The 115,484-nt window shown below is 45.4% G+C and overlaps 18 protein-coding genes across 19 annotated transcripts; 8 read left to right on the forward strand and 10 right to left on the reverse strand.

Annotated features, from left to right (window-relative positions):
* The first annotated feature begins 9,949 nt into the window (after positions 1–9,949).
* On the forward strand, positions 9,950–52,893 carry LOC6542877 (metabotropic glutamate receptor 8). Of its 2 annotated transcripts, XM_026979198.1 has the most exons (19): positions 9,950–10,409; positions 32,275–32,279; positions 35,711–36,707; positions 39,350–39,492; positions 41,643–41,813; positions 42,225–42,369; positions 44,652–44,794; positions 45,163–45,271; positions 45,392–45,563; positions 45,684–45,790; positions 46,278–46,427; positions 46,578–46,711; positions 46,957–47,147; positions 47,804–47,938; positions 48,020–48,182; positions 48,276–48,489; positions 48,940–49,091; positions 51,352–51,535; positions 52,337–52,893. In XM_026979198.1, the coding sequence occupies exons 1-19, from the start codon at positions 9,965–9,967 to the stop codon at positions 52,891–52,893; spliced, it is 4,317 nt and encodes a 1,438-aa protein (XP_026834999.1). In that variant the 5' UTR covers positions 9,950–9,964. The 2 variants fall into 2 exon arrangements, with proteins under 2 accessions (XP_026834999.1, XP_015014585.2); XM_015159099.2 differs by lacking the exons at positions 32,275–32,279; positions 35,711–36,707.
* Positions 52,894–54,231: 1,338 nt separating this feature from the next.
* LOC6541123 (maltase A1) lies at positions 54,232–56,217 on the reverse strand. The gene is made up of 4 exons (XM_001970418.3): positions 55,095–56,217; positions 54,584–55,038; positions 54,384–54,524; positions 54,232–54,318 (listed from the first exon to the last, which is right to left on the reverse strand). The coding sequence occupies exons 1-4, from the start codon at positions 56,193–56,195 to the stop codon at positions 54,252–54,254; spliced, it is 1,764 nt and encodes a 587-aa protein (XP_001970454.1). The 5' UTR covers positions 56,196–56,217; the 3' UTR covers positions 54,232–54,251.
* A 295-nt stretch (positions 56,218–56,512) lies between these two features.
* Positions 56,513–59,422, forward strand: LOC6542707 (maltase A1). Its single transcript, XM_001970419.3, has 3 exons — positions 56,513–58,091; positions 58,285–58,428; positions 58,498–59,422. Exons 1-3 carry the CDS (start codon positions 56,521–56,523, stop codon positions 58,580–58,582), a joined length of 1,800 nt encoding a protein of 599 aa, XP_001970455.1. The 5' UTR covers positions 56,513–56,520; the 3' UTR covers positions 58,583–59,422.
* Positions 59,423–60,832: 1,410 nt separating this feature from the next.
* Positions 60,833–62,860, reverse strand: LOC6542876 (maltase A3). Its single transcript, XM_001970420.3, has 3 exons — positions 61,715–62,860; positions 61,043–61,638; positions 60,833–60,974 (listed from the first exon to the last, which is right to left on the reverse strand). The coding sequence occupies exons 1-3, from the start codon at positions 62,852–62,854 to the stop codon at positions 60,908–60,910; spliced, it is 1,803 nt and encodes a 600-aa protein (XP_001970456.1). The 5' UTR covers positions 62,855–62,860; the 3' UTR covers positions 60,833–60,907.
* Positions 62,861–62,935: 75 nt separating this feature from the next.
* On the reverse strand, positions 62,936–65,276 carry LOC6542254 (maltase A3). The gene is made up of 6 exons (XM_001970421.3): positions 64,974–65,276; positions 64,456–64,916; positions 63,948–64,400; positions 63,435–63,889; positions 63,236–63,379; positions 62,936–63,169 (listed from the first exon to the last, which is right to left on the reverse strand). The coding sequence occupies exons 1-6, from the start codon at positions 65,182–65,184 to the stop codon at positions 63,001–63,003; spliced, it is 1,893 nt and encodes a 630-aa protein (XP_001970457.1). The 5' UTR covers positions 65,185–65,276; the 3' UTR covers positions 62,936–63,000.
* A 737-nt stretch (positions 65,277–66,013) lies between these two features.
* LOC6542318 (maltase A3) lies at positions 66,014–68,100 on the reverse strand. The gene is made up of 5 exons (XM_001970422.3): positions 67,284–68,100; positions 67,162–67,218; positions 66,902–67,100; positions 66,364–66,815; positions 66,014–66,278 (listed from the first exon to the last, which is right to left on the reverse strand). The coding sequence occupies exons 1-5, from the start codon at positions 68,093–68,095 to the stop codon at positions 66,059–66,061; spliced, it is 1,740 nt and encodes a 579-aa protein (XP_001970458.1). The 5' UTR covers positions 68,096–68,100; the 3' UTR covers positions 66,014–66,058.
* Positions 68,101–69,539: 1,439 nt separating this feature from the next.
* LOC6542712 (maltase A3) lies at positions 69,540–71,545 on the forward strand. Its single transcript, XM_001970423.3, has 4 exons — positions 69,540–69,719; positions 69,782–71,147; positions 71,212–71,355; positions 71,418–71,545. Exons 1-4 carry the CDS (start codon positions 69,572–69,574, stop codon positions 71,482–71,484), a joined length of 1,725 nt encoding a protein of 574 aa, XP_001970459.1. The 5' UTR covers positions 69,540–69,571; the 3' UTR covers positions 71,485–71,545.
* Positions 71,546–71,631: 86 nt separating this feature from the next.
* On the reverse strand, positions 71,632–73,854 carry LOC6543262 (maltase A2). The gene is made up of 3 exons (XM_001970424.3): positions 72,339–73,854; positions 72,156–72,284; positions 71,632–72,100 (listed from the first exon to the last, which is right to left on the reverse strand). Exons 1-3 carry the CDS (start codon positions 73,838–73,840, stop codon positions 72,028–72,030), a joined length of 1,704 nt encoding a protein of 567 aa, XP_001970460.1. The 5' UTR covers positions 73,841–73,854; the 3' UTR covers positions 71,632–72,027.
* Positions 73,855–76,025: 2,171 nt separating this feature from the next.
* Positions 76,026–78,106, forward strand: LOC6542856 (maltase A1). Its single transcript, XM_001970425.3, has 3 exons — positions 76,026–77,367; positions 77,579–77,774; positions 77,834–78,106. Exons 1-3 carry the CDS (start codon positions 76,038–76,040, stop codon positions 78,039–78,041), a joined length of 1,734 nt encoding a protein of 577 aa, XP_001970461.3. The 5' UTR covers positions 76,026–76,037; the 3' UTR covers positions 78,042–78,106.
* Positions 78,080–80,484, reverse strand: LOC6541244 (probable cytochrome P450 4e1). Its single transcript, XM_001970426.3, has 6 exons — positions 80,277–80,484; positions 79,845–79,954; positions 79,434–79,783; positions 78,895–79,264; positions 78,666–78,840; positions 78,080–78,611 (listed from the first exon to the last, which is right to left on the reverse strand). Exons 1-6 carry the CDS (start codon positions 80,434–80,436, stop codon positions 78,181–78,183), a joined length of 1,596 nt encoding a protein of 531 aa, XP_001970462.1. The 5' UTR covers positions 80,437–80,484; the 3' UTR covers positions 78,080–78,180.
* A 264-nt stretch (positions 80,485–80,748) lies between these two features.
* Positions 80,749–83,144, reverse strand: LOC6542866 (cytochrome P450 4e2). The gene is made up of 6 exons (XM_001970427.3): positions 82,912–83,144; positions 82,405–82,514; positions 81,998–82,347; positions 81,572–81,941; positions 81,337–81,511; positions 80,749–81,275 (listed from the first exon to the last, which is right to left on the reverse strand). Exons 1-6 carry the CDS (start codon positions 83,069–83,071, stop codon positions 80,860–80,862), a joined length of 1,581 nt encoding a protein of 526 aa, XP_001970463.1. The 5' UTR covers positions 83,072–83,144; the 3' UTR covers positions 80,749–80,859.
* Positions 83,145–84,932: 1,788 nt separating this feature from the next.
* LOC6542241 (probable cytochrome P450 4ad1) lies at positions 84,933–88,394 on the forward strand. The gene is made up of 9 exons (XM_001970428.2): positions 84,933–85,142; positions 85,884–85,993; positions 86,070–86,349; positions 86,968–87,037; positions 87,096–87,222; positions 87,282–87,443; positions 87,516–87,756; positions 87,811–87,993; positions 88,066–88,394. Exons 1-9 carry the CDS (start codon positions 84,977–84,979, stop codon positions 88,275–88,277), a joined length of 1,551 nt encoding a protein of 516 aa, XP_001970464.1. The 5' UTR covers positions 84,933–84,976; the 3' UTR covers positions 88,278–88,394.
* A 1,597-nt stretch (positions 88,395–89,991) lies between these two features.
* On the reverse strand, positions 89,992–90,468 carry LOC6541128 (larval cuticle protein 4). Its single transcript, XM_001970429.3, has 2 exons — positions 90,402–90,468; positions 89,992–90,344 (listed from the first exon to the last, which is right to left on the reverse strand). Exons 1-2 carry the CDS (start codon positions 90,411–90,413, stop codon positions 90,018–90,020), a joined length of 339 nt encoding a protein of 112 aa, XP_001970465.1. The 5' UTR covers positions 90,414–90,468; the 3' UTR covers positions 89,992–90,017.
* A 1,834-nt stretch (positions 90,469–92,302) lies between these two features.
* LOC6542638 (larval cuticle protein 3) lies at positions 92,303–93,093 on the reverse strand. The gene is made up of 2 exons (XM_001970430.2): positions 92,910–93,093; positions 92,303–92,845 (listed from the first exon to the last, which is right to left on the reverse strand). Exons 1-2 carry the CDS (start codon positions 92,919–92,921, stop codon positions 92,519–92,521), a joined length of 339 nt encoding a protein of 112 aa, XP_001970466.1. The 5' UTR covers positions 92,922–93,093; the 3' UTR covers positions 92,303–92,518.
* Positions 93,094–93,631: 538 nt separating this feature from the next.
* Positions 93,632–94,422, forward strand: LOC6542357 (larval cuticle protein 2). Its single transcript, XM_001970431.3, has one exon. It carries the CDS (start codon positions 93,883–93,885, stop codon positions 94,261–94,263), a length of 381 nt encoding a protein of 126 aa, XP_001970467.1. The 5' UTR covers positions 93,632–93,882; the 3' UTR covers positions 94,264–94,422.
* Positions 94,423–96,394: 1,972 nt separating this feature from the next.
* LOC6543276 (larval cuticle protein 1) lies at positions 96,395–96,918 on the forward strand. The gene is made up of 2 exons (XM_001970432.3): positions 96,395–96,430; positions 96,496–96,918. The coding sequence occupies exons 1-2, from the start codon at positions 96,419–96,421 to the stop codon at positions 96,874–96,876; spliced, it is 393 nt and encodes a 130-aa protein (XP_001970468.1). The 5' UTR covers positions 96,395–96,418; the 3' UTR covers positions 96,877–96,918.
* A 2,734-nt stretch (positions 96,919–99,652) lies between these two features.
* LOC6543054 (COP9 signalosome complex subunit 7) lies at positions 99,653–107,687 on the reverse strand. Its single transcript, XM_001970433.3, has 5 exons — positions 107,393–107,687; positions 107,081–107,333; positions 100,370–100,590; positions 100,103–100,256; positions 99,653–99,953 (listed from the first exon to the last, which is right to left on the reverse strand). The coding sequence occupies exons 1-5, from the start codon at positions 107,576–107,578 to the stop codon at positions 99,931–99,933; spliced, it is 837 nt and encodes a 278-aa protein (XP_001970469.1). The 5' UTR covers positions 107,579–107,687; the 3' UTR covers positions 99,653–99,930.
* Positions 107,688–110,935: 3,248 nt separating this feature from the next.
* Positions 110,936–111,356, forward strand: LOC26526273. Its single transcript, XM_026979430.1, is given in 5 exon segments — positions 110,936–111,011; positions 111,100–111,192; positions 111,195–111,230; positions 111,233–111,322; positions 111,325–111,356. Coding segments are annotated over 5 exon segments (327 nt in total).
* The last annotated feature ends 4,128 nt before the right edge of the window (positions 111,357–115,484 follow it).

The raw sequence follows: 115,484 nt of genomic DNA on the forward strand, positions 1-115,484 counted from the left end.
ATTGTTGTGAGCTTGTTTGCACCGACTTAAATGCAACAAAGCTGATTTATGGCACAGGCCCTGGTTCGCCCCTCGTGGCCAAGAGGGCGGCAGGGTCAAAGGGCAAATGCCGGGGGCACGTTGGCAACAAGAGGAACGGGAGCCAGTGTCAAAGACGGCGCTCGGTTATATATGACTTACTGATGCTCCGCCTTTGTCGGCAGCCGAAGTTCTGGGGTGACAGATGTGGGGCCTAGGGGAAAATTAATTTGCCAGTCAGGACAAAGATCTAATAAAAATCAATTATTCGGTGAAATAATTGCGCGTGCAGAAAACGAAAATTCAAAACAAACAAAGAAAGGCGGGAATGAATAAGCGATGGGTGCTGTAAAAATTAATGGCTGCAAAGTTAAATGTAAATCGAAGGATTTGCATAATATAAATTGCCAAATTTCCCGAAACGAGCTGAAGCGACTTGCGTTTCGCTTAGACTAGTAAGCTAATTTCAAAGTTGCCTAAAACCAGTTACCATTTAGTTTTGGGAATCGCAGTGGTTTATCACTTCTGCTAAAGTTTAAGTGAATTAATAATTTACGGCTTAAATTCCTTAATCCTGGTAATTGCCTTCAACCATTTAAGGGCTTAACTAGCAGACGGACTGACTGCAGTTGGCTCGCACTTGATTTCATTTGAACATACATTTTGTAGCTTTCACTTCATTCCTGTTTTGGCTAATGCACTGCGTTTGGATGAACTCATCTCATTAGTAATGGGTCATTGAGCAAAAGAATTAGAGCAAAGACCAAAGTGGCACGGGACTTTAAGAAAGTAGAAAAGCTTTTTGTTGCACCCGTCAGGAAAAGTGTTGGAATACTTATATCAGAAAAAACTAATTGCATTTAGGCCCACATTGGCTTCTGTTATCGTCACCTCCTTCTCCGAGACGATTAGGCAGATTATGTGGGTGTCCACAGTAAGTTTTGGAGCTTAGTGCTTGAAAAAGGATTGAAAAAGGTATTCACTTTCTGGGTCAGACCTTTTCGGGTCAGGTTAAATAGTTGGCCTCGAGAACCAAGGGAAACTGAAAGCTGATTATGATGCATTATCTTTTACATTTACAAATACTTGCACTTACCTGAGAAGTGTGATTCAAACCTGCATAATTTAAGAACATAACTGTCCAGTTGGTGAAGATAAAATTAAAAAATGGTTGTCACGTATACGCTTGGCGATTTCACACTCCGTGTGCGGGTTCGGTTGGCCCCCAGCTTACTTAATTAAAATGCCCTTTGCGCCTTCACACAGCAATTATGCGAAGGCGTTTCCTATTTAAAGTGCGGAAGGTCTCTTAAAGCCAGACGAGGTGGCCGAAGTCCTGGTCTGCACGAGCAAACGGCTATTTGCAACATTTTCATGCTCGAAGGACTTTCGGCCATTTTGGTGCGGGTGCGGGAGCCGTAAGGATATTAGGATGGGCAGTGAGGCGTGGCCACGGGAACGCCTTGCTGTCACTGGATATGCATGATTGATGCTGGACCCTATCATAAATTGAATTCGCCCCAAGCGAAACCATTGCCTTAATTAAATTTTCCATGAGCAGATTAAGAACAATAAGTGCTCTAGTGCAAATTAAGGCCGGGAGCCTGCGAGTGCGTGAATAAATAAATATTTTAGGAGCGAAAAGGAAGCAATGTTTGGCCTCGGAAGCGGTGGCCTTCGGGGCCCCTCAGCAGCCATTAATATTTATTATTTTTGCTTTCTTTGCGCGGTTTACGGCTCTTTAAAGTCGGCCATGGCTGTCATTAAATGGCCAATTGTTTGAGACGCACTGAGAACGACCAGCGGGCATTTAATACATTAAGAAACAGGGTCGGCAAAAGCACGGCTTTAACTGAACATTTGAAATTAAGTTACCCCTCTGTCCGTCCGGCTGTCCCAAAGAAGCTGGAAAACTGATTTAAGGAAACTGACTCCGAATTCGTGAAAGCCTATTTCAGAGCGTTGTAAGGGGTATGTGATAGTCGAGGAACTGGACTACTTCGCTTGCTATTGTTTTGGGAAAGAGCCCTTATCGGCCAGCCCTTCGAAAATCTCTCTTGCAGCAGCACTTGCATTTGATTGTAAAAGGATTCGTTGCAATTTTGTCTGGGAAGAGCCAGCTCCTGGTTTTGTTTTTTTGCCAGCATTAGGAACTGGCATATCCTGCCATAATGAGCTGTCCGGCACCCAAATTGAAATACAATTGGCTCTTGGGCAACCATCTTGAGTACTTGCATAAGCAAAGGAAACTTCCGCAGCGAGTGCTTTAAGCTCTATTAAATATTTATGCTTCGGTCCTTTGATTTATGAAGCTGCCGCTTCGTCCCTATTTGCTTCACAAATATGCGACTCATGGCTGAGTAAGTATGTGAGCATTGTCGTACGGGAATATATGAGGGATTACCGCCGTAGATCAAGAGCTAAGCCACAGCCGCTGTTTTCCTTTTTCCATTGTGCTGCCATTAATTATGGAGGACGTGTGTGGGTGCGCACTCGATAAACTTGAATAATGCGGTTAATTATATTCATGGGCAGATGAGCGACTCCTGCAATACTGTGGGTCAGTCAAGTCGGACCCTTGGGTCCCCTTTAATTAGCTAGCTGGGCATCAATTGAATGGCCAATAAGCCGGGCCAGTAGTGCAGCCTTAAGTTGCAGTATGTGTGTTTTGATGGACCAGCAGTTTGGTGGGAAGTGTCCATGGCTAATGAGCAGGAATAAGCTGCCATGCTCCGGTATTTGATAGCTCGCAATTATGATCCGTTTACTGTCTGTTATACTCGGCTTCGATTTAGTGCTCCGAATCTATTTCTGTAATTGGAAATGGCAGTCGTCGATTTATTTGCAAGCTACAACTAATCAAAATGCCAAAATGTGGGTTTTGGAAAACTTCTCAATGTAGTTTGCAACTGGAAACTGTTTTCATCGGAGTGAGGCACACAAAACCAGGGCTGCTCCAATACCCAATTAAAAATAGGCATCAAGCGGGGCAAACAGCGAATCGGAGCAATTTCAAGCACAATCAACTTTAACCTCCTTCGTCGAGGAATCGAAACGACAGGACGCAAGACAAATGGAAATGACTCCCGCTGGTGTACTCGGGGCACTCGGGGCAACATTGTGTGCCCCAGTTGTCGGGGCAATATCTCCCGGGGAGGAGGACTATCTGGTGCACGCATCATTTGCTCGGCATACGTATGTACGTGAGTGACAACATTAAATAATCCACTTAATGTGGCGTGTATATCATTTCGAATGCTATCAGTGCCAATCTGCATGTACACGCACCGCCAAAAAACACAAAATCAATAAACAAACAAACAGCCGCCCTGTCAACAGGAAAGGCAGGATCCCGAGGAACTGGGAGCCGCTTTCTCTGTATATGAGCTTCCATGCTTTGTCTGGCAGCCCAAGGCCGCTTATCCTCCTCCACATCCTCCACATCCTCCTCTTCCGCATCCTCCTCCTCCTTCCTTTATCCTGCATTGACGGTTTCCCGACTGCTGACAACCAACTCAGTGGGATTGAAGTGGACGGAAAGGAGCCTCACTCATAGGCAGCCAAGGAAAACTGGGGTTTCGGAAAATTAGAGGTGCCTTTATGCAGTCTCGTTGGCTCCTTCGGGACAGCTTGGATTACCTCATTTTATTCTAATTCATTTCAAATTAACTTATATTCTAATGCTAGCGAGCTATATGCATGCCCACAGATTGAGAGAAAAGTTATAAGTTATATTATATATTATTTTATGTATACTATATTATATTTTATATTTATTTTACAAATACTCGTATGTATTTTTTTGATAATATTTGATTTAATGTTACTAGTTGCGACTATTGCATACAGCTCTTCGATTGCTTCTATGTTCCAAAATTTCAGTGAAGTACAAAAAGAGTAGTACGATTGGTATTTGGGCTAAATATTAAAACAATAAGAACATTTGCGCGCTAATTTTAATTTGCTGCTTTTTTAAAGTGGCCTGAGTTTCAACGAAATTGCTAAAATCTCTAGATGCATTAATTTCTTAGATCAAAACTGATTTCGGCTCGAAAATCGTCTTCCCGCACAAGTATGCACTTTCTGGCATAAACTTTTAAATTTTAACTCACTCAAGCAAGTGCGTACTTTTTGTTGATTTTTACGCTCTCAGCGTTTCGTATCTTGTTATTCTAAAGTCTTTGCTTTTACTCTTCGAGTAACGGGTAAAAAAAGACAGTTCAGACATTGAAACGGAACGAAATGGACATTTTTAAAAAGCGCACAAAAACCGGGCAATATTTAATCTTGGCAGAATTTTACTTGTGCACCATATCGCTGTTCGCTGAGTTTGTTCCAATCATTTGAAGGTATATTCGAGTGATATCATATAATGTAAAATATATGATGAGGAGAGACACGTATTCAATCAGTTATTTAGACTGAAGACCTGTCGCTCCACCTCAGCATTAAATTTATGCATTGAACGCAAATTTAGTTTAAAACTTCAGCCCAGTATTGATTGTGTCCTATATGGCAATGCAATCTAATCCTAATACCATTTTTTGCTTTTTAAATCGTTAGTTATATACATTTCACAAAAGATATTTTTGGTCCTGCTGTGAACGTTTTAAAAAAGGACAAATGGAGCGAAAAAGGACAAATCTTTACCGAAAAATGATTAAACGGCAGTACTGCTAACCACAATTTGCGGTAACTCCTAATTAATTTCAAGGAAAATGTAGCAAAACTAAGCTCATTGCCTAGTTAATGTATTCATCAAATACTGAATGTAACTATGTGCAAGTTATTTATTTTCCTTAAGCGAGCAGCAGCTTTCCTTGTTTTCTAATTCCCGAAAAGAAGCTTTGATATTTTCTTGCGGTGTATATTTCCGCGCTTGGTGAGCAATAGTTTTAGCCCTCTAGCCAGACACTGCGATTGTTTAGCCGTTCAGGGGAACAGCGTTTTGCCGGGAAATGGAGCATGAGCACCGGTGCGGTGTATCTCATGTTTCATATGCTCCCGTTAAAGGCGTTGCCATGCCATTTACCTTTGGCTCCCATTTCGCCGGCGCTCCGCCTCAGTGTTTTGCTTACTTATTCATTTGATAAAGTGAGGCGGAATGCGGGGACCGCGTCCCACTTCAATAAGCATATGATTGCCGGCCCGGCTCAAGTCAACTCAACTCAACGCAACGCAACTGAACTCAGCTCAGCTCAGCTCAGCTCGGGAATCCGGGGAAGGGAACCGCTTCTGGAATGCGAAATGTGCCTGAGCTCATTTCGGTCTGTGTAAAGCAATTTCCGTAATGAGTGCTCTCCTGCAGAGCACTTAAAAGTATTTGGGGGCGCCTCCTTGCGCCTCCTTGCGCCTCCTTGCGCCTCCTTGCGCCGTCTCCGTCTCGACTGCGTTACGCATACGCCCTGTGTGCTGAAAATTACTTTCGACTTTGTCGGCCAAACGCGATTTATTTTGATTAATTCGCCGCTCCTTTGCGCACTTGACGCAATCCACTTCTGCAGTCTTAATACTCTACCCAAGATTGTTTTCAATTTGCACCATGTGTGGGCGCGCATATTGCAAAATTCGAATGTTTCCAGTTTCAAAAACCAATTAATTAAATGTTTCCAGTTTCAAAAAGCAATTAATTAAGCCGGAAACGAGGGGAGCGCGGGCAAAGATCGCGTAAACGCATTGACACAGCATCAATTAACCCGCCTAGAAGCCTAGAATCGACTTAATTACTTAATTTATACCGACCTCCGGGTCCGCAGGCTCACTCGCGAAATGGGATTAATTTGTTTACTACTGGGCTGGAACAGCCGCGAGGAATGCCGCCGGCATATCTTTATGGCCGCGCCAAACTGTTGGGCCAGAGTCCTGCCGGCAAAGGACATTCGATGGGCCCAGGAGGGGGTCGAGCTGTGGCGCGTGCTGGCGCGTGAGCCACATTTATTGGCGCCGCTGACCAGAAACTTTTCGACTGGAAAACTTGAACAAAATCACATTGAATTTAGCACTATTCTCGTTGCCGCTGACGGAAAAACGGGCGAAGGAAGAGCTAAGGGCTCTCGAGAATTGGCAGACATTTGCATGGAGCGTTGCCAAGCTCGCTGACTAGCGTCACAATGGATGTAGGAGGACCCATGAAGTGGCCAAGTGATGAGTGCCTTTAAAGCCAACTTGTGGAGCAGGCCACGCAGCCTGCGTTGACCTGGTCAACTTTAAGGACCTCCTAAACGCCAGCGATGACGCGCATTTATGGCGAATTATCTGCTGCTTCGCTTGCTTTCGCTTGCCTTTCTCTCACGGGTGATTTGGACGCTCCGCGGAGGTTTTTGGCTTATGCATGCTGGACGCCACTAATTAAAAGTTGGCCAAAAACTTTTCCACGATCTCTGTTTGTCACCGAAGTTCTTGCAGTCGTGTCTAAATTTTTTTGGCTCGCTTGGCTGGCCAAGACGACAAAGTGAGAGCGCTCAAAATAAATGTTCCAACTTTTTAATTGGCAAAACAATAAAAGTGATAATAAATGAAATTATACGAATAAGATGCACGGCAAAATATTCGCAAACTTTCGGGCCGTAACAAAGAAAGGTTGGCCGAATTGAATAAATTCCATTTCACGCCTTATGTTGAAAGCTTTCCGTAAAAGACTATATTTTACTTTAATGCTTTCTTACTTCTTTGCAACCATTCCTATTGTACTCGTGCCTCGAAGAGGGAAAGGGTATACTAGATTCGTTAGAAAGTGCCTATTTGCCAAAATAATAGATTCAATTGCACTTCTGGTGAAGTGGCTGCAGCCCATTGACTGACTGATTTATTAGCTCATTATAAATTTTACCAACACCCGCAGGCGTGTTGACAAATGGCGCCGCACACATTGTTAATATTTAATCGGGAATTTTTCCGCTTGGCCCGGATTGCATATTCATTATGGATAATCAAGCTTTAAGTGGTCAGCCGCCAGTCCGGCAATCCAGCCGCGTCACGTGCCAGCCATTATGGTCGGGTTAATAAATAATATTTCAAATTGAGAGGCCTCTATATGGGGCTAGCTCCAGGATCAGGAAGGGGGGTCATTAATTTTGAATTTCCCGCAGCCCTTTTCGGGTCTTGCGCTCAGCTGAACTTTGTGCATAATTTGCGCATAAAAAATCATGGCCAGAACTGTAACGTGGCCATTACCTGAATGGTTATCTGCATGTGTTCATGCACCACATAAAGGACTTGGCCTAAAGAGGCCGCTGAACGAGGGTCAAAGTGCTCCAGCGCTTGGGGCGGAAAATTCTTTGGAAAATTTTAATAAATGAGATTTTTGCGGAGTCCGCAAATTCTGCTTACAAATCAGAGCGATTAAGCGAGAAAATAATAAATTCAATAAAGTGTGCTTTCAAAATGGCCCAAGCATTTGCGCTCCTGCTTTGCAGTCTATTGCAAATGTGAGCAAACAGAAAGTGCGTAGGCATTAATCTGCCTGTCCTGTGTCAGCAAATAAGGACATCCGGCTCGAACAGAAAGAAAAAATAAAATGGGCACCAGGAATGTCATTTGCCAGAAATGGACCAGAAGTAATACCCACCCATCATATTTGAGGCCCAACTTAGGGCTTAGCCGGATGTTTAGTTGCATGGGGCGGGCAATCTAATCAAAGTATTTGCGTTAATTATAGGGCTGCCTGACAAAGGGGCTCCACCAACTGGGCCGAAAGCAATTAGCCATTTTGTCGCCGCTTAATGAGACTGTGAAATGGATTTTCGATGGACTTGAGGGTTGCCAGGCACTTATTTACTCGTTAAGTTATGGTCCAGTTGGCAAAAGCCTTGGGACATGTTTGCTTAGCCATTTTTACACATTTATGCTTCATTGGACCAAGCAAATGTTGCCACACTTAGCCGCAGGCATTTAAACATACGGCAGCTTTTTATATTGCCTATGCATTTATTAAAGCCAAGTTTGCCCAAATCCTTTTATACATACCTATCCTCGTATATTCTGGCACATCACCCAAATTTGTCGACTCTGGCCGACCAAAATAGCTGCAAGATTTTTCCGCCTTTCGCAGAGAATCCGGTCACGAGGCCCAAAATAAGTGTCAACTGCCATGTGAAAATAGACAAGATGTGTGGACTGGCGTATATTGCTGAAACGTGGCCACAAATTAACGAGCGGCCCGGCTAATGAAAATGTTGGACCGGTATCTCCTCCTGAACTGCATCCCAGAAATTTAATTAATCTCATCAATTTGGGCTGACAGCCATTGAATCTTGTGGAGTGGCGACGGGCATTCCGCAAAGTGAAAATAATAGAGATATAAAACGAAATGCGCACGATGAGTATTTATCGGTGCAATTGAATAAGGCTACTTTTCATAGTGGTTGGAGTGGAATCCATCCCAATTAGCTCTAGTAAGAGGTGAAAGTATCTATATCCTCTGGTTAAGGATCACTAGCCAGGAGATCTATAGATCTATAGGTCTAGAATAGAACTTTTTAAAGAGGACTTTATAAATGGGATTTTGATTTGCTAAAAACATAAATCTATATAAATATATCTGATGAAACAGTAGTTGGGTGGCGCTTTAAAGCAGATCTCTCAGTTCTTGCATTGCACTTTAAGCCTTGCATTAGTAAGTTTATCTTTTCAACAACATCTCATGCTAAGGAGGATAGCTTTAGCCAAATTAAAGCGTCTGCATGCAGCTGTAATAATACAAATGTTTTCTCATTTGTATGCATATTTTCACTGCTCATTAAACTGGCTTAACTACCAACATTTATAATTCACTTCCCTTCCGTTTCTGGTCGTTGTGCTTTCCTATTTATATCCTGGCTAACTTGAGTTTCCACTTGCGTTTTATTTTTCAGCTGTGCAACAAAGTTGGCAGCCCATAAAAATGCTCTGGACTGGAGTGGGCGAAAATTAGCAGCCACATCAATTTCAGCGCGGCGAGTCAAACTTAATTAAAACGCGTGTTGGCCAGACAAATTTTCGGACCCTGTCGAGGCTTCATTGAAATTTAACCAGCCGCTCGGGTCGCGTGGCAAATGCGGGTCCTCCAGGCGCTGCTGCCCGGCTAGATTGCCCCTTTCCATGTCCAAGTCCTTGCCGCACTGATCGCCTCTGCAGCTGAAGTGCACCAGGAGTAACGATGCAACTGTTGCTGCTCGCCTTCATTTTGCTGCTGCAGCAGCAGCAATTGCTGGCAGCCAGGCCGACCGACCAGCAATTAGCCGGGCCGACTGATGACGGAAGGTCGGGCGCCGCATTAAGCGGCAATTTAAATTCAACGCTTGTACTGGTAACTGGCGAAACCATAAAAGCCGTTGAGCGACAGATGAAAGGTGCAGATAAGGCGGCGAGCGGCGCGGCGGCTAAGTTGCAAGTGACACCTGCAAGCCAATTACCTGCGAACTCAGCGGCAGCCTCCACTCGCCCAGCTCCGCTTAGTGCTTGGGATTCCTTTATGACCGCCACAACGGCAACCGGAAACCAGCTGGCACTGGGTGAGCCAAGGAGGATGGAAAGTGTGGCAGCCTCAGAAGCAAGCTCGGCAACAACAGCAGCTCCACGAGCAGCAGGTGTGTCAGTGGCAGCAACAGCAGCAGCAGCAGCATCAGCAGCAATAACTGCAGCAATTCAAGCCACGACAGCCACATCGCCGACTCGGGAGCAACACACGCTGCCCCCACGCGCCGCAGTGGGGCAAGTGGCACGGATAAATGTAGCAGCAACCATAGAAGACCAAATTGGAGGAGCAGTGATTCCGGACACAACAAACATGGCCGGGCCACCAGCAACGCCCACTCCCCCGACAGAAATAAAGCCAGCAAAAACAAAGCGCAGCGGGTCGGAAAAGACCAATAAGATTGGCCTGAGTGTTCAGAGGGACGAAATGAAATTGAATCCGGATGCCGCACTAACCCATGGCTATGCAAATGCCACAGAGGCGTGGCCAACAATGACAACTGCCAATATTGTGGCAGTGCCAGCCGCACCGACCATATCGCCGGCACTAACGAGCACGGAGACCAGGATTGGTGGCAAGTCGGTGCCCACGCCACGGCTACTCGGCACCGGTGCGGCAAATGTGGCCCAGATCCTGGCCAAGTCCCTGGACGGTCCGCCGCCGAGCTCGTCGTCCGGCTGGCCGGTTAAGCACGCCGCTGTGCTCGAGGGCGATGTCATCCTGGGCGGCCTGATGATGGTCCACTCGCGCGAGGACAGCATCACCTGCGGACCCATAATGCCCCAGGGCGGCATCCAGGCCTTGGAGGCGATGCTGTACACCTTGGACCAGGTAAACAAGCAACAGCTCCTGCCGAACGTCACCCTGGGCGCCCACCTGCTCGACGACTGCGACAAGGACACATACGGCCTGGAAATGGCTGTCGACTTTATCAAAGGTAAGTGCAGCCCGCACTTCCGCGCTTTCCTAATGAACAGTGCTTAGAATATATACATGTTCCTTTTATAACCATGCTCCAATTAATGAATGGAAATTCAACTATTTGGTGCCGTTTCTTAAGTGAATTAAATATTTCTCTGTATTACTGCAGTTGGCGTTAGATTATTGACTTAATTAAACGATTTTTTGGCTAAAAATGTTATTATATTCGTAAGAGAATTTCAGCATTTAAAAACTTTTTTATTTATGATAAACTAATAACTACTGGTAATAATTTTCCCAGTAAAGGTGGCACAAAGTTTCCAAACGTTGCGAGATGCTAACGTTGCTTTTGACAAATTTACCATTGGAAAGTCTTTTGCTTTTCTCTTAGCAATTCGCCAATTTACGGCTTAACAACCTTTACCTTCCATTTCATTAAACTTTTCCGGCTGCAACAATTTTGATTTCCAAAATACAGCTTTTATTTTGATTTGTGTGGCAGGTCATAAATTAGGAAAAAGTTCTTTTCAGGGATGCCACAGTAGGGAGGCTAGAAAATAGCACTTGCCAAACGGATAAAGCTCAGTATAATTTTTATTATACCATTGTGATTAAACTTCGCCCTTTTACCAGCTATATATAAAATGTTTCGTTTGCAAAAGTAACTTAAGTATTTCTCTTTGTTTATTGCAACGGCATTCTTAAATTTTTTTCCACAACGGACTGGTGTGAAGTACCTTTAATGGGTTTGTTTGATTGCTTGGAAAGAAGTGCATATATCACGCATTCATGCATTCTAACAGCGTGCAAACAAAACTGGCCAGTTTTTTTAAAGTTTTAGCTCACAAAAAATAGGAAATGAAATATAAATATTAAGTAATATTTACAAAGGGTAGTAGTGTGAAATCCAAATGTAAAGGTATTTAAATATTTGCCTATATTGGAACATGTTTGATAAGTTCTCTACGGGTCTTGTGCCCTTGACATGAACTCCGCATTGTTTGTTACGCACTCTTGTGGTATTGAAAATATCACAGGAAGGCATTTTGCAGGAATATGCAAACAATGCAAACAAGTAAACCTCCCACAAATTGAAATCGTGGTTTGTTCATTTGCATGTCCGTGTCATTAGCATTATTACCTTCAACAAGTATTGAAGACCCCCATTGTACGCCACTTTCAACTTCCACTGAATAGTGATTGAATCGATGTTATCTTTCGTTTGTGTGCAAATCGTTTGCCAATATACACGCAAATTCCATGTTTAAGTTCCATCGAATTCAATTGTTGCCTTGCATCACTACCGGAAAAAGGAGTCACCCGCCCACTTTTCCGGCATTGTATTGACTTTGTATGTTTACCGAACCGCTTTGGGGCACAATACCACAAAGCAGCTTCAAATTGTTTAAAGGTAGCTCCTTTAGCGCATGGAACTAAGTAAACATATCAGAAAGAATAATTATCTTGTGTTTTGCTCACTTTTACGGTACTTGCATATATATTATATTTTAACTTAAACAGGAAATGCCTTGAAGCCTATTAGCTACCTAACAGAAAATAAGCTAGTTTAACTGTAAGTAAGTTTACTGCTTCAATAAAACTTTAAGACAGCAGCCGTATTGATGGAGCTCAAACCAGTTTTCAATAAAAAATGCATCCCATTTAATGTGTGAAAACTAAACAGCTGTGGAGCTGCACTATTAAAGTAAGTTCTAAGTTAAGTCGCATTAAGCTTTTGCGCATTTTCACCAAAATCAGTGGTTTAGTGCTGGCCGCAACACCCACAATTTTTTTTAGCTGAGTAAATTTTTTGTATTTCTATTTTTATCTCGGGAAGTGGGGTATATACAACGGCTTAGTTTCACTTTATGTAACATAGTGTTCAGACAATTTGTGAATTGTAAAATGGTATATAAATTACAAGTCAAAAGGTGTTACTTTGGCCTTGCCTAATGCTGTTATATACGAGTTCCATGTTTTACAGAACTCGGTGTGGAATCTATGTTAGTCCCGCTGTATAACAGACTGTCAGCTTTTGCGTGGTTTGAGTCTTGGGTATCTATCCAACGGCGTGGTTCAGGTCCTGGAACTCCTTTGGGACAGAGGTTGTCGGGAAAGGCTATCTTGGAATCTATGAAACACATATCAGTCCTACTTCAGGCTTTACGATAACCAATCTTAGTCATTTTTGCCATGGGCCATTAATGCATTTGAAGGCCACTCAGCATATAAATTGTTTATGCCGTTCTAAAGATTCTTTACGACCCGTGCTGCTCAGTGGTCATCATCCTGTCCGTGGAATGTCGTCCTGAATCAGTGAATCAGTGCCGGGGTGACCCAGTTACTTGTAAATTGAATTTTTATTTCGACCAACTCCGCACGCCACGCACTTTTATATCATATCCAAAGGGCAGGGAGCCATCCTCGAGCATCCTCGTCAAAGGAAGCATAAAAAAATTTATCTCCCATGAAGCGTTGTGTCAACCCTGGACAGAGAGTTCCCTTTTTGCTCATATCGTTTTAATTCGATGGGAAGCCCCAATCTGGCGGCTGTGTTGTTGCCACTTAATGGAATTTGCCGCTTATGCGTTCCGCATGCCGCGCATTATCCTTTCTATGCCTACGAGGATTCCTGTGCTTCCTGTGAAACCGGAGCTCTTTGCCTTCTGCTTTCGCTTGACAGACTGCTGGCCTGTTTGCCCACAAGTTTTTCCATTGCAGATTTCGGCGTTTTTCCTCTTTTGTCTTCCCTCTTTTTGCCGAGGTTTTTCCTTCTTTCCGACTTTCCTAAGACTTTCGCACATATGCGGCTTTGTGCGTGCCTGTGTGTTTTGACTTTTAACCAGGATTTCTGGCGAGCTTTGTCTAGTTTCCTGTGCCTGTTTAATTTGTGTGCCTTTAAGCTGGCTAAGCAGGGAATTATATTCATTCCCATTTCGGCTGGGTTTTCACTCGAGTTTTGATGGGGATAATTGGTGTGTCTGTGGCACGTGAGGTATAACCTCTGTGCTGAGATATTTTTGATTTCTAAAGTACGGTGTATGTGTTATCGAAAGTGCTAAGCACTTGGTTTTAGTTAGGTTCCCAAAAAAGGACATTGCCAATCCTGATCAGTTGGCCTAGAGGGTTTAGTATTTTTGTGTTGTTTTGGTCAAATTAATTTCGTCTGCGCTATGGGTTGAAAACATACAATATTTTATCATATTTTATCGCAATGACAGCTGAATTTCATTTTTAATTTTTTTTTATTTTTTTAACTAACGTATGCACATAACAAAATAATATTAGGCATTTTAAGACTTTCGTTTGAGTCTTTTAAAGAGTAATTTATTTAGTTTCGCAAAAATTGCAGATGGAAATCATTTGTTCTGAATCGGTTGTCTTTCACTTTACAAATAAGCTAATCCACATTTAGCTACTATCAACATTTTTTAGATATACACTTGAAACACTTTATATCAAATTCACAAGTTGCTGCAAAAAAACTTTAATAAGTTCAGACGCACTCCATTAAGCAAATTAACATTTAATCATGTCTTATAAGAAGACAGATCGCAATAGTCGACTATCAGATATCTGTTACTCAGCTACTCAGTTACTTTTGAGACCTGGCAAGAAAATATGTCTTTCCTGTACTCTGTAACAAGTAAAAACCGATAGCTTCTTGTAATGTTAATCCATTTCTTACAAAGCGTTTTACTGCGCTTTAGGCAGAATGCCAATTTCGTAAACTTTCGCCTGAACTTTCTAGGCACTTGTTCTCAAAATACCAATATATTGTTCTGTATATAGCGATTGGCATGGCTTCTTGAGTGGCCGCTCCCGTCAGCATTTTGAATGGGAAATCATTCTCAATCTCTTTCATATTGAGAAGTTCCAACTCCACTTTGAAAGGGTCTAAACAGGCCGACTTAAGCTATTTGTCCACTCCTACAATGTCAATTTCAGATTGTCCTGCAGATGCCATTGGCTACATTGTGTGTCTTGTGCGGAGTAAGTTTGCATTTTGTAAGGCTGCACTTTTAGATAATGACCATGATTTCCATGATTGTTGAATCAACATTGCTATTGGTGCATTCAGACAGTGAATACTTTTTGTTAAATAGTCTATTGTTTCATAAGCAACCCTCACAAATGTAATTAGGCATTAATTGCTCGTTCTGGTGTTTTAAGTTCTTTATGCATTCACAATTATTTTTCATGCAATGCCAACTCGCCTGCACAGAAATCAATTTGCCGGAAGGCTACTAAGCCAGTCGCACAATGGCGGGAAAAGCAAACATCGGAAAAAGCAGCGATTCCATGAGGGGGCAATAGTTGTTGGCCGTAAACGACGAACAGTCCGAAGGAGTGGCTGGAGGGGGAGGACGAGTTTGGCAGGGGAAAGGACGCAGGGAATCTCTTGCGGCCATCCACCCCTCCGTATAACAGTTGCCATCTGTATGCCAGTGAGCATTCAGGACATTGTAGCCTTCCCCAGGCGCATGCTAACAAGTGTTTGTTCCATTCATAAATTCTACAAGCCCAGTGGCCGCCAAAGGATACGAGTGCGAACAGAGCCGAGCAAATGCACGAAGTCTCACTTCTGTCCTACGCTTTTAGCACAATCCTGTCGTGGCCTTATTTTAGCACACGGCTCCTGCTAGCCTGCCTGATATCGGTGAAAGTTCAGTTCCACGCCGGTCCTTTAACAGCGCACACGTCCGCGGTGGCTAACCTGGTCGGATTCCCAATCCTTATCGGGCGGAACACCATAAACTTGCGTCGGGGAACACCATAAACTAAAGCATGAAGTGCCGCGGATACGCGACATGCAAATATACAACTAAATTAAATTCAACGAAGCTAAACAAAATAACCTAATAAAACTATCAAAATTCCGAATTAACAATATATAAAATAGTGCGATATGTTAATGAAAAATGTGTACTTTCTTATTAGATTTTGCTAAATTTCTCCCAGAGTCAAACTGAAATATCAAATAATCTAAAAGTGTGTGGTAAGAACTGAAGCAAAACACATGAGTGTGCAGTTTAATCTTGCCACTGAATGTCGCAGCAAATGAAAGCAATATTAGCAAGTCTAAGTAAAACAGATCGAAAACCATATTGCAAATTAAGTGTTAGCCACTTGCTTTGAACCCTGAAGAATTAAGTTGCTACTGCCGCAGCTTCATAAATCTGGAGACGTCTCGCCAGGCAAAAAGATAAATCTAAAGGAGGGCGAAACTAATTTCATTATCAAAATATAAACACGAAGTCTGTGCAGGTCAGACGTTGGTTAACCTTTCCTTTTTGTTTGCGCTGTAGACCTGGCAGCAAAAAAAGGACCAAACAAATATTAATTAATACAACTTCCAAATTATTTTGGGGGAAAGTAAATTTGGCCGGACACTGGGAAATAAATGTGAGCACAAAAAGTTGCTCAAAGTTCGTACTTAGCTACATTTTTTTACCTTAATTACAAGTTGTTGGGAATTGGCACAGCAATTCGTTTTAAGGTCTAAAATAGGAAAAGTTTGACAGGCGCATCTGAAGTTGAAGTATTTTAATTAAAGTGAGCAGCAGGGGAGTGATGTCTTGTCATGTTTTTAAATAAAGTGTCAGGCCAAAAATCTGTGGCAAATTGAATTAAAGCTCTGCGGATGCTACTGCTGCCTTTCCTTTGGATTTATTCATTTGAAAAGCGTACGTGGAGGTGCAAAGTATCTCGGCCGAATTATCACACATACGCCGTGTGTGCGGCCCAGGTGTTCTGATAAACTTTGCTGGCAGGCACGGCAATTAGCAGAATTTGGTGTAATTGCGAAATTATGCAAAAATCACAGACTGTCGGCAGTCGTTGGCAGATAGACGGGGATTGGAGTGAGGAAGCAGGAAACGTTCCCCTCATTTTTAGCCTCATTTTAGCACAATGTAAGCAATCAGGTGTGCGAGCTGATTGTCATTTCCCGCAGTCCTGCAGCCACAGGATATTCAATTTCCCAGCCCGGCTTGCTGACATTTTGTAATTTTATGCTCGTTTATTCCTAACCTTTCTGTCACCCCTTAAGCGTATTAAAAATGCCATGGGCCAGTGATAATTGCCAAAGTCTCTGCCTGTTCCATTCTCCGGGGCATGTCGGCTTTTAATGATAGTTTTGGGACTTCTAGGCCTCGGTCACGTAGCTGTGATGAATGCCCAGCCAGAGTCTGGGTTTTGTCGTCTTTGCTTCGTAGTTGCTGACCAATTTTTGGCTAGAGTCTGCTTTATTTCGACCTGGCCCTAGTTTAATTGCAAAATAGGGCAATTAATAAACTTGACTGTCGAAATCCCAGCCCTCGCATTACCTTTATTTACTTTTGCTGCTATTATCGGCCGTTTCAGCAGTTTTGCAGGCTCCGTGGAGATCTGTTGGCACAGAAAGCATCTAAAGGATTATGCTTAACTAAGAAGAGCCAAAGGACGAAGTGTTATATTTAATGGGGCACTTTAAAGTTTATTTCTCAATGCGACGCTCTTTCATTTGACTAATTGCGCTTACATGCCTTTGATAAATTGTCTTTAAGATATAATATGCATAATTTGCAAACGCGATAACGGGATGTAGTTAATTCGCTTTTACATGAGGTTAGCGAGATTGCAACTAATGAGCACTGAGTGACGTGGTTGTGGGCCACATGCAAGCAGAGAAAACAGCTAATTAGCAAACAAATTTGGGAAGTAAGGGCGAGCTACACGCTCTTTGACTGAATGCTGCGGAGATGTCCACATAAATAATCATGCCGCCGTTCAACGGGGCGTATGCTCAATAATTAAAACGAATTAGCGTCTCCTAATGAGCATGCAGGCGCGCACTTTTCCATTAATTTATTTATGGCCCAGCAGCGCCATAAAGGCGGAAACGTAAATAAGCTTTGACCTCCTGCTACCTGGGCTCTACCTGTTGCCCCCCTGGCCAGGCCATTAATTCTCATGAGTAAAATAATTAGAAAATCAAATAGAAAAACGCCAAGGTGGCTCTCCAAGGTGGCTCTGCGTCAAATGTTTTCGCGGAACTCGGCTAGTGGGCTTGTTGGGTTGTCGGGTTGCATAGCATCCGGCGGAAGCGGAAATGGCGCAACTGTGCTAAACTATAACTTGCGCGTAAAGTTAAGCAACTGCGAAAAGTTTCGGCCCCAACGGGGGGCGTGGCAAGTGCTGGAGTGGAAGTTCGCCAAGGGAATGCGCTACATTGCCCTCAGATGGCAGCTAAAATGTTTGAGTGCAGGAAGCACACCAAAAGAAATGCATATTCAGCTTCAGCGCAGCTTATCTGATTAAAGGCGTGGTATTCAGTGGTGCAAGTGGTGGAATTGGGGGCACACATTTTGGCCCAGTGTAGTTCGTAACAGTAGCAGTAGCCAGTCAGAGCTTAATGCATAAAAGTTTGCTTAAAGTAAGTCTTATTTCCCCCGAACTGAACTATTCCGCCGAAGACAATCAGCTGCCAAATCAACGCGCCTTTGACAAGTCCGAATTAGCGAGGCGAAAGACAAAAGTTGCGCCGCAAACTTCAGTGATTAAATGCGATTTGACAGCGGTAGGCGGAAAGTGCAGGTGAGCAAGTCAAAGGCATGAGGGTTATGGGAAAAGACTGCAGTCGGTTCCAGATAGCTGCGAATTGGGGTCGTGGTGTGGTTTCTGCTGTCGCAACTTGTTAGCCAAGTGCTGCTAATTATGCAATTATTTTTTCGCATTTCCCCACCGACTTTTACAACTTTTTTACGACATTGCGCAACTTTTGCCAACTGTGCGAAAGTTGTTTTTACGGCGCCGCGGCCAAGTGGTCAGCGATTTAATTTTAATTGTATTTAGATAAGACTTAATGGTGTTTGTGCTGGAGCAGAAAGTAACACCCTCCCGGGATGCCAATTTGCCTGCGTCCCCTTTTCCTTTTCCTTTCCCGCCGCGCAAGTGAGTCATTCGGATGGCAAAGGACCACTACATACATATGTTGCCGTGCGATATATTTCACGGTGCCTGCACAGCAGTATGTGCCGTAAAATATTTAGTGCTTAGTCCTGTGGCCTCCACATGCGCATTTTCGGCGGTGCCACAGGATTACCGTGAGCAGCAGACACAAACAAATAGAGAGCGCTAAGCAAGCTCCAAAACGCCGAACAATAGACCGTGCCTTATATAGCGCCGTGTGTGCACGTGTGTGTGCATGTGCCGTATACCATGCCGTACTATTCGACGACAAGCAGCAATAATCATCTTTTTGTTACATCTTTTTGTGGGCGGTGGGCGCTGGGCGGTGGGTGGTTGGCGGTGGGTGGCTGGGGCCAGAGCAAACAAACATGGCACACGCACACACTTCTGCTCGCAGGAGTGCAAATACCCACACACACACGCACAGGCGGCCAGCATTTATTTTTGTTTGTCATGACTTTGCGCTTTTGCTGCGAAGCGAGTGGAGCGGGGAGAAAGCAGGAGAAAGCAGGAGAAAGCAGCGAAAGTGGAAGGAGCAGGGGCAGTACACGCCATTTTTCGGAGCTTTGTCTTTTGGCCCCGCCGCTCTGTTTGCATTTGTTAGCATACAATTTGGCATCGGCACACACGGCGGATGGATTATTATTTTGTCGCTAAAGTCAACAGCCAGCTCGCAAGGGCTTTTGATGTAAGCGTATAAGGGAAATTGCCCAGTGGAAATTGTTAGCTGCAGTGCAATTTCGCACTTCCTCTGGCGCTGCAAGGGAAACCCTTAATTGTGAGTTGGCAAGAAAACACATTGAAATTACTCATCTTATGTGGCTGTTAATTTTATGGCAGTGGGAACTGCAATTTACCGCAGCACTTTAATCCAACTGCCTCGTGTGCAGCTAACCTTTGACTTACAAGGCACCAAACGCCGTAATTAATTTTGCCACGGCACGTTTGCAGAATTCAAAATTCGCGACAATTATTTAAGTCCTGGCCCTGGCTAAAATATTAAATTATTTGCCGTCCATAAACAGGACCTCGTGGTCAGGCAACAGCGCACACGCAGTAAGTAGGCAGTAGGCAATGGATTTTTTCAATTTGCGTTACTGGCCAAGATGTTATGCAAGTCACGCTCCGATCCATGCGAGGATGTGTGGGCGTGGTCATAGGGATGTACACACGCGACGGGAAAGTGGGCAGCGGTAATTCACAATATCATGTGCTCAATGGGCTGTGAGGCTGGGGGGGTGGGGGGGAGTGCCCCACCAGTCGCAGTTGCTGCTTTGATTTATGCGACATTTCCACACATTTGCCTGCCATTAACATTTTGCCTCGTTGCCTGTCAGCCGGCAAACCTTGTCGTCCTCATTGTCCTTGTCGTTGCTGTCGCCAATGTCCTTGCGCGATGTCTTTTGTGTGTCAGCAGTGCGCTCCACGGCTCCACGGCAGACTTCATCCTGTTCTTGCCCAGATTGAAATTGATTGGGAACTCCCGGCAGCTGCAGCGGGGTTCTTCCTGCAGAACCAACTTTGGCTGAGAGGAAACTTTTCGCCACGCAGCGCAAGAAATGGCAGGAAGTGGTGTAACCACGAGCAGGACTACTGCAAACATGACTGGCTTGCTCATGAAATTTTCATTTAAAACTGTTTCCGTAAACAAAAGCGGGAGAATTGAATTTAATGCGCTGCTATTGGCCTGAATTCTGTGGAGTGGTTTCCATAGTTTCCGAAATGGGCGAGCTTTTTTCGGCCAGGTGACCGTGGGGCATTCGCCTAATGAAATATTGCTGGGCACAGACATGAGTATAATTTAACCGAAGCAGCTTATTTGGACCTCAATCTCCTACCATATATGAAAATGCTGGCTGTTGCTGAGTGGCTGCCTAAGTGCCCGGCTGTCTGGACCCGTTTCGAGTGCTTCATTCGAAACACATGTAGGCCTTATTTAGGAGGAAGCTACCAGAATAAGCAGCCGGCTCAGTGACCCAACTCCGAGTAAGCACGTGGAGAACGGGCAAGGTACTGGCACCCCAGGAAGGTGGCCCAGGTCGGAGCACGCAGGATGGCACGCAGGATGGCACAGAGTGGGTGCCGGGGGGAATAGAAATTTATATACGCAGCCCATAAATTTGTGGCTTTTTGGCTCGTCCCTTCTGCTGCGAATAGAGCTGGCTGCCAGTGCTGGCAAAGCCAACTATTTTCATAAATACGAGTTACAATCAACTAGACGATGAAATTATTGGGAACACAGATCTCAAAAGTCACATGGCTTGCGAATAAAGTTTGTGCAACAGCATGTTGTACATTCTTCTCTGATTTCCCCATAAACGAGGAGGACTTTGGCTGAAAATATTTAGTAGATATGTGTTATTTAAACACAATTATGAGACTTAAATCACTATCGCACCAAAATCATATGCAAAGAAATACTTACACAACTTGATTTGGCTTCTATGAATATTGTGCTGTACATCCTTGTTATCCTTGAAGGCCAACTCTGCGCACACATCCTGTTTGCGGAAGAAGGTGCGTTGGTGGAGGGCTGTCATGGTGCACAGCCCAACTTCTTGGCTAACCCACGCACGTCTGCCGGCGACAAGTTTTGGGCCGGGCCCTGGTACTCGGCTTGTGCGTGTCTGCGGCGAGTAATCAAATTAAAAGTTGGAGCAAGGAACTGCTTTTAAGGGCATTAGGCCGGCGTCAAGTCTTTAATGCTTCGTGGGATCGTTAGCGGCGAAAATCTTTGCAGCCTGCAATCCTCCTCAATTGACAGCTCTGCGAATGCGATGCTGGCACGCAATCGGCCATCTGCCAGAATGCCAAGTGCCAAAGTGCCAGAACTCAGGCCAGAAACTGTGGATAATAACTAAATTACGGCCCAGTGTGCCAGTGGCTCCTGCGACTCCATATTCGGGCAATTACAATGGGCCAGGCTACACCTGGCGGGCCGGAAACATGTGTATTATCAAATGCCGCTCATTAGGCTCCCTGCCCCCACGCCTGGAGTGGTAATTTATCTCAAATGCTCTGCGGCCTACACGTGTACACAGACACTCCCCACTCGCGATGACAGGGGGCGCTGAGATGGCCAAAATAATTAAGCCAGGCTATGCGGAACTAGACAGATTGCTAGGGAAGCAGCGATGGGGCGTGACAACTAGAAAGTTCTCGCTCCGGGCTCAAAGGGAAAGTTTCCCAGGATGGTTGCCGTGTAAGTGCAGCAAGCTGCAGCGAAATGATTTAAGCTCCAGCAGTTTTCGAGTGTCGATTGAGGGCTGCGCATAAATGGCAGGTGGAACCAATTTGGCATATGCCGTCCCGCATGGTGTGTCAAAAACATTTCGTTCACATGGCTTCAATAAATAAAGTTTGCGGAAGAATTGCCCAAAGTTGGAGGCCACGGCAGAGCGCATTCTTACTCCAGAGCGGGGCCACTTTAATTGGCCATCGAGACCACGGTACGCTGTCTGCTTGGCTTGCACTTTGCCCCACGCCATTAGCCATGAAACTTAGCCGAGTGTCGTCTGCAGCAACATACTGAGTTGCCCACCGTTTCGAGCCGCTTCCCATTTTCCCCACTAAGTATGGCCTGGCTAAAACGGCATTTATGGCCACGATTTTCCACGGCTGGCTGTGCGTGTCTGCCCGATGATTTTGCATGTTAAGTGACGCCTGCGCCGGCACCGGCAACGGCGCCTAATTGAATCTGCATGGCGGGCGCGGCCTGAGGAGGCTGCCAAGTGCGGCAGAGTGGTAAATTAATTGGCTTTCGGGAGGAGCGGCAGTTGGCTTGTTATTTTTAACTCTTCACAAGGCTAAGCCCACGCAGGGCGGTGTGGCTGCATTTGTCAACCGCAAACCAACTTTCTGGCTTATAATTGACTTTGGCCAAGGAATCCACTGCTGATAGGTCGATTTGCATGCTGCGAACTCCAAAACCAACTCCAACTGCTGCGATACATTCAGGTTTCAAGTTGTCTGGCTTCGACCAGCCAACAGTTTTATCTGAAAACTGATTTAATTCATTTAAATATTAAATTGGGCTTTTGAACGCCAGGTAACAGACGTCTCCATTAGCTGCAATAGATACTTGTTCAATGGAAACGAAAATGCGGCAATTAGGGGCAGCCAAAATCGAAATACAACAGAAACCCAATCCGGAAACCCACTGCGACTTGGGATACGGGGTATAATTAGGCGATCAGAATCCATCGGAGCAGGAACTGAAATTTAAGGGCTTACTTTAACGGTTCCAGCTTTAATTAAAAGCAAATTCAGGCCTCGACCCCCGAAATATCGTCCTTTATTGGCAGCCGTGCGGCGTATTTAAGCCGTAAAGTACAATTTGGGACTTGAACGTGGAACGTGGAACGTGGAGGGCCGGAATCGTGTGACACATTTGACCCTTTTTCAGCCACCACTTGGCATAATCAAATTTACGCAGCCTGGACGCTCGTGCAGCTGTTGTGTCGAATGCTTTTCCGGTTTCCCCTCGACTTCCGCTGTCTAACTCGTTGGCTCTTGCCTATATTGGTTCCATATTAAAATGGGCTGTCAAATGGCTCGAAACTGCTGTCGTTTTCCGTTTTCCAATTGTGCTTTGTTTGCCGTTTGCATTCCGATAATTCTCGAAAGCCGAATATGTTTGAGACCCTGGCAAAAGTTTTGACAACTGAATATACCGTGCACGCATTTATATTCGAAGTTTGTATGGCGTTGGTACGTGTTTGCATTGATTTAATAATTTAGGGAATGAGAGTTGACTAAATAATCAACACGAAACATTCAGCTAATTCAACACAGTGGAAATCTGCAGTGATATTGTGAATTTTTAATGGCTAATTAAAAAGGAAATCCCAAAATGCGAATCTCCGATTTCTCAGCTGTTGTGTTTCGGGACGAATTCCCTTTTTGGAATGTTTTTGTGAACAATTGTCACTCTTTGCTTTGGCCGACCCTTCGGCGTAACAATTTAATGTGCTTAAGGCATTTTGACACAATTTTGGCAATAATATCGACATCGGCGACCCTTTTCCGGGTGTCCCTTGCACAGCTCACAAAGTCAGCCCTCGGCGAGGTAAAAGGACCTCTTCCTGCAGTTCGCAGCTTGCCAATTACACAAACTCTGGGCATAAATGTGCTTAAAAACAGCTGAAGCCACCCGCTCCACAGATCCTTTGTCTAACCGGCTCTTGTGGTGCGGCTATTAACGTTTTCAGACAACAACTACTTGCAGCTGGCAAAAAGCGCGGGGATTTTAGATCCTTGCGTCTTTTATTCAGCTGCCTGTTTATTTTTCCGTGTTTATCTGCCTCATCGTAAAAATAGAAATAAAAATAAAAATAAAAATATTTATGCAGCGCTACGGGCTTCTCCGTGAGGTTTTTATGATCCCGTCCGACGAGCTATTAAAAGCCAAACGCGGGGGAATACACGCATTTTTGAAAATTGCCCGCCAAACGAAAAGCGCGGGCTGGCTCAAGGACGAGCCCAGATTGGGAGCGCCTTTTTCGGGGCCCAGGACCTTTTATTAATTCCAATACATTGGATTTTCCGTAGACAAAAAAGCGTGTTTAGCATGGCAAGCCGATTAGGCCGGGTCCGTCCAGCTTTAAAGCCTTTAAAAGGCTTACCGTGCTGGCCAACGGAATGGCCTATAAATTTTACATTTCATGACTCTTTTCCAGGGAATCAGGCGTTTTTGTCCGCCTCCAGATGCTGGCAACTCGCTGGCCTGCAGCACATTTTTATTTATGAGCTGGCAAATTATGCGCCATCAACGCGGGCAATTAGAAACTCAATTGCTGTGCCGGGCGATGTGCCCAAAACCTGCCGTCCCTCGGCCCGGTGGCCATTCAAAGGACTTGTCAGTCCTGGTTTAGCAAATAATTTTGCATAGTTATTGGGTCCTTGCCGAAAAAGTCGTTTCGTCAGAAGGGCTTATAGCTTGAAGTGAGTCATCTGTCAGCATTAAAGCTGGACAAACTTTCTAGACCGTATTCTTTGACAAATAAATTATGGATTAGGCGCCTGGCTGATTTTGTAAATTAAATACATTTTCTAGCGCAATTTTTTGTGCCAATAATTAATGTCAGAATCACAGAATGTATGGAGTTACAATTAAATGATGGCGGACTTGTGCTAATTTCGTTTTATATACTTATTAACTTGTTAGCATATGAATACAAAAACTTGTCCCTTTGGAAAAACTGTCAAATGCTTTGTTTTTTCAAGTCCTAACTGCATTTGTTATTTTATTTAAATATCTAGTATAAAGCGTGTATTTATTTAATTTCGACATCAGTTAATGTGTGCCACGCAAAAAACAGGGAAAATGTTTGAATTAAAACGCTCAATGTATCATCCTTAAAGCCAAATATCCCCGAGCAGGTTTGTTGTACAGATTTATCGGGACAGTTTTAATGCTGTGACTTTACTGTCGTTAAGCCGTTTTAATGCCGGGTCCTGGCCAGAGTTCGAATCATTTCATCGCCCAGCAAACTAATTGCACATCAAAAACTTCGGATGGAAACTTGATAGAAACTTTCTGCCTGAGCTACAAAACCCTTTTACGATGTACTAAATTCAACGCTCTCCAAGGTCTCTGGTCAGCAACAATGCCACGGAGTTCTCCATCTCATAAAAGTCGAAAATCAAAATGGCATTTTTCGACACCATCAAAATGGCGTTTCGGTGCACCAAGATGGCTGGCATTCTAGCTTGGAACGCCGGGAAAACCGCAAATCCTCATGTGAGCCTTGGCCGCGCAGTTAACTCATTAAAAACGGCGGAAAAACAAGGCCGGCGATGGGGCGTATGCGTAACATTGTCGGCGTTTCTATTAGAACTCACCCTTGCCCTGGCCAACAACTTCCACATAATCAAAAGCGCTTTAGCTGCTTTCAAAAGATAAGCGTGGCTCATTGTGGCCCGTCGCCGCTTTTCCGGGTTTTCCTTAATCTCCACGAGCTCTTGGATGGGTTGACTGTGTGACATCCTGCCTGTTTGTCATAATAATAAAAATGCCAATTTGTTTTATGGGCGACAAGTTGAGCTTGCCTTTGCTTTGCTTTGATGTTGATTTTTATATTATGATGTCGGAGCGCCCATCCCCATCCCCATCCCCATTTCATATGGGGCCACGTCCCGATCGAAACTCCCCCCAGTATTCAGTCAGCTTGTTTGTTTGCTGTTTCGGACCTGGGCAACAGACACGTGCTCCTGGATACATATACTTCTATATGCGAACTCCTGGCGGTACGTATAGTAGCACATAGCCATTGTCTGCTGTAGATTGAAACTGAGTGGGGAGCTCTGTGCTTAAATTGTCGTGTGCCAATACGTAGTTCGTTAAATATTTAAAGGGATACAGCCTCTTTGGGCTGAAATGTGTTGGTCGGAATACGTCCATCAAAAACACAGAGCTCAAAGGGAATTCGTTCGCCAAAAAATTCCGAAGGAATTAACTGCAACCTGCAAGTTGAAGCTGCAATCTCCCAAAGCAATAAATCATAATCTGCCACAGGCCATGGCCAAAAAGGCAGAAACTGTACAAACTACAAACTACTTCATGATTTACGACACTTAAAAAACAAGCTGCAAAATGGCCGAGAAACTGGGCTTAACTTTAATTTTTGTTCAACATTCTTGCTTTAAACAAATGGTATTAGACAAGTTTGGTTTTTCCTTTGATGGAATTTCGCTTTGAAATAATGAACTTAAACTAACTTTTGTTGTCCGCTAAAAGTTTATCTGATATTTCCATATAAAAATGTCTATAAAACAGCAAATATTTTGACCAACAGTTTCACGCTGTTGGCTTTTAAAACAAGAGTCCTGTTTTGCTTAGAAACCGACGGTCCGTCAAAGGAACAAGTTGATACCGATCATACTATATCTGTGTTGCCAACTCCTGGCTGAAATGTATATGCCCTCTGCAAGGGCATATTATAGGCAATCATTTGTATTGTGTTTTTCCTGGAAAAAAGGCCTTTGTAGGTCCATAATGAATCTATAAAAACATTTGCTCTGAGCTTCTCCTTCCGCAACTTCAGTTTGACTTCTATTATTTTTGTTTTGCATTTCTTGCTTTATTTAATTGTATTCATCAGCCGCATATTCTCTGAATTTCAAGCGCAAATACAAGTTTTTTCACTTCGGTGGCCAATGCAAATTACCACGATTGTTTTTGAGAATTTCCTTTTCCATTGTTTTTGTCTGGCCTTGCGGCCGCCCAATTTGAATTATTGATTGCCAAAAGTTTCCCCTTCGTCCCGCGAAACGTCCAAATGTGGGTGACAGCCATCAGGCTGCCACGCCTACAACACACCTACGCTGCGAAAAAATTGCCTTTTAGCCGATTTGAATACACTAGCCCTTGTTTCTTATTTTCCATATACACACATTTTTTGCGCTGCAAATTGTTTTCCCCAAAGTCTTTGTCTTTTGAGCTTTCGCCTCTGTGGCCGTTGAGGCTTCTGTACTTGGCTTCCGGCTGTTATCAGCCATCGACACTTGGGACTCACTCATTTGGGCTGCAGGATGTGTCGTCCTTGCCGTCGCCTTCGCCGTCGCCTCCTTGGGCGCGGCGTTAATGTAATTTGGATGCCAACAAATATTGCCGGCGCTTTTTGTTTGAACTCCGGCTGGCTGAGGGGCATGCCACGCCCCTGCGCCCACTGCCGCCCCCAGGGGTGTTGACTTTATTGAACCATTTTTTCCACCGATCCTGATTGACTCTGGCCCACGAGTTGTTTCCCCTTACCCCTGCAGCCCGTATTTTCTTTGCTTCCTGGCTTTTATTTCGCCTGCCGCAAATTTGCTTTGGGTTCGCCTTAGACACTTAAACTCAACCGCAGCGGCAGTCGTGCATGCCCGTTCCCTTTCGGTTCTGCTCGCCGATATCAGTCAATTTCAAATGTCAATAAAATGGAAATTTTATAATTTTACTCCACCGCCAGCGGAGGGCTCCATTCCCCTGCACTTTCGCACTTTCCTGCGCCGCCTCCAACTTAATGAGATTTTATTTATTGACTGCTGATAACAGGAGAGCCTTTCTGGGCGGCAATGGCGGGCAGGGGCGTGGCACGTCTAGGAGGCTCTCATGCGGTTTTGAGCGCTTTATGAAGCCTGTTTTATGGCTGCTTTAGTGGCTGAATTTGGTGTTAGAATGAACTCGCTGTAAGCGCCGCTCGCAGTGGCGCATACAAATTTATCTTTTATCGACATCAATCTTAATGGCGCTGCAGCTAAGCTGCTCAGTCGAAAGACTATGATTCCACGTTATTAGTGAAAGACACACAGCCAGGGAAAATTGTTTTCAAGACTGAATTAAACTCTTAAATCATGTTCTCTCTACCAGCATTTTTGATGTCTTTCCACTTTTCAATAACTTTCTATTAAAAACGAAGAGCCCTCTTTTCGAATCGATACGCTATCCCAAACTTACCAAATGTTTGATGGATTGCTGTTCATGCGTTCGCTTTTTGTTTGCCTCTGCGCGACGTATCCTTTCCAGGCAAATACGAGTATTATGCCAATTTTTGCTCATAACTCATAAAAATAATGGACGCAGGACGAGGCACGCACGAGCTGCCACTTTGAAGTTTCAATTTTCGGTATTTTATATTAATTCTGTCTATGGTTTTCTGCATTACTTCGAATGCGATGGCTTCACGTGTGTGTTTCCTCGGCACTTAACACGCTTGGATGACTTACCTCGTCTCCGGCGTTTTAGTTTTTATTTTCCGGTAATGTGGAGCATAAATGTGGCAAGGCACGTATGAATCGCGCCCCTTTGCATATCCGCACACATTTGCACGTAACTCGTAATGACAGCCCACAAATGCGCAACTGAGTTTTAATTAAAAAGCCGGGGAATAAAGAAAACATCAACATTGCACTTTTACCCTATGTGCATGCTGAATAATTGAAGCCCCCTCAGAAAAGCAGAAACAGAGGATCGATTTAATGCCGCAGGCGGGCGTTAAAAATTTAAAGCCGCTTAACTTCAGCGCGTTCTTAAATATTGTTTCGTGATAATTGAAAAGCATTCAGCATTTCATACACGGACTCCAAATACAACAATATATCATTATGGAAAAAGAAGACACGTGCTAACGCATTTACAAGTAATCGTATCGCAAAGACTGTATATTAACATTAAATATAAAAATGTTTTTCCACTTGGCCTTTTTGCATTTCAACGGGAATCAAAATGTTTCATTTAAACTTCGAATAAAAAGTGAGTGGCAGCAACACCTGGCGTATTTTACTTAATTGTGCGACACCCCCACAAAACACAAAGTGTTTTTCAGTATTGGACAGCCAACAGGGCGCATGGGGGATTATTAAGTTTTTGGCCGCGGAGCTTTTTGCTGGCCAAGATAAACACGGCAAACGACCAAGTTGTATACATTTTCTGCTCAGCTCAAGTTGTCCTCTGTTCGCTTACAATTATGAGGTACTTAAATGCCAGTCAATAGTCGGAAAAAAATCTCATTTGATAATTTTACAAGTGCCCATTTTCAAAAAGGGCTTAGTGCACATTTTGTATTGAGTGAATCTGTCCAATTGCTGTTATACTGCCTTAGCTTTTATGGCCCAATCCGAAATGCGGAACTTAAACACATTTTTAAGCGATTCCGCCGACACTCAACTTAAATTCACACTTTACAGCCGGAACATGAAAAGCTACACATACGCCACGTAAGCCGTAACGGCCGTAAAGTTAATTTTATTTTACACGCACCATCATAAAAAATGCATTGGCAACTCAAGTGTCTTGTCAGACGCCTCGAAATCCGAAAACTCCGACTTGAGACCTAATTATTTACGAGTTGCCTTGAGTCGAAGGAAGCGCGGCGGCGTTAAAAAGTCAAATTATATGCATGCCATAAAGAATACGACTCCAACGTGTGTTCAAATTACTTTTGTACCACCAATTCGCCTCGTTTCGTTTACTGGCATAATAATATATTTTTTGTGTTGGCACCTATCCACCCAATTTGACGGCATTTTCCTGGTCACTCGGGTGCTTCATGAGCTCACAACAAATCGAGAGTCCTGTGGCCAAAACAGCCATAACAGCTAATATAGTATGTACGAGTATGCAATGTATTATCCCGGCTTACTTTAATTGCAGCTTGGCCCAAAGCCACGCCCAGTGGCGGGCTCAGTGGGCGCTGGTCTCCCGTGGTCAGTGAACTCCATAAAACATTGTTAACACCATGTGCAATTTTCAATTTGCATTTCTGCAGCTTTTCGCACAGGGCGCTCGGCGCTCCCCTGCATCCTGTTGCATGTCGAGAGCCCCTAAATTCGCAATTTGTTTTGTGATTTATGGGCAGCTGGGAGTAATCGGAGTGCATGCTTAGCTTCGCAGCTCCTGTAAATGATTATCCGCGGGCCAAATTGAGGTTTCCCTAAACGGAACTCGGCGGAACTCGGCCTGCAGCATAAATTAAAACAGCGCGTAATTTGGCTTTCACCAACCTGCAAGCTCGGCCAACTTCTATTGTACATTTTGGCCGTTTCGGTGCATAAAAACGCCATAAGCTGTCACTAGCAGCTGAAAAGCGGAAGGCCCGTAAAGTTACATTGTTTATGGAACATGGGGAAATTAAGCAAGGTGAATTAAATATTCAGGCAAACAAAGAGTGCGATAAGCTGGCTAACTTTTGAATTAATGTACCTGCCCTAATGTACCTCCTCAAAAACACAATTAACTGAGCTACTTTCACGGGTTTGGTCGCTCAAAACTCTTGAGCAGAAAGAGCTCTAATAGTTTCTGAATAAATGTCATAAAGTACTGACTCGCCCGGCAGCACGGGGCTTCATAAATACACACGTTGGATAGGCAAATAAATTTGAGCTCGGCTGAGTGCATTTCAGCGTATTGTGCCCTATGTCAGCATTCGATTTCCGAACCAATATAGTGTCAGATTGCCCCGCCAGCTGGCTGCTGCTTTCCGCTGGCTGCCACTCGTGCCAGTTTGCTGATATTGACTGTTAGCCAGCAGCCAGCAGCCAGGAGCCAGCACACACAAACTTATTTGCCCTGACTGGAGCTGCCATAAGGATCTCGGTCCTGCCAAGTGGCAAGCAAACATGGTGTGGATTATTTACAGCGCCGTGCACAGCCATTTGCGAAAACGATGTCCTGTGCACCGCACTTCCCGCCGCCCCCGATCCGGGGGAAATTAAGGGAAAGTGTGAACCTCTCCGATAAGCGGGGTATTTCCGAGGGCTATCATGCTTATGACATGGAATTGTGCAAACCAGATCGAGTAGCTGCACACGCACAGCAGACTGCTCTGCCACTCGAATCTGTGATTTTCCGTGATTTACAGGTGTTGCAGGTGGCGGGTGGCAGGTGGCAGGTGGCATAATGTAATTGTAAGTTTACAGTGTAAAAGGGTATTAAATTCAATATTTAACTATGTGGTAATTTGCCCCAGGTTCAGCACAAAGTTGCTTAAGTATCTCAAAAGGTGGGCAACTCCTTAAATCATTTTCTCCATGTGCACGAATGGATAATTTAGTGTAGCCATTTAGAGAGCCTAAATAAAGAATACCATTCCAATAGTTTTTGCACAAATTCCAAGCATTATGAACATACTTTATGTTCCGCGGATCAGCAGGGAAAGCCCATTGGCCTTTTGTCGCAAACGCGCAGCGGAATTCAATTAGCCAAATGACCGAAGCGGGCCAGTATTCAAATCGAATTTTATAGGCCTAAGCCCACTAAGTATGCTTTGCATTGTGGCACACCATTCACTGGCGCTATCCGAATCCGCATCCGTAAGCAGGACCATGGGCGTTGTTTTCCGGCCAAAGTGCCAGGTGAGCGGACAAAGTGGGCTAGAACATGCCAGGGGTTTTGAGGCAGGAGGGAGGAGGAAGGGAATTCGAGTAGATGGCTCCAAAATTAATTATGAAAATTTTCACTTTACGACCGCTAGTCTAATGCGAGTGTTTGTCGAGCTGAATTTAATTACTGCTGAATAGAGAGCATTCTCGAATTTCCATTGTTCTTGGTGTGGTGGACCCAGGAAATATCATGCCCAAGACAATAAGGTGACTGGTGGCAAGCTTTTCATCTGCAGCAAGTTCCCGTTTGATTTGGCTGTCTTGCTGGTCGGCATGCCATTTGATTAAGCTTAAGGTTTGAGGTTTTCCTGCCACTGCCATGTGGAAGAAAACAATTTGCTGCTAAATTGCTACATGGCGTTGCCTGTTGATTTCCTGTCATCCGTTCCCTAAACGATTGCGAGAGTGTGTGTGGCAGGATAATTGCATTTTTATATGAGACTTCCGCCACATTTCACTTAATGGCTCCGTTTGATTTCCGGCTCTTTGGTGCCACTATTTGATTTTTGCTGCCCAAAGGCATTTGATTGCTCTTCATCGTCCTTCTATTTGTTGTTAAGTGGCGTTTGTCATTGTTTCAATAGTGCTCGGATCCTTTGTGTTTTTTAAAGGCATTTATTGATTACAAAAGCCTTTCCACACATAAGAGCATTAAATTGTTATGTTATGGTTAATGTCGATTAATTCAATTAATTTGTCGGCTCACCGGCCATAGCTTTATTAAAACACAAGTTGGGTGCTCAGCATTAACATGGAATTTAATATGCCGTCGGTTGCAAATAGGCCAGGTCCTCGAGAAGCCATCTCCATTACGGCCATCCAACTATTTCTGTACCAACCCCGATTCGGGCCAAGGAATGGGGCCATCTACGCCCCGGGCGCGGTAGGTTCGTCCCGGCAAATACATAAAAATACTGGCGAATAACAATAAACCCTAGGAAATTATTGATACGAGCCCGGCAAATGGGCATGGAAATTGCTTACCAATGCGCAGAGCGCCACGTGCAAGGACCTCCATTTGGCGGCCAGACTACCGAACTAAGCAAATATGAATAGACTAAATGGAGGGCACGTCATGCATGCCGAGGACCCACTAATATCCAAACAAATATGCTTGGCCCACGCAGCAAAGTTTTATGCCAAATACTTTAAGGCAAACTTTATTAGCTCCCAAATACCTGAGATTTCGCCGGATTCAACGGAAAAGGGAAGCCGTGCAGCCTGCCGAGGCCCAGGGCCACAGGAACCCTAGACAAGCTCCATCTGGACCGGGGTGAAGGGCAGGGCCAGCTGTGCCTACAATAGAGAAATGTAATTGATTTCATGTGTTTGACGCGCTTTTCCCCGGGGACCTCTATAATCCCAACTAAGCACGCAGCCAAACAGACTGAAATTAAAGGGAAGCTTGACACTGCGAGGAATTGCTAGATTGGCGATGGAAGATGCTCCTAAATTTATTATTAGCCCTTAGCTCCGAGTTCTGTAGCCTCGCTATCTTAGTTCATACTCTTTGGAACCGCGCCATATATTAATGGGCCACCGGAAATCACCTGATTGATCACTCACCGCAGACATGGCCAATTTCACGACTTTGGGCCTCCCACAACTCCGAGTCTTATTGCCCGTAATACATTTATACGTTGGCGCGATAATAAAATTAAAAAATGTGTTCAAGCAACTGTCACAAATTCGCAGCGGCGTAGGCGAGACGTATCTGTACACGGAATTTGAAATGTCCTGATTACCAGCTACCTGATCCTGCCAACTTTCTGTGTTCCTGGCATGTCAACCAAATTTATCACAGACTCACATTTGTAACTCGCAAAGGACGAGGCGCTGTGAGGCATTTGCATGTCTCGCCCGACGAATTATTCATATTTTGGGTGCCCCCATGTGTTACTATTAATTCTGTGTTCCCGGCGCCAAATTGAAGGCGACGCCTGCTCCTGGGCCAGGACATTAGCTGCAGCCGGAGCGGCTCAGGTGTGTGACAGGTGATTGAATGTAACTTGATGTGGAATTTTCTTTATTGTTTGGCCCACGAATTTATGCAAATGCCGCACTTCGGCGGCTGCTCGAAAACGACAGCAAATGAGATGTGAAATTAGAATGCGCAGGCCATAAATCACCGCGCCAAGAGCATAATTGTACGGCCAGGCAATCCACTTCTTCAGAGCAACCAATAAGTGGTTTCTGAACAAGTACACACAAACTAACAGAAACAATTCCCTAATGAGTGCGCTCGTTATTTTGCGATTTACACAAGCGAAGTATTTCCTTTGGTTATTAAGGAGCTCTGCTCTTGAACATGCACATTGCACATTGAAGGACACAAAGGGTATTTAACACTGAGTAGCGCTTGAAAATTAAATGTCAAAGCAAAAGAAGCACCGAAGTATTCAGCGCACGACTTAATTTATGCCGGAGCAATGTACACTCCGCTCCAAGGGTCAGATTTACATGGAAACCCATCAGAGTCCTCCACTTTATGAAACTGTAACTCGCATCGACGAAATCAATTTACACAACGGACCGATTGAACGAATGCAAAGCCAACAAAATGATATCGTCTGATGCCTTAAAGTCTGGCCGGGATTACGTGAAACGCTTCGGCGACGGAGGAGCGAAATTTAACGAAATTCAAATCAGCGAAAAGGGACACGGCGCACGAACAAAATGCTCAATCAAATCAAAGTCCCCATACAAAATGCAAAATAAGACAATGACAAAGCAGAGTGGGTGTTCAGCTGAGTTGGCCCGAACTGAAATGGGTTAGGACGGGCAGTCCAGGGCTTTCCACGGGTTCCAGGGTACTGGGCTGGGATCGCTCCTCGCAATGCCTCGCCAGGAACATTGTCCAACAAAACACGTTGAGACAAGTGTCACTGACAGCTGGAGGCTGAGCTCGTTATGCGAAAACATCGAGAAATGGGCAAGAATGGTATCGAAGTGGAGCGAATAAGCCGAAAAATCCTTTAAAAATGATTTACATAAAGTTTGGGACGTGCACTGCAAGCGATAAGAGTGGAAATCAGAAAGTTACCTCAACTATTTCCGAGTTCCCAGAAGGTTGGCTTTTATCTCTGAAAATGGGTTTACCAAGCTCATCCGTTAATAGAATCAAAATTGGTAAGCATGCCATTGCTGAAAACCGCTGTGTTATTAACCTTAGCGGCTTAGTCCTTCTAAGGACTTATTAAAGGCGAAGTTGAGATGCTCCTAATTACGACTTTGTGCCATCACATTAATCGCTGATAGCAGTAGCTGGGAAAACATGTACCCGACAAGTCGAAGGGTCCGGAATCGCAGGAAAAGCGATTATCGGATGAGAGGAGACTCTGACGAGAAGCGACAGATGTAATCAAAATAAATTACGAGCGTGTGAGCAGCCTCCAGTGTCTATTACGCACAATAAAAAGGGAAAGCACCATTTGTTTAACGCAATCTCATTATTCGATGCGTCCTGAAACCCGGAGGCGCAGATGCTGCAGGCGGCGCGGTTCGCGGCGCCCCGACAATTGACAAACTTGGGGCCCCAACCACTCAGCCACCCAACCACCCATCCAACCGTATATAGACCCACCCACTGACCCACCCACTGACCCACCCCGGTGTCATTCCGGGTTACCTTGATAATGCCGCTGATTACACTGATGATAAGTAATTTTGTAAACTCCACTGCAGGCCTGGCCTAAAGTGGCGTTAACGCGTTTGTTGATTAGTGGGGCGAGTGACGGAGATGAAAGATGGGCGGCCAAGACGGGTGGCCAGCAGGGCGGGCGGGGACCTCCGACAAGCTCATTACGATGCCAACAATTTGATTAATTACCGTGGGCAACCCTCCGGCAAGACCATCTTTTCGCTCCTTTTCCACTACCCGTGGCAAAGGATTCCTTGCATTTTCCTTGTCTTGCGGCGGCGCGCACAATTTTATGCAAATTTAATTTACCTCAGGGCAATCATTTTTATGGGCAAATGCCCATGGGCCACGCCCACTGCAGCCCCATACTCGTGGTAGGTTGACAGTTGTAAGCTTGGGGCCTGAAATACATTGGGGGCCTGGCTGAAATGGAGGCATTTCTGTTAATATTTGGGGATGGCCACAATCTGCAATGAACATAAATGAGCATAAGCAAAACAAAAGCAATAAAATGTGGGTAAAGATCGTTTAAAAATAAGCCAAATGAGTGTGGCAATTAGTTATTGGTGCCATTTTTTATTTGCTGTGACATTTAAGCCTGCAATTTATTTAAGAAAGATAACATCAATAAAGTTGACAAACAAAAACATTGCAAACCTGAACCATTTAAAACGATTTAGCCAGTGAAAAATATTTATTGGTGCATCTGATAAATTCAAAATCCCTGCAGCTGCAAAGGCAGCCGCGCCAAAATGCAAAAGCGTAAAAAAACCCATTAATTGTGAGAAACCAGCGAGCACAAAGGCCACAATGCGACGCACATATCGCCAAAAGCAATTAAACCGTGACCTAATCCAAAGCAGATCCAACCCAAATCGGCGCATATACAAATAAAACGCGCTCCGCGAAAACTCACAATATATCTCGCTAAATACGAAGCCAAGGTCAATATGAAACCAGTCTGCGGGAGCAAATGGTCCGCGCAAATATGTGTGCTGCTGCTCCTGGTCGTCCTGTCCACCTGTCACATCCTGCAGACCGAAAGCCAGGTGGTCGGCGACATCGACCAGGCGGACGACGGGCTCGCATCCAGTCATCATCCCAGTCGCAGTCGCAGTCGCTCACGGGCTCACGTTGCAAGTGGCAATCATAATCATCCGGGCTGCGAGCACCTCCATCATCGTCAGCATCGCGGGAAAAGTCACGCCCGGAAGCACCGACAGAGCCATTACGAGATTCTCGAGCTGGAGCAGCGGCAGCAGCAGATGGGCAAGCACTGGCGTCAGTGGGTGAACCACCTGCAGTCGCCGGATTACGCCAACGATGAGCCATCGCCAGATGGCAGGCGCCCCTCTCCGGCTAATGGAGAACTTGCCTACGACCACTTTGAGCTGGACGACTACCAGCGGTACGCCAATGTGGATCTGGCATCGCCGCGCTCCGGCCGCCATCGAGGTCGCCAGCTGCCCCTGAACCACCTGAACCTGAACCTGATACTGCCGCTCGGCTCGGCGGATGGGAGTGGCAAGTACCTGAGATCCCTGCCGGATTCGGTGAGCTTCCAGAACGATCGCCTGTACGCCAGCCAGTCGCAGAGGCACTGGCCCGTCAAGCGGGAGGCCATCGTGGAGGGCGACGTGATTCTGGGCGGCCTGATGATGGTCCACTCGCGGGAGGACAGCATCACCTGCGGGCCCATCATGCCGCAGGGTGGCATCCAGGCCCTGGAGGCCATGCTCTTCACGATCGACAGGATTAACCGGGAGCAGCTCCTGCCGAACATCACTCTGGGCGCCCACATCCTCGACGACTGCGATAAGGACTCCTATGGCCTTGAAATGGCCGTAGATTTCATAAAAGGTAAGCTGTAACTAAAGGTGGTCGTGCAGGAAGTGGCAAGAACGCTGCCTTCTCCCTGTTTCATAATGTTCACAGAATCTAGTATACCCTTGTAGCAAATCAACATTTCTCTATGCATCCAATATAAATTGTAATTTGATTTGTAGTCAAATTTAAAGCACAGTTCATTGGAAATATATTGGTCTCATAAAATTCCTCGGGATAAACTGAAATTGAATCTGTATATCTGGATCAAGTTGAAAATTATTGATGATCTACTCAACATTATTTTAACATATTTACTTAGGAAATTTAAATTTATTGTTAAATATTTTTAATTTTTAAAATGTACGTTATTTACCTACAAATTATTCGAGATAAGCCGCAAAGTCGCAGAATTTTTTGTTTAGTGTGGAATGTTGCGGTGCATCTCGAAGTTCACATTGCTCATACGCCACGTGAAACAGCCGCGGCTTATTTTCGCATTTATATGCAAATTATGCTTGCCTCTGCTTTTGAAACTTGTGGATTCCATTGTGAGTAAAAGTTGTTTCAGTTGCAGTTGCATTGCAGCGTTTGTTGTGTTGTGAAAACCACGAGTGCAAACTGTTTGCAAATTTATTCAGGCAAATGATAAACTGAATTAGGGAGCGGTATCTCTGGCGCTTATGTAATCCAAACGCTGGGCTCAGAGAAAGTGGCTGCATGACTCAACATCCCCAGATATAAATTTCATTAATAAACTAAATTAATAAATAAATTATGGGATTTCCTGGCGAAGGATGCGAGCTCCCTCGCCAACTAATATGCATAATTCCCTTAAGACAAAACGGCAGGGCATGAGATTGCCTCGTCGCAAGGACGCGAGGGAAGATCAAGGACACACAAAATGCCGCTTATTACTTTTATCGGGCCAACAAAGAGGCGCACACACTCAGTGCCCACACACACACATAGTCACCAGTCAGCCAACGATCCATAATCAATTGGGCACAGAGCCAGCATCCTTGTCATCGTCCCAGAACACTTTCTAATCTCCATAATTTCATTATGTGCGCGGCAAGGATTTATTTGAGCGACGTGCTGTGCTCCTCCCTATCTCCTTCCCTCCGTGCATTCCCTCTCTGTCTTTGTTGCGTGTGACGTATGAAAAATATAATTTTCCAAGTCACTGAATTATATTGACAGGATTAGGCAGGCCGTAAACTATGGCGCTGCCCCACTGTGCCCGCCCACACATTCCGCCACCCGCTCCCAAATCGTGCGTATTTGGTTAATAATAATCTAGTTGGGCATCGATTGTATGGCCACAATGAAGCCACTATCCGTGGCGGAGTGGTAATTAATTCGCACTTAAGCGCAGCTGCTGGGGCACTTGATAGTAGTGGGCTATTCACTTGGGAAGTTGGCTAAGTCTAGCGTTAAGGCGCAAACGCGTGGCCTTTAAAGTTCGTAGAGGAGACTTCCTACAGCTGCTCAGGTCGGTTATTGCGGCATTTTGCACAAAAGGTTGGAGTAGAAACCATGTTTCTATGAAAAATATTTGTATACGAGTATAACTATAAAAAGGGAGAACACTATACACGAGCTTCCCGACTACCAGATACCCGCTACTTAGATAGAAAAGAAAGCTACTCATAAGAAATGTTCCAAGGCTGAAGTTCTAACTCAACTTATCTTAATCGGATTTTGAAGTGGCATACCTCCTAAATGTTTCTGCTGCAATTCTCTAAAAATTTATTTAAATTTAGAAATTATTTTTTTCTTAATTTTTATACCCGTTACTCGTAGATTGAAAGTGTATACTAGATTCGTTGAAAAGTATATAATTGGCAGAAGGAAACGTTTCCAACCATATAAAGTATATATATTCTTGATCAGGATCAATAGCCGGAGTCGATCTGGCCATGTCCGACTGTCCGTATGTCCAAAGACATAGACGCAGCGCAAGTTTATTTCCAAATGTTGCCACGCCCACATCTACGCCAACAAACCGCCCAAATCTGTCACGCTGACAATTGAAAAAAAAATGTTTTTATATTTATTCATTTTTGAATATATCATGTAAGTTTCTATAGACTGGCCAAAAAATTTTTTGGCACGCCTACTCCAACGCCCACGAGCCGCGCAAAACTGTCACGCCCACACTTTTGAAAACTTTTAAGTTATTTTTCATTTTATTATTTTTTTCCAATTTCTAGCGATCTTCCAGAAAATTTTGAAATTTCTCGTTAGCACTTCCACCAGCTGAGTAACGGGTATCTGATAGTCGGGGAGCATCGACTACAGCATTCTATCTTGTTTATCCTCAAAAAAAGACTTTTGGGAACGTTTCAGTCTGGTTTACGTATAAATATCTAAAAACATGCTACTCTGTGGAATAAAAGTTGTAAGAGCGGTATGTCATTCTGCACACATGAGCATTTAATCAGTTTTGTGTACATTATTGCTAACTCTTCGCCAACAGAATAAATGAAATTAAATTGGACCGATGCAGGTGGTCGAAAAATAAAAGCACATTGAATTGGGCCGGGTTTCAGGTGGAAAACTATCTACAATATATGTAAATGCTTTTAAATAATGAGAATTTCAGGTGAAAATCACTTATACCAGCACAATATAAACAAAACCGCTCAACTATTCCTCGATGTTTGCATTTTCAGGGTCCATCAGCAACATAGATGACGCGGAGTATCATTGCAACAAGACGCAAGTGCGCAAGGTCATCTCGGGGGTGGTGGGTGCCGCCTCCTCGGTCACATCCATACAAGTTGCCAATTTATTGCGGTTATTCCGAATTCCCCAGGTGAGTTTTCATTGTGTGATCACTAACGGTGGCACTCTGTGCGTGCGAAGTTAAAAGGTCATGGCTCAAAAGGGCAGTCCTTTTTGTTTTTTGTTTTTAGTTTAGATTCTGCTTTATGCTCGCAGCACATATATACGTGTATGTGCTAGTTTGGCCAACAAAAGTTTCTCCTATTTCGTAATTACAATTTCCAGAAGCCACATGGTAACTGTTGTAATGGTCGGCAGGACTTTGGGTTGGCTTTACCGATTCCTAAGTGTCTGCACGTGCCACTAAATTAGTCGAGTAGCGCTGACCAACGAGAGGCTCAAAGTGCAGCAGTTGCAGACGAAATTTGCTCAGTCACACAAAACAGTGTTTCCTTCCACGAAGGAACTCCCGGCAATCATCACAATTAATATAAATACTTTAGTCTATATATATATCGCCTTGTAATATGATACATAATTCTGGGCTGCTTGATTACTGAGTAGAATTAGCGTAGGATAGACTGATGTTTCCATACCAAACTATAGCTTTGGTAGCATAGTTTTGGTAGTTCGACTATCAGCTACCCATCACTTGCACTATTCGCTAGGCATTTTTCATTACTCAGCCATTTTTTGCGAATGCTCCGAGTATACAATTACGTTTACTCTACGAATAGCGTTTATATAATTGCTTGGCATCTGGTATCTCAGCAGACACTGTCCTTTTTGGGTGTTCGTCATGCAGCACTAAAGCGTAAAAAGCGCCACAAGCCAGTATCCACTTCTGATTCAGGCAGGAATATAACATTCTCCGAGTGCCGGCATGAATCACGTGCTGGAAGTTGAAGGAGATTGAGTGCCCGGTTCGGCTGCTCCAACTACGTGAGCTGGAGCCAAAAGTCAACAATGCGACAATAACTAAGTAGCCAACTGCCAGCGTCTGACTGCCAGATCCCTTTTCAATATACATATGTACTTAGTACTACAGGGATGCCATTAAACGCACACCAAGTGCCAGTCGAAGGAGCAGCAGCCGTTCCCTGCAGGCGCAGCTATCGTCCCGAAAGGACCTCATAAATCAGCAATAAACATTTGATTGCATTTCGTTTGCACGCGTGGTTTCTTCGCTGGCTTCGCATAAACAGCACTTTCCAACTAGTTTTGTGTGCTCTGCAATTCAAATTTCTGGTCGATAGCGCCTTAGTGAGTTTCATTTAGGCTTAGCGGAATTTGGCTGCATCACCAGGATGGCAAGGACTCAATTCGAATGACAATTCGGTTGACAATTCCGCACATGCAATATTTTATGGCTTACCTATCTTATGTTTGGCTTCCAATATTTAAAATGCTTGAAACAGTCTGCACTGCTCGGTTTTCTGTTTTCTGTTTAAAGTAAAATGTTGCAGTCTCAAATTGAATGGGTCTTCAAATATTTAATTGTATTTATCCAAGGATAAAGTAATAAAATATGTAGCAAAAACATTTTATTCGGTTTTTATGAACTCCATAACGGCACTTGCATTTTGCAGCAAGTTTTTCGCCATTTTTTGTTCTCGAGCAGCAGTAAATATTTGCATCTAGTGAATCAATTATGAAAAGTCAACAAGCTCAGAGCGGCACAATCATTTTGCTGTGCCTGAATTAAAGTGCGGTGTGAGTTGCAACGCCTGTCATTACATGAGCATTTGACAAGCAATCAAGCACTTACGCAGAAACTGTTGACTAATGGCAATGACACTTAATTAGAGGCCAAGTAGTTCATTAAACACTTGCAGTTGACTAGTCACGCCATCGACGATTTGCCTCAGGATGCACTTAGTTCCTGGCCAAGTGTTTGTGGGCGGATCCTCCGCTAACCGAGCAGTTTATGTGTGCGTGAAATTGGTTTCCCGGCTTTGGCCGGTTCACCACAGTTGGCCTTCCACTGCAGCTTGGGTCTTGAAAGGTAATGCCCGTTGATGTTTTCCTCGAAAGCAGCATTGTTTGTGGTTTTTGAGGAACAGCTTAAGCGGGAAAATATGAGTGAAAAGCTGGGAAGGAGCTAACGAAGGGTTCTGCAGCAGCGTGAGACAAAATATGAAAACTAAATGGAAAACTAAAAAATGGGAAAAGGGTAGTTACGTAAAATAACACACTTGCTCTTCGTGCCACCAAATTTTTTCCCTCCTCTTTTCCAACCAGGTGTCCTACTTCTCCACCAGCCCCGAGCTGAGCAACAAACAGCGATTCGAGTACTTCTCCCGCACTATTCCCTCGGATCACTACCAGGTGAAGGCCATGGTGGAGATTGTGAAGCGGATGGGATGGAGCTACGTCTCGATTATCTACGAGGAGAGCAATTACGGAATCAAGGTGGGTGTTTTTGTGTGGAACTTCATTGAAACGGCAGAAGTGAGTGCATCTATGGCCGAGAAATAGGTTTAAGGCAAGATGAATATATATTGCATGTTCCATTCTGGTTTCTTGGATAACAGCGGTGTAATATTTCCATTAAACATGGAAACATTGCATTTTAAAGAGCAAGTTCCAAGTAAATGTACACCGCGCACTTAAGATTTTACCTAATAGGCAAAGCCATTTAACCAATATTCCGTAAACCGCGTCACTTCGAATAACAAGTACCATTTCAAATCGTTAGCAGCACTCCATTATCATATGTTTATATCCTCGACCGCTGGCAGTGCAGACGGCATCCTTACCTGCGTAAACATTTTGCCCACCACAGGAGTTCTTATTGCTCACCCACACTGCACTTGCTTTCAGGCTTTCGAGGAACTGGAGGAGCTCCTGGCGCGCCATAACATTTGTATTGCCATCAAGGAGAAGCTGGTAAAGGATTCGGGAGTGGCCGAGGACATCGCCTACGACAATATAGTGCAGAAGCTGCTGACGAAGCCGCGGGCCCGAGGTATGCAACTGCGGAGTGGTGAGGGGGGTGGGGGGTGGGGGGTTGGGTTGGTGGTGGGAAAGTGCATTTCCACCGGAACAGCGACTGCAGGCTGCCTGTCAGAATGCAATTTAAAATGAAAATGTCAAAGCGAAGGCGCAGTGCAAATGCAAAGGGCAAGCCCTTCGCAGTGCCCGCCAAATGAATGCGATCCGGAGTCGGGAACTATGCTAGGATTTTTGGGTGGCGACGGAAATTGCGTAAATTAAATGAAAATATTTTAAAACTCCCTCGCCAGCGCGCCGTTGTGCCATCTGTCCCAGCGGGAAATTAAAAAGTTCGTCGCAAAACAAACGGAAAAAGTTATATGCAAATAAATTGAGAGATAGTCGCCCCGAAGTGGGCAACCTGATCCGCCCAATACTGCAGTGGCGCAAAAAGTGTGTATTTGTTATGGCCAAAATTGAAGCCACTGTCCAAAGCTAAGAGTACTTGGCGCCCCCGAGCGCTGATGGATAACGCCACCTATTCGACATGGCAAGCAATTAAGAATTCCAGTCAGCGCAGGGCTGGCCAAGCTCAAATTTATCGGAACGATTTTTCAACCCAAATGAAAAGCACTTTTCCACATGGCATTTCCCCAATCTGCGCCATTGACGCGATTGAGCAGCGCGATAAACAAAAAATAAATGTCAATCAATTTGACTTTCAACATTTTGCGTTGCCCTGTCGAATAGGAATCAGCTGCCAGTTTCAGACTCCGAAAGAGGTATAAATTAAAAATAATTACCGCCTACTGCTCGGCGTATATCATTAGTCAGCTCCTCGAAGGGTGAAGAACGGCAGGGTCGTGCCCGCCAATAAAACGCACACGGGTCGACCAATAACAATTGACTTTTGTCTGGCAAACAATTTTTGATTTACATAAATGCGCCATCAGGAGTCGTAAAGCAGTGGGCCAAGTCCGCCAAGTTGGCCCCCAAGAAAAGGGTTTCTCCGCCACCGTTATTTATTGTGATTTGTGATTTGACGCTGCTTACAGGGCGCTGCCTCGCAACGATTAATCAATTTGACAAAGTATTTTCCCTGGCATCAGTTGTTTAATTTTGCATATCGAGGGTTCTGCTCCTGCTCCTGCTCCTGGTCGGGGCTCCAGTTGGGTCGCTGAAAAATGATGCCCTTCCGGATCCGTAACTGCGGCTGGTAACTGCCGCCAGGGGCAAACTTAACGCTTGTTCGGATCCCCACACATGTCACTCCGGAGCCAAATGGAATGTGGGCGGGGGCGGGGGCGGGGGGCCGACATGTTTTTCCTTTTTATCGCCGATGTGCCAGGACATGGCCGCTGCCCCACCCGCTTTAAAGTTTCCCCTAATCTGCATAAATATCCTGCCGAGTGGGCTCCTAAATTAAATTTGATATCACTGCCAAGAATATCCGTTGGACTCGACTGGTGTACACAGAAGCTGCTCAAGTGCATGGCTGAGGCAAAGTGATAATCCAGGCAAAATATCATTCACTTCACAAAAGTATCGACAAGTTTTCCCGTTGTCTCCGCTGCTGCCTTTGAAGAAGATTCCCTCCTTCCACTTCGAGTGGCGGAGCAGCAGTGGCAAATCGATACCGGGACATGTTGAAGGGGCAAAAAATTATGGCCGAGACAAAGGCGCTCTTGGGAGGGCCGTCAAGAAGTGACAACTGCAGCTCATGTATCTCATACAAGTTTGTCCAGACCGAAACAATAAGGGCCGAAAGCTTTAGCCATATTTGGTGAGCACCTAACCCAGGGATATTTTAGGAGCCTGAGTTCCATTCACAGAACCACAAGCGACTTAGGTGTCGGCTTGGCCAATTAGCCATGGTGAACTTTGTTTGCTTGGCATTTCAAATGATATCTCCACACTTTTGGTGGACTTACTGTTCCGTTTTTGAAGCCAATTAAAGTATTGTATTTCTTGCAAATTGAAGAAAAATACCTTGCCAGACAATCTAGGTATAGTAAGATGCGTAACACGGAGAAAGTCTGAAAAGTGGTTGCATTACATCAATATCTACTCTGCCATGTATACTTTTAAGGACCCCAAACAGCTGAAGTAATCCGCTTTATTTATACAGCATTTGCGTACATAAGATTGTCATTAAGTCTGGAAAACCTTTAAGCCGCCAATGAAGGAGCAGCCTCGAAAAGGAGAACAGCAGGCGACTCTTTTCTTTTGCACAAAAGCCGCTCATTCACTATTGATTGCAATTAAAATTAATTTCTTCCTTTCTCCTTCGCATCCTTTCAATCTGCTGCTGCCCAGGGGCCATTATTTTCGGATCGGATCAGGAGGTGCGGCAGGTGATGCGGGCGGTGCGCCGGGCGAATGCAACTGGCTCCTTCTCCTGGATCGGATCCGATGGCTGGAGTGCCCGGAATTTGGTGTCCGACGACTACGAGCCGGAGGTAGGTGAACTATTTCGTTAGGCTGGATGACGGGCCACTTACCGTCAGTCGGAAATTATGAGCCTAAATGGGCGGAACTACTAGGTTTGATTAATGATTCGGACTTTGGCCACATAATTTCCCACATACGAGGGCCCAGCCCCAGTACACAGTATATGATAGCCAAAAAATTATAAATGATGGCGACCGAAAAACCCGAAAGAACGCACGCCCTTGCCCATGATGAATTATTCTTCAATTTGAATTAATCGTGCCTGCGTCTGTGCGTGGCTAATTAATTTGTCTAAGTCCTTCAAGCCCAGAAGTGGCCCTCCTCCCTGATCAAGCTCATTAAGTATACGCCGCGTGTGTCTTGGTGTCATCAACAGGTGGAAGGCACGCTGTCTGTGCAGCCGCAGGCGAATCCTGTGCGCGGCTTCGAGGAGTACTTCCTCAGCCTGACGGTGGAGAACAACCAGCGCAATCCCTGGTTCGTGGGTAAGTGGATCAAATTAAAGGGGCACCTAATGCTCCCACAATAGCCCTCCTCATTGATTTGCGCACAGCATTTGGAGGCTTATTTTATAGCCCTTCACCCAACGCTTACCTTGCTTTCAGAGTTCTGGGAGGATCACTTCCAGTGCCGCTATCCCGGCAGCACGAGCACTCCATACAACAACTACACCAAGCAGTGCACCAAAAAGGAGCGGCTTTCACGGCAGAACACAGACTTCGAGGACCAGCTGCAGTTCGTCAGCGATGCAGTGATGGCATTCGCCTACGCCCTGAGGTACATTGCGCTTGTTTTAAAAGCCTTAACGTATTAGGAAAATAATAGTAGATTAGGCCACACCTTTGTGTTTTCCCAACCTAGAGCCAAATAACTTGTAATGGAACTTCTTCTCCTCAGGGACATGCACCGCGACCTGTGCGGCGGAGGTCCTTCGCTCTGCGAGGCCATGAAGCCGACGAAGGGTGCGGACCTGCTCAAGTATTTGCGTAAAGTGGAGTTTGAGGGTGAGTGGGAACAGTATCCACTGGTGCGCGATCGACACCCAGTCAAATTAAGGGAAAAACTTAAAACAGGACGCCAGACAGGCTGAAGTCGCTTTGCTCTCGCTCAGTTCCTGGCAGAAGTGGCTGCTTCCTGCCAGCATGTCCTTGCAGTTGGTCCAAAAGCCACACGCACTGGCATATCTCAGCCTGCGAGAGTGCTACAAGGCGCATTGGCCATGCTTTCGAGTGGAAAATTGACTTGCTTGTCATCGTCATTGAACTCGATTGAAATTCAATAAATTACACGGACAGACGGACGTCCGGACGGCCGGACGGCCGGAAGCCAAGGGCTCTGACTGACTAGCGCAGATTGTCAATTTTCTGATAGGGCGAGCGAGAAAGTGGCAAAGCCGGCGAAGCCTCTGTGTCTCTGTGCCTCTGGCAGGCGTGAAACCATAAACCCATTTAACTCCTATTCGATCATTCCTCCTCCCTCCCCCCTCCGCAGGCCTCAGCGGCGACGAGTTCCGCTTCGACGGGAACGGCGACGGTCCGGCCCGGTACAACATCATCCACTTCAAGCAGTCCCAGGCGGGACAGTACCACTGGGTCAAGGTGGGCGAGTACACCGAGGGCGAGCTGCGGCTCAACATGTCGGGTAAGATGGGCATCGCTTGTGCCAGGGATTAGCAGGAAGTACTTAAAAGATAAGATAGTTGGATGATCATCCATACATGATACATCCAAACAAGTGACTGTCCTCCCCTCCACCACGACTAATATTGATCTCGTTCTCCCGCTGCCGCAGAGGTGAAGTTCAAGCGGCTGAGTCCCAAGCCGCCGGAGTCCGTCTGCAGCCTGCCCTGTCTAGTGGGCCAGGCCAAGAAGTACGTGGAAGGCGAGAGCTGCTGCTGGCACTGCTTCAATTGCACAACCTATCAAGTAAGTGAAGCCCATCTGGGGCCAGTAATTTATTTGTCGGCCCTTCGAATAGATTGAAATGTGGCGCCAAGTGAATTATTCCGGAACTAACTCGTGGACGGGGGATGGAAAAAATGGCGACTAGCAGGCAGAAACAATTAAGCCATCAGGCCTGAAAGGGGCTGCAACTGAATGGCAAACATGCCGCCTTTGTGCTCGCCCCATCCATTTATCAAGTGTTCCTTTGTGCGGTGCGTCCATTGCAGATCCGCCACCCGGATGACGAGACCCACTGCAAGCTGTGCAAGCTGGGCACTCTCCCCGACGCCCACAAGCAGTACTGCCGCCCCATCCCCGAGATATATCTGCGACCGGAGTCCGCCTGGGCCATCGGGGCTATGGCGTTCAGTGCGACCGGCATCCTGGTAACGCTCTTCGTCATGGGCGTGTTTGTCAGGTGAGCAGCGCATGCACCGCGAGAAAAAACTGACGTTCGCTAGGATGAAGCAAATTAGTTTTAAGATCGAATGTCAAGTATATCAAGAAGCACATAATTTAGAGAACAATTAATCAGGAAATTGCCTTCAAATATTCACAATCCATCAGAAGCAATATCAGTAAGATCGGTTTCAATAGAGGAATCCAAATATTTTCACAGTATAGTTTCAACTAATTTAATGTTTTTAACCATTTCTTCATTTGTGGACATGGTATCTGATAGTCGTAGCAGTCCTCTTTGTGTTTATACCCGTAACTATAGTTTGTTCATATTTGTAACAAGTTTAAGGACACGGTGATCTAATGGATAAGCATTTGTAGTAGTTTTCCTGGGTAGTTTTCCCAGGCAGTGGAATTCCCAAGTAGATAGATAAATCAAATAAATTATCCTCCCGATTGATTTGTGTTTCTCTGCCTGCATTTATTGGCACACACTGTGCGCTTGCATGGATATGGAAGCAATTAAAAAGTTTCACCCTTGCCGGGCAAACTTCGCCACAAAGTTGACCGGCAGAGACATAAAAATGATGCAGTAATTGGCGCGAGAAAACCTCGTCGAAAGTTTCAAGCTAAGGTAACGCCTTTCTCCTCCTCCACTCTCCTCCTTCCCGACAGGCACAACGACACGCCCATAGTGCGTGCCTCTGGGCGGGAGCTGAGCTACATCCTGCTGGCGGGGATTTTCATGTGCTACGGCGTCACCTTTGCCCTGGTCCTGAAGCCAACCAACATAGTGTGTGCCATTCAGCGGTGAGTGTGCAAAGTGCCGAGATGATGCGTGTGAATTTTCCTGCGAAACTCCCGCTTTTCCGCTTTCCCGCTTTCCCGCAGGTTCGGTGTCGGCTTCTGCTTCACGGTCGTGTATGCGGCACTGTTGACCAAAACGAATCGCATTGCGCGGATCTTCAAAGCGGGCAAACAATCCGCCAAGCGGCCCTCCTTCATTAGTCCCAAGTCCCAGCTGGTAATCTGTGCGTGCCTGGTCAGCGTGCAGGTGAGTGTGGAGTGGTCAGGCGGAGCTCCTGGCGGAGCTCCTGGATGCCCGGCGGTGACTCCGAGTCATTCCCTCCATTCACTCCATTCGCAGATACTCATCAACGGCGTTTGGATGGTAATTGCGCCCTCACATGCCATGCACCATTATCCCACACGCGAGGATAATCTGCTCGTCTGCGACTCGTACATCGATGCCTCCTACATGATTGCGTTCTCCTACCCAATCTTCCTGATTGTTATTTGCACGGTCTACGCGGTGCTCACGCGAAAGATTCCGGAGGCCTTCAACGAATCGAAGCATATTGGTGAGTAATTGAGCTCTTTATTTCGAACAGTGCTATAATTCCGAGTAATTGGCCCTGTCTTGGCGGGTTCTGTGCAAGATGTAGTATCCAAACATAAAATCAGCCTGGATGGGTTGGCTTTCCCTATAGCCCGCTTCATTACGGCAGCAATATTATTAACTGGTTTATTATTAACGGCGTAAAATAGCAACACATGTGAATAGCGCAACATCATTATAGTATGCATGGCTTCTCATTATTTAGTTATGTGTATTGTATTTTTATAAAAACGGCACTGATTAATTTGGTTATTTCTGAAACAATACGCGCCAATGAAATATTTATTAGTCAATATTTTATGGATTTTGGATTTATGGATTCGTGCATGCAGAAATGCTAAAGCGGAATATGCGGAAGCTATCCCACCGATAATTAGACATTTGGATTGATTGCTCGACTCTATTGTTACAGGATTCACCATGTACACGACCTGTGTGATTTGGCTGGCCTTTGTGCCGCTCTACTTCGGTACCGCCAACCACGTCCCGCTGCGCATCACCAGCATGTCGGTGACCATCAGCCTGTCCGCCAGCGTGACCATCGCCTGTCTCTTTTCGCCCAAGGTGAGTCCGGATAACTGGGAGTGGGTGGGGCTCGGGGCAACCATGGGTTCTCCATAAATTGATTGGTAATTGCGTTATGCATTAATTATTGCGCATTTATCTGCGACCGTTGAATCATTTTGGGTGCCCCTGTATGCAGTGGCCATCGGCGATTTTATTCCATTTCATTGGGGACGCAGGGACGAGTGGTTCATTAAAATGCAATAAGACGGAAGATGATGACAGCCGGGCGCCCAGGGTTTGGTAATTCAGCAACCGACTGCATCAATTTCGATGTGTTGCTTCCAACCATATTGCCATATTTAAAGCCCACCCTTCCTTTTGCTCCATAGTCCTTGGTCCTTGCTCCTTGGTACTCGGTCCTTGTTCCCTGGCCATTTCATTACGTTCTCCCCAGAAGAAGCTTAAATGTCAACAAGCCACGTCCTCCACGGAGCTGAACTGGTCATGATCTCCTCCCAAAGGCGCGCTGCCTTTATGCCAACATATTTTTTAATACGCCCTGCTATTAGCCATTAAGATGCAAGTAAACTGCCAGACAAGCCAAATATAGCCAGCCAGTTGGGTTCATGGACTAGATGGTGCAGCAGGGAGGAGCAGCTGGTTGCCCCCATATTGAACGCCAGGGAGGTAGTTTACTTTCAGGCACTGATAACTTCATTACACAGAAACACGACCTTTTACAGCAAAGGAAAAGGCAAAAAGGGAAAAGTTTTGCTTGGATTTATTATAGGAAAATGTCAAATAGCTTGTTTGTTTATTCCTTGCATAAATATGGCAAGCATGACAGCCAGATCGGATAATCAAAAGCTCTATTGAGAAAAATGTGAAGCCTCCTCATTTTAAGGCATTTGGAAGGAAAACACCTTTCCGTTTACTTCCAAAGGTTTTTATGCGTTACTTTAAGGTGCCTGGAAGGACTTTTCCCCAGTGTTTTCGCCATTTCAGAGCAAGGAGCTAGCAATGGTAAATCAGCCAGAAGCTTGATTAGCAACGGAGCGGGGCTCCCACAGTCGCACACGTCATAGTTCTTGGCCTCGAAGCGGAGCTACATTTTATGGCCTGTCTGCATGTTCCGGGTGCAAAGTAGCACAAAACCCCGGGGAGCTGGAGAGCCGTAAACACTCGGCACAGGCTATTATTGAATGTCGGAGGGGATCATACTTCTCGGCCCAGTGGCTGCTAACCGGGCCAACTGCCCGCTATCAGATGTCACCTAATGCACGGTTAGGAGGGCACACTGTAATGCGTACGCGGCAAGTACAGTGAGCACAAGCACACGAACCGCACCGTGCACCGTGCACCGCGAGCCATAAAAATGCAATTTACAACTGCTTGTGTCTGGCCAAAGGGAAAACAATAAAGGGTGCCATGAATGCGGCATGCCCCACAACAACTGCGATCGCCGGACTAAGAGGCAACCAACTAAGGCCCGGGCGCAAAGGTGCCGGCAGCCCGCCTCCTTCCGAAGGACACAGGCTCGTCGAGGTGGCAAGCCGTTCCGACTTTCGACTTCCGACTGCCACGCGGCGCTGCCCTAGTTTGTTTTCCAACTTGCCGCGTTTGTTTGCGGGCAAAACAATAACAAGGGGCGACCAAATGGCTGCCAAGCAATGTCAAGGCACTGCGGAAATGAGCCACCGTATCGCAAGTGGAAACGTGTGGAGCACTGCTCGAAATTTTCCCTATGTTGCAACTAATGGATGGTGCAACTGTAGCTGTAGCTCAGTGCCCATATATAGAATGGATTTTACTTAAAACAATATTTTTGGGTGTTCAAATGGGTGTGAAAGTTAATCTCAAAGTTGGTGTTTTTTTTTTTTCAAATTTATCATTAAATTATGAATTGTTGCGAGAGCGTATTAAGATTTCATCCGATTATAACATTGCTCAGGTTACTTTATTCAGAAGTGCACGTAAGTTAATTTGTGGTGCTTTTATTCTCTGTGTAAGCGGCGCAAGGCGCTGGGTTTGCTGTGGACCACAATTACGCCTGGCCATCGGAGTAGGAAGTAGCTAATGATACTTGGATTCGGATTGGGAATGGGACTTGGAAGTGGGCGCGGCAGTCACGCACTGACTTCTAATCAAAGCCGTAAGATAAGCCATCTTGTGGGAACACAAAACCACAAAATTGGATATCGCCCCAAATAGCCATTACGCACAATGGGCCGTTCGATTAATGCCTCGGACGGGAAATTAACCTAATGGGAAAGACGCGCTGCTTTTCTCACACGACCGTGCGCTTGTGTCCTTGCAGCTGTACATAATACTCATACGCCCCGAGCGCAACGTGCGGCAGAGCATGATGCCGCCGCGCTACGGCAACATGCACCGCACCGCTGGCACCGGACCCTCGTCCATGATGGCCGCCGCCGTGGTGACCGCCGCCACCTGTGCCCAGGAGGAGAAGATCCAGAAGCATATCACTCCCACGAACACAGGTCAGTAATTAAGGGGTATCGGTTAACGTGTCCTGGGTCGGTAAACATTGCGCTCACCATACACACACTTTGTGTGGAGCAAACGTAATATTGACACATGTAATTTCCCGTTGAATAGTGCAATTAAGAGGTATAACGTTTGCTTGCCTCATTAATTATAATCGATCAATTAATCGCGTAATGAAAGTGCGTTTATTTTGTCTGCCGACAATCTATTAATCGCATTTTGCATTCATTTATACCAATTAAAATAGAATATTATTTTGCAAGTCCTTTGCGAAAACTGTCTCTCTTAATCGCATTCGTATTATATTTTTAGTTTTTGTGAAAATGTTTCAATGAATTAAGATACTGTTTTATCTAAGAACGAGTTAGGCAATCAAATAAAATGTATGTCGTACTTCAATTTAGTTATTTTAAAATGGCTGGTATACGGAATGAAACTCTATTTTTTTATTTATTTATAACGTTTGCTTGCCTCATTAATTATAGTCGATCAATTAATCGCATGATTGAAAGTGCTTTTATTTTATCTGCTGACAATCTATTAATCGCATTTTGCATTCATTTATACCAATTAAAATAGAATATTATTTTGTAAGTCCTTTGCGAAAACTGTACTGAGAACTCTGCCTCTCTTATTCGTATTCGTATTGTATTTTTAGTTTTTGTGAAAAGGTTTCAATGTTTTATCTAAGAAAGAGTTAGGTTATCCAATTAAATGTATATCGTACTTAAATTTGGTTACTTTAAAATGGCTGGTATACAGAATGAAACTCAATTTTACACCCATAATTACAGAAAACTCGCTAAAGACGAAGAAATTGTGCGAAATGGCCACTCAGACAATTTCCAGTATAATCACGTCACTGGACATCAACGCGTACAATCAAATACCATATGCCGATCAATATGTGCCAAACAATACCACAACGGCCACGACCACGCCCACAGATAAGGGCAGTGGCAACGGCAGCAGCAACACCAATGGTAGTAGCAATAGCAACAGCAACAGCAATGGCGATGGCGTTGGCGATGGCGATGGCGATGGTGATGGCGACGGCGACGGCGATGTGGCAACGGAGCAAGTCGTGGCCAACAATAATAAAATCAATCAGCGCCAACATGGCCAGCCAGCCGTGGCCTTTGCCATCACATCGACCAACAATCACATAAGCGGCCCGGCAGCACCCATAACAACAACAGCGGCAACTGGCGAAGCAGCAACAGAGGCGCCGGTGGCTACGATAACAACTCCTTTGGCCACGGGCGATGTCAGCGAAACCATGTCCGTGGCGCCCAACAATGGGCAAGGAAACGGGAGTCAACGTCCGCCGGTCCTGCAGACAAACTTATAGCTAAACGCGCAGCAATTGCAGCAGCAGCTGCTGAAGGAGCAGCAGCGACAACAAGCCGAGCTCCAGCAGCAGCAACATCCGCCGCAGCAACATCCGCCGCAGCAACATGGAACACAAAGCTCTTCCAGCGACACCGGCAGCACCGGCAGCGGTAGTGCGGCAAAGAAGCGCGCCGCGATTCCCGTTTAGCTGCCACCGGAGATTCCGGATTGTCTCAACCATACGTAAGTGGACAGTGTCTGCTGACCCGAGCGTTGTCCAGAATCAGACGGATCTCCGGATCTTAGAAGGCGTATTTGTTCCACAGCACTTGCCATGTTTGTTTGCTTTTTAATTTGCTTGAGCCCGGGTTAGGCCATCTCTAAATGTTCTTATACATAAGTTACTCGATGACGATACAACCATGTTTCTCAATAGCAAAGATATTTCTGTGACACCTGGGGCGTTCTTCGGATTTTAAGGATGGAGCGAATTAAAGTCGGCTGATCAGAAATCTCTGCAACTCTTCCCAAAACAAATGTGTTTCTCCATTTTACACTTCAGCACAAGAGTTAAAAAGGTATATTTAACGTAAATTGTCAACCTTAATCTAACAATAAGTGTTTAGTACTTAAGCTTGTCTAGATTGCTAAGCATTGTTTCAAAGCGTTCCAAAAGAAACAAAAAAATGAAAATGTGATATAATTTCAAAAATGTTTTTTCTACAACCGAAGCAACTTACCAGCTATCTGATTAGTAAATGAAACTTATAGGCTAAGTGAGGCAACGCTGTACAGTGAGCACTGGATGAAGAGGACTTTTCGAGGGCGCAATTATGTTCCAAAAGGGCTGGGACTCAGCCCCTTTGCAATGTAGCAGCTAGTTAGAACAATTTCAATTGCATTTATTGTGTTGTTTGAGCCCATCAACATGGTAGATTTAATTGTTGTCCAACTAAGATGTACATATGTATGGTATTTTACGGAGAATTTTTTAGTCGTAGCGACACCTCGATTTGGATTGGTATTAACGTTAATTACGTTAATTGTGAGCAGCTTTCAACTTGAAATGTGCTATCGTGTAGTTAAATATTTGTTATAGAGCGCAAGTAATGCAATTCATGTCTAGCCAAAACATGGGGTACAAAAAATAGCAAAATTTGTTCGTTTTCCATGTCTGTGTGTTCAGTGTACATAGTCGTTAATGAGAATCCCACGGGACATCCACGAATTGAATGTCTTTCGAATTAGTTACTTGGTGTATAGTTAATAATACTATTATCAGCAAAACGCTAAATGTTTTTTGGCCACATATGTATTTACGAATAAAGCAAGACGAATATCAAAGAATCAACAAAAATTTCCATTTAAAAACGTGTTTTATTCGCTGCTTAAGACTAAGGCTTCCGAGGGATCTAGGCTCAAGGCTTTCGGATCGTACTGTGTCCTGTTCAAAAGACCATAAGTACATGTTAAATAGTTTGATAAGCTTAAGGTCTCTGCTCCACTTACCCCTCCTTTTTGGTGGAATCAATGCTTCTGATGAGCAGCAGCATGCTCTCGGTACGGTTTTTGTCAAACTTGCTTAAGTCAACGCTTTTGGCCACCGATCCAAAGTTTATGACGAGCACAATGGCTGAATTGGCCAAAGATCTACGAAGGAGCAGCAATATAAGCCAACTACCAATCAGCAAAATTATGCCATCACTTACCGCTGAACTACGAAGACGTCCTCGGAAAGTGCCTGGTACTTTGTGGACCCATTTTGCAAAGTTTTGGATGAATTACGTAGAGCCACCAAAGCCTTGTATATCTTCAAGTGTGAGAGGCCATCGCTCAGTTCCCTTTCAACATTTATCGTTTCATAGTCAGCAGCCAGTGGCAACCAGGTGAAGGATCCATTCGTGAACCCGGCATTAGAGCCTCCAGTCCACTGAAAAGGGGTTCTCTCTGGATCGCGGGTGTACTGCTCGTAGATGTCCGGGTTCGAGTTGCAACCCCACGGATCGACAGTGTCCTCCCAGCTGATCTCTCCATCGGTCATGCCGATCTCCTCGCCCTGGTAGGTGACACTTACTCCCGGCAGGATCATCACCAGCATGTTCATGCCATCGATGTGCTCTGTTCCATACCGACTAGCTGCCCTTCGCTTGTCGTGGTTTCCTAGCTAGACTTGTAAGGATTAGCGCCGGATACGGATCGCGAGTTAAAGACCCCACTTACCACCCAATTCGGTGTGCGACCTGCGGGCATGTTCTTCAGCCACAAGTCGATTGCCTCCTGCACGCTGGCCGCAGAAATGCCCTTTTGCTCCATCACCGTGATCAGGTTGAAGTTGAAGGGTAAGTGGGCTCCCTCGGTGCTTCTATTCCCGTAGAACTGCATGGTAAACCAGGCGGGGGAGTACGTCTCTATGAGCAAGACGCTGGAGTTGCCCCCATGAATGCGTTGGTGGTCATCAAGCACAGCACGCCACTGGTAAACCATATCGATGGTCTCTGGCTGATTTTCGATGTACGTGGTGGTCAGATAGTTGCGATCATCTGTGTCCTCGGTGGCCCCACTCACAAGCTCATCCGGAAACTGGCCATCGCCATCGGGCAGGACCTCAAAAAGCGGAGGCAGTGCATCGCACCGGAAGCCAGAGACGCCCTCGTTCAGCCAGTAGCGCAGCACTCGCTTCATCTGCTCCACGACCAGCGGATTGCGATAGTTCAGATCGGGCTGCTGCACTGCGAACTGGTGCAGGTAGTACTGCTGACGCTCCTCATTCCACTCCCAGGCACTTCCGCGGAAGTACTGCAGCCAGTTGGTCGGCGGCTGCCTCTTCCCAGTGGTGGAATCGAGCTTTCCGTCGTGCCACACGTAGTAGTCCGCGTACCCCTTCTCCCTTCTTACCGACTTTTGGAACCATTCGCTCTCGTTGCTCGAATGGTTGGGCACAAAGTCCAGCACTATCTTCAGGTCCAGCTCCTTGGCTCGCTTAATCAGTGCGCGAAAATCCTCGAGAGTTCCGTACTCCGCCTGGATGTCAAAGAAATCGGATATGTCATAGCCAAAGTCGACCATGGGCGACTTGAAGATGGGCGATAGCCAAGCAGCTGTTATGCCCAAGTCCTTGAGATACTCCAGCTTGCTGGTTATGCCGTTCAAATCGCCAATGCCATCGCCATCGGAGTCTTTGAAGGAGCGCGGGTAGATCTGATAGAACTGGGCAGTTTGCCACCAGTCCTTGGCCGTTTCACTGGAGGAGTCCTGCACTTGACATGCCTCGTTCGAGCCAAAGGCTAGTAGCAGAAGTGTTAGCAGCGATAGAAGCTTCATTGCCTGGGTCAAATCAAAATACCTTGTGTAAGCAGCCGGCAATTGCTCGCCCCTTTATAGACTGTCCACTCGACCGGTTAGATAACACCTCAAAGTGGAAACGTTTTGATTGGTCTGGGGTGAGTCCGCCTAATCGATTGTGGAGCATTCACATTGCCTACTCCGGAACTGTTATTGGAAAATTTCCAGCTCAAGTGCTCCTTCAAGTGTTTTGGCAAATGCATGTCCCACTCGATGCGGGGTTATCATATAAGCTCTGGTAATCCCGCTTCAGCTTAATCGTATAAAAGGAACAGCGTTGAGTCCTAGCCATCAAGTAATAAACATGCACAGAACGCGGTTAGATCTTTTAGGTTTGCTGGTCTGTGGGCTGGTTATACTGGCACATCCAAGCGGGTCATGCGAAACCACGACGTCGACGACAGCCACAAAGGACTGGTGGGAAAATGCGCAGTTTTATCAGATATACCCGCGATCCTTCATGGACTCCGACGGCGATGGGATCGGAGACTTAAATGGCATCACCAGTAAGCTGGAGTACCTGAAGGATCTGGGCGTTACGGCAGCTTGGCTGTCGCCCATTTTCACCTCGCCCATGGTGGACTTTGGCTATGACATATCCGACTTCTTTGACATTCAGCCGGAATACGGAACCCTCGATGACTTCAGGGCTCTCATCAAGCGGGCCAACGAGTTGGACCTGAAGATCATCCTGGATTTCGTGCCCAATCACTCGAGTGATGAGAACTCTTGGTTTGTAAAATCAGTGAATCGCGAGAAGGGCTACGAGGACTACTACGTCTGGCATGATGGCAAGGTGAATTCCACTACTGGAGCGAGGGAACCCCCCTCCAACTGGCTGCAAGCTTTCCGAGGAAGTGCCTGGGAGTGGAATGAGAAACGTCAGCAGTACTACCTGCACCAGTTCGCGGTGCAGCAGGCTGATCTGAACTATCGCAATCCCCTGGTCGTGGAGCAGATGAAGCGAGTGCTCCGCTACTGGTTGGACCAAGGCGTTGCCGGCTTCCGCTGCGATGCCGTACCAGTGCTCTTCGAGATCGAGCCGGATGCAGATGGTCAGTATGCCGATGAGGAACTTAGCGGGCTCACGGACGACGTCGAGGACCGCAAGTACCTAAAGAGCGATCTCATCGAAAACCGGCCGGAGACCATTGACATGGCCTACCAATGGCGCGTGGTGATGGATGACTACCAGCGTATCCATGGTGGCGATTCGAGGGTGCTCCTCATCGAGACATATGCCCCGCCCGCCTACACAATGCAGTTTTACGGAAATCGCTCAACGGCCGGTGCCCATCTGCCCTTTAACTTCAACCTGATTACGGTACTGGCCAGCGATGGTGTCTCTGCCGGATCCATAAAAACGGCAGTGGACAACTGGTTGGACAACCTGCCCGCCGGACGCGTCGCCAACTGGGTAATAGGCAACCACGACCAGCGTCGGGCAGCCAGTCGATATGGAACTGCCAACGCGGATGCCATGAACATGCTGGTCATGGTCCTTCCCGGAGCTAGTGTCACCTATCAGGGCGAGGAGCTGGGTATGACCGATGGCGAGATAAGCTGGGAAGACACCCAGGACCCGGCGGCCTGCAACTCCAACTCGGACATCTACGAGCAGTTCACACGCGATCCCTCACGGACTCCCTTCCAATGGACGAGTGGCACCAACGCCGGGTTCTCCACTGCATCCAAGACTTGGTTGCCACTGGCAGCAGGCTACCAAACGCTGAATGTGGACGCGGAGCAGGCGGCTCAGCGCTCTCATCTGAAGATCTACAAGGCTCTGGTGGAGCTGCGGAAATCTTCGCTGGCGCTGCAGAATGGATCCACCAAATACGGAGTGGTTGGCGAGAATGTGTTTGTGGTGAAGCGGTGAGTAAGACCTGGCAACTATGTGGCGCAAAATGTGGGGTGAGCCATTTAAACTGGTGAACCAGTAAGTCACACTTCAGAAATGAAACATGCACACCGCACAAAAGTAGCTTCTTCTGCAAAAGTTGTGCACCGGGAGCCACGTATACTGCAGAAATTCCTTGAAGTACGTACCGAACCATTACCTTTGCAGATACATCTCCAGCTCTGCATCCATAATTTATGTGGCCAACTTTGCCAGCAAGGGTGTCACTGTGGACTTATACGAATTCGACAAGACGCTGCCCACCCACCTGACGCTCCTCATCCGCAGCCTGCAGTCCTCGAAGGCGGAAGGGTAAGGCATCTCGTCCCCAAGCTGACCATCTGCACGGCCGTTCTGACATTTGGGCGCACATCTTTTCAGCTCCCTGTTCGAGGTCACCGGATTGAGTCTGGCTGCCGGCGAGGCCTTGGTATTGAGCAGCAGCAGCTCTTCCCGGTTTGATTAAATGGCGGTTTGATTCCCAGCAGGCGCACTTAAGTCAGACTGAGTCAGGCCACTCAATCGGTATTTATCTTCGGCTCAAAGCAAATATGCCGTGGCTTGCATAAATAAATATATAAGTGAAAAACCAGACAAACAACCCACTCCACCCCAGAAACAGCGCACATATCCTGAAATCTACCCCACCCGGATAAGCTCGAGTGCCCGGCATACTCTTTTAATTCCCACTCGGCGGCGGGCTCGGCATTTAAAGTGTTTACACACAAATTAAAGTCAAGCAAAAGTTCCGGCCCGCTAAGTATTTGCTGTACAACATTGTGTGTGCTACACACAATGTACACACCATACACCATATAGACTAGGCCTAAATTCGGGGATGTTGGCCTGGCCCCCAGCATCGCGAGGCACTTTGAAGTCGGGAAAGTCGAGAGCGGCTTCCCAAGTTCAGCCAGATAGATGGGGAGGTTTTCATAGCACGATTTATTGCCAATCTCGGAAATTCGTGAAGCAGCCCTGCAGTATTTACTCTTGGAGGACAGGCGAGGGCAGAACTTCAATTGCGTTATTAATAATTAAATTGCGTTTACACATGGTAATTGGCAGACGTCTTGCGCTGCCCGGGCATCAAGTGTGGTGCGTCACTTTTAGAGCCTTGCTTCGCTAAACACACACACCTTTGCGGCCAACTTGAGTTGGCTAAGAAGCTGGGTAGAATGCCTTGATCCGCCTAACACAACAACTTGGCATTTACGACTTGTGCGGCAGGAGTGACGAGATGGAGTTACGCAGCAAATGCACAAAGCGCTTGCCTCGAAATCTTTACAAATTATTTACTCCCTTTGGGAAATCGGCCATTCGATGGGTTCGATATCGCTTTGGCGCTGAAAAATTAGCCGTCTCTGCTGGCTCTGGTGGAACCACAAAAATGAATAAAATGGAATCCTGTAAATGGCTGCGTGACCTGACAGCCCATTAAAAAGGTCACAGCCACGGCGCCGAGTGGCTGGGCCACTTTACCCTTACGCACGTGACCAGAAACCTTAAAAAAACGAATGAAATTGTGAGAATGGAAACCGCAGGACAGCCAGTCGGAGGCCAGGTGGCAGTCCAGACGCACAAAGCCTTCTGCCTTTTGTGCATTTCATTTTCGGGCAGATAATGAGGTTAATTTCCCAAAGAGTCTGAGCTACAATGTTTGATGAAGGTACTGAGATGATTACATTTAATATTATTTTCATGATTTCCACGATTTTCGCAGATTTACGCAGGTCGCACAGAAGTTTGCTCTCCTTCCGATTGGAAAACTTTTAAAACGCATTAAGCCCGCTGTAATCTGCAAGGACTCATGGCCCAAAAAGCCGGAAGCAAGCAAAGCATCCCCATCCCGCACACCCTTGCACATTAGGGCAACGTATTCGAGGCTCCGACAGCGTTTGCATATTAATAGTGCGAGGCTAATATTTGAGTTTGATTTCGGACCAGGTCCTAACGAGCTGCGCTCCCCTCGCTCCCTCCCTCCATCGCTCCCTCGCTCCCTCGCTTCTGATTTGGCACGTGCCAACTGCAGAGCTGGCCAGGTGAAGCCTGAAAGTTCATTTAATCACTGGCCGCTCATTAATTGCACCGCAGACATGGCTCATAACTGGCGTCCAACGGGTTGCCAGCACTCGCTCATTTGAATGGCTCTCACGTACCTGATGTTTTGCGGATTGATGTTTTTGGTGCTGCTGACGTTTTTGGGGAAGGGTTGCCACCAAAGTTGCTGACAGGACTATTGTAGGTGATGAGCTCTGCACTACTCAACTGGGCTTTTGAGCCCAGAAGGGCACAGAAGTTTAAAGTCATTTAGGACGTCAGGCATAGTTTCTCCACAATTTCCCATTTTTTATATTGGTAATTAAATGCCAAACAGGCTCCTATTCCGTTCGGCTGCTAACTGCGTAGGTGAAAACCACCAGCTCACCCAGGCACCCACACAGGCCATGCCCACGCGCTCCCGCTGATGTTTGCCTCATTTCCGAATCACCTCTGCGGTCTTTTGGTTTGCGAGGCAGCAACGCTGCGTATGCGTGATTTGTGTGTCTTATCAATCACGTCTAATGGAATTTCTGCTGCTCCCCCAGCAGCCCGCGCGACTGTGACTCTTGAACCAGGACAAAGTTGCTTAATAATTTATAATAAGTTGGCCCAGCACGCGACCTTAAAATTGAAAAGTTTTTCAATGCCGTGCGCCCCAATGACTTATGCGCCCATATAGCAAGACATTATCGATGTACTTTATGTATACGCATTGTTCTTCCTCAAACTTATGATTATGATTACATAAACTCTAGACAGACTCCAAAATCAGGGCTGCGTAAGGGCTCAACGCCAAGTTGCTCAGTGTGACGCTATCGCTGTGATGAGGAGAGGGAAAAGAAAAGTTGGCTGACGACTTGACTAAAGGTTGGAAGAGGAGACTTACCCAACTGCGGCATTGGCTTGCGGATTGAGCAGCTTGATTTTGTAGCTACCACTCGCATATATGGCACTGGCTACGTCTATTCCGGAGACACTGGAGTCCAGCACATTGGCCACCAGCACGTAGGTGGGTTCCCCACTCAGATACCTCCTGATGGCCACCACATTGTCGCCCACATTCGCATATCGAGTGGCGCCCATCTGCAGAGTCTTGGACTTTCGCAGCTCCACCAGCTGCTTGTACAGGCTCAAGTGGCTGGGACTCGTGGAGTTCTCCGACTTTGCATTTACGGTAACGTAGTTCGGATTGATTGGCAGCCAGGTGGTGGCGTTCGTGGAGAACCCTGCGTTGGCCTCATCGCTCCACTGGAATGGAGTTCGGGCGGGATCGCGAGTGAACTGCTCGTAGATATCCGAGTTGGAATTGCAGGCTGCAGGATCCCGGCTGTCCTCCCAGCTGATGTCCAGGTCAGTCATTCCCAACTCCTCTCCCTGGTAGGTGATGCTGACGCCGGGCAGGAACATCTGCAGCATGTTCATCAAGTCGATGCGGTTCTGGCCGTAGCGACTACCCACTCGCCGCTGGTCGTGATTACCCATCTGTAGATGAAAAATTCGAAGTTTAATATCGAATAATATAAACATACAAGCGCTGGAAATGTCCTGAATCACTCACCACCCAGTTTGCCGTCTGCCCAGGCGGCATTTGGCTCAACCAGCTGTTGATTATCTTCACAAATCCCGTCGCATTGAGCAGGGTGTTGTTCTTGTCTCCATTGCCGCCAATAATAAACTGAAAGTTAAAGGGCATCTGGGCGCCCTTGGTGGTACGATTGCCATAGAACTGCATCACATAGTCCAGGCCGGAATATGTCTCCACCATGATAACTCGAGTGTCGCCGCCATGGATGCGCTGGTAATCATCCAGCAGAGTGCGCCACTGAAACACCATCTCCACAGTCTCGCGAAGATCCTGGGTGTAGATGTGCTTCAGATAGGAGGAGTCATCCGGATCATCGGTGTAGCCACTCAACGGCTCGTCGGGATACCGACCATCGGCGTCGGGCAACACCTCAAAGCACCACGGCACCGCGTCCATGCGGAATCCAGCCACTCCTCGATCCAGCCAGTAGGTGAGCACCCGCTTCATCTGGGCAACCACGGCGGGGTTGCGGTAGTTGAGATCCGGCTGCTTGACGGCGAACTGGTGGAGGTAGTACTGTTGGCGTTCTTCGTTCCACTCCCAGGCGCTTCCGCGGAAGGCTTGAAGCCAGTTGGACGGGGGTTCCCTTTGCCCAGTCGAAGCATTCACGTAGCCATCGTGCCACATGTAGTAGTCCTCATAGCCTTTCTCCCTCTTGACAGACTTCTGGAACCAGACGTTTTCATCGCTCGAGTGGTTCGGTACAAAGTCCAGGATGATCTTGATGTTCCGCTTCTTAGCCTCGGCGATCAGTTCATCGAAGTCGGCCAGGGTGCCGTACTCCGGCTGAATGTCGAAGAAGTCGGATATATCGTATCCAAAGTCAGCCATGGGCGAACTGTAGATGGGCGAAAGCCAGGTTGCAGTCACCCCAATCTCTTTCAGGTAGTCCAACTTGGAGATGATACCCTGCAGGTCGCCAATGCCATCGCCATCGGAGTCCTTGTAGGAGCGCGGATAGATTTGATAGAATTGCGCCACTTGCCACCAATCTCGAGTGGTGTCTGTGGCTGTGGTGGCTCTCTCAAGGTCGAGATCCACTGCTGCTGCCCTCCCAAGGGCACAATGGAGCCCCAAGAGAAGTATCGTGGTTAAGGTTTTAAAACACTGCATGTCTGACTGACCAAGTCAACTGGCGGGAGCCCGCTTTTATAGACGGCCCCCCAGCGATTTTTCCGCTGATAACAGCTCAAGTGCTTTGAATGAGTTTATTGTGAGTATTTTATTATTAACCAGCAGATGAATTATAGGGAGGTTACTCATCGGTTGGTTAAATAGAGAACCACTTGAGCCAACCATAGATAAGCCCCCAGCACGGGAAGAAAACGGGTCTCTCCGTTGGTGACATAGCTGTAATACGAGGAGGGGGTCTGCAGGACCAGCGAATCCTTGGGCTGCAACTGCAGCGATGTGGAGTTCACGAGATCGCTGAAAACGAAACGGGAAGAGTTATTAAGAAAGGGTTTTTGTAACTGACCAAAATAATTAACGTACCCCACTTTGACTTGGGATCGCTCTGTGACCACAACAACTTTGAGCTGAGGTGGCAAGTCTGGGAAACTCTGCAACAGATTTACGGTTTCTACTCCGTCGTAAATGTTCAAGAGGGTCAAATAGGTGAAATCACGTTCGAGATACCTGCGGAAAGCTATTGTTATTGTCGAATTTTATTGCTATTGTTATTATCTGTCACCTTTTAACGGACAAAACTGCGTCGCTGAGGGCCTTCACTTCAGTTTCGCCGCGTTGAAGGGTCTGGGACTGCTTCCTCAACAGCCAGAGCTGTTTGAAGACGTTCAGGTGACTGAGGGGCTTCTGCCGCTCCAGCTCCACATTCACCTGCTTGTAATCCACGGCGATGGGCAGCCAGGTCTTGCTGGAGTTGCTGAACCCAGCGTCCTGGCCATCGGTCCACTGGAAGGGCGTTCGCTCCGGATCGCGGGAGTACTGCTGATAGATGCTTGGATTGGTGTTGCAGGCCGACGGATCCACCGTGTCCTTCCACGAGATCCACACATTGGTCATGCCCAGCTCCTCACCCTGGTAGGTGACACTGGCGCCGGGCAGCGTGGAAGTGAGCATGTTCAGCATGTCCACCCGATCCCTGCCCAACCGGGAGCCCACTCGGGGCTGATCGTGGTTACCCAACTGGAGGAAAAGTCAATTAGTTTCTTATGGAATGTTTGCTCTCTCATGGACCACCTACCACCCAGTTGGCGGTGCGACCTTTGGGCATGTGCTGCAGCCATTTGAGCACTGTTCCCTCGTAGGCGTGCGCATTCGACGAGTTGGACAGCTCGCTTATCAGTAGAAAGTTGAATGGCAGCTGAGCGCCCTCCGTCGTCGCATTGCCGTAGTACTGCATCACGATATCGATGGGTGAGTAGGTCTCGGCCATTAAGATGCGGTCCTCTCCGCCGTGCTCCCGCTGGAACTCGTCCAGCACCGCCCGCCACGAGTACACCAGGTCAATGGTCTCTGGCTGATCCTTGGTGTAGATGTGCTGCAGATAGCCGTAGTCGTCGGGGTCGTTGTCCCAGTAGTTTCGCGGCTCATCGCGATACTGATTCTGCGCATCCGGCGCTATTTCAAACACATGGGGTACTGCATCAATGCGAAAACCGGATACGCCCTTGCCTAGCCAAAATCTTAAAACGTTCTGCGAAAAAATATTAACATTGTAAAAGACTTCTGCACTTGCGATGACTACTCACACTCATGGTCTCCCGGACCTTTGGGTTCCGATAGTTCAGATCCGGTTGCTTCTTCACGAACTGGTGCAGGTAGAACTCCTGGCGACCTTCATGCCACTGCCAGGCACTTCCCCGGAAAACGCTGATCCAATTGGAGGGCGGATGGCGATTTCCGTTCTCCATACGCCCAGGATGCCATACGTAGAAGTCCTTAAATTCTGGATCACGAGCCGCCGAACGACGGAACCACTCACATTCATCACTCGAATGGTTTGGTACAAAGTCCAGGATGATCTTGATCTCTAGCTTTTTGGCAACCTCCATCAGGTGCTCAAAGTCCGCCATTGTTCCGAAAATAGGAGCAATCTCAGTGAAGTTGGCTATATCGTAGCCAAAGTCAGCCATCGGTGAGGTAAAGATGGGCGACAGCCAAGTGGCCGTGATTCCCAGCTCCTTGAGGTAGGGAAGTTGCTCCGCGATGCCTGATAAACGGGTGAATTATACTTACTGTTGCATACCTATTAAACCGCTCCACTCACCATTCAGATCACCCACGCCATCGCCGTTGCTGTCTTTAAATGACCTTGGGTAGATCTGATAGAAGGCCGCGGTCTGCCACCACTTGAGGTCAGCGCCCTGTCCCCCCATGCCCACAAAGTCCGCATGGTAGTTGGGGTACTGTTGACCTAGAGTAGGGCATAGTAACTGGAGCAGCAATGCGAAGAAGGCTGCCAGGCGTTGTATGATCATTGCGTCAGTCTATATTTAATAAAGCGGTGCGATTAAAGCACATCTGCCTTGGGCAGAAGACAAATGCGACTGGCGATCGAATGCAAACAGAATTATGCGAGGCTATCCGTTATAAATTTCAGAGAGCGTGGGAGAAAAGTGCATGGGCTTAGTTGGGGGGTGGGTATGTATATCAAGTGAGCATATTGCATTCCGTTACAGTTAGAGAGCGAGAGTGTGCATCAAGTGAAAATATCCGATTTATATGAATCGCTTTCACAAATTACACAATATATGTTAAATAAGCTTTTGAAGTTTGTAAGACCCCCGCCGAACTTGAATATTTTCTACGCCCATGAACAATATGCATGTCTTTTATTTATAAACTGCGCACACGCTCGTGAGAAAAAAGAGAGCGCAGCACAGATCTTGTGAGAGCATGGGCGCACCACTCTCAGTTGACAGTTAGATCCGATGCCGAACTTTTGGGAAGGGGTACTTAGTACTTATCAGCGAAGAGGAACGTAGGCATATAGGCTACAAAAGCGTTTAGAGTACTATAAAAATCTAAAATCATATCTAAAACAAATCTCGCCCCAATAACCACCACATATAAAGTTTTAGCACTTGTACAACTGTTCGAAATAAACTGAATTTTCTATCACAAGGAATAAATGCTTTACGAGAATGGGTGTGCCTTCTTCGCGGTATGGACACGGTATCTACATACCGTACATAAATTGTTGTGCGATTGGCTATCAGTGTGCCCCATTGCTACCAAATACTGGTACTAATCGAGTGTTTTCGGGAATTTTCGCCGGGAACAATGCTGAATGATAATGTTGAATCATAATGCTTTTAAAGTGTTTAATTCATCACGAGTTAATTCACGGAATTAAGCCGTTGTTGAGGAGCGGAGCACAATGGCCTCGTGGGGCATGAGGGTGACGCTGCGGGCGGACAACTGGTCGCCGACCTTCTTGATGGACTTCTCGGTGACCAGGGCGTACTGGAAGCTGGCGGGCAGGCCGCCGAACACACTGGACAGGTCCACATTCTCGATGGAGTCGAAGATGTTGAACAGAGAGATGTAGACGTAGTCGCCGCTCAGGTGGCTGCAAGGAATGGTATTTCATTTGTATTTCAAAAAATAAGCGTTGCTTATGTACTAGTAGAAGAAAGAATGGTTCGCGAACTCACCGCTTGACGGCCAGGACGTAGTTACTAACAGCCTTGACCTCGGTGGATCCTTGCTCAATGCTGGGCTCCTGGCGGAGTTGCTGCAGACGCTTGAACACGTTCAGGTGGCTCAGGGACACGCCGCGCTCGGTCTTCACATTCCTCTGGCGATAGTCCGTGGAGACGGGCAGCCAGGTGCTCCTGCCAGTGGTGAAACCAGCCATCCTCTGATCCGACCAGTGCATCGGAGTGCGGGCTGGGTCGCGGGAGGTTTCCATGTAGTTGGACTCGAAGCCGTTGCAGGCCTGCGGATCCACGGTGTCCTTCCAGGACACATAGCCGTCCAGCATGCCCAGCTCCTCGCCTTGGTAAGTGATGCTGCAGCCGGGCAGAGTGAGCAGCAGGATGTTGAAGAGGTCAACTCGATCTGCGCCGAATCGAGAGCCCACACGGTTCTTGTCGTGGTTACCGATCTGTTTACGTGGGTTATTACTGGTCATTAGTCTTGAAAAAATTTAATTGAAATTATCAACTTATTGCTAATTGCTTATAAGCTTACCACCCAGTTGGCGCTCTTGCCCTCGGGCATCAGATTAAGCCAGTTGTTAATCAAGTACTCGTAGTGATAGGCATCGGAATCGAAGTGCAGATTGCTTATCAGCTGGAAGTTGAACGGTATCTGGGCTCCATCGGCGGTTTCGTTGCCATAGTAATGCATTACGATTTCAATTGGGGACCAGGTCTCCACCATCAAAATGCTAAAAAGGGCAAACATGATAACTTATGTATAAAAGATATACAGGTAAGTCCAAGACTCACCGCTCATCTCCGCCATTGTCAACCTGGAACTGCTCCAGGATTTGGCGCCATTCGTATCTGTACTCGTTTATAAAGAAAGCTTAATTGAGTTTCTGGCTTTATCCGTAACCATCCAAACTTACACCAAGTGCGGGGTCTCTGGCTGATCCACAGTGTAGATCTTGTGGGTGTATCCGTACTCATCTGGGTCGTTGGTCCACTCGTTGCGAGGCTCATCGGGATAGTTTCCATTCTCATCGGCCTCAATTTCAAAGGCGTGATAGATGGCATCCACGCGGAACCCGTCGACGCCTTTTTCCAGCCAGAAGCGCAGCACGTTGTTCATCTCCTCGCGCACGACGGGATTACGGAAGTTGAAGTCCGGCTGCTTCTTGTGGAACTGATGCAGGTAGTACTCCTGGCGACCCTCGTGCCACTCCCATGCGCTGCCGCGGAAGACGCTCACCCAATTGGTGGGCGGGCTACGGGTTCCGTCCTCATTGAGGAATCCCGCGTGCCAGATGTAGTAGTCCTTATACTCCTCCTCGCCGGCAGCCGAGCGCAGAAACCAGTCGCACTCATCGCTGGAATGATTGGGCACGAAGTCGAGAATAATCTTGACACCCAGCTCCTTGGCACGGGAGACCATATTCTCGAAGTCCTCCATCGTTCCGAAGAGAGGATCGACTGCCTTGAAATCGGAAATATCGTAGCCGAAGTCGGCCATAGGGGACTTCAGAAAGGGAGAGAGCCAGGTGGCGGTCACACCGATCTCCTTAAGGTACTCCAGCTTCTCGGTCACTCCGTTCAAGTCTCCGATTCCATCTCCGTCACTGTCTTTGAAGGATCTTGGGTAGATCTGGTAGAAGGAAGCGGTCTTCCACCACGGTGCCGCGGCATCGACGGCCAGAAGGCCAAGGCCCAAAAGCACGAACAAGCTAGTCCAAGTGGTCATTGCTAACTGTAAGTGGTATGATTGGAATCGGTCTCTTATATACGGCGATAATCTAAAGGTCTTATCGATTCTCACTCTTCGGTGCGAAAGCCTGTATGGCCACCTGGGGAAAATATATGATGAGACCTTTGACTCCAAAGTAAGAATGGAAGATGTTTTGTACAAGTTATTCGCAGTTACTTTCTAATTGAATCCGATAGTGATAATATCTGAGCATAATATCGGGATTATAATGCGCATAACTAGGTCTATTTATACCCGTTAGAGTATATTTATACTATTTATAATCGTAGAGTAAAAGGGTATACTAGGATTCGTTGAAAGTACGTTACAGACAGATGGAAGCGTTTCCGACCATATAAAGATAGATATTCTTGATCAGGATCAATAGCCGAGTCGATCTGGCCATGTACGTATGAACGTCGGGATCTCGGTAAGATCTAGTAAGTTGAGACTCGACGTGAACTCTCTAGTACATATTTTGATATTTTGTACATTATTATTAGTCTTGTCTACCGAATTGCCAAGAATTCTTTTTGCAACGCCAACAAACCGCCCAAGCCGCCACGCCCACACTTTTTAAACACTTTCCGTCTGTCGGTCCGTATCAACGCCTCAATCTCAGGAGCTACAAAAGCTAGATTGTTGAGATTAAGCATGCAGCTTTCAGATACATAGACGCAGCGTAAGTTTCCAAATGTTGCCTTCTCTAACGCCCACATACCGCCCAAAACTGTCATGCCTACACTTTTGAAAAATGTTTTGATATTTTTTCATATTTTTGAATATATTTTGAACTTTTCTATAGATTTTCCTGAAAACTTTTTTGTTTTCTTTTTATATTGACGGGTGTTCCCCGAAGGATTCATCAACTGAACTTAACTTTTAATTTATTTCTTAAAGTAATGCAATTTAAAGTATGCGATATGATTTGAGCGTGCTTCTAAGACTGGTGACGTCCTAACTGACGACAGTGGTCTAACATCAAAAAACACCAATCAAATCAAATTTCTACCAACATCAGCTCAATTATGACCTACACTCATATAGATTCAGTTATTAAATCATTCTAACAAAATCAGTTATCACAACCTTGAACCCCCATTCGCCCACTTTTATTGTCCCAAAAGTAGGCCAATAAATTACTCCCCCCTGCGAAATCCAAGAACTCAGTGGCCCGATAAGATACTGCTATGCAGTTGGATTCATTTTCCGGCCAATCTGTCTCATGATCTTCGGGCGTGAGCTGGCTATAGAAGCCGCAAATTCGACTCCAATAAATTCCACAGCCTGCGTATCATGAGAACCCATTCGGCGTACCGGGCGATCGTAAATCTGCCAGCCCCTCGGAGCTAATCAAAAATAGTTTGCTATATGGTTGGCTTATCGCCACGTTATCAATGTGAGCGGTATGCTTAAATAGAGGCACCTTATAATCCCTCTGGCCATTGGCAATCGATCGATTTAGTGGGAGCCATGTGCAAGTTGCTGGTGCTCTCCTGCCTTTTGGCTTTGGCTCTACCTTCGCTGGCGGAGGTTGGCTGGTGGAAGACGGGACAGTTCTACCAGATATACCCCAGGTCTTTTAAGGATAGCGATGGCGACGGTGTGGGAGATCTCGTTGGTGAGTAAGCGGTTCGAAAGCGTTATACTTACGTGTATATCTTACTTCACCCTCGCACTCAGGTATTACGCAACAGCTGCCTTACCTGAAGGAAATCGGCATCACAGCCACCTGGTTATCCCCGATCTTCACCTCGCCCATGGCTGATTTCGGCTACGATGTGGCTGATCTTAAAGATATTGATCCCATCTTCGGCACAATGGAGGATTTCGATGCGCTGGTTGCTCGCGCTAAGGAGCTGGACATCAAGATCATTCTGGACTTTGTGCCAAACCACACTAGTGACGAGTGCGACTGGTTCGTCCGATCGGCCGCTGGCGAGGAAGAGTACAAGGATTTCTACGTGTGGCATACTGGCAAGGTGGTCAACGGCATCCGCCAGCCACCCACCAACTGGCTGTCCGTGTTCCGCGGATCCATGTGGACCTGGAACGAGCAACGGCAGGCGTACTATCTCCACCAGTTCCACGCCAAGCAGCCGGATCTGAACTACCGCAACCCCAAGGTCGTTGAAGCCATGAAGGATGTGCTCCGCTTCTGGCTGCGAAAGGGAGCTTATGGCTTCCGCATCGACGCTGTGCCTCATGTCTACGAAGTTCCAGCTGATGCCGACGGCAACTGGCCCGATGAACCCCGGAACGAGGAAGTGAGCGATCCCGAGGACTACACCTACCTGCAGCACATCTACACCACCGATCAACCCGAGACCCTGGAGCTGGTTTACGCTTTCCGCGATGTGATCGAGGAGATAGACGCCGAGTTGGGTGGCGACGACCGCGTCCTGCTCACCGAGGCCTACTCCCCCCTGGAAGTGTTGATGCAGTACTATGGAAACGGCACCCACCTCGGCTCCCAGATCCCCTTCAATTTCGAGCTGCTGGCCAAGATCAGCTACAGCTCCGATGCCTACCACTACTCGGAGCTAATCCACAACTGGCTGGACAACATGCCAGAAGGTCAGGTGGCTAACTGGGTGTTCGGCAACCACGACCAGAGTCGCATTGGCTCCCGTTTGGGTGCCGATCGCATCGACGCCTGCAACATGATCATCATGGGCCTGCCCGGCTTGAGTGTGACCTACCAGGGCGAGGAGATGGGCATGACCGACGTTTGGATCAGCTGGGAGGACACCGTGGACCCACAGGCCTGCCAGTCAAACGAACAGGAGTTCGAGCGCCTCACCCGCGATCCGGTGCGCACTCCTTTCCAGTGGAGCGACGAAGTCAACGCCGGCTTCTCCAACGCCTCGGTCACCTGGCTGCCGGTGGCCAGCAATTACAAGTTGGTCAATGTGAAGAAGGAGCGTGGCATCGCCCTGAGCCACCTGAACGTCTACAAGCAGCTCCGAGCTCTGCGTGATGAGCCCACTTTGAAGCAGGGCGATGTCTCCGTAACAGCCATAGGTCCTAACGTGTTGGCCTTCAAGCGGTAAGCTGGAACAGTCGTTTAATTTACCCAAGTGCTTGATCTTGACTTGACTCTTTATCAACAGATCACTGGCAGGCTACAAGTCCTACATCACCCTCATCAACATCAACGATGATGTGGAATCGATCAACTTGGACTCTGTCTTCACCGCCCTATCCACACAACTGAAGTATGTGGTGGTGAATGATAAGAGTGTGCGTCGCAAGAAGTAAGCACTGGACACCACAAAATATCTTTATCCATAAGACACTAACCATTTTATCTTTCTAGCGACCTCACCTTTGCCAACTCCGTGTTGCTGTTGCCCAAGGAAGCGGTTGTGCTGAGCACAGTTTGAACTAATAGAATAGGTGCTTAATAAAGAATAACACAATTGTATTGTATAACTCCCTAACTTACTCAGCTCACTGCGCTTATCTTTACCATGGCCCCAAGTCAAGTTTTATAAGCACTGATTAGACACCGCCCCACTGGAAGTTCTGAATAATAGTCACCTCATTTATTGGTCAATTAGGTAATTGGTTCGATTGCTGTCGATCGCGTTGATTCCCAGCTTAATCCACAGCGATAGGTAAGGCTACTGGAAGTCTTGAATAATAGTCATTTCATTTATTGGTCGATTATTCGTAGGATTACTGTCGATCCGTTGATATCCAGGTTAATCCATAGCGATAGCTAAGGCCAAATGCCTATATCTTAAGTGGGTGTCTATAAAATCTAGATGTGGTAATTGGCACTCAAAGTTCGGTTTAATATATTTCTGGGAACACTTGCGTCGAACTTCTGTCAGAAACAGGGCTTATCTTTATGGGGGACCCCATTCGATACTGATAAACGCGAAATAAACAAGTACTCCTTGATACAACAAAATAAGTACAAGTTAAGCCAACCAGCGCAAAACGACTGCTTCGTAGGGCATGAGAATGATTCTCTCCGACAGATATGCTTTTTGCCTGCAGATTGTTTTATGTAAATTAAAGGTATAGATTAGAAAGGAGTGAAACTTACCCCGGATAGTGTGTGGAGTAGGCGGTGACCAGCACATACTCGTAGGTTTTGGAGGCCAGCCCATCGAGGATTTCCATATCGTTGCCCATGTTAACCAGGATTCGATACTCCTCGCTGATCTTGTTTGTGCTGTAGGATACCGAAGCTTAAGACCAGCTATAGAAGAGGAATGGATCCACCTACCGGATGATCTGTAGAACCTGTTTCGTCACCGCCTCATAGGAGAAACCGCCATCCTCCTTGAACGCAAGAAAGGCGGCACTGCTCTTAAGAGCCTGGAGACCCTTGAAGATGTTAAGGGAAGATCTGGAAACACCGCGTTCCGTCTGCACATTGTACCTCTGATATTCGGGGCTTAGGGGTAGCCAGGTGGACTGCCCATCAGAAAAGTCGGCGTTCTTTCCAGCCGTCCACTGCATTGGCGTGCGCTCTCCGTCGCGATCTTCGCAAGAGTCGCCGGTACACTCCACGTCCACGTTGGACATGCCGATTTCCTCGCCGTAGTAGGTCACAGAAGCACCTGGCAGGGCGTTTACGATCACATTGAGCAGATCCACTTCGTGAGCTCCCATACGATCAGCAACTCTGTTTGTGTCGTGATTGCCAACGACCCAGTTGGCCGTTTGGTGCTCCTTCCACATGGTATTCATCCAGTAGTCGATGGAGCCCACAACGTCCTCTGCGGTTGAGTAGCCACTGAGATACATCAACTGGAAGTTCATGGGCAGCTGGGTACCCTGATGGGTGCTGTTTCCGAAATAAGCACTCAGAGTCTCCACGGAGGAATAGGCCTCGGCCAACAGAACCCGTGAATCGCCTCCATTCTGCTCCCGATAGTTATCCAAAAACTCCCGCCACTCGTACATGAGATCCACCGTGGCCGGCTGATCCTTGGTGTAGATGTGATCGTGGTAGTCGTAGGCGTTGGGGTCACTACTCCAGCCGCTTACCGGTTCATCCGGATAGGAGCCGTCTGCATTGCGGTGCTCGTAGATGTGTGGAACTGCATCAATACGGAATCCATCAACTCCGCGGTCCAGCCAAAACTTCAAGACATCCAGCATGTGCTCCCTGACCATTGGATTGGTAAAGTTTAGATCCGGTTGCTTCACCTGAAACTGGTGCAGGAAGAACTGCTGGCGCTTTTCGTTCCACGTCCACATGGGTCCGCTGAACACACTGACCCAGTTAGAGGGAGGATCTCTTCCACCAGTTTCCTCATTCAGCTTTCCATCGTCCCACACGTAGAAGTCATCGTAGCCGTCTTCGCGATTCACTGACTTTTCAAACCACACGTTCTCGTCACTGGAATGGTTGGGTACAAAGTCGAGGATGATCTTTACGCCCAGCGACTTGGCCTCCACTATCAGGGCATCGAAATCGTCGAGAGTGCCGAATATCGGATCGATGTCGTAAAAGTTGGAGATGTCGTAGCCGAAATCCGACATGGGCGAGGTAAAAATGGGCGACAGCCAGGTGGCCGTGATGCCTATTTCCTTAAGATAGCCCAGCCTCGAAGTAATGCCTTTCAGGTCCCCGATGCCATCGCCATCGCTGTCCTGGAAGGAGCGCGGATATATCTGGTAAAGCGAGGCGTTCTCCCACCAATCGATGTCCGCAGCTCCCCCCTGGGAGGTGGAAATTAGAAGGAGAGCCGCTAGACCGAGATGTGCCCACTTTGGCATTTCGATAGCGTTTGAGTGGGTCTAATACCTATTTCGGGCCATGTAGAGATTGGGGAGCCGATAAGGCACAATTGCACCGCCCAACTGCTAATCTATCGGTTTTATCGCTTATTTTCTAGATTAAATAACAGCGGACTGGTCTTTCCTGCCCTCAATAGCTCTTTTTTCGTTGCACATTCCATTAGGCGTCAAAATGTAGGAAATGTGCAATAAAGTACGATTGTAAAAGATATAAATTGATTGACTAGTCTGAGAATCACAAGCTGTCTAACTTCTAGGCCTGTATTACTTGAATGCAATACAGGGCGACACCAACACAAACTTTGTAAATTTGCATAGAAATTACAAATTTATGAATTAGAAAAGGTATTTCTGGTAAAATTTATAAAGTCTTTAAAAAGAAATCTCTTATGATGAAAAAATTCTTTTAAGTAAATTGAAAGAATTTGCAAGACAAATAATAAATGAGCGTGTGTGACCAAAATATTTTTGACATACCTATAAAATTGGATTCTTAAGCTTTTACTATAATGTAAAATGAAATGTAAATGGATAAACTATAGTAGATTCCCCGAAAAGTATGTGTCAGGCTCTCTTTTGTTTTTTGATTGATATTTTTTCTATTTATAAAAAGTATTTATAGAAGTACTTATCTAAAGTACACTTTTATTTTAACATTTCCATCTTTTTTGGCCCAGAGTACAAAAAAGATAAAAACTTAAATTTACGTAGAATTCTTGATAGAAGTCTAGCTGCATTTCAAGGACCTTTTTTTGTATATTCACGATGAGCTTTTTCAAGTACTTCTACCCCTGAAACCACCAATGGTATTAATGTAAATTCCTATGCTATGCAAAAGAAGATGATTAAACTTAAAGCTACTAGATATAATCGAAAAATATACTAAAGTTATCTTTTCAGGTATTTGTTAACAGTAAAGCTTAGGATTGGGAAGTAAAATATCCAATTTTTTTCAAAAGGTTCTGGTTGCAACAATTGAAGACCAACTTATGCAAGTAATTTCAAATTGATTGATTATATTTGGCAACCTCTTAACGAGGTAAAGGAAAACTATTACTAACTATATACTATATAACTATTTACTAAGATTATCCTCTACGTCCTCGGTAACGGGTCCTTTTACCTATTACATACTTCTTAACGAATCTATTATAGAGCGTATACTTTTCGAGTACCGCATATAATAGATAAATAAAAGGTACAAGTTACAACGAGCAAATCTGAAAAACAAATTTTATTCGAAAACCTTATCATGCGATTAAAGTGCCCCCAAAACGTTCACAAGGTTATCTTAAAACATTGCCACACCATAGTTAAGTATTAATTAATCATAATTTTCCAGCTTGTTGCTTGTTTGCTTGTAGTTGAAGGAGTAGGATTTGTCTGTTCTCTTATCAGGTGACTAATGCCCACTTTAAAGCCCTACCATAACAAAAACAAGAGAGAACGCTAAAAACGAGTGCAGCGACTATTAGATACCTGTTACTCACACATGCAACCAGCAGCCGTCTGTTTTAGACTTGGCACATGAAATGCAAATAGCTGCAGAAGAATTGCTTATCTATCTATTAATGTATCTATCTATTAATTATCTATTAATGTAATAGTTAATTCATTTTATATTACCTTCTTAGATTGTAAAGTAGTATTAATAAATTTATCAAAATACCATTAACAATCTTTACCCTTTGTCCTCGTAATGTGCGTTTCCGACCGTAAGATGTTGTGTGGGAATCTTTTAAAACTAACTTTAGATGGGTTAGCTTCCTAGAATCTACAATTTTATTCTCAGCTCAGTTATTATTTCCCAAAATCGCGATCTAAATACTTTATAGGAACGGGAACGCTCGTGCTAATAATGTTTCGCCAAACCTAGAATATACCTAGGGTATACCAAAAATTCAGGAAGATGTTTGTCACAAAGATATTTGTCATCGGTATTTTTCCAGCAATCAAAAGACATTCGGGAGTGGGTTAATCGCTTTACGTAAAGCTGCGCTGGGAGTACGAAAACAATGACAGTTTCGGTTCGACTTGAGCACCCTGAGAACTCATGGGAGCTGTTTGCACAGCAATTCAAATGGCCACTCAAAATGGCCAGATCTCGATAGAAGCAACCTTATCGACTGGTATAAAAGGCGCTGTCAGCTCTCCAGCTCGAACAAAATCGATCAAAATGCGCCCGCAATCAGCTGCGTGTCTATTCCTGGCCTTGGTTGGCTTCGTGGGAGCCACCGAGTGGTGGGAAAGTGGAAACTACTACCAGATCTACCCGCGCTCCTTCCGGGACTCCGACGGAGACGGCATTGGCGACCTGAACGGGGTCACCGAGAAGTTACAGTATCTGAAAGACATCGGCTTCACGGGCACCTGGTTGTCGCCCATTTTCAAGTCGCCCATGGTAGACTTTGGCTACGACATTTCGGACTTCTACCAGATCCAGCCAGAATACGGCACCATGGAGGACTTTGAGCGCATGATCGCCAAAGCCAAGGAGGTGGGCATCAAGATTATCCTGGACTTCGTGCCAAATCACTCCAGCACCGAAAACGAATGGTTCACCAAGTCAGTGGACAGTGACCCCGTGTACAAGGACTTCTACGTCTGGCACGATGGCAAGATCAACAACGAGACCGGCGAGCGGGAGCCGCCGAGCAACTGGAACTCCGAGTTTCGCTACAGTGCCTGGGAGTGGAACGATGTGCGACAGCAGTACTACCTCCACCAGTTCGCTATCCAGCAGGCCGACCTCAACTACCGCAATCCGGCCGTGGTTAACGAGATGAAGAACGTGATTCGCTTCTGGCTGGGAAAGGGAGTCTCCGGATTCCGCATTGATGCAGTTCCTTACCTGTTTGAGGTGGACCTCGATCGCTACAACCAGTATCCGGATGAGCCTTTGACCAACGACCCCGTGAACTGTCCCGACCCTGACGACCACTGCTACACCCAGCACATCTATACACAGGACATGCCGGAAACTATTGACATGGTGTACCAGTGGCGTGAGGTGGTGGATGAGTTTCACGTCGAGCACGGCGGAGACCAGAGGCTGCTGATGACGGAGGCGTACACCAGCTTCGCAAACATCATGACATACTACGGAAATGGTGTAAGGAACGGCTCCCATATTCCCTTCAACTTTGACTTCCTTACCAGCATCAACAACGCTTCCAAGGCCGGCGACTACGTAGATCATATTAAGAAGTGGATGGACGCCATGCCCGCCGGCGTTTATGCCAACTGGGTGCTGGGAAACCACGACAACAAGCGAGTGGCCTCTCGATTTGGTGTCCAGCGCACCGACCTCATCAACATCCTGCTGCAGACTCTGCCCGGTCACGCGGTCACCTATAATGGAGAGGAGCTCGGCATGACCGACGTCTGGATTAGCTGGGAAGACACCGTGGACCCAAACGCGTGCAACTCCGATCCCGACAACTACTACGCCCGGTCCAGGGACCCTGAGCGATCTCCTTACCAGTGGGACGCCTCCTCCAAAGCGGGTATGTACTTTTCCGTAATTACACTGTGTAGATCACGCTGATAAGAACTATACTTTCACTAATGTGAAAGTGCTTAAAAAAAGGTAATTTGATATTGAAGACCACTAGTATGGGAAAGTGTGTTGCATTGGCATTGAAGCACTTATATTTAGGGACTTTTTCATTCCTTTGAAGTTCTTATGGACGTTAACTTTATATATATCATATTCAGGCTTCACCAGTGCCGATCACACCTGGTTACCAGTGGCGGATGACTACAAAACCAACAACGCCCTGCAGCAGCTGCGTGCTCCACGTTCTCACCTGCAGATCTTCAAGAAACTGGTGCGCGTGCGCAAGGAGCCATCTTTTCGCCAGGGAGAACTCAACATTCAGGCAATCGACGACGATGTGCTCATCTACTCACGGTAGGTCTAGAAGTCTTTGAAGGAATGCCTCGTATACTGAATGTTTATCTTTCAAATAGTCAAAAGACCGGAAGCGATCTCTATGTGATCGTTCTCAACCTGGGCAGCACCTCCAAGACTTTGGACCTGACCAAGTACTACGGACTGGGCACCCAAGCGGAGGTCATCACCACTTCCTTGAGCTCCCAGTACATCGATGGCGATGTTATCACATCAGCGGAGTTCGTTGCCAATCCCTATGTGGGCACCGTCCTTGTGGCAGTCTAAGCTAATTTTATTCCAATAGTGACTATAAAGTAGCGATGTTAAATAAAGTGTGTATTATACATGTACTTAACAAGGTTGGAAAAGTTGGCAAAGTTGGCAAAGTTGACAAAGTGTAGCCTATGTGTATACAAGAGTTTAATCACGTACTATCGCATACGAGCCTCTGCTTCATGCGCAGGTGCAGACCATTTTCGGACTTCAGAGTCATGGAAGCCGACAAAATTGGATCATACTTATGGATGTGAGCATCTCGCCTCTTCTTCTCCGGCGGCGGCAGACCTACTGTGGTACTTATATAGCCATCCTTGGAACCAAGTTCATCCAGAGCTGGCAGCACCTCGAAATTTCGAATGATTTTGGACACCACAGTCTTGATCTCGAGCAGTGCAAACTTCTGTCCAATACAATTTCGGGGTCCAGCACTGAAGGGCACGTAGTCAAAGGGCCCGGGCTTCTCCCGGTCGAAGCGGTCAGGTTGGAATTTGTGGGGATCCTTGAAAACACGGTCATTGTATCCCAACATAAGAAGCCCCAGGTTCAAGGTAGTGCCCTTCGGCACAATGTCGCCATCTAAACACAAATCACTGATTACTAATGAGACTTAAGTGTGCTCATGAGACTTACCAATCACGTAGTCCTTCTCTGTAAAGCGACCAATGAAAGGAACACTCGGATAAACCCGTTGCGCCTCCTTTATAAACAAATCCAAATGTTTCATTGTGGATATCTCCTGAAATGTGGCATCCCGACCAAGTCCAGAAGCGCCCATTACTTCGCACTGCTCGTCAAATAATTTTTTCTGCAACCCGAAAGTAATATATTAATCTATTAATATATTCGTCCAATCGGATACCTGTTCATCTTGATGACGGGAAAGTAAGTAGACTGCAAAGCCAATGCCAGAGGTAGTTGTGTCATGTCCTTCAAACATAAAGGTGGAAACTTCTTCGTAAAGCTCTTGGGAGTTCAGAGGACGGCCATCCACTGTGGATGAGAGTAGAGTGTCCAAAAAGGCCATTTTCTTGCGGGAGAACTCATCAGCCTTGATGCCTACATCAATCCCTGATTTTCGGACTTCGATTCTCCTTGCTATTATCTCATTGGTAAAGTCCTGGAGGGTTTTCAGAGTTCTACAATATTCTGAATATTCAGGAGCAAACCGAAAGAGGTATTCCTTGCGCTTCCACGGACTAAAGGCTCTCATCTTGATGGTGTAGGTAATACTGCAAGCAAATAAAAAATTACATATAGTAATTACATTACATATAGAATGATTATTATATAGGAACGCACACAATTCAAACGGATAATTAGCTTCCTGTATATTTCGGGTGTTTCTTGTCAAGCTCTTGAGCCCATCTATATCTTATAACACACATCACATATACATACTCTTTAAAGGCCTGCACAACGGATGAGCTTCGGTTCTCCATGGCATTGATGGACACACCCATGGCTGTATCGCAAATAACGTCCAGAGTCAAGTAATGTGCCTCTTCCTGGAAGTCGAAGATGTTGCCTCCGTCTGCCACTTTCCTTAGCTGATCTATGAACTTGGTGGAATTCTCGTTCATGACCTCGTGGAAGTCCTGCAGGATGTTGAAGTGGAATGCTGGGGTTATCATCTTGCGGTGTTTGTGCCATTTGCTGCCAGTACTGGTGAGCAGACCCAATCCCAACCAGGGATGAGTGAGATCATATACATCCGACTTGGATATCAGGGTATGACTGCTAAGTATAAACTGTGCCAAAAAAGCTCCATTGTATGACTTTTCCTTTACGAAATTAACTGGTCACACTCACCTCCATGTATTTGGGACTAGAGACCATAATATTCGAGTAGTGGCCTATCCAATAACGAAAGTTATCCTTGTTGTACTCATGCCACCAGCCAAAAAATCGGTTTAAGATCTCTGGAGATAACACAAATCATATAAGTTTTAGTTACTACAATTAGATAGCGCAGTAGGTAGGTGTAGTCTTTAATACAACAAATCACTACTAATGACTTTCTATGGGAAAATTTGGTAAGTTTGTCCCATTTGAGCGGCACAGACCTTCAGGCTGTCAAAGTCACACGGACTTGGCCAACTTACTTCCAACTAACTAGTTTCAGAACTATCATTCATACACAATTGCTATTACACAATTGTGATTACACCTAATGTTATCTAAAAGGGGACTTTGATCCCGGCCGCAGTGAGATTTCCCTAGATTGTACTGTGGAGCACTTACCTGTGGGAGTCTTTCCCATCTGATGAGCATTGCCCACCACAGGCAGCATTCTTGGGCCCTGGAACTTATCCAGCATTCGCTTTCGCCGCAGTATTCCAAGTTCGAAATAGGTCACCAAGAACAGTGGAAGGGCCAGAAAAGCGCACAGTACGATCCACATTTTGAATGCGACTAGAGACAACCGATCGCTGCAGTGAGTAGATCGGAATTGAGTAGAAACCAGATGTATCTCTGCCTAAATACTTTAACCGGTTGCGGCAGGCAGTTCTCAGTCTCTCGCTCTTTGTATCTCACAAAGAGTAAACGGCCTATGGCGACATTATCTCCCAAATTCGAAACACAGTTTTGTGCATTCAGCATGACTGTCCATTATGCTGCGACTCAGTGTTTTGATACACATGTTAAACTATCGTTTCAAGTTTCTTAATCTAATTCACACATTCTCAATAATCCGAAGATTAAAACGAGTTGGTCCGTTTAAAAATGTATTTGTTCTACTTCGCCTGATTAACAGCTCCCTAATAATTGTAGTTAAGCAAAATGCAAGCACTAAACTAAACAAAAAGTTCAATAAATTGGCACTTCAGTGCCTTTCCTTCAGTCGAATGTGTAGGCCATTTTCGGATTTTAGGGTTAGTACAGCGGACAGAATAGGGTCGTATTTGTGCCGGTTTGGATCCCGCTTCTTCCTTTCGGCATCAGTTAGGCCTATGGTGGTACTTATATAACCGTCCTTAGAGACGAGCTCATCCAGAGCAGGAAGCACCTCGAAATTTCGGATGATCTTGGATACCACGGTCTTGATCTCCAGCAGGGCGAACTTCTGGCCAACACAGTTTCGGGGTCCAGCGCTGAAGGGTACATACTCAAAAGGTCCTGGTTTCTCCAGTTCAAAGCGCTCAGGTCGGAACTTGTGGGGATCCTTGAACACCTTTTCGTTGTAGCCCAGCATCACGATACCCAAGTTCAGTGTGGTTCCCTTGGGTACGAGATCCCCATCTTTAAAGCAAGTGTGATACTGTTACTCAAAGCGTTCTAAATGGCCATAATTAATTGTTACCTATAACATAGTCCTTTTCCGTAAATCGTCCCACGAAGGGTACGCTGGGATAAACGCGCTGGGCCTCCTTGATGAAGAGGTCCAAGTACTTCATTTGGGATATGTCCTGGAAGGTGGCGTCGCGACCCAGCTTAGAATCACCCATTATTTGCCGTTGTTCGTCAAATAGTTTGCGCTATAATACAATATGAAGGTAAGCATTTAAACATTTTTCGTCCCAAGCAATTTACTGAACCTGTTCATCTTGGTGTCTGGAAAGCAGATAGACAGCGAACGACACTCCGGAAGTGGTAGTATCGTGTCCTTCAAACATAAATGTGGAGACCTCTTCGTACAGCTCCCTGGAGTTCAGGGGACGGCCATCGATAGTGGAGGACAGCAGGGTGTCCAAAAAGGCCATTTTCCTGCGCGTGAACTCATCTCCTTCACTGGTCGAAACTGCACCTGATTTGTGGGCTTCAATGCGCTTAGCGATGATCTCATTGGTAAAGTCCTGGAGGGTCTTTAGCGTCCTCCTGTAGGCCGGGTAGTCCGGAGCCAGTCGATACAGCATTTCGTTGCGCTTCAGCGGATGGAAGGCTCTCATGTTGATGTTGTAGCACATGCTAAAAAGGGTGAAGAATCATAGCATCTCATGGTCCAACTAAAGCTCTGAACTAACTCATTAAAGGCCTGCACAATGGAAGAGCTGCGGTTTTCCATGGCATTGATGGACACGCCCATCGCTGTATCGCAAATAACGTCCAGGGTCAAGTAATGTGCCTCTTCCTGGAAGTCGAAGATATTGTCCCCAGCAGCAACCGACTTCAAGTGCTTGATGAACTTTGCGGAGTTCTCGTTCATCACCTCGTGGAAATCCTGCAGGATGTTGAAGTGGAAGGCAGGGGTGATCATCTTGCGATGTTTGTGCCATTTGCTGCCAGTACTGGTGAGCAGACCCAATCCCAGCCAGGGATGTGTTAGTTCATAAATGTCGGACTTTGTGATCAGCGTCTGGCTGCTGAGTATGAACTAAAGTATGAAAATTTTAGAATCATTATGATTGTCGAAAATTCGCTGAACACTCACTTCAAGGTACGTGGAGCTAGTGACCAATACATTGGAATATGTTCCGATCCAAAAGGCGAAGTTGCCTTTTCCGTACTGATGCCACCAGGAGAACAGGGTGTCGAGAATCTCTATACGTAAGAAAAAGCCATTAGTGGGCGGATACCAATATCGGTATTCCATAGGTATTCATTGTTGGTATTCGGCACGCGATTTTCAGTATTCAAAGTGCTGTAAAATACAGTCGTGTATTGCACAACACAAATCAAAGCCTCGGCATTATATTTGTGATTCTCGACCTAGGCTACTATTAGCCAAATTCTAGAGCCAGCAGCCCCATTACCTGATAGTTAACACCCCTGTTTTCCGGTCGTTGAGTCGCTGGCCCAAAATAACCTTACTGGAATAGCCTTGCCGCTGAGTAGATTCGATGCGCAGTTACCTCAGTCACAACGCTATTCGAGATGGGTAATCTTAGGTATCTCGTATCTAAAAGTACGACTTTTCCGACTTGTATGGAAAACCCACCTGCGGGATTCTTGCCCATTTGATGAGCGTTTCCCACCAGCGGCAGGCCGCTTGGGCCGTTGAACTTGTTAAGCACTTTTTTCCGCCGATACGTGCTCAACTCCAGATAGGCAACCACCAGCAACGGCAGGGCCAATAAAATATACAACACGATCCACATTTTCGACCGCGAGTTCCAAGACAACCGACCAGCCCGCGAAACACTGGAGATATGAGAGCTTTTTTGCGGCGACTGCCGGTTTAAATACGGGAGATTAGAGCGAACTCCCCGGCCTCCTGCTCTCTTTCCTACTTTTTTTGAATCCAACTACGGTCTCCCGAATATAAGTAAATATTTTGGGGTCTTCAGCATGACAAGCCGTTTCATTATCAGGTTTTTTAAAGAAGAGGCCTCTGTTTAATCGTTAGATGAGAGCGACAATCTGCGGTTTTCGCGACCGCACTTAGATATGTAACAGTTAGCTTTTTTTTAAAACTGTATCTAATAAATATTGTTTTATGGCAGCACACAATGGGATTAAACAAACTTAGACAGGCATCCGCTCGATACAAGAAAGCGAAGTTGGGTGCATTAAAAACACATTATGTATGCAGAATGTTTTTGGGATTACTCTTTCGGAATTCAAAGAGAACAGAGAGGGTCTCTTCATAGCTTATCAGCAGCAAGCTTCAAGTTTTGGTAGAAATCACAAACGTGAGGTAAAATTCACTGGAAATTTACATTTGCCTGTCAAAAATTAAAAATGATTTAACACTTGTATTACTGAAACAGTAAAACGGTCTGGCGTTTCGACAATTAAATTCTGGTTACTCAGCCAAAATGTGCGAAGAAAAGGGGATATGCAAGCAGTTGCATCTGAATTTGAAATTATGTATTGAAATACATATGTTCGTATGTAGTGATACTTTAAACATTTTCTGAATTCGATTATGAAGTAGAATAATAATTAAATATTACAAAGCTGCTGTATCCACAAAGCAAGGATTTATTTTGTGGCCTGATAGCCTGATAGTTTATTAATTTCCTCTAATTACAAGAAAAAAGATTTTGTTTTTTAATTTTTTGTTAATTTTTTTAAAACGAGTCTAACGATTTCTTTTAGAATTCATAGCTGTGTAGCCCTTAAAATGTTCTAACTATAGATATTCAAATTTTATATAGTAAAATCATTTTTGTCGCAAAAGTTGATATCGTAACTTTAATATACTTCGTCTGCGATCGTCACTTGTTTATTTCTCTGGTCAATACGTATTTTGTTTGATAAACAATTATTTCCAGACATATAATTAGATTCCAGAGACATAGATGCAGCGCAAGTTTGTTTTCAAATGTTGCCACGCCCACTCTAACGCCCACTCTAACGCCCACAAGCCGCCCAAAACTGTCCCGCCAACACTTTTAAAGAATTATTAAGTTTTTTCTTTTTATTCTTTTTTCCCCCAATATCTACCGATATTCGAAAAAATATTGAAATTTCTCGTTCGCACTTCCACAACGTGAGTAACGGGTATCTAATAGTCAGGGAACTTAGCATTCTCTCTTGCATTCTCCAAGCATCTTAAAAATCTGATTAGTTTTTCAAAATTTAGTATTCAAACGGGATTTGAAGGAAATACACGAACACTCCAATAATTTTGTTTTTACTATTTGACCTTTTGTGATTACTGTAAGCTGTTCAACAGCTCATTGTTCTACTTGTTTATCGCGCTCGGAACCCTCAATCGAATATTTTCCTGTTCATAATTATTATGTGTCAAAATTGTGGCTACTACCCTAATTCATTTTCACAGAGTGACTAACAATGGTTTATTGGCACATAACAGCTGGTGATACCAAAACGGCCTTTAGAGCCACACGTCATCAGTTCAGTGAGTCAAGTCCTACCATGTAGTACACTATTTATTATTATCAATTATCGACGGCAATAAAAAATAAGTAAAATGCATAAAATTCAGATAAGCTATCAACGGAATAATCGGGCCTAAATTGGCCACCGACTAATCTGCAAAAGTTCCGGCAAACCAGTCTGGTCAGCATAGCGAGCAAGAACAGTTGGGCGGCATTATGTTTCTAATAGCCATTGGCATTGTCTTGGCCACCATTTTGGTGTTCAAGGGTGTGAGGATATTCAACTACATAGACCACATGGCTGGCATCATGGAGATGATCCCAGGACCCACGCCATACCCCTTCGTGGGTAATCTGTTCCAGTTTGGTCTCAAGCCAGCCGGTGAGTACTGGCCAAATAGCCTGCCTATATTTATGAACTCTTCAAAGTTTAATTCCGAAGTCGTCCGTGTGACCGAATCCGCCAGATCCAGGTTGAATGCGTTCGTTTCCCGGTGGTATCGAGATGCACATTTGGATTTCATTTTGGATTGTGCTGATTTACTCGACTTATTTATTGTAATATTTTGCTACAGCTTTCATCAGGCTCCGTGCACATTTCCCGAGTGCCTTTTCTCGCACAGCTGAATAAATTCGGCCCTTCCCTGCACGTGCCCAAAGTAATCATTTCAAATGCACAATGCCCGGAGGAAAAGCGATGGTGCACTTTACTTTCGATGAAATAATTCTGCTTCCCTGCTCGGCTGGGGTTCCATTTCAACATGGACTGGCAGGAGCTGCACATTGTTATGGGATTGTTATTATTTGTTATTTTTATGCCAGCTTAGATTGCTCTGTCATGGCTCACAGAAGACGTTTGAAAAATGTAAAATTACTCGGATGCTGTGATTGTTTTTGTCCAGAGCTTCAATTAGTAATATGATTACCTGAACCCATATTGATTGGCAAACATTTCAGAGGCGCAGTATCAAAAGCAGAAGTGCATAGAATCAATTGCAACTTGCAAAAATTAGCATGAAGCCTAATTTTCGGAATTTTCTACCCAGCTGCAGCTTTGCAATCGAGGTCCTTGGGGTCGATAACTAAAGTGTGGGGGCTCATTAACTCTATGTGTCTCCCACAGAATACCCCAAAAAGGTCCTGCAGTATTGTCGGAAATATGACTTTCAGGGATTCCGCTCCCTGGTCTTCCTGCAGTACCACATGATGCTGAGTGATCCGGCGGAAATTCAGGTGAGTTCCCCACCGCACCATCCACCATCCACCATCCTCCTCCATCATCCACCATCCCACTATGTTTGGCCTGCAGAACATCCTGTCGAGCTCATCGCTGCTGTACAAGGAGCACTTGTACTCCTTTTTGAGGCCCTGGCTGGGCGATGGGCTACTCACCAGTTCCGGTGCCCGCTGGCTGAAGCACCAGAAGCTCTACGTTCCCGCCTTCGAGCGTTCGGCCATCGAGGGTTACTTGCGAGTGGTCCACCGAACGGGCGGACAGTTCGTCCTGAAACTCGACGTACTGTCGGATACGCAGGAAATCTTCGATGCCCAGGAGCTGGTTGCTAAGTGTACCCTGGATATTGTGTGTGGTAAGTGGGTTGCACTTGTTTATTGAACCTGGCATCGCAATTTTGCAGAGCAATTTTATGTGCACAGCAAAAAACATCTTTTAGTTGTCCCTGAAATCATTACCATTATATATATAAATAATTACTTCTTTTTAACTTACAATAACTTCAACTTCAACATGTTCAATCTGTAATTTTTAGCAACATATAAATATCCAATACTCCTCAGATTATACTCCCTTTTTTTCCAGACAAAGTACACGCGCATGGCCCTTACATTTTCTCTATGTGTACGACTGCCAAACTTTACACATTTGTCATGTCGTTTTTTCGTCCGCGTTTCGCTCTCGGGCGTTTCGCTCTGTTATTTTATTTGTAATTTATTATGAACGTTTTATAAATAAGATTTATTGCATAGGAAATGGGTACAAGTGCCGCAGATTGTGTGGGCGGCAAGGTTTCGCGGTCGAGGCAGTCGCCCTCATTAATACACACTCTGCTGCATCTTGTGGGGCAAATGATTTGAAGAATTTTTCAGTTACCCGTTGGTAATTTATTGAGATTTTTTGGCATTCGTTCAGGTTCATTTGCTCAGCTGGAATCTGCAAATCTTCACCCTCTCTTCCTTTTTTCCGACAGAAAACGCCACTGGCCTGGACAGCAGCTCGCTGAATGGCGAGCCCTCGGATTTGCATGGCGCCATCAAGGAGTAAGTTGATCCGAGGAGTCTCGGTACTAAGCTCATAATTCCCCTCTCCGCTTCCCAGCTTATGCGACGTGGTTCAGGAGCGCACCTTCAGCATCGTGAAGCGGTTCGACGCCCTCTTCCGCCTCACCTCCTACTACATGAAGCAGCGCCGGGCTCTATCACTCCTGCGCAGCGAGCTGAATCGGGTAAATCCAGCCAATATATGGCCAGAAGTATGAAAGTTTGAAGGCTGACTATCTCACAGATTATCTCGCAACGACGACACCAGCTGGCTGCGGGCGACGCGTGCCAGCAGGGTGAGCCAATCAACAAACCCTTCCTGGACGTCCTGCTGACCGCCAAGCTGGATGGGCGCGCTCTCAAGGAGCGCGAGATTATCGAGGAAATGTCCACTTTCATATTTACGGTACGTGACACTTAAATGTATTATCCTTAATGTCCGACAGTATTTAGTGCATAAGTCAACATTTTTATATAGGGCCACGATCCCATTGCCGCCGCCATATCATTCACACTGTACACGCTTTCCCGTCACCCGGAGATTCAGCAAAAAGCTGCCGAGGAACAGCGGCGCATCTTTGGCGAGAACTGCTCGGCGGAGGCGGACCTGGGTCGACTGGATCAGATGCACTATCTGGAGCTGGTAATTAGAGAGACCCTGCGTTTGTACCCCTCTGTCCCCCTGATTGCTCGCACAAACCGCCAGCCCATCGACATCAGTAAGTGATCCCAAAAATGTGGGTTTCGCGTATTATAAACCCTGATTCCTTCAGATGGCACCAAGGTGGCCAAGCGCACCACGGTGATCATGTGCCTCATTGCCATGGGCTACAACGAAAAGTACTTCGACGATCCCTGCACATTCCGGCCCACAAGATTCGAAAACCCAACTGGTGACGTGGGCATCGAGGCTTTCAAGAGTGTGCCATTCAGTGCAGGGCCAAGGCGCTGCATTGGTTAGTGTTCCTTGGGTTACACAGTTAATTTTACCAATCTTACTATATTCTATTTCTCGTTATTGGCTGCAGCTGAAAAGTTCGCCATGTACCAGATGAAGGCTCTGCTCTCCCAGCTGCTGCGCCGCTTTGAGATTCTGCCTGCCGTAGATGGACTTCCTCCGGGAATCAACGATCATTCCCGCGAGGATTGTGTCCCACAGAGCGAGTACGATCCTGTGTTGAATATTCGCGTCACGCTTAAATCGGAAAATGGTATCCAGATTAGGCTTAGAAAGCGATGAGTTCAATCAGCTACCTTAACATATGTAAAAGCACCCAAACACTTGATTGTATTATACTTCATTTACTAGCCACAATACAAATTGGTTAAAATCTAACGCCTTTAACTTTTACTCTTTATACGAATTCGAAAACTATTTTCTATTCCACACGACTCCCATTTCTGTGACCATTATAACCCGTTCGAACAGTTCTCATCAATATTTCCTTGCTAATTATCAAAGTTGACTTGGCAACCATTTCATGTTAATTTGCTTGTATTTGTTTATTCTGTGTTAAATAATATTCATTTAGAGCAGATCACCAGCTTCGCTTTTATTTTATTGCGAAACGGAATTGCGTTCGCACTACCAATAGAAATGGGATGTGCAGATACCAGCCGTGATATAGGGAAGAAATATAGGTTATAAGAAATGTTTCAGAAGATAGACAATTCAATTAGGAAAACAAATAATTTAGTGTCTAATTACCATGGATGATATAGGAAGTGCTATATAAAATGGTTTTGTTTCGAAAAGGGTTGGGTGGCCTAAAAACGTTTGCTTAAAATAAGAAAGAGAATATTAAAGAAAAAGGTCACAAGAGAGGTCGTTATAGAGTCTCGACTATTCGATACCCTATATTTACTTACAACGTGCGAGGGAGATGGCGACATGCACCTATCTGGGCCTTAGAATTTGCTAACAACTTATAACGTATAACACTTTAATGTCTAATTTGAATATTGGGCACGTTAATGGCTAGTCCGTTTACACTTTAGGAAAATCTTGAAGAATGTCGGCGCCACACAAAATTCTGCAGCTGCAATTCTACAATACAGAACAACTTTTTACTTTCCTTATAACACTTTTAGTATCAAAGATAAATATAATTTACGGTGTATTTGCTCTAAAATCAATCTTATTTGTCATTGCTATATATATTTCATATCCACTCGTACACCTACGATTTTTATACTAGATGCTTGACAACATTGTGAAAGGAATTCAGGATCACAAGCCAAGTCGTTCTGGCTGGTTCAGAATAAATATACGGATTGTAGTGATTCAAAGCAAGATTGTTTAAGTATATTGCCACACCCAGTCGCAATGCTTTCCAACCGCCCTAAATTTGAACAACACTTTTGAAAAATATTTAGAATATTATTTGCCTTGCAGATTGCTATCGGTATACCAACAACATTTAGAAATTTGTACACAGCATGCTAAGTAATGGGTATCTAATAGTGAAGATACGCAGATTTCCGTTTATTTTGCACAATATGATTCGATGATCGATGAAGAGTTAATGTGATGGGCCTGCCAAACAGAAGCAAACAAGCAACTAATTTCCGGTTATATTTTCAGCCATGGCTTGAATTTAATGAAATATTTTATTGCATTTAAAACTGTAATAAAGCAGACTGAAATTAAGCCGAAATCTAGATGGCTTGATGGTTTCCACTGTATCGCTAATTAAACAGGTTACTTTTGGCTAAGATCAATCAGGTAACATCCAGACAGTTCGTGATAGTCTGAAACCAAAATAAATCAACTGCCCAGGTAACTCGTACTCCCGTCACAGATTTAAGACCACATTTATATATGTACATATATCTTTTGCCAAAGAGTATCGAATTTATTTTAAAACTCGATAATCAAACTTTTAATGTCAGTATGCTGTTTAACTTCTAGCGGGTAGAGGGCAAGGTCACTTGGAGTTGCACCTCCAATGCAAAATTGAGTCCTGGTCGTGTCGATTGCTTATTCCTTGCTGGGATGAGCCTGGATGTAGGCGAGGGCCTTCAGAATAGCCTCTGGGACTGGAGGAGGAGTGGGCAGGAGGTCGCTCTGGGGCTGGTAACCGTTCTCGTCGGCCTTGTAGCTCACACGAACGTGCTCGCCCTCGGGGGAGATCCACTCGAAGACTCCCTCGATGTTTCCGTGGACATCTCCGGAAGCGGAAGAGGCAGAGCCGTTGTCCAGGACCAGCTTGTTCGAAAAGCCATCGGCTTGGACATCGCTGACCTGCTCAATGACCGCAATATTCTCGTTGGCGGCCACCATGGCGACAAGTGCGCAGACAAGCAGCTAGGATATGCCGGGATTACTTATTGAACTGTCCGGTTTTGATGGCCAGGTACTTACGATCTTGAACATGTTGATGGGTTAGATTGTCAGACTGGAGAGCTCGTGAGACTGATGCCGATTCGGGATCACTCGTTGGCTTTTATACGCTGATACGCACTCCCCGCGAAATCCCAAAGCTGATGCAACCCGTTTTTAATTAACATTTCGGCCAGCATAGGTCTCGTTTGACTTTACGGACTGGTTCAAGTGACATGCTCGGTGGCGATAAAAATCGTCTGCTGCACTCTTTTTGCTTTCTGTTGTCTATGCAAATTGCTACCGTAATTATTCTAAAAAGAATCGCGTTACTCGGAAAGGTTAAATCCACATCCTCCTTGGAATAATTCCACACCTTCCGGAATACTTACCCTGATCATTTTGAATCTCTCCGGGACCGATCGAGTAAAACAGTTTGTTTAAATAATTTTTGGGCTGCTGATAGTTAAAATGTGTTTGATTAAATGGAATGCTTAATTTAGTTGGCCAGCCGCTTATAAATCCAGCATACTTTTCGGAGCATTATTTGGTTTTTAAGATGTATTAGCAAGAAATGACCGGAAACACGAATATCGGATATACTATCCATGTCCATTTGTGCATATCTCTAATCATATGAGCAAATATTACTTTTCAGTAAATATCAACATTCCCGTGGGGTTTCGAAAAACAGAATGTATACAATTCATACCTATACAACAGACGGATATATTCCAGAACTTATATTTGTACAGCCATAGAACACCAATAGCCATTGACTTTGCTGTCTATAAAGTGCCTCTCCATCAATGAAAGTTTTGAACTTAACTGTGATTACACACCATTCATCTTAAAATTAAGAGTCCTGCACTTTGTGAGGTTGAAAAGATCTCATGATCCAGTCGACAAACACGCTTATCGTTTTTCTGAAGATGGTCTAAAGAGCTTCTTTTTGATACCAAACGCGAATATTTTGATGGGATGCTCGGCGAAGGTGCTCCGTACGGCTTCAACCTCTGGAAATCTACACTTAGTTTTTGTGGACGAGCTGGGAAAACGCTTTCAGTCATTTGACCTTGCGAAGAGGTGGAAGAATCAATGGCCCTCCTATTCCCGCCCACCAGTATGGTTTTAAGACCCCAGAGCTAGCGCATCGAGTTGTCCAGCACATCTTGAATTCCTTTGAAAACAAGCACTACTGTTCTGCTGTATTAACATTAAGGAAGCTTTTGACCGCGTGTGGCATGATGGATTGCCTTTTAAATCGAAGTCACTACTTCAGACTGGCCAATTTCCCCTCCAGAAATCGTACCTCCTTAATCGAAGCCCTGTGGTCGAGGTGAGAGGGAAAAGGTCAAACATCAAATGTGCTCGTGCAGTTGTTCCTCATGGAGGAGTCCTGGGTCTCGTGCCCACTTCAAATCTGCTGTGTCTTAATGTACCGGGCACGCTTTTGGCAAGCTACACTGGCGACACTGCCTCCTTCCGCACTCTTCCTGTCCAATCGAAGCGTCTAGAGTCACCCAGGAATTTCAGCGCTCGTGCGGCAAGTGGCCAAACAGATGGAACCTTTCTATAAATGGAAGCAAATCGCAATACTGTAACTTCACATGGAGAGGAGGATTCCTCCTAGGGTTGACCTTCACATCCCACAATCTTCGCAGGTGCAGTACCTGTGTTGATCCTGGACAAGCACAGGAAAACAGCCACAAGTCGTACTCAACTGAATGCTCAAGCCACCGAGCAGCTCAGCCTTGGCAACAAAGTGTTGCTATTAAATCGATTGGGGTCCCCTCAAAGACCCACTGCATCCAAATGTGGGCACTGCCTCAGACAAATGAGGATTGGTACGTTAGAAAATTATGATAAGACAGTTTTAATGTATTTCGAATGTCTACTGCGATGAACGCTTTTAGGGCATTTTGTATCTTTTTGTTTTGTTAAATTGTAATCTTCTTATCATTATTTTCTTATATTATCAGGAGCTGTTTTCCAACCTACCTGAGTGATGAGTAAAACATTCACTGGGCTTATATTGCAAGGTTCAATTTATTTTCGAATTCGATAACATTTTTCTTAAATTTTAAACAGCTGTTGAGAGAAATCCAAGCTCAACCTAGCTGTCTCCAATCTGTCATGTTCCTAGGCGGCGGGTTCACTTAGTTCTTGCTGGGGTTAGCCTGGATGTAGGCGATGGCCCTCAGAATGGCCTCTGGGATTGGAGGAGGAGTGGGCAGGAGGTCGCTCTGGGGCTGGTAACCGTTCTCGTCGGCCTTGTAGCTCACTCGCACATGGACACCCTCGGGAGAGATCCACTCGAAGACTCCGTCGATGTTTCCGTGGATATCTCCGCTGGCGGAGGAGGCAGATCCGTCGTCGAGGACCAACTTGCTAACGAAACCATCGGGCTGGACATCGTTCACCAGCTCCTTAACCTCCACATTGGCGTTGGCGGCCACCACGGCGGCAAGGGCGCAGACAAGCAGCTAGGATATAGGATAATCCGGGATTAGACGGCGAAGTGCCCGATGCTACTCATGGGATACTTACGATCTTGAACATTTTGAGTTGGTCGGACTAGAAATCTTTTAAGACTGATAACAATCAATGCTCAAATTGGGGTTTATATATCTTCCAAAGCTGATGCAATGTGCTTATTGTAATTAAGTCAATATGATGCATATATTAAAATCCGTCTGGGATGCAAATTAGTCAACTTTGAGATGGTTTAACCACTTCTATAAGGAGTTGAGCATTCTTGGGTATTTATTCAACCAAAATATTCGCCTCAGCCTCTCGATATAAAAGCAAACCGGACCAGAAACTGAATAATTATTTTGTAGAACATTTTAACCGCAATATTATAGCCTAGCTTTCGGCGCCAATTAAGTATTTCATTTGATGTGTGCCACATTCATTGACAACTCTGATCAAAAGCTTTGCGGGGTTTTTAAATGAAACAGTGACATCCAAAATATTGAGAAACAACAAATTGTGATAGCATAGGTAATTAACACGTATGTAAGCATGCAGTTTTACTTGCGGAATCGTTTGTTTATGAATTAGTTTGGTTTGGGTATGAATTAATTGTCACTGGTCAAACTTAGAAAATGCATGGTATTACATTTCAAGTGAAGTCTAGTCAACTACAAAATGAAACACAGGCTTGACTGATAAAGGCTTGGTCAACTCGAAACGTCATCAATCCAAAACTGAATCCAAAAACCCGTACTGCACCGCCCCTACAAAATTTCTATCGAAGCATGTTTCATTTCGGAATCAATTCAGCAGCGCAAGACTCGTTTTTTGACATTTGTATCGCAGGGTTGAGTGGAGAATTTATGGACTCTGCCTTTTGTTGGCATCATGGGCGCTTTGTGCTCGCGGTAACTTATACTTGGCCCAAAAAGTAATAAGCAATTCGCTTGGAAAGCAACCGAATGGGGAACCATATAAAAAGGCTCCCCCGACCAAAGTCAGTTATCAGTCAACGTTCGTTCTCGACCAGACAGAATCAGCCAACATGTTCAAGTTTGTGATGATCCTCGCCGTTGTGGGAGTGGCTACCGCCCTGGCCCCAGTCTCCCGTTCCGAAGATGTCAACGCCGATGTCCTTTCCCGCTCCGATGATGTTCGTGCCGATGGATTCGATTCCAGTCTGCACACCTCCAACGGAATCGAGCAGGCCGCCAGCGGCGATGTCCATGGCAACATCCATGGCAACTTCGGATGGATCTCCCCCGAGGGCGAGCACGTGGAGATCAAGTACGTCGCCAATGAGAACGGATACCAGCCCTCGGGAGCTTTGATCCCCACTCCTCCTCCAATCCCAGCGGCCATTGTCCGCGCCCTCGAATGGCTGCAGTCTCACCCCCCAGCCCCCGAGCAACCCCGTCGTCACTAGGACTCGTCACCTGGATCCCGGACCACTCCACGGACTGTTCTCCCGAAACATATCGCTCTAGTTGTTTATCTATACTTCTTGACTTTCAAAAAAATACATGCACATGCTTATAGCAGTAAGCATATAGCAGTTCTTCATTGAAACCTTTCTTTAAGTACTCCATGTGTTTATCTACCTAAACCCCATTCTTGAACTAGGCGAGTCAACATGGCCAATATCGTATAAATGTGGCGATCTCGCGATCGCATTCAGATTCTAGAATCGCAGAATTCGTTCAATTTGGGCCTAGAAGATTGCCGCATCTGCTCTAACGCCCACAAACCGCACAGAACTGTCACGCCCACATTATTTGAAAATGTGTTTATTTTAGACTTTACTCGTAGAGTAAAGGATACAATATTTATGTTGAAAAGTATGTAACAGGTAGCAGGAAGCGATCCGACATTACGAAGTGTTATATCCTTGATTAGGATTCACTAGCCAAGTCGATCTGGTCATGTCTGCCTGTCCGTCCGTATGTTTAGAGATTATACACATTTTTTATTTGTTTTGCCAGTTTCTATCGATATGCCAAAAATATGTTAAAAGTTTTCGTTCGCACTCCCACTAGCTGATTTGATTTACGGGCTTGTAATTGTCGAGGAACTCTACTTTAGGGTTCTATCTTGTAATCAAACTTCAATTGCCAAGAGGAATCCAAAAAGAAACTCTCCTTCAGATTATGACCCTTGTAGTTTTTAGCCTGTCGGAGGCCAATTCAACAGTGCTCCATTGCGAGGATGTCCACACCGATGTCCTTTTCCGATCCGATGATGTTCGCGCCGCTGGATTGATTCCAGCATTCACGCCTGCAATGGAATCGAGCGGGACGCCAGGGGAGATGTCCATGGCATTGACCAGGGCAATTTTAAATTGATCATCCCAGAGGGCGAGCACGTCAGAACGGCTACCAGCCCTCGATTCCAGCCTTGATTCCGACTCTTCCCCCAATCCCGGACGCACCCCACCCACGTGTCACCCTAATCCTTCCACAGACCTTTCCTTTACCTGTTTTATATTATTCAATAAATATTTTTACCCGACATGAGTACATGTTTTCAAAAAAAGAATAATCAATGGGGCTTGTTACGCGTCGATTGTTAACGCTCATTTGTTAAAATATGATGGTATTTTTAAATGGAATTTATAACAGTATATATCAGTATTTTTGTAAGCTGAAGGTGCTATCGTCACAAGTTCTAACCTCGTTTGGCGGCTTTTTTGATTGATTAAAGAAAATTAGTTTTTTCTTTCTAAACGAATTGGTGAGGAAACTCTCCAGTCTAAATGATCTGAAAAACAAGCCTGCTTAGCTCATATCTTAAAAAGTTGGGTATATTTCAAACGTTGAAACGTATCTATCAACAATTAAAAATTGTCAGCAAAGTTTTAGTATCAAAGTAAATATCCTCTCCATCCTCATCCATAAGGTTTACTAATCAATTTTAATTTTCACTAAAACACTCGATGGACTTCGATTGATCAGTTTTCATTGATTTTTAATAAATTTAAATAGTATATAAGAATGAGAAAAGAAGCTTGGCGCGTACAAACAAATATAAAACACAACCAGATTGGGTTAAAATCAAACTAGAACTACCGAGAGGAACCGAAAAAGGGAAGCAATGGTAAAGGTGTCAAAGTAGAGACTCAAATTAATGTGTTGCAAAACATCGAGTCTAAGAAGTCGGCGATACTTTGTAGTCAATGGAGTCTTCATGGCACTCCAAAAGTGGTTCACGGCTTGGCAATGCCAAGTCAAGCTCAAAGAGGGGATTTAATGAAGGGGCGGGTCAAACTCGTTTGGATTTCGGGATGCCACCCGACCCGTTTGCCCCTTATTGATGCGATTGTTTCATTTTAGCATCTATTAAGCGATTATATATAGTACATATCCCGTTGTTTGGCATTTGCTAAGCTCTCGCCATGTGACGATGCCTTTAATGGGTGTGGGCGCATCCGCGAAGTCAACCCATAACTCAGAGCAGCAATTTGGTGCAAGATGTAGCGTTTTGATATGGGTTCAGTTTGGGTGGCGATCATATAAAAAAGCTCTACTCGACCCAAATCAGTTATCAGTCAACGTTCGTTCTCGACCAGACAGAAATCCTCCAAAATGTTTAAGTTTGTGAGTAACGACAGGATACGAACCTACCTTTTCGTTCCCTAACTAATGTCCATACTCTTCTTCAGGTTATGATCTGCGCAGTATTTGGCCTGGCGGTGGCCAATCCCCCACTGCCCCATGCCGTAGGACGTTCCGAGGATGTCAACGCCGATGTCCTTTCCCGCTCCGATGATGTTCGCGCCGATGGATTCGATTCCAGTCTGCACACCTCCAACGGAATCGAGCAGGCCGCCAGCGGAGATGTCCATGGCAACATCCATGGCAACTTCGGATGGATCTCCCCCGAGGGCGAGCACGTGGAGATCAAGTACGTCGCCAATGAGAACGGATACCAGCCCTCGGGAGCTTGGATCCCCACTCCTCCTCCAATCCCAGAGGCCATTGCCCGCGCCCTCGAATGGCTGCAGTCTCACCCCCCAGCACCCGAGCATCCCCGCCATCACTAGGACTCGTCACCCGGATCCCGCACCACTCCACGGACTGTTCTTCTCCCGAAACATATCGCCCTAGTTGTTTAGCTGTACTTCTTGACTTCTAAAAATACATGCACATGCTAAGAGCAGTAAAAATGATTGGAAAATTGTTTCAAGCACTCCAGGTAAAAACTGTGCTTTTATACTTGAACCCTATGAAGTATGTATACACATATATTTTTGGTCAAAATACCTAAGGGAGTCAAGATGGCCATATAAACGTGGAGATCTTGGAGCTATAGTCGCAGCGCACCTAAACCACCACGCCCTTACTTTTGAAGTTGTTTTGCCAATTTCATTCAATATGCTAGCATTATAAAACTTCTTGTTCGCACTCCCACTAGCTGAGTTGTAATCAAACTGTAATTGCCCAGAGGAATTGTTAAAGAACCTCAGGGGTTAAAGCCAGCCAGATCGCCCCCTAATAGATTCAATTATTGATTCCCGTTTTTAGGCATGTGACGATGCTTTTTAATGGGTGGTTGACTCAGAGCAACAATTTAATGCAAGATTTTCGTTTTCATTAAGTTCAGTTTGTGTGACAATCATATAAAAATCAGTTATTAGTTCTCGTAAGTCGAGTACGATCTAGACCAGACAGAAAACGACAGGATACGAACCTACCTATTATATCCATAACTACTGTCTTTACCCTCCTAGGACGTTCCAAGGATGTGCATGTCCATGTGCTCTCCCGATCCGAAGATGTTCGTGCCGAAGGATTCGATTCCAGTCGATTCAGGCCACCAGCGGAGATGTCTATGGCAGAAACCAGTTCGCAACCTTGACTTTGAACTTTGCAAGCAACTGTAAACACATACAACCTGTTCAACACCTTCGATTTCTACTCATGTGCACATTTTGCACTTATTAGAGTACATGTGCTTTAAATGTTTCTACAATACCCACTTGGGAACGCAACTGCTAACGAATTAAAATGATAACTTAGGTGGTTTAACTACCCATGTGATATCTAATATTTTCAAAAATGGAATATATTATCTTAATACATACGAATTAAGTAGTCATTAATCCTCTGTGAGCATTGTTCTTTAACCGTTTTAAAACCGTCTCCATATTCCATCGAAAATGGCTTTCATCAAACGTCCTTGGCCTTTATTCAGTATACGTAAAACAGCTGTTTCAGTTTAATTTCGCTTGCTGACGATTTTTGAATAATGAATAACTTAATTCTGCCCTAGATTTTAATAGAGCCTGTTGAAATGCAACTTTAACATTTCCATTAGTGATCACGGCACAAACCCGATTTCCAATGCAGAATAAAAGAGAAATCGATTTGAAACTGAATGGCAAAAAGCGTGAATTTCAAAACTGAAAAGGCATAAAGCCAAAATTTGTCACCAAGCTGTTAAAATGCTCATTTTAACTGTTCTTATTTTCAATAACAATGTTCTGAGTAACATAACCAGTTGAGATCCGGTAGGCGATTCCCATTAAAACAGCAAGCTGAAAACATCTGGAGTAAATCCCAAAGGGGCATGAGTGTGGACTCGCTAAGCAAAGGTGAGTATGTACGTAATTTGTTTATAGATTAGCTAAATTATATGGGTTGAAACTTAAATTATAAATACATAAATTCAAACGTTATAAGATACAAGCTAGACAATGTATATACAAGTATGTTAATAATATCAACCAGTTTAAGCTAATAAGTTAAATCTGCAGTTGTATTCATACACACGATCAGGATTACAGTGCTATTGCTCATATTGTTAGCAATAAATAATAATAATAATATGGGTTGAATATGTTTTGAAACTGACCCGTTTCGGGTTTTATAAACGGTTGCACTTAATATTTAAGGAAAATCACAATATTGCTAAGCAACTAGAAAAATGTAAGCCAATTGGAAGGGTTAAATGCAGCATGTGAAGAACTTTTGTTTAAGAAGTAAAAGTACTCTAGTACTAGAGTACCGACTGTAGGGGTGTTCCTCCAAAAGAGGCAGCAATCTGATAAACGTGAGACAAATTTGCGCATTGAGTGCAAACATGTAAATTAACAGCTTGCAAGTTTTCCCCAGCAGAGCGGTTTCATTTGTTTAAAAACGCTGTGGCTGCAGAAACAAAAGCATGAAATGTAATTAAGTAATTGCCACCAGACAGCCCTGCGAATGGGGGAAGTACTTCCACATCTGACAGAATGCCTTATTGTTCCGACTTCTCCACCGCTCTATCTCTTCCCTGGGGATTGGGATGTGGATGTGGGGAAATCAAATAACAGACTGCCTCCAATTTCCAACATCCGAAGCAGCAGGGCCTTGTCCAGGTAGCAGGAATCGTCGGTTAACACGTCGAAATTACTTCAATTAGTTTAGTGCACTTTGTTAATTCCGAAAGGGTGCCCGTTTCCACGTGGACGGGCTAATGCATTACCGAATGAATGAAAAGCGTGCGAATTCAGCATGTGCTGTCATAATTTAACGAAAACAATACAAAAATGATCATCAGTCCAAGTGCGAGTTAGAATTGCCACCAAATAAATTCAATTTGCTACAGGTAATTACCCACAAATATAACAATCAAATGAAAATATGCACACATGCTCTACTAAGAGACCACAGCACGCAACGTTTGTGTTCACACGTATGTGTCGAGTAAACATTTGTCTAAAGCCGAGTTATTTTGACATTAATTAAACGCCCATTAAAGGCTGCCCACAAATCACAATAACATCACACTTAAAAGAGACAATCGCGCAGATGTGGATAAATAAATAGTCTAATTAATGCGCGTTTTGACGAATGGTTTCTATTATTACAGGTTTTGTATTTGTTATTTATTGGCAATCAATTTGATGCTAATTATGAAATCCTTCACGAGGACAGCCGGCATTTATCCGCTGAATCGAACTAAGTTTTGATGGGATTAGCTGGGAGGCGGGTTTCTCCGAAAGCCGAGCGGTCTCCGCCCCTCAGGTGCCGCGTGGAGTTGCCTGCGACCTTGAGCGACGGCTGGCTCCGTTGGAACCGGATCCTGACTCCTCGTCCGCTCGACCGGCCTCCTCTCACTTGCTGAACTTGTGGTTACCTGGAACAGGATGAGGAAAGGAAAACCAGCGGGTGAGGAAAGACAATTAATGAGAATGTTTCCAACTAATGGCTTTGTAATGAAGCTTGTGACGGAGTGGGGGCAGTTCTCCAAAGTGATTTCTCCTCCTTTCAAACTGCGCTACGCACCTGCCGCGCTGGGCGGATTCCTCAGCTTGGAGGGCTTCTTTCTCAGCTCCGATTGACCCAATCCGCCACTGGTTCCCGGTCCATGGGTGTCGATTTGCATGCTCTCATCACTGTCCGATGTCTGGCTCTTTAATCTCTTCTTAAGATCGATGAGCTGGGGGATTAGAGCAGACCATTAAAATTACACAATCCGAAATCCGATACTTTGGTTGTAAGTATAGACTGGGAGACTGGGATTTCGAAGTTTATCCATATTTGGGTACTCACATTTTTTTCCACGCTCTCCTTGTTTAGCAGCCGTTTGGATTTCTCGGCGTTCGCGTACTTTATCTGCATTTCGATGCAGTTGGAAACGCTGTCGCAGGAGTTGACCCATGCCTGAAGGGTTTCTACGATGTGGCCAGTGTATCCGGGCGGAATGTCGCGGCCCTGGGCGTAATCCACCTCCAAAATGCGTGTGTTCTGGAACAGCTTTCCGTGGATGATGTCTGCGTGGAGGATTAAAAGGAAAATTAGAGAGTTTTCTCCCTCTCAGCGTTGCCTGCATGCCAAAGCTTGTTGTCAACTTTTTCTTGACTAATTGCCCAGAACGAGCAGTTTCTGAAGTTGGACAAAGTGTCGCCTCAAGTGGTAGCACTGGAGTGCACTGAAGGCCATTGCAACAAGTTTGTTGCGATGCCTATGGACGAATGGAATAGTGGCCTTAAAGGCAACGAACAGAGAAAGAGGTAAACGAACACAGTAACTGAATTAGCGGCTTGAGTTTCCAGAAAATGACCTTGCACAAAAAGGGGAATACATTAAGTTTCCTTCAAAATGTACCTTGAATGGGCTAAAGCAGAAAACAAGTAGTTCACAAATTTGAGTAGTAAGGTAGAAGGTAGTTCTGGAATAAAAGAATGGATTTAAATCCATTCTTAACAAGAACGAGGGGCACATTTACGAATTGGGTTAAGCTCGATAATATTGACACAGCTAACAGCCAACTAAAATTTCAATTTTCCCAAAGGGTTTGATTATTTATTCAGCTTATAAGTAGAAAACCATACGCCGAAACCTCGCCTGGATTATTTACAATTCCGAAATTAATGATAATTCCCTAGCCAGCTATGAAAACGGATGTGCAATCAATCACGCCACCTTTACCCCACACAGCAAACTCTCAATCAATTAAACTGATTAGAAAACAGTTAGATGAGTGCAAACACAACAGAACGAAACTGGCTACAATCAAGCAAATGGAAGCCGGGTTCCATAAATCCGAAAATCCGCACAGTAGAATCCAAGTGTTGGCCAAATACTGTGGTGACCGAGTCGGACACAATGGGTAATCAAGTAGCAGCGTATTAACTTTTGTTTTCAATACTTTGGGGCGATCTGTTTAAGCCAAATGAAAGTGGCTTTGGGGCGATTAGCTTTGTATTCCGAGTCAATTGGCAAATACACTGCCCAGCGGGCGTAAGCGGAAAATGCAATTTGCTGCGATGGTCGGCATCAAGAGTAGTTTGAGTAATTAATTTGAAATCGTTGTTCGTCGTTTAGTTTGTAGCTCCTCTGCGGGATTACAATTTACAGCAAGCGGATTTGGAATTGTTTTCATCCGTGCCGACAGGAGGTTGAGTCCCAGTTGCAAAGTCCCGAATACTGAATCCCTCTACCCCAATCCGAACTATGGCCCGAGGCTCTAACCAGCTCGGCCGAGGAAGTGGCTAAGTGAGAGCCGCCTCTGGCCATGTCTAAGCCCTAGTTAAGTCCTTGAGCGCTCCTTGCCTTTGACTTTACGACCACTTGTGTCCTTGAACGGCTGGGGACGAAATCTGCGGACCAAGTTTCTGTGTTTATGGCACCGGCTTTCCGTCATAAATATTCACTCAAATATGCAGGGAATTCGCTCGAAGATTCAATTTCCCGCATTCACTCGCTCAGACACCCAGCGATTTGGGTTGACAATTTGTCAGACACTTTTCTAATTAGCTTGAGAGTTTGCGCAAAAATGCTTATTGCTTATTGATTTGATGCCTTCGAGTGCGCCTCGAATAATTCGAAAACATGGGAATTGCGGATTCCGTTGTTGGGCGACGCCTTGGCCACAAGTGCTGTAAACTGCCTGTGGTTTTCCGGCGTTGATATGTGTCTTGTATTTTCAGCCATGTGAAAGCTGCGGGCGCCTGCTGTCGCGTGCGGAAAATTCAACGCCAGGGCAATCAATCATGCTTACTGCTCCGCCCGCAAATTGCGGAAAAAGCCGTTGAGGGACAGCAGAATGAATCTTCGAAGCGGCAGAAGGCGATGATGGCAAACCGCCGACGGCTGTGGTTCTGTGGCAAATGCTGATGAAATTCCAATGGCTCTGGCTATCTGGATATGAATGTATACATTAAAAAACGCGGTCCGTGGTAAAAATTTCGGGAATTTGACCACCACTGCGAGTGTACTTTTGGTGACTTGGAAAAAATGCGTTTGAATGTAAAGTTGCCATGAAACGGATGTAACGATTTTAGCAACGGAGTTCAAGAAGACAATTTACACGGATTTGTATACCTTGAAAAAGCAATGTTATATTTGCACTTAGCAAAGGAATGGGCAGTAACCATACATGTATTTCAACTTTTCAGATAATCAAGTACATATGTGCTTAAAAGTTTAGTTTACCTGTAACATGATTATCGTTAAATCGGTAGATTTATTATAAATATGCTGAGATTCTGGAAAGGACGCTCAAACAACCAGACATTTAGGCCTATATACCATTTATTTATTAAAAAGTTAAAGAATCCCATTTTTTGGGGACCTGTGGCTGACAGCTTTGGCAACTCTTCAAACAGTTGCCCACCCCGAAAAATTGAATTTATTAATTGAAATTCTACACAAACCCGAACGACAGCAGCAGAAAAGGACAATGGCACAAGATAACATTTGTTAAAGGAGCGCCCCGAAAAAGTTTGGCACTCTAGCTGCCTACCAGTTATAATTGTATAATTATTAGGGGATTTAAGACAGGACCTTCTGTGTTTCAGGCACTAAATTGATACTGTTCTTAGAATAATAAAAGTGCCAAGTACTGATTTATACTTTGTTTTTTGTTAAGGAAACTGCCGTACGCAGTACAACTAAAATAAAAGAGAACGCTATAGTCAATTTTCTCGGCTATCGGATAGTCGTTACTCAGCTAGTGGAAATGCGAACGAGAAATTTCAACTTTTTTTGGCATACCCATAGAAATTGGGAAAAAAATCAAAACAATTTGAAAAGTAAGGGCGTGGCAGTCTTGGGGGCTTGTGTGCGTTAGAGTGCACGTGGTCAAAATGCTTTGGGTATGCCGATAGAAATCGGTAAGGCTAAAAGTAAAACGGAAAAGTAAAATTGTGGGCGCTGCTGAAAAGTTGCAAAAAGATTTTTACAAGACTAATAATAATATGAAAAAATGCCAAAACGATTTTCCTAAGAGTAGAAGGGCGGCTTGGGGGCGTGGCAAAGCTCTGAAACAAACTTGCGTCACTAGAGTGTTCACGTCTAATCTCAACTTACTAGATCTCACCGAGATCTCGACGTTCATACGGATGGACAGACGGACATGGCCAGCTCGACTAGGCTATGGATCCTAATTAGGCATATATACTTTATAGCTTCCTCCTACCTGTTACAAACTTTTCAACGAATCTAGTACATACTTTTTGATCTGCGAGTAACGGGTATAATTAGGAATAAATAGTTGTCCCAGCCCCTTAGTCACTGATATTTATAGTGCTGGGAGCAGCCTTTTTGGAATCCCTGGGTCATACGCTCCACTGCAGACCACAAGCTAGCGGGCCGGAAAGTTGTGCCATCAATATGAGGCGGTGGATAGCTGCTGAAAAGTTTTCACCTAAAACTGACAAAGTGTTCGGCGCAGCCACCCACAGGAACTCTCCCTTCTCAAAGTTTTCTGGGAAATCCACTGCAATGGGCCCCTGGCGCCGAAAACTATGCAATCAGAAACAGCTGCGAAATCGGCGGCTGCCGGCAGTTCGGATTTACGGCAAATTATCTCCGAACTGCGTCGCTTTTTGGGTACTCGGCTTTGCGGCAAGGTCGCGGCTTCTTCATTAAGGTAAACTGGCCTTTCATTTAACAGCTTTTCAGAGGATAAAAGCCGATTTCCATGCAGTGTTCCCGTCATGGGAACAGTGTTAATTAACCGATTGCGAAAGGGCTTACACTTTTTGCGGCCTACTCAGAAAATGTTATGCACAAGTGGCCAGCGCTTTGGTAGTTCTCCGTGCATCCCCCAAACAAATTCATCCCACTGCGCTCAGAATTGCAAATCCCCCGGCCTGGTGGAAAGCTAGTTCAAAAGCCGCTCTCAAGCACCATGAATTATGCGAAACTTTTCTTTGACACACAAAAGAAATTAAAGAAGTGCGCCAAAAAACTAAAATCAAGAAGGCGCATTCTGCGACACATTCTGTAAATCGCAGCAACTCGACACGGCAACTGCGAGGGTGCAATCCTCGGTGAAACTCGGTGGCATGCCGCACACCCCTCCACCCTCTCCACGACATGAGTGTACAAACTGTTTTGCTTATTTTCCTGCGATTCCCAGCATTCAGCTGCTGGGCCCGGGATGTTATTGCAGAAAAACTTGTTCGAGGCGGTAGGGAAAATGTTTGAAAATGCCTGGCAGATTGAAAACCACTGAGGGTGTCCGGATCGATTTTAAGAGCAGATGCCAAAGACTCCCGCTTATAGCATTTTTGGGGGCGGTTATCCGCACTCATGTGTTTTTTACTCTCCAGGAATTTTTACGACTTACTTAACTTTCGTAACACTGCTATGAAAAGCGAGCAAAGAACTAGTAGACAAATTAAAGCAAATTACGTTGTCTAAATGGCCTGAGAAGTAACAAAAATTAATTTTGGAGAATACTGTTTCGTTACTTGTTAAGTAATCATTATATCAAAATCTAGGACATGAATCTAGGTAATATTAACGTAACACAAGCACTGGGCGAAACAATCAGGGGACCTGGCTCACTAATGGAACGAAATTTCTGCCGAATTTGAATTCTAGAAGGCATTTAATTACCATATCCCCACCCCATCGTCCTGGTAGACAAATGATGCTCTAATGGGATGACCTGGAATCGCGACGAGAGAACCACTCCACCTGCCCGCCGGCTAATGGAGGCCCCGTTCCGCTTCCAACTACATTAAATTGCGATGTCAGATTACGGCGCCTAATAGAACGCAATGATTTCGCATTCCGCCAGACATCTGGCACTTGCCCTCCTGCCACCCATGATGATGCTCTAATGATGGCTATCATAACATTAATCTTGGCTGGGCGGGGGAATTTGTTTGCCCGTTTATTGCGTGGATTTGGAAAGCAATTAGGAGGGGCAGGTGAGTACTCGCCGGACCTTGGGGAGACCTTATTTGTGGGGCAGAAGGCGTTGAGTTGTCACTTTATTTGCTTACATAATTGACGGCTAAGAGTCCATTAAAAACTTGCGAACGCTATTTGCTTATCCAGCGCTAAGGTTCTGGTATGCATGTTTGGATTGTTCTATACGTCGAGTGGGCACTTGTCGGGAGCCGCTGAAAACCGAACACCAACCAAAAATCCGCCTGAAGGGCTCGTTTTCCAGCCCCATATAACACAAGCTCTGTTTGTTTTCGTTCCGGTCCATAGATCACAGGCCAAAGCTCAAAAATCAACAGTACCAACAAGTTTAGCACCACATTCGAGGACCCTAAGTATGCTTACACGAACGATGTTTCCGAGTGCGAAATTTGGCCCTGGCTTCTGGGTGTTGCGTTTGATTTAAGGCTTTTGGCAGACATACAATGCAGAATGGGTCCGGAAGTACAAGTGCAAAGTGTGTAAATATGCAGCTTGCGCCGGCACACAGTGATGGATATCAAGTTCCTATGCAATCATCTACACACATCATCTACCAACATCCTATCTGCCAAGCAAATCGATTCTCAGCAACACTTTTTGCCAGTTTCAAATGCACAGTTTTGGCTATAAATCACTGTTAGGACTGTAAATATTGTATGTACTGATTGTAATCGAAACAAATTACTCCTTTTTATGTACATACCAATATACTTGCGGTCAGCATTTTGACAAGTTAAAAATAGTAAGTGGAAATCTATTCTCCCAAAAGATTTTTCCACTTGCAAATATTTATGATTCGTGATTCCTCACTTTACGTTTAAAGCAAACTTTTTATGTGGAAAGTACGGAGCGAAGTTTGATTGTAGGCGGCCACCACTGAGGCGTGAGCGCAAAAAGGAATTCATCGAGGCAAAAGTGTTCATCCAGCTGACGTCGGCAACTGTAAAAACTGTTTTCCCGCGGGAGGAGTTGGGCCGAATCAACTGGTGGGGCGCCAGACCGAGTGGCTTAATGAATCTCGGCGAGCATAATCCTCGTTTCTCCGCCCAATTGTTTTCGTTTGCCAGGATGCGCCAGCTGTCCCGGCTAATCAAGTGCACTGCCCAAAGGCGAATGGTTGGAGAGTGGTGGTCGGGAATGGGTGGCGCTAGACGGCAGCTCAACTTTGTGAATCTACTGCTTTTACAGCTGCTGGGCCGCCGGCGCAGGTGTACAGCTGCTCAAAAATTCAAATTGACTGAAGGAGGCGCCCTTTGCATGGTGAGAAGTAGGCAAAAATTAGCATTTGATTTAATAACGCAGGCTTGGGAGGGATGCAGGGTCGAGCATGGCACTGAAACGGCTGGACTTTCAACCGGAAAATTAATAGGTTTGCAACCGAAATGGAAGAGGGTAAATCCTATGTTTTTCAATGTCGTCGAATCTGAGATACCATGCAATTTTTACCATGCGACAGTAAAGGAGAGCCTGTCGTTGACACTTGAGAGCTGGGAATGACTCTTTTAAGTGAGTTTTGGCAAAAAAGGCAATGGAACATTGTATAGATCGAAGCCGCCTAGTTGGAACCCATCTAACTATACACCTAGGCGAACTCACCTGCGTAAATAGCCTCGATGATGATGTCCTCCAGGTGGCGAACGTTGTCGATCTCCAGTTCGCTGAGCAGTAGGGCATAGGGAATGCTCTTTGCCTTGATGGCCAGCGAGACGATGGTCAGGTGCTGCAGCTTCTTCTGCATGGCAGGAGTCAGCTCGATGAACTTTCCCGGCTGTGCGCGGTATTCCTTGTAAGTGCCGTATGCGAATAGGTTCAGGGTCTCGAAGTACTTTGAGTCCGGGCCGTCCTTCAGCTGTGTGTGGAATGCGGTAGGAAACTTAGTGCTGGGAGGAGTTTCATCGAAGCACATACCTGCAATACGGATGGTTCCGCCAGTAATTCGCCAAAAACAAAGACATTTGGGGCTTCCAGGGCCTGGCGAATCACATCCAGCAAGGCGGCGCCGGTGGAGGACTTGGCCAGGACACAAAACTTCTCCAGGAACGTCTCCTTGCTCTTGCTCGGCTCTTCGTTGCCCAGCAGCATGTCCTGCGTCATTTTGGTAGCTTCAAGTTGGTTATTTTTGCCAAGTTTTGAGATTGTTTTGTTTTTTGCAAGCAGGCTGTCGAGTGTGACCGTTCTTCGATTGCTAAATTTGAGCCACCCGGCATTTGAAAAAATACTGGACATATTTTTTTATTTTTTCATTGATTCAATTTATTCCTTCTAGTCAGTTTTATAAGTTCCAGCTATTATTTATGATTTCAATTCATATTCACGGTTAACATTGGGTACATCAAGCCATAAAATAAAATGTAAGTAGAGTTTTATACAAAAATTTCGATTTTTTATTGCCTGTAATAATTAAAAATCTTTTAAATTTAGCATGTCAGTATATTTATAATTAAATATTAAGTATTAAAAGAAAATAATGTGAGAAATATTATAACATGTTAAGAAGAGTAGATATATAAAAAATACTGAGTATTTCGTAAGCGCAAAGACGGCCATACTATTGATGAGCCTGCAGAAGCTGACTGCTATAAAAGAGGGCGGCAAGTTTAAAGAAACTAAGTTTGGGCACGCATTATGTGAAATACTAAGTTTAAAAGTTAAAGTTCAGAGAACCTTCACCACGGATACAAGCCCGTGCTTATGATTATTTTATGCTCTTTGGGGATAGCACCTCGTTCGCTGCATTGTTTCTCCTAATAACCATTTGCACTCACCTTGTGGAAATGTTGGTCATTATGTTTAAAGCCGGGCATCCCCATTTTAAAACACTTTTCGACCGAAATTCACTCCGGCGGCACACACAGACGCACCCTGGGGGGCTGTAGAAGAAAGGGAAAAAGGAGACGGAAACGGCAGGATGGGCCTAAAAAAATATATTCCTTGAGCCACTTTATGCTGCCAAAACTTTGCGTCAGCCACACTTGCTATTATTGCCGAGGGGAGGGGCGGATGTGCGAATATAAAAAGGCGCAGGGTCAAAGTTGAAAACCCTTTATTGTGTCTGGGGGGTTGACTTTGGGGCGGGGGTGGGCGTGGGCGTGAGTGGGTCCACCATCCGCTATATGGGATGCGCCAGCTCATCGATTATGAAAAGTTAACTAAAGGTCAGGGACCCTCGGGGATACACACACAGGATCTCCAAGGAAAGGTGAGCCACAGCCTTAAAGACACTTCCTCCGTTTTACAACTGCCCACCGAACAGGCTTCCATTTTACAGCATATTCTCTGTGCCTCTTGCAATGTCGACACTTGGACAGAAATTGACCGGACTGTTTTACAATTTTTCCAATTGGATTGGCACGCCTACCGACCACCGCCCACTGCCCAGCACTCCGCCAAATATTATGGGATTTGGCAAATTTGCCAGTACGCAGCCATTACAAAATTGTTGCGATTTTGATTCTGTTGCGTGTTCGGCTGCAGATTCGCTTTGGGCTTCCATCCGGAGCGGTGGATGCGGTTCTTTCTCCTGCGGCGACTGCTATCCGAATTGCATCCGTGATTAGTTTGCCGTGCGTTCGAAACATTTTTGGAATAATGCGAAATCCCGCTGCCTTTACTTCGTTCGCATTTTGCGGCTTGCGTGCGGAAAGTTCAGCCCATCGAGGATATTCGCTTGCCAGCCGACGAGAACCTGTGGCCATTCTCGCAATTGACCACTGGCGGTCAGCAGGTGGGGATTGGAAATTACTTAGAAGATTGGGCAGAGCGAAAAAACGTAGTTCGCAACAGAAGAACACTAAGCTGAAATTAAATGGCGCCTTTGGCAGCAAGCAGGATTCAAATGTTCCAGGTTTTATATAACATCAGCCAAAAATCGACTTAAAAGTGTGACATATGAGAAAATAGATAAAACATTTTGGGTTTTAAGTTAATAGGGATTCTTTGACTGGCATGGCCATATATGGTCTCTTGCTGGAAATCCCGCAGAGGGTAAACAATAGTAGACTTTCCGCCTTGTCGCTGATTTTCGCATTTTTGAAAAGCTCTTTGTCACGCCGGCAAACTTTACCCGCTCTGCTTCGTGTTCTGGTTTTTTGTGGATTTCACTTTGTCATTAATTTGACGCACAATGAATCGGCAGTTGGCAGGTTGTTCGGGTGTTCAGTTTCCCGGGATTTCATTCCTATTTCCTATTGCGGGCAAAGCAAGGACGTCATTGCCAAACTCGTGTACTCCATCGGCGGTTCAGCTGGTACTAAGCTTTTAAATTAATTACACTTTTTCACTTCTGAATCCATCATCGGCTTGCACATTAAAATCCTTGTCCTGCTCCCAGCGCCGCCCGCCGCCCATGCGGCCCGACAATTTGCTTACTAGCCCATAAAAATGTATGAAAATAAAATATCAACACAGCTCGAGGGCCCCAAAATGGCCACATAAAAGGACTCAGCCCCGCGAACGCGCGCGGCATGCAAATGTAGGTGGGGCCCGCCCCCTCAGTATCCTTCCAACTGTCATACGGCCGTATAACAGTGTACTAAAACGCGTCCTTGCCCCTGCCACGGCACTTTGACCAGCAGCTGCGGCCTCGTACTCGCCTCTGGCTTATCATTTTTTATCGGCAGGACAAAGACTTGACCTTCCTTTTTAGTGAGTTGGCTGCTCTGCTCATTAGGACTCAAATTGCTTTCCCCGCCTGCAACTGTGTGCGATTGGGCACTTGGAAAAATCGCAGGAAACACATATCGCTGGACAAACTGGGAATTGCGTAGATTAAATTTGAATATTGCTATATAAAAACTAATACAAATTCAAGCCAATTTATTTTTGAAAGGCAGTAAAATGACTTTGGTCCTAGATAACATGCCTATTTTCTGCGAGTGTAGTCCGCGATTACTTGGCTTACTGAACGTGTTGTTATTACTGCTGCGGCAGTGGCTCCGCTTATCGATGCAAATGACAGGCGGCCGGGAAACTTCAGCAACTTGGCCCATTTCGGCGGAACGATGTTAGCTCGACCCAAATCACGGACCATTCGCGCGATTCGAGCCGAGGGACACTGCTGGCAGGGACTTAGGGAAAATGGCGTATAGAAATACATCGTAATAAACAAGAGCCCTTGAATAACTTCATTCAGCGAATGCAGCAAAGGTTGCACAAAAACAGCTGATAAAAATTCCTCTGCTCTGTGATAATTTACCAAGGATCCTTTGGAGCCAAACTTTGTAGCTGGCGCGCTGCGCAGGAGGCGGATTGCTATGGCAATGTGGGAGGAGCGCCGTAAAAATGCAATTTGTATCGTATTCTCGGACCTGGACACTTAATTTCAATTACCAATTGTTCGGGCTGCCCGCCCATGGCATTCCTGAGTGCCAACCGGCCAACCGGACAAATCCAGCGGGACCACAATTAGCCAAAAACAAACTGTCAGTGCTCGCTGGTATTGCATAGATAACAATGTCACATCAAATTTCCGCGCTGCTCCCACTTTCGGCCACATATCCTGCCAACCGCAACCTGGATATGGAAAACTGGGAAGCCACAGCGACGCTCCTTGGCGCTGGGACTGCGTCTAGTCGAGCACGGCGTGTCATTATAACGCTCTTTGTTTATGTGCAGCAGCGACGGGGAAAATCGAGGAAAAACTACTTGCTGTGCTGTCGATAAAAACACGGATACAAACCGATGTCGACTGGTGCCAGGTACACGGATAGCCCGTGGCAGGTGTGTGCTCGAATCGATGAGCAGCCAGCTTGGGCCCCACTTGTTGCCAATACAATCAATTTCGCATGTCGCATATTATGCGAGCTGTCTCGCCGACCGAAAGAAGTAAGCCAAGTTTGCAGGCGCAAGTATTTTTCGAGTGGGTGTGATTTGATATGGCGCTGCTGTGGCTTAGCATCGGTACATGGGAGTATCCTGGTGGGAGTTGACACCAACTCCTAAAGCAAATATATGGTTAACCAGGCTCGAAGATTAAATACAACATATCTTTAATCATTCCCTAGAATTTGAGCATAGTGAAATTGTGAGTTGAAAGGCTCGCCTTGCAAGGGTGAAGAGATGAGATTAGTTGCCTCATGTTGCGAAATCCAGCTTCTCATGCCCGAGAAGTGGGTATGTTGTCTAGTTTGTTACCCTTTTGGGCGCCTGTCATTTGCCCTCTATCAGCTAAGCTGCAAAGCTGCTCCGTACCCCAATTTATCTGATGTTCTGCCGAATCCCGAAAATTGTTCTGCTATCCATCGCATTTTGAAGTGCAACCGGTAAGCACTTTTCACCATACACTCGTAGTAATCCTGGCCTTTTGGAATGCTGAATTGCCCGAAAGCCGCTTTTGTCGTGTAATCGAGAACTTAAACATTAGAAAGTGGCTGGGGAATAAGCCCTCTGCCGGGCCATCAATATCAATCTGCATGCGTCTATTTTTGGGCGCATGTAAGCACCTGACAATGGTGCGGATTGGGTGTGTGCCGGGCTTTTAGGTTTTTAGGCATCCCCGGATAATGAAATTGATGAATGTTTTCTGCCGTTGCCGGAACAACAAACAAACTGCCCGTCAGAGAGCAGGAAGCCAGGACGTGTGTGAAGCATTATCCCCTCGGAGGAGCGAACAAAAAACCAATCAAAACAAACGATAATGCTGGCTGACCCTCCTCCGCTGCCCTTCCGCGTTTGATGATGAGCAGGATACGGATAATAGGGATGCCGATGCCATTAGGAGGAGCCCAGGACGGGAGGATTCGATGATGTGTTGATTGCCCCCAGATGACCAGATGACCAGATGAGCAGATGAGCCGGCAGTAAAATGCGCTGCGTGTGCGTATGTAGAAATCAAATTAAATCACGTTTAAATGGGCAGTAAAGTGGGGCTTTTTGAAGTCTGCCTGATTATGGAAGCGTCGCATACTCTGCCCGTTCAGTTTTCATTTCGAGCAGGATTGACCGTTCGCCCTCTAATTATCATTAATTAGCCGAGTTGGCGTGCAAGTTTTAAGCTTCCGGACAATTTCGGTGCCGACGACTGCTGTTCGGTAGCTTTTGTCAGCTTAAGCCCCTGGATTCCTTTATTCAGGACGCTGTGCCATTCATCGCAGCTCATTAGTTGCCCTCGGCAGCAAATTAAACTGGCCAACAACGGTGGCCTAAAGTCGATTTTCCATTCATCTTCGTTTCATTATGTTCCTGGCGCACAGCAGATAACCCAGCCCCAAGAACGCGCCATTGACAAATTTATTTATTAACATTCGAGTTCATTAAACCAAAGCAGCAGCTTGGCCGCCTCAGCTGGCTTTCACACGCTTGGCTGGAAGATGTTGGCCTGGCCGGTTCTGGCCCGGCATAAATCACTAGGCCGTCGATGGATCCTTAGGCCGCGCCGGCTTTCGGGACGGGGCTCCATCATTTCTGGTCGCTCCGACGAACTTTTGGAGGTCTTGCGGCGAACAATAAAGTAGTTTTTAAAGCTCCTCCGAAATTCCTTGTCGCGGGGCCACAACAACACACGCGGCTCGCTTAATCCATAAAGATTTATTTGTCGGGCTGCAGAACAAACAAATTTTCCCATGCTATGGCCCCGCCCCTCGCGATTGGCCGAAAGTTTTTTAATTAAATTTCCACCAAATGGGCGGTGCAAGTATATGTAAGTGGAACCTGTTAAAGTTTGGCACACTTAGGGCGGTCTTATTAGTCTAATTAAAGGAGTTCCGTGTTGTCATCCTGAGCGGATGACTTGCTGGATTTAAGTTTAAATTTGGAAACGCCGAACGCGGAATTTTCAATTAGTTTTTGTCCGCTTAATTGCATTTATCGCGGCTCTTGAATAATATATTTTACACCGAAAAACACGAAATTCTTTGATGAAATTTTTGTCTAAAAGCGGAATGATGTCAGCAGGGCAAATTGCATTTTATATCGCGTATTTCGCTTGGTCCACCTTTTAGACGTTGTTCTTGCCCAGTTTCCCTTTGGTTGCTGAAAGTACTGAGTTGTGAGCTATTCGACCGATGAGCCCATTAACAATTATAATAATACTTTTCAGAGCCGCGCTTGATTTATGTATGGCTGTTTGATGCCCGGGTGAGCCATCCACTCGGAATTCAAATTAGAAACCAGACCCTGATGTATCCAGTTTAGGAAGACGCGCATAATTGGAGTGCGATTGCTTGTGAAATGGACAGCTTCATTAGCATACCGAACATAACGCCACCTGGCTGGCCAAATTAAGGGATCCGAGCACTGAGTTAATGCGGTCGCAGATGGGGGTAGCATCGATTTCAGTAAGTAGTTAATATGAATCAAGTTAAAATAATTGCGGCTCATGAAGGAGAAAAAGCAGTAGTGGCTTGTGCTTATTACTTAAATTGCCTGCCTGTCGTAAGTGCGAAATAAATTCGTTTTCAAATATTCAACTGTTGATGTGCACTTCGCCGAATAATATTTCAATCTGGCTTTCTGGTATTGTAATTAACCTGATTGTTTACTCATACATGTGCACTATTATTCCAGTTCACGTAATTTGATAATTGTTTTCATTTGCTGCCCCGCGAGCCTTTGGATGTAGCCAACACATCTTCAAAAATGTAAATTAGATTTAACAAAATGTTTGTTTAATTTAATGCCTAATTGCTTGGGCATGTTATATTCACTTGAAGGGCCAACTATTTTTAAATTCAAATGTTCTTCAGTAACTAAGCCTTGTTAGTCATATATACTGTTATATTGCTATCAATTATTTAATTTGTATATTTTTAACCTATGAAACCTATGGCTACATCTAGTATCCTTCAATACGCTAAGTCCTCGAAGAAGCGGACCCTGTATAAGTTCCTTGACACTTTCTTCTTTCTCGAAATTTTAAGTTGCCTCATCGCATTTGGAAAATGAAACACTTTTAATATTTCCAAGCTGCCTATCCTGATTTTTGAGGATGTCGGGCGGTGCCATTCGGATTTCTACTGATGTGTATCTTGTCAGGGGTTGTCCCAAATTATGGTTTGCGTATTGGCTTAAAAGCTTTGCAGTGTGGATGTTGTGTTAATCAGTTATACTGATCGAAATGACCGTTAGTATAATTTATCCGCAAAGCGATTCGTTTAAATTTCAATATTTTACATTTTTATGGTACCCTTTTCTTCTCTATTACTTACTGTCGAACTTAAGTGTAAGTCCTAAAAATCTGAAATATTTTTAGCCAACATTACAATTACATTATCCTGTAATGTGCGAGGCATGAAAAACGCTACCAGTGAAAGGAAGTGGGGTGTTATGCTGATGGACTATTCAATTAGTTTAATCAGGCACAAAATAAACAGCTGCCTAAATAGAATGCAAATGCAAATGGTGTAAAAATAAACCATTAAATCGATTCAATGACTACATCGAACTAAATAAACGAATGCACCGGATAAACAGCTGTAACAACATTATGTTGCAGTAGTACTTAGCCTTTATCCTAATTGCAGCGACCATTGTTGAATTGGCAGCGTAATTATTCAGTGATTTGGAAACAAGCATTTTATTAATTATGAAATGTACCAGGCAGTTACATGTGCAATAGTGCTGTTCAACGAATTAGCAAGGCTAGTAATGGACTTACATGAATTATTTAAGCTAATGGTAATTGGGTAACATATTCACTAATCCATATTTATTCATTAGCTGTTAATCTGGCAACAGGACATTCGAAAGCGTTATCTTTACCTTAGTTGAATCGCTTATAAAGCGATTTCATCCCCATGCTTCAATTTAACCGCGCAAATGATTAGGCGAAATAGCATTTTATGGAGCGCCAACCACGTGAACAGCCCAAAAACCAAAAACCAAAAATCAAAGTCAATTCAGCTGACAGCTAATGACATGAGTTCCCTCCACGATTCAGGTGGCAAAAGTGTCAACTCAGTTGGCGGAGCCAGAGGTGCGGAATGGAGTGACCCTGAGATAGATTTGCGAACTTAGAGCGCAGAAATATAGCCGGTGGTCGAGTGAAAGGTGTCAGGCAACTGGA

Source organism: Drosophila erecta, unplaced genomic scaffold, assembly GCF_003286155.1.
Source record: "Drosophila erecta strain 14021-0224.00,06,07 unplaced genomic scaffold, DereRS2 tig00000055-arrow-pilon, whole genome shotgun sequence".
NCBI lineage: Eukaryota > Metazoa > Arthropoda > Insecta > Diptera > Drosophilidae > Drosophila > Drosophila erecta.

Bases quoted from the DNA above. Each gene is read 5' to 3' on its own strand.
- LOC6542707 (XM_001970419.3), top strand. From the start codon at position 56,521: ATGCACAGAACGCGGTTAGATCTTTTAGGTTTGCTGGTCTGTGGGCTG. The intron at 58,092-58,284 runs GTGAGTAAGACC...TTACCTTTGCAG, and splicing joins AATGTGTTTGTGGTGAAGCG to ATACATCTCCAGCTCTGCAT. The intron at 58,429-58,497 runs GTAAGGCATCTC...ACATCTTTTCAG, and splicing joins CAGTCCTCGAAGGCGGAAGG to CTCCCTGTTCGAGGTCACCG.
- LOC6543054 (XM_001970433.3), bottom strand. From the start codon at position 107,578: ATGACGCAGGACATGCTGCTGGGCAACGAAGAGCCGAGCAAGAGCAAG. The intron at 100,591-107,080 runs GTGAGTTCGCCT...TCCTCCACGCAG, and splicing joins CATCGAGGCTATTTACGCAG to ACATCATCCACGGAAAGCTG. The intron at 100,257-100,369 runs GTGAGTACCCAA...CTAATCCCCCAG, and splicing joins AGGAGAGCGTGGAAAAAAAT to CTCATCGATCTTAAGAAGAG.
- LOC6542712 (XM_001970423.3), top strand. From the start codon at position 69,572: ATGTGCAAGTTGCTGGTGCTCTCCTGCCTTTTGGCTTTGGCTCTACCT. The intron at 69,720-69,781 runs GTGAGTAAGCGG...CCTCGCACTCAG, and splicing joins CGGTGTGGGAGATCTCGTTG to GTATTACGCAACAGCTGCCT. The intron at 71,148-71,211 runs GTAAGCTGGAAC...CTTTATCAACAG, and splicing joins AACGTGTTGGCCTTCAAGCG to ATCACTGGCAGGCTACAAGT.
- LOC6541123 (XM_001970418.3), bottom strand. From the start codon at position 56,195: ATGAAGCTTCTATCGCTGCTAACACTTCTGCTACTAGCCTTTGGCTCG. The intron at 54,525-54,583 runs GTAAGTGATGGC...GCTCCTTCGTAG, and splicing joins GACGTCTTCGTAGTTCAGCG to ATCTTTGGCCAATTCAGCCA. The intron at 54,319-54,383 runs GTAAGTGGAGCA...TCTTTTGAACAG, and splicing joins GATTCCACCAAAAAGGAGGG to GACACAGTACGATCCGAAAG.
- LOC6542877 (XM_026979198.1), top strand. From the start codon at position 9,965: ATGACAACTGCCAATATTGTGGCAGTGCCAGCCGCACCGACCATATCG. The intron at 45,272-45,391 runs GTAAGTGGATCA...CCTTGCTTTCAG, and splicing joins GCGCAATCCCTGGTTCGTGG to AGTTCTGGGAGGATCACTTC. The intron at 47,148-47,803 runs GTGAGCAGCGCA...CCTTCCCGACAG, and splicing joins GTCATGGGCGTGTTTGTCAG to GCACAACGACACGCCCATAG.
- LOC6543262 (XM_001970424.3), bottom strand. From the start codon at position 73,840: ATGCCAAAGTGGGCACATCTCGGTCTAGCGGCTCTCCTTCTAATTTCC. The intron at 72,285-72,338 runs GTAGGTGGATCC...GGTATCCTACAG, and splicing joins CAGGTTCTACAGATCATCCG to CACAAACAAGATCAGCGAGG. The intron at 72,101-72,155 runs GTAAGTTTCACT...AACAATCTGCAG, and splicing joins TACTCCACACACTATCCGGG to GCAAAAAGCATATCTGTCGG.
- LOC6542357 (XM_001970431.3), top strand. From the start codon at position 93,883: ATGTTCAAGTTTGTGATGATCCTCGCCGTTGTGGGAGTGGCTACCGCC.
- LOC6542856 (XM_001970425.3), top strand. From the start codon at position 76,038: ATGCGCCCGCAATCAGCTGCGTGTCTATTCCTGGCCTTGGTTGGCTTC. The intron at 77,368-77,578 runs GTATGTACTTTT...TATCATATTCAG, and splicing joins GGACGCCTCCTCCAAAGCGG to GCTTCACCAGTGCCGATCAC. The intron at 77,775-77,833 runs GTAGGTCTAGAA...TCTTTCAAATAG, and splicing joins GATGTGCTCATCTACTCACG to TCAAAAGACCGGAAGCGATC.
- LOC6541244 (XM_001970426.3), bottom strand. From the start codon at position 80,436: ATGTGGATCGTACTGTGCGCTTTTCTGGCCCTTCCACTGTTCTTGGTG. The intron at 79,955-80,276 runs GTAAGTGCTCCA...TGTTATCTCCAG, and splicing joins GATGGGAAAGACTCCCACAG to AGATCTTAAACCGATTTTTT. The intron at 79,784-79,844 runs GTGAGTGTGACC...TTTTTGGCACAG, and splicing joins CTAGTCCCAAATACATGGAG to TTTATACTTAGCAGTCATAC.
- LOC6542318 (XM_001970422.3), bottom strand. From the start codon at position 68,095: ATGACCACTTGGACTAGCTTGTTCGTGCTTTTGGGCCTTGGCCTTCTG. The intron at 67,219-67,283 runs GTAAGTTTGGAT...AAACGAGTACAG, and splicing joins CCAGAGACCCCGCACTTGGT to ATACGAATGGCGCCAAATCC. The intron at 66,279-66,363 runs GTGAGTTCGCGA...CATTCCTTGCAG, and splicing joins TACGTCCTGGCCGTCAAGCG to CCACCTGAGCGGCGACTACG.
- LOC6542876 (XM_001970420.3), bottom strand. From the start codon at position 62,854: ATGCAGTGTTTTAAAACCTTAACCACGATACTTCTCTTGGGGCTCCAT. The intron at 61,639-61,714 runs GTGAGTGATTCA...TTTCATCTACAG, and splicing joins GGCAGACGGCAAACTGGGTG to ATGGGTAATCACGACCAGCG. The intron at 60,975-61,042 runs GTAAGTCTCCTC...TCCTCATCACAG, and splicing joins CAAGCCAATGCCGCAGTTGG to CGATAGCGTCACACTGAGCA.
- LOC6542241 (XM_001970428.2), top strand. From the start codon at position 84,977: ATGTTTCTAATAGCCATTGGCATTGTCTTGGCCACCATTTTGGTGTTC. The intron at 87,038-87,095 runs GTAAGTTGATCC...TCCGCTTCCCAG, and splicing joins TTGCATGGCGCCATCAAGGA to CTTATGCGACGTGGTTCAGG. The intron at 87,223-87,281 runs GTAAATCCAGCC...ACTATCTCACAG, and splicing joins TGCGCAGCGAGCTGAATCGG to ATTATCTCGCAACGACGACA.
- LOC6542254 (XM_001970421.3), bottom strand. From the start codon at position 65,184: ATGATCATACAACGCCTGGCAGCCTTCTTCGCATTGCTGCTCCAGTTA. The intron at 64,401-64,455 runs GTGAGTAGTCAT...ATTTTTTCGCAG, and splicing joins AGGTCCGGGAGACCATGAGT to AACGTTTTAAGATTTTGGCT. The intron at 63,380-63,434 runs GTGACAGATAAT...AGCTTTCCGCAG, and splicing joins GCAGTTTTGTCCGTTAAAAG to GTATCTCGAACGTGATTTCA.
- LOC6542866 (XM_001970427.3), bottom strand. From the start codon at position 83,071: ATGTGGATCGTGTTGTATATTTTATTGGCCCTGCCGTTGCTGGTGGTT. The intron at 82,348-82,404 runs GTGAGTGTTCAG...TTCATACTTTAG, and splicing joins CTAGCTCCACGTACCTTGAA to TTCATACTCAGCAGCCAGAC. The intron at 81,942-81,997 runs GTTAGTTCAGAG...CACCCTTTTTAG, and splicing joins ATTGTGCAGGCCTTTAATGA to CATGTGCTACAACATCAACA.